This window comes from Rhamphochromis sp. 'chilingali', assembly GCF_963969265.1.
Source record: "Rhamphochromis sp. 'chilingali' genome assembly, chromosome: 8".
Classification (NCBI taxonomy): Eukaryota; Metazoa; Chordata; class Actinopteri; order Cichliformes; family Cichlidae; genus Rhamphochromis; species Rhamphochromis sp. 'chilingali'.
In genome coordinates this window covers 23,126,046-23,238,692 of record NC_137935.1, presented here as the reverse complement: position 1 = coordinate 23,238,692, position 112,647 = coordinate 23,126,046, and the positions used below count along the sequence as shown (strand labels likewise).

Here is a 112,647-nt window from a genome sequence, read left to right as displayed (position 1 = left end):
ATGTTTAATCACTGATAATGCACCCAACATGATTGCCTGTGCACAACTTTTAAGTGCAACATGGGCATTTTTTAGGTTCACCACAAATGTTTTTTGAGAAATTGCCAGGGAACATGAGCATCGCTTTCTCCTAAAAGTAAAGTGACTATTCTGTGTGTTCACATGGATTACTTTGTGTGTGTGTTTTCAGAGTCTGTTATTCCTTATAACCTGTTCACATCTGTCTTGGTTTTGATTTTGCATCTCAGTCTCTCAAACTGCCTCCAACACTGTACTAAGTGTTCATTTCTTTAATGATGAAGAAGAACAAGGATCCTCTGAGTTGTTGTTCTTATCATCCAATTAGCTTAGCAAATGTGGATTTTAAACACTTGTCTAAACTACTGATCTTACATTTGAAAACCATGTTACTAACAATTATTTCCCTCAATCAGATTTGTAAACCAAAAAAACCCCAAAACAGTCATTCCTTGTTTCTTTTTTTTTAAAGACAAATGTTTAATATAATTTACCAACCCCCTACTCTATTATAGCTACTCTATTTGTCCTTATATTTGTCCTTGTTGTCATAGGTTGGGCTAATGTCTCTTCCCTCCTGATTAACCTTCCTGCAGACAGAATTTAGGAATTTTGGATACAATTCTTGATGTAGATGATGTAGCTTTTAGCATTATTGAGCATTAACATTCTGTCCAAACAAAAAGTAAATATACTTTCTTGAGAATGAATGTATAAGAAATGATTAAAACAAATCAAGAAATCAAACTTTCCCATAGCAGATATAGAGGGATTGTGATTGAATTGCTGAGTGGGAAATTAACCCATCTATGATCCAGTGCACTTTAATATGAGCTGATTCAATGCTAAAAGAGTGGGTCATGCAGCTGAACGTCTCGGTGTAAGACTTCAGTGGAGTATAGAGACACAATCAAGGAGCTAAGGCACATCAGAAATGAAAACAGATCATCAAGACATACTGTAATGATTGTAAATAGTGCAATTTTCAGCATATCTGTGAAAAATTAATTGAATGTCCAAACATGTTTGTTTTTATGGAACTTTAACACTGATGTTAGAGTCGCTTTTATGATATAATGTCATACTTGGCGCTCTTCTGGACAGAGATCTCTGGTGTTCTTCTTACTGGAAACCCTTTCTTGGATGTCTGCCACCGTGATGGTTACTGGACCCTGTTCTGGGAAGTTGCTATGGTCTACACTTAGAGCCACTAGCCACTGAGCATTGTGGTTATGGGTTGCGTCCTTCTCCCATATGCTCTTCCAGTACTGCTCCATCTACAGGCTTGCTGGCGCTGTTCTCATATTGTTCCCCTGCTACTGAGAGTACACCTTGGATGGTTCTGTGGAGTATTGTCCTGCCTTCTATTTCTCTGGTATACCTCTTCAATCTGGCCAAAGCTGTGAGTCTTTGCTTGGCAGTTTCCAAAGCTTCAGGTATGGACAGATCGCCATACTTCTTAGGCACCTTCTTCATTACACCTTTCTGTAACTCCATTAGTTGGCTAACTTCCTCTAGTCTCCTTCTCCATGGAGGGTGCTGCTCTTTGTGGCTTCCCTTTTTGTAGCCAAGCATCTCATTAATCCCTGCTGCCGCAGTGTTGATCAGCTGATAAGTCTTGGTGATGGTTGCAGTAGGAATTGTTCAGTGTTGTATTCACATCATTAAGTAGACCTTTAGAGGGCACTTCGTGCCAACATGTTAACTAGCTATGGAGGGTCCAGGTTTCAAGTGTCGCCATGATCCTATCTTTCAGGTTAGTTCCTCTCACACTTAACACCCCTTCTACTATTGTATTTGGGGCTTGGTGCGCAATCTTGGGTTGGGGTGATGATGATATCTCCCCCGACCTTTTCCTGGCTCCCTCTTGCCGTAGTATACGTGTTGTACCTCAGCAATCTCTAACTGTGAGAGCAGTTCCTTATACTAGTTGTTTTCCCATCAGATTCCATAGGTCCCACATCCAATTCATGTAACCCCTTCCACTTCATGTCAACAAGCATGATACTTGCACATTCGTCTCTCTCTACATAAATAGTGTAGTTAAGCACCATGGTGTTTTTTCATATAACAAAAAAGACATATCTCTGTATATGTACTTGTGTGTTGCTTCTCAAATTTTGAGATTTTTTGTGCTTCTATTGTCTCTAAGATTTCTTTTTCTTTGTAAAATGGAGAAGGATAATGTCACAGACGAAGGTTTCCTGTAAACAGAATTTAATTCAGTGCTGTGACATTTAAACAATCTTGTTCCAGTCTTTTAAGAACATTTATACTTATTAATGACACTCACAGCTCCAATCAAAGCCATCCCAGAACCAATATTGATGACTGTGGGGACAATGCTAAACTTTCTAGCTTATGGATGTGAGTAGAAATACAATAAGCATGTGTTTGAATGTGATTTCATGTGAATTTATCTTATCTCTTTTTTAAGAGAGATAAAGAGAGCTGCATTGTAAATCGTCTACTTTCTTTTACATTAACCAACCACTTAATTAGTTAAACCTTGTTAATACCTGCTCCACCCCTAACGAGGATATTAATGGGGCGATTGTGGCTCAAGAGTTGTGAGTTCGCCTTGTAATCAGAAGGTTGCCGGTTCTAGCCCCGGCTTGGACAGTCGTGGTCGTTGTGTCCTTGGGCAAGACACTTCACCCGTTGCCTACTGGTAGTGGTCAGAGAGCCCGGTGTCCAGCAGCCTCGCCTCTGTCAGTGCACCCCAGGGTGCCTGTGGCTACAATGTAGCCAGTGTGTGAATGGGTGGATGACTGGATGTGTAAAGCGCTTTGGGGTCCTTAGGGACTAGTAAAAGCGCTATACAAATACAGGCCATTTACCATATTAGTTTTTTTCTTTGTGAAATAATGCCTTGTGTTTTGTCTAGGCTTCACCTCCTCTGTCCTGGGTGCTGCTGCCTTAATCAAGTTTTTATTAACAGTGTGAATGGCCCAGGAGAAGAATCTGTGAGTCTGGAGGTGCACAGGAGACAATTTAACTAGTGATTCCAAGCCTTAAATGCACTGGACATTTATCATCCATATGCTAGTCTAGGCAATCTATTTAACCCTTGTGTGGTGTTCGTATTTTTGTTACTCAGCCAGTGTTCATGGGTCTGGTGGACCCGCTAGAGTTTTGGCTTTCCAAATTAACACTATCAAACAATTTTATGTTAAATTACTCAACAGATGTTTACTTCATCCCAATTACAAGACATATGAACAGCAAACATGGTTAATTTTTTCCCTTTACCTTTGTTAGATCACATTTATGAATTAATGTGCTTCTCGTTTTTCTTTTATATAAAATGTTATAAATAAATCAGTTATAATCAAGTGGAGTGAGTGGAAAGACACAACACATTTACACGTGAAAAAATAATTAATTGTTTAATTTTTCTTTTGAAAAAAACTGAACACGGGTCTCACAGACCCGAACACCATACAAGGGTTAAATGTTCTTGTGTTACCAGATGAGCCTGTCTAAATGTGTTATTAATTGTTAACAATTACCAGTTCTATTTGCATTTTTGTTGTCATTTTTTAATGAGTAATATGTAAACTACACATCCATGTTTCTGGGAGAATCAAGAGTGCTTACTAACCATCTCCATTTGCACTATTTGCCTATTTGCACTACTATGCCTCCTTACTTGAATATTGTATATTGTATATTGCATAGCTTTTTTTTTTTGTTATACGTAAAATTGTATTGTATTTATTTAAATTTTTACTTTTTAATTATTTTATTTGCATTTTTTAATCACTAGGGTTTGAGAGTAACGGAATTTCTATTCTCTGTATGTCCTGTACATGTGGCAGAATTGACAAATAAAGTTGACTTGACTTGACTTAACAGTGGCTACTGATTTGCAGTAGGCGGATGCAGGCGGATTAGGATTATCAGCAAATTCAAACCCAAGAGAGAGAAGCTCAACAAATGCAGGTAGAGGCACTAAAGGCCTTAATTAAGCACCCTGACAGCAGTTGTCATGCACAACAGGAAGGTTAAAGGAAGCAGAGGAAGTGTTGAAAGTGGCCAAACTTGTTACTTCTCTCCTCAAATCATCAAATCCAACCTAGTTATATTCCACCCACTGGGGCAGAAATGCTAGTTGCTTCTGCTTATGGCATTCCTAGACCTTCATTGTTGTTGCTTTTTTGTTGTTGTTGTTGTTGTTGTTTATTGTGGGTTTTTTTTTTGAAAGCCATTTCATCAGCCTGAAATGCACTGACTTCCACAGACTGCCTTCTGGGCCTCAAAAGACATGAGTTGAGTAACACTGGTCCAACGTACAATAACGATTTTATTTTTGAAAAAACTTAAAAGAGAGGAAGAGAAAGCAAACTAAAGGAAGTCATCTGCTAACGGTCAACATCCTTCAGTTTGCTTTCTCTTTCTTTTCTATTTGATACCCCAATTTTACTTTCCTGGGGAAAGATTGGACTCAGTGTACATTAACAGTCCCCTAATAAATTAGTTGTGGTGTAAAGGTGAGTCTGAGGTGGGTTGAACTAAACAATTTGGTATAATTTGTAAGAGCTGAAAGTGGAATCAGAGAATCTCCACTTTTTCAGGTTTTTTTGGAATCAAAGTTTAGTCACTCAGCCCAATTATTTCAAGCCATACAGACCTCAACTGCTCTGGGAGTTAAAAAACAAAAACAAAAAACAAAAACAAAAAACACTAATATAAGGGTCCCCCTGTCACTGAGCTCCTAGATAGTCAGTAGCGCCTTTCCCATGACTATGACAGAACCTGTGTAACATCTCTACATTTTGTAATAGAGAACACCAAAGGAATACTAACAGAAATATCACTATCACTACATCTTAAGGATGTTCCACGACACTGTGGTGGCATCTGCTATCTCTAATGCTGTGATCTGCTAGAGTGGTGGAATGGCAGAGAGGGACAGGGGGAAACTTAAAAAACTGGTCAAGACGGGCAGCAGGTCAAGACATCAAGCAGGTTTGGGAGGACAGGATGTTGTCTAAGCTAACATCCATCATGCACAACAGCTCGTTCAGCAGGAGACTTTTACACCCACAGTGTAGGAAAGAGCGCTACCACAGGTCATTGCAGCTGTTAGAGTCTATAGCACAGTTTAACATGGTTATCCTACACATCACCTGTTTAATTGACATATCATATGTTTTTTAATTACTGCTACTCATTTGCAGCTTGTTTGTATGTCCACTGTATTTTCGCCATTTTTCCATTTTGTAGTCATAATGAGCTCTCCATCATGCAGCCCTTCAGAGATGTCAGCATTCATAGAGGAACCTTGTTTATGAAAAGCTTGAATTTGAGCTTTTACAGTAAACAGCCAGCAGGAGGCAAAACCACACCACACTGCACACTATATTATATTAAATATTACTATTATTGTACGGTCCTCCTTACAATATAAAGCACCTTGAGGCGACTGTTGTTGTGATTTGGCGCTATATAAATAAAATTGATTTGAATTTAATTGAACTGTATCTCTGAGATGCTGCTCAGCACTGTCTCAGATAAAAGATAAAAGACTAACCAAACACAAAAACTGAAGATGAAGCAGCAAGGAAGCACAATCAGGAAAGAAGCTGTAATCAAATGTCTCATTAAAATCTTTGCTTGTTTTAATATTTTTACATTACTCATTTCTGTTTTTAAACTGATGGACTTTGTCCAATTTTTTCACTCATGTGTTTTTCATACAAAGTACACATTGACTTTTTTGTTGTTTTCATAATTCCCTTTTTAATTGTAATAGTTTTTAAGTAATAGTCACCTCAAGGAACGTTAAATGATGTATGGTAAAGACCCTGCAATCACACAGGTCTCAACATATAGTTATTAAAGTCTTTCAGTATTCAATCCCTGTTTTTATTAATGAAGGTGTTACCTAAATAACAAATCATTTTGCTCCAATATTAAAAAATGTAATATCAATGCAATCACATGGACCACTGAGGTATCAAAGACTAAACGTGACAGTAAGCCAACTTTCCAAGGAAGATACTTTTCATACTACCATAACCATAAGCTTTGCTCTTTTGCACATCGACTATTTATTTCAGTGCAAACATAATAACACAGCTGCCAGGAACAGCAAAACATGCAAAGAACAGTGATATAATCATAGTAAACACTGAGATTGATCGTTGATACCACATGCTGACAGAAAAATAGAACATACTCAAAATTAACTGAAACACAGAGTCTTAAAAACAGCAGTAAACATTTCCTACAAGCATGCGTTGTAGAGATTTTTATGGGGTACTTGTACAATCAACTTAAATAAAGGATGTGACACCTTGACCCGTATAAAGAATTTCCCAACAGTAACCATGCGCTATCACTGAGTACTGCAGAGGTATGGTTTTGAGTGGTGGAAGTATGTGACCTTTAATATATTTGCAAGTTGCAAGGTAACAAAACCACACAAAGTATCACCACATTTGATACAGTGTAAACAAACAAACTATTATACTGTCACGTTATTACACTGTCACATTAAGACTTACATTTTGATGCTCAGTTTACTCTTGAAATATATTTTTTTGATGAAAACTAACATTTAGTCTCAATAAATGGGTGAAATCTGGATAGTATTGAAGTATTGAAGCCTTTTGATTTTTATTAAACAACTTGCTACAACACCCACAATAAACTTCAGCAGTTTGCCTAGCAACACAGCCATTGTGACTGATGTGGGTAAAATGTACTACTTGTCTTTTGATTACAGTAGCTAATGATCACTTTATGTATTCATGCGTGGCTTTCATAAGGGGGCCTCTTGCCCAGGAAATATCAGCAAGCTTCCACAGGAAGTGGTCTAAAGCAGAATGTCGCAGCAGGTGCTTTCTGCTTTCAGTCAGAAATACAATATCACTCTTTGAAGTGTAATTATCTACACATTTCAGTTAAAAATGTAGCATTACTAGCATTCAGTTAAGATCACTGATTTTTGTGCTAAACATATAACTCCCATATAAAGGTAAATATGGCAAACCATTGCTTTAAACAACTGAAACTCGTGGTCTTGTGGTTTCTTTCTGTGATAATGAATAGATTAATATAGCATTGTGCTGCTCACATTGTACGAGATGCTGAGGAAGATGCACGCTGCCAGGTGGCCGCTCCTTTTTACCTTGTGCCTCACGTGTGTGTGTTCAAATGGTAAGTTTTAAAAATATATATATCTATAGATAGATAGAAGTCGGCTAATGAAAAGTTAATGAAAAATTTCATGTATTTAGACAGTGATTTTGTAACATTCCGATTTTACTCATATTGATAGAAAAAGGCATATCACTGAATATATTTTCTAATAAAATAATTTTGTCAATATTAAGGAAACATAAACTGTAAATGATGCGAGAAAGGTTAGTTGAATGCCATATACAGATCACACAAGTTCAGTGAAAAAGTGAAGCACTGTCAGTCTTCATGCACTTTTTTGTGGTCTTCATTTGGTTTTTATCTTCATCTTAATCTGGTCTTCACAGTCAGTATACTTTCAAAAAAGTCTAAACTTGTGTGACATGAATGTACACAATGAGAGTAAGTAAGAATAAGATGTTTCTAATTAAATATAATAATCAAGTGATTTAAATGGTAAATGGACTCATTCTTATGTAGCACTTTGCTACTCTCCTGGAGCACTCAAAGCGTGTTATATGCGCTTTATTTAGGAAGAGTGAAGGTGTGAATTCAGCCTACAGGCGTGCAGTGATTAAAATGTTTGTATGATGAACTCCAGCCAGGCTGCACAAAAGAGCACAGAGGGGAACCATCTATGCCTCGTTTTTGGTGACAGTGATCTAAATGAATCTGTACTAATTGATGGAGGTGTGAGCTCTGAAGTAGGCAGAGGGAAATTGAAAAATAATCAGATAAATAAAAAGACTGATAAACTGCTTAAAAGACGGAATAATTATTCTCTCAGCAGGATCATGATTCATGGTGTGAGAGCTACCTTTTGATAGAATATTTTCTCACCTAATGTCTCACTTTTCAAATCAATACTGTATACTTTCACGTTTTGGTGTCTAATCCAGAGAAATGCATATTCACTCACCGGTCACCTCTTTAGATATATTATTTTTATATTGCGTTGAATCCGGGATTTGCCTTCAGAGCCGCTGTAATGATTTTGTGTCACAGATTCAACTCGTTGCTGTAAGAGTTTCCCAGATATTTCAATCCGTATTGATATGATAGCATCACACAGTTGCTGCAGATTCATCACATCCATGATGTGAATCTCCTGTTCGACCATATCCCAAAAATGCTCTAGAATAAGATCCGGTGACTACTTGACTACAGTGATTCTGTTGGAAGTAGCCATCAAATGATGGTACATAGTGGTCATAAAGGCACACTGTGGACATGGTCAGCAACAATACTCAGGTAGGCATTTATGCCATATTCTGACCCTAGCACCCAAATGTTGTGGCTGATATCAAGATTTATGAAACGTTTTTCCAAATTGCTTTCGGCCAATTTTGGTGACCCTGTGTGACTTTTGGCCTCAGTTTCCCATTCTTAGCTGACAAAGTGTCCCACAGTGGGGTGTGGCCCACAGGAAATGGTTGTGTGGAAAAATCACAATATATCAGCATTTTGTTCTGAAATACTCAGAACAGCTCCTCTGACACCAACAACAATGTCACATTCAAAGTCACTTACATCACCTTTCTACCCTATTTTGATACTCGGTTTTTTTCATTTCTAGTATCTTTATCCAATATATAACATATGATCCATCAGATAAGAAAAACCTCCCCTTCATGCACTATATTATTTTTATGTGTTTGTTTATTGTTGTACAAGTATAACATATCTTCTATAATATTCTACAATATTTATAATATAATATTATCTTCTTTAATATTTATAAGCTTTTAGATTTTTTTTTGTCATCAGCTCTCTTCAGCTAATCTTATCGTCATCGTAAACATTGTTCGCTTTTAACTGAAATTTTTATTTTGCTGTGGTAAGACCTATTAAAAAATGTCTGTTCTCATTCCCTATATAAGCTTTTTTCAAATATCAGTCTTTCAGAGAAGACAGCAAGCACACAAAATTATGATGATAATTGATTTGATGTTACTTTGTTTCACGCTTTGTGGTTTTTGTAGCAACAGATCCTTTGCCGCTTCAGTTTTTAACTACTTTTGGTGTAACTGTACATTGGCATAAGATATGGTTACTCTGTTGAAACATTTAAAATTGCTTAAATCATTTTAACATTTTTACTATAGATCATAAATTTTTACACTAACGTAGTACCACAGGCCAGTTTTAATCAATGTGTAAGGGTTGTATAATATAGTTGTATTTATTGTGATGACTTTTTGGTCATTTGAATATGAAATAACTAAACTTGATTATATTTCATTTTTTCCTTGAAGATGAAAAATCTTGTGAGGATTCAGTTAACTTCTGTGAGAAGATCAGTAAGACCGTTTCACTTGGCTCGTCTGTGCTCCTACCATGTAACCTTCGACCAAACAGCTCCAATTGGGTGACATGGAGCCACGCTGCCACAAGGCAGGCAGAGATGGTGCAGTTTTCATCTCAAGGGCATGTTAAGTTCATGGACCCCAGAAATGGCCGAGTCAAAGTCTTTTCAAACGAGCAAATCGACGGGAACTACTCTATTAGAATTGATGAGCTTGAAAAATCTGACCTAGGGTGTTACCGCTGTCGACGGCAGTGTGTTCAAGTCATGGAAAGTCGTAAGTGGAGTTTTATTTTAAGCTATGTTAAATATTCAATACTAAACAGCAGCCTGTAGAGTTTCTTCCTTTCCAGGGTCACAAACCTCAAGACCCATTACACGAGAAGGGACAAATGATTAAGCGACTGTTTCCTGTGACACATATTTTGTAAAACCACAACTTTTCATGCAGGTGCAAGTACCGCCGACATGTGGCCAGTCATTTACATCTGTATTGGTGTGGCTGCACTCCTTCTGATGGTTGTTGTCAGCTTCTACATCTACTGGAAATGCATAGGTGAGAACCTGACATGTCAGACACAAAGCTGAAACTGGGTGGTTTAGTAATACAGTTTGCTTCTGTTTCAGTTTGCAGTAAAAACAAAACACAGGACAGTGCCGAGATTCCCACCATTGCAGGTACAGAGTCTATGCCATATATTCATATCTGTGTTACATCCTTTGTTTGTAATTTTTTTCACTTGTTACCATATTTTACGAACACTAAAAAACTAAAAGGGAATTTAAACTGGGATTACAAAGATATGTATATATAATATATATACTAAAATATCATTGCTGTTTCACTGGAAAAAGGTAACAGACGCAGGCCGGTTTGTTGTTTCCTACATGCAGCTCAGTGTTTAACATGCTAACCTGCAGTAACTACCTGCTGGCTTCATATTTAGCAGACAAAATTTGTAAAAATTTGCCAAGACATGGAATAGCTGTCTTCCCAAAAATCTCTGAATAGACCCTTAATTTGCTCTGACAAATGTGCCACTGCAGATCCCAGTGCTCCACCTATGCCAACAATCAATGTACCAGTGGGTGTACATGTGCGTGTACAACAGGCAGCAGGAGCCTACGGTAATAATCTCGTCTACGGTGAGTTTACTCATCTTTTCTTCCCTCCTTACTTGCTAAAATACAATCAAGTAACTGTCTTCCACCTGAGAAATAATGATGAGTACGTTTTAAACAAATCTTTTTTTGAACAACAGAAAATGATAACCTGCGCCCAGCAAGTGCAGAACCCCCCAGAAATCACTATGACTCACGTGGAGCTGTGCAGTATCTGGACAGCATTCAGCCTCAACAGCCCGGTCACAGCAGCGGTGGGATTTATCCAAACGTGGATCAGTTTCACTTTGAAAGGGTGGAAAGTCAGAGAACCAGACAGAGATTTCATTTAGGTGCTTGGAAAAAAGTCACTTTACTTACGGCATTACTGGTGACTTCTAAATAACAGTGTGAAGTAACTGTCTTCTCTTACCCCATTAGAGCTTTTCAGCAGGTTACGGCAAGCAAGTCTCAGCCGGCATTATTACGGTAATCTTTAATTATATTTACATTTAAATTATTTCATTATTATGAGTTCAGTTCTGTCCGATTTTGATTCATCCGTTTTATTTCACAGTTAACCAACGCGATCTCCGCAAGCAACACGCCACATCAAAGCAGGCGGTGAATCAAAAGAGAGGTAGTTTGAGTTGATGATAAATGAGGAGAATGTCTGACAATAAACACAAAACACAGATTCCTTTATTAACTCACATTTCTTTTCCAGTTGGCCGCGAGAGGAAGAAAAACAAAGACAGTGAGTGTTGACTTCATCTGTGGGCATGTTACTAATCAAATAATACTGTACACTGAACTGCTGTTTCTTCCTTTTTAGATTGTGAATACAATAACCCGATTTACAACACAAGCTCAGACCAGCTCAACCGGCTGTAGAGAATGAAGGACAGAGATTTAAACTCCTTCCACAGTGAGGATTACTGATTTGTTTATTTTATTTCTTTGAAGTGATTCGTGTCTTATTGTATTTGTTTGTAGTATCACTGCACTTACTTCACTCCCTGTACTATTCTTGTTTCTGAACTGTTGATGTTTGTATGCTCTTTTACTAAAGTTCATCATTTATGGATCTTCACATATAATATATTTGCAATCTAAATGTACACACATTCAGAGATGTGTGTTACTTAAACTTAATAAAAGAACCTGTATGTACTAAATTTGGTTTGACTTTTATCACTGCATGTTAAAGCAGTTCTACGGTGCTTTCACTGTCAGCGCTTGTACCTTCTGTCATAGTAACAATGAGATTGCATCTGAATCCCAACTTTTCATTATGTCACCAAGGATTGCTGCATCATTGTGAAAACTATTGCTAACTAAATAAAAGAGTGGCAGATCGTAGTGTTCTTTGCAAACACACACACAATCACACAAATGTTACTGCTGAGTGCCAACCAAATGCCTGATCCTCTAAATCTTCCCAAAAACCGATTCTGTTCATCAGGACGTAGCATTACGCAGCAGTAGAAACAGTACTACTCTATGTCTCTCATCCAAGTGACCGGACATGCCCTTTGTTTCAATTTTAACAGCACACTTGTGAAGTTTGATGTAGGTCTCTTATCTGGTTACGGTGCTATTACAATCACAAACTGAAAACTAGGTTTGTGCTAGTTTTTGTCACCAGGACCACATTTTTCCATGATGTCAGCCTGTTAAACTTACAGGCTCAGTGCAAAGACACTTTAGAACGTCATATGTCAAATAGCATGCCATTAACATGACATGCTTTAGTACTGAATAAATCCCACTCTTATTTCCATAGGTAACAGAGCTATAATATACAGCGTAACACAGCTGAACAACAACACCTACAGCCACAACTCATCTAAGTTGAAAAACGAATTAATATAGTTGACACCTGGTTAATATACGAGCTCAATTCAATTTTATTCTTATGGCACCAAATCAAAACAACAGTAACCTAAAACATTTGATTTCAAATGTAAATTATTATTCCCAGATACATACTTCAGTTTGCAGCCATATGCAGCCATATGCAGTATTAAGGCTGCGTACCACACTCATATGCCGGCAGATAGAGAAATGCTTTAAGAGGAGCAGGAGCAAAAACAAGAGAGCAAGAAAAGCATTGTAGAAAACCATGCGTATGAATTCATGAGCAAGTTGGTCTTGGCAAAGCATCATCCACGTGACTTGATGGCAAAAACAAAAGCCAACACATCACAATCTGAGCAACGCAAAACAGTTGATGTGATGAAGCTAGCTGCTGCTTAAAAGAAGAGGGGAATGCCGAAAAAACCGAATGGCAGCTGATCACACCTTCTTTATTTCTGTTAGAGAAACCATAGACAAAACATTTTTACAAAGCCCATGAGAGAATTTCTCTTCCAAACCCAGGAAGCACGTAAGCACTTTCTTAGTTGGGGGGTAATGGATATTCAGTGGCAGCGTCCTTACATGACCCAACACAATGTTATTAAGTAAAGCCAGATCACAAAACCAGCAGGTGATACATTTCACATAGTTTGTACCAACAGCACAGATCGAATGGGTGATCACACTTGCTCTCAGTTTCACAGATCTGCCTTGGTGTGAAAAAGGTTTTTGCAACCCAACACGGCAGAACTTAGTTTGTGAAATGGTCTCAGCACTTTCTGTAACTTATGATTTAATGTTCCAGTTTGGTTTTGCGGACACCTGACACATATGAGAGGTTCTAAAATTAAGTGAGGTCAAAAATACTTCTAAATATAGCTGCAACTCTTACAGAGCCATGATTGATCAACGGACATCCTCAGCACTTTAGTGGGTGCAACCACCTGAACCAATCTTTAATTTTTGTTTCATGCTTCACATATAAGGATTCTGATGACAAAACTGGGATGAAGATTTCTCCTTAATCAGAAGAAAGTAAAGGCCCAGGAGAAACAGAGACGTGACCATCAGCATCTGTGTTGCTCTTACTTAACGTTCTCATCTCAAGTTGAATTTTATTTCCAACCACAACAACAGTAGTTCCTTCTACTGCTCAAAAGTTAACCTAATTTCACTAGATGCAGATGCAATAATAGCAGCCATAACCAGCAAACAAAAGCACTAACCCCAAAATGACAAAAAACAAAACAGGCCCAAAACAGCCAGAGCTCAATAACCCATACAACAACAACTCCCCACAGCACAGCCCTGTTCCTCTGCCTAACCCTAATCTAACTGACCCTCACGCTTAGTTTTCAGGTGCTACTTAAGTTGGGTACTTATGCATTTAAAACCACAAAACTGGTAAAATATAAATGGCAAAAAACTGTTGCATCCTTGAATGTGTCTCCAAGGCAACCCTTCAAACCACTTTTAACATTACACTATCAAGACCTCGCAATGAAGTCAAAAGGGAATTCCCTCTCACACCTAACAGCAATTTTCTACAAACCAAGTACAAGCCTTAGCTCAAAACCAGGAAAAACCCCCGCAGAAGAGAGCTTACTGAGCAAACATGCAGCAGAACAAATCACATTCTGTTCTTCACTACAGCTGCTTCAGTTACCTCAGAACTAGAGCCCAACCGATGATCTGCTAATATATCGGTACCTGCATTTGCAGTGGCTGATAAATGAAATTGTAAGCATTTTATAAAGAAGAGCTGGACAGGCATCCTTCAAACATGAGTGTTAATTTTGTTTTGAGTTTTAGTGTTGGTGTTACAATCAGAAAGAGAGATGAAGGGAGTCTACAGGAAAGGTGGAGCTGTGATATACCAGCTCACTGGGCCAAGGTGTACCTCATGCTCATGCATGATCATCCAGTAAGCTCAGAAAACACCAAAATAGAGTTACAGAGTGCCAAGTAGTCCTAGCTACTCTAAATGTTTCTTATGTAGTGTCAATAGAATACACCGTCTTTTGGATCAAGATATCACTGGAGGAAGATGGAAATGCAAGTATTAACATTTGCATTACCTCCTCATCTTTGTAAGACTTGTCTTTAATTATCCTCTTTAACTGAAATGCTAAATTTAACAATGATTATGCAATGTATTTATATTTATGTTAAAATCATTTTTGTGCACCCCGTCAGTGGTGTTTCCATCTACAGAAGTAAATGTAATGAAAACTCTTATAAGACAAAAAAAAAAGACATAAGTTGCACATGTAAACACTATAAAATCTATTTATTGGATTTAGACTGTCATATAATATGTGATATATTGACATCAACGTTCAACATTCTGCTAGAGGCAGCTTTTAAAAGAAAAAAAAAGGGTCCCATGATGAAGTTTACAGGGACATCAGCGCCATCTTTCTGCAGCTCATTTACAATGAAGTGTTTCTGGTGTCACTCAATCAGCCAGCGACACTGATGGAAATTAAGTACCTGAACTGTTTTGACTATTCAGTGTGCACTGTTTTAGTATTTGCAGCCTATGAAGAGATGTCCATTACTGGACATCTAATACTGGATTTTATGACAAACAACAGTAATAAAATGTCTGTAGGAAATTTTAATATATTAGATCTCAATGACATTTAAAAACAGTAATAGTACTAAAGTAAGTCATCTTAATTCCCAACATTTACTCCAGGATCAAAGAGAGAATGCAGTCACTGGACGCTAATCTCAAAACATAAATAATAACTTTTTATGTAAGAAACCTTACAATCTTTGGTGAATTAAGCAGTTTTATTATTATTATTATTATTATTATTATTATTATTATTATTATTATTATTATTATTATTATTATTATTATTATTACATAAGCATTGGGTGCATATAAGTAATGCAATAAGTCAATGACACTGACATGCCTCAACAATTTAGGCTTCTCTCACCCCCATTCTCTGCGGCCTGCTGGAGCGGGGGGGCTAGGAGGAGTTGGCCGTCCGACTGCGGTCTGGAGTGTGGGGCCTCCCTGCTGCTGCGGAGTCGGGGCGGTCTGCCTCTCCCCACCGCAGGGAAAAGGGTAACACCACCTGGGTCTGGGTGCAGTTCCCCCTTCCAGGGGCAAGGGTACCTAGACCCGGTTTGTAGAGTACGCTTGGGGAGTGTGATTGTGTGTACAGCGTCTCTTTATGTCTGTCTCCACGTTGGTTGAGTGTGGAGTAAGTGCATATGAGAGCATGAGGGTGGGAATGGATGTTTGTATCTGTGTGTGCCTGTATGTCTGTGTCTATATGTCAGGTTGGGTATCAGACGCCACCTCTCTGGGGACACCTCAGGCCCTCCAAGGTTTGGAGGCCTATCTCCACCCACCACCACTTTCCCTGCCAGTGGCGGACTCCCTCAGGTGTCGGTGCGTTGGTGGTTCTTTGTGTCTGGGGGTGGGCGTCCAGGTACACACCGGCTCACTCCTTGGCGGCCGCTTATCGGGGCCTGGAGCCTGGGGCTCGCTCGGGCCACTTCGGAGGTGGGTTGCCCCCGGCCTCTCGGCCTGGGGCTCGGTCACTCAGGCACAGCTGGCTGCCGGCGGAGCTCACGGGCGCGTCACTGCAACTCCCCCTGGCTTCTGCTCCGCGGCTGCTGAGTGAGCCCTCATCTGGGACTCTCCTCAGCTCTTACTGGGACAGTGGCGCGGCTGCCCCTCTGTTGGTCTTCCTTGGTCTCTTGTGTTCTGGGGGCCTCTGGATGTCTGGAGTTTTGATCTCCTCCATACCTGCTTCATACCCTGGAGGACGGGGCTGTGGCCCCCCCACACTCCCTAGCAGATCGTTACATGGAGAAACCTTTGGAATGCAAGCATGCTGATCCACACAGGTATGCACACAGGTGCACACATGGGTATTCACAGACGCGGACTACAGCTTTCTTGGCTGCTGCCTCAAAGCACATTGTGCGCTGTCTATCTTGCGTGATGCACAATATCGTTTATTATTTAGTATCTACTGATATCTACTGCTAGCTAGTTTATTGTGATGGTGCTGGGTTTTTTTTTTATTATGTTGCTCTTTGTTGTTTGCTTTCTCTTCTGTTTTTTTTCTCCATACAGGTGACCCAGGTGTTTTGTTTTTTTGTTTGTTTTTTTCTTTCTTCTCCCCCTTCTCACCGTCTCTTCTCCCCTTTGGTTTTCTCTCTCCCTCTCTTTCTTTCATTCTTTCTCCCTGTCCTATCCCCCAGTCATGTCTGTCCCTTATAAAAACAAAACACAATAAACACCATTTATGTCTCCAGAAAAAAAAAAAAGTTATGTGTGTTGCAGGTATCGGTCTAGTTATGCTGTTCTTCAGTTGGTTGCTGTCGATCTTCAGAGCCAAGTACCATGGATATCCATACAGCTTCCTGATGAGTTAGTGCTGATCAGCTCCTCCAGAGTCAGAGCAAGTATAAGTCAGAGGACAGACGTGCTGCAGGGTGCTGTCCACAGCATCTTTGATGAAAAACTGTTTGCCAAGCCATGATTTGTCCTCTGATCTGTTTAATAAAGTCAGTACATCATATACATACGGTGCCTTTTACAATATCACAAGTGGTTCCTTTACAACAACAGAGCTCTGATCGCTGCTGTGCAACATGAACAGTCGTGTACCAAAAGGTGTCTTCTTGGTCTGAACTTGGGCCAAATTGTTTGATTTGTGATTCATTTCTAACCTGCAGACTATGTTTTTGTCTTAAAGTGCAGACATGAGTCAGGGCTGTTTAGTTCTTGTTGCTGAGACCTCAGCAGACATTACAGTCTGTTGTTGCTGTGACTCTTAGGATCCAGCAGCAGTAATCTGTGTGCTATTTGTACTAAAAAGGTTTTGTTAAAACATCAGTTGAGACATATATGGATCTGCACTTAACGTTTCTTTTTTATGTACAAATGCTTCCCTCCTTTAGTAATACTCTGCTTGGTTTTTACTGAGTTTGTACACTTGTGTTGCAGTTAGGCAAACAGTCAACAGAGAGCATAGTTTTGATTTTAAACCCACATTTAAATTTAAATGTGATATTTGATTTATTTGCCGGAGTAACTGTTAAAGTTAGCTCTGTTTCTGGAACAGAACCGCTTCCTGTGTTTGGGGTTAACAAACTAAACCTGTTGTCGGCATCACGGCCCTCACATGTAAAATATGATCTGTAGAAAGAAAAGTTACTTTCATTACATGGCTCAGTAAAATCCCATAATCAGTAAAAAAACAAAACAATTTAGGCTTCTGTTCTGGCCATTTATGGCACCACCAGTGAAATGAAGAGCCTGAACTCCCAAATCATTGAGAAATTTATTTACAAAAAATCAAAATACAATTGCAGGTAAAAAAAAAAAAAATCCATTTCCTGAAATACCATTTAAAATCGATTAACTGAGAAACATGTACATATAATACAAAGATTAAGAAGCAAAACAAACATGGAAAAAGAATGATGAACTGTTAAAAACAAAGTCCCGATGAACTATTTGTGGGTGAACGGATGTGGGGGGCTTGACCAGTCATCAGACTTTCATCCTTCGCATCATCTGTAAGTTTGAAAGAAAAGAAAAAGACAAAGATTAAACCAAAACTCAGGAAAATGCATTTCAGCAACACTGCTACAAAACAAGATTTAATAACATCTGAATACAATAAAATGTTGTTGCACATGTCAGAAATAAAAACCACACCCTGTGCTGTTGTCCTTTCATAAACCACTGCAGTGTCAGATGTTTACCTTGCGAGCGCTGGCTGTCAATCCAGGAGACTTTGCAGATCTGCTGGCAGCTTGGGGAGATTTCCTCGATCCTTTCGTTACCACTTGAGGTGATTTAAAGTTTCCAGTTCTCCCAGCTTGTCTCACACCACCACGTGAACTCCCCGATGGCATTTTTTCCTGGTGCTTGCGTGCGCTCGTCTGAGCAGGCGACTTCTTCAAGCTGTCGCCTGGGGATTTACGTGCAGAGCTGCGCAGCTTGTTCAGATGTTTCTTCAGGTAGTTATTGCTTTTAGGGGTGTTTTCGATGGTAAACATCATTGACTGCCTCCGCTCAGCCTGAGAGTAATGCAAGTGAAACTTAGCAAAGCGCTCAAAAACAAAGTTTTGTCACAATTTTGTGTGAGCTAAAATTACACTCACTGGGCTGAGGGCAGCACGAAGAGTAGAGCTCGAAGGACCACTGCTCACGCTCCTGTTTTTCGGGGTGAGTGGACGAGGGAAGCAGCTGGCTTTCATCTTTTTCTTCAGGTTGAGATAAAAAGCAAACATAAAGTTACATTTTAAACATTTTTCTACTTATTTTGGATGACTATTCAATAACTATACAATATACTATCCACCAGTAATAGTATACCACAGTTTCCTGTTCATGGTTCAACCAACCTCAGGTGAAGTTTGGTGTAGGGACAATGTGGATGAAGGCTGCTTTGTGCCTTTTGGGCTCCTCAGCTGATAGGAGCTGGCGGTCCTTGAGGGTAGCTGGCCTGGCATCAAGGACAGACGGTCGGAGCGAGTGCCGGCAGCAGCACCCACCTGCCCCAACATGAGTGACTGTCGATGTGAGATGAGGGAATCCCGCAGCTGGCTTGGAACCATGGATGCTCGGCGGATTGTGTCTGACGGGTCACCTGTACGCAGCTCTTCGTCTGTAAAAACCAATGGACCGCTCCTTCCAGTCTAGAAGAAGAAAGATTTTAGTGCATTCAGTATACAGACGTTTAATTAGGAACAAATGGTAAATGGCCTGCATTTGTATAGTGCTTTACTCAGTCCCTAAGGACCCCAAAGCGCTTTACACTACATTCAGTCATTCACCCACACACACATTCACACACTGGCGATGGCAAGCTACGTTGTAGCCACAGCTGCCCTGGGACGCACTGACAGAGGCGAGGCTGCCAGACACTGGCGCCACCGGGCCCTCTGACCACCACCAGTAGGCAAACATGGAGTTAGTATCTTGCCCAAGGATATTTGGATGCAGCCATGCAGCCAGGAGGCAGCCTGGGATCGAACCACCGACCCTCTGATTAGTAGCTGACCTGCTCTGCCACCTGAGCTACAGCCACCCAACACACTATTTGAGAAATTTGGCATCCAAGTTCTTTTCTTATCACCTCAGACTCAACAGGGTAGCTGCTTTTTAGGTGAGGCAGACAGGCCTTGTTCCTGGACTGGAGCTCCGCAATCCTCAGCCAGTCTTCAGGTCCACCATCAGGCTCGTTTTCTGCTCCAACGCAGAAGGTACTGGTGGCTGAAAAGAAACAGATGACGCAAAACAGTTACACATACACACAAATCTCAGGTTTTACAGTTGTTACTATGAACGTGCAGCTCCAATTTCAGCTTCCATCAAAAACAGTGATTCCCAAAGTGTGGGCCAGCGTCCCCTTATGGGCCACAAAGGTACTGCAGGTGGGCCACATCAGTAACAGAAATTTAGCTTGAAATCACTCACAAATACAAGTTACATACTTATATAAATTTAGTTATATAAAAAGTGAATTATAACTAGTAAAGGGAGGTGGTTAGTTGAAATAATTTTAATTAAATAATCTTTACAATTGTAATAACTGCAATTATATTTCTTCCATAATCAAGCAGCCTGAGTTGCTCCAACTATACAGTAATTTAATAATGTTATAACTGCATTATAAATAATGCTGTTTCTCTCTGAAGGCTTATTAGAATTACGATTTAAAACTTAAATGAAGTTCCATCACGATTCTGCAACTCTTTCCTTTCAGGAGGGAAAACTGATCCTTTTACTCACGCTGTACATGGATGGTGCTCCGTCTGTACCCTGGAAGCCCAATGAGTTGGTCGCTGGCAGAGCTGGTCCTTCTGGCAGGAGTGTCAAACAGCTCCATAGACACGGGCCGGGCAGAGTTTGCATTAGCGAGGTTTGGCTGGGAGCGAGCTGAAGCCAGGCTGTAGAAGGTCTCATCAGCTTCACCGCAGCCCGGGGTCTTCTACAGATCAGAAATCAACAGTCACAACTACAGTAATACTCGGATGGAAGTTTTGGGATATTTAGAAGGGGAAACGTTGGACCACTTAAATGTATTGTTAAGGTGCTGCGGTGAATTATTATGTGCTGCCAACAAGCAAGTGATGTACACAAAGATCTATTAGTCAACTAATCTTTTAGTATGATAGTTAAAACTTGAGACAGTGATTCCTTGTTAGAGAAAGGCATCATCAGAGAAATTTTAGAAACTGGTTAAATGAAACAATAACAATAATACTAGTAAACCTTCATCAGCATAGTGACTAAATTACATAAATAGTGAAGATGAAACACCTGTAATTTAAAAAAAATACAGAGAATATTAAAAATGAACCAATTTTATCAGTGTGTATTATTGTGAACATGCAGTAAGCGTGTGTGAGTTTCCTCCACCTTGGTCATAGTGATGTTTATAACCTGTGTGGTTCTGCGGCGTTTGACTGATGAAGTTGGATTTTTTTGGGTTGAATCCATAATTTCCTCTGCACCGGTCCTGAGAAAGAAAAGGAATTTGAAAATGAAAGATTTTGAAAGCAATTAAATCAGTATTGTTTCTAATACATGAAATACAATTTAGACACAATTATCTGTACAATTGTGTCCTATTCAGTTTTATACATTAAAATTACATTTAAGAACAAATGTTAAAGGGTCTGAATAATAAATTATTTTACTACAGTAACCAGGAAATAAAGTACTCACTCCTTAAAGGAGTAAAGAGTTGCAAAGTGTTTCGTAATCGCACAATATTAGGGGACAAGATATAATCACTGCTAATTCTTAAATTTTGTCTTGATAATAAAACACGTCTTGGTAAGATCACAACCAATCTAGAGCTAAAAATGCGTAAGGAGTATGACCACAAAAGCACCTCTTGACTTGTCTGGTGTTTATAGGAGTAAAGTACAAAGTTTCCAGTGACTCGGCCTTTAGACCCCGGCGTTTGGCTGCCAAGCGTTCTGAACTGCGAACAAGTGGTGTGCTGGATTCATCGGGCGCTGAGAGTTTTCTGAAAAAGTTTGTTTTAAAAAAAAGAAAGAAAACAGTGTGCATTAATCACTACCCCCACTAAATCTTTCCAAATCCAATATAACACTTTCACCTTCCACACAGTGAGTGTCTGCATGTATACAGTTGTTTTTGGGAGAACTACCACAAAGGTGATATTCAGAATTCTGGCAGGTGTTTGTGTGTCTAGTGGGACATATTGTGTTTTGTCAGTACTACAGTAGTCATGAAACATCACAGGTGTGTCGTTGGGATTGAAATGAAGTTTGAGGATGTGTGTAGGAACACAGAGTGGAGGCATGTCAGAATTTATGGGCCACAGCCCCTGAAACATGAATATCAATTTGTCATCCCATTTGGATTGTTTTCCATTTGTAATGCATTACTGCATCATCGTGTGAGTCATGTAATGCATTTTAGTCCAAGAACACACTGACTTCAGCTGGAGCCATCCTGTACAAGGTGGGCTTCAGTTATCTGTTACTCAAGTCACAGCTTTTAAAAGATTTTGCATCTCCTCTTCTTTAGAACACCAATCTTTTAACTTTGTTCTGTGCGTTTAATTTATTTTCCCGTCTGTTTGGTGAACAAGTCCTATAAAAAGATTCTGAGAAACCTTAACCCAACACTTACCTTGTGGAGTTTAGAGAGTCTTCCATACTGCTCTGGTCCAGGCTATCTGAGCTCATAGCTCTCTTCACCTGTGCTCTAGTGCAAACCCCCGAGTTTGAGTAAGGCACCTCAAAGAAACACGAGCTTGTTGCACTGCCTCCATTGGCATGAATCTTATTCTGTACTCTTAAATTCTGGTCAGCACAGGCAAGCTGAAAGTAAAGAAATTGTGACAGAACAGGTTAAAATGCTAAAAAAATAAAATAAAATTCAGGTGTGGTTTTAATTTCTTCTATGTTTCTGCTTATTGTGTTCAATCGTCATGCTTTAAACTGCAATACTAACCTGTGCCTCCAAGCTGGCCACCCTGTGTGAAAGTGTCTTCTCATTGGCTTGAGCCTTGTCCAAATCAAGCTGAAGTACTTTCTTTTCCATTATCATAGTGTGCATTTCATGCTCTTTAGCTTCAAGAGAAAGCTTGAGAGCATCCACTTCTTCTTGGCTTTTCTGGAGAAGCTGCTTCTTGCTGTTGTAATGATTTGCAGCCTTCTCCATCTGTGGTATTCAAAACACGTATCTTAATTTTCTAGTCCAGATCATTTATCTCACACACAAAAAAATTCTCATGAACAAAAGAGATAAGCAGAAATAAAAATGATTACATTCTCAAACAAATCCAAACAGATGTTCAGTCACAAGCAGTAAAATATATTTTGTAACAGTTTCTGGTCACACCAACCTGAGCCTTGTAGTGTTCAGCAGCCTCTGATTTAGTGGCAAGCTGTTCCTGCAGATCTCTCTTGATTAGCTCAATTTCTTCTGCTTTCTCTTGCTCTTTCAGCAATTTCTCATTCTCCATTTTCAGTATTTCCAGCTCTTGCTGCAGTACAGACTCAAGCTTCCGTGAGGCTACATTCTCCCTCTTTAGGGCCAGGTTGGCTTGGAGAAGTCTTTCCTTCTCAAAAACTATGGCTTCGTGATCTTTTTCTGCCTGGAGTATTCTAACCAAAAGCACCTGTTTTTCTTGGACAAGAGTATCCTTCTCTTTGAGTGTGGTAACCTGCATCTCCTGCACAGTCTCTTTCAACCTGATGTTAGTAACTTGTGTTGCTTCATGTTGTGTCAACTCTGCAGCTGCGGATGCAAGCTGTTGCTGAAGGAGGTTTATTTGCTGAGCAGACTCTTGCTGAGTTTCAACTAATTTCTGCTCTTTGGCCAGAAGCCTTTCCACCTCCTCCTTCAAATCCTGGATCTCATTTTGGAGAACATAGGTCTGTTTGGAGCTCTCCTGTTGTATCTCAGCCACAAGTTTCTCACTAGCTTCAGCTTCAGCTTTTGTTTTTTGTATCACGTTAGCTTGAGCAGTGACCTCCTCTCTGAGTGTGTTTATACTTTGGTCTTTATCAGCTCCAAGTGTCTTGACAACTGACAACTCTGCCTGAAGGACTTTAACCTTCTCCTCTGCCTTTGTGAGAGACTCTCTCATGTCACATACTTGGTTTTTCAGAGTTTCGATCTCTTGTTCTAGCATGTCAGAGTGGATTGAGCCCTCTTTTCTAAGTGTGACCAGTTGTTCTTCTTTGGCCTCGACCTGCTCTCTCAGCCGCTTTACCTCATCTTCTGAGGTCATCATCATGTTTTGTAGAGAGTCCTTTTCCTGAGAAAACTCAAATTCCTTCTGTTTCAGCAGGTTTTCTTTAACCTGAGCCTGCTCTGTTGCAGTCTTCAGTGATTCATTCAAACACTGCACTTGACCCTGAAGACTTTGGATCTCATTCTGTAGAGCCTCTGACTCCATGTAGTTGTTGGTCTTCATCTCATCTACCTCAGCCTCTTTAGTCTGGATTTCCTGCTTCAGTCGATTCACTTCTGCTTCAAGAACTGAAATTTGCTTCCTAAGCTCTTCAATCTGCAAAGTGCTTTCCTCTTGCTGTTTGGCCATTACAGCTTCTCTGGCTTGAGCGTGCTCCTTGGCCATCTCAAGAGAATGGGTCATGCTCTTTATTTGGTTGTTCAGATCATCAAGCTCTTGCTGCAACAATTCAGAGCGTGTAGAGGCCTCAGTCTCTAGCAGAGCCATCTGTTCCTCTTTTGCCTGGACCTCATTTTTCATTCGCTTCATCTCTTCCTCAGAGGCAAACAGTTGTCGCTGCAACAGCTCTTTCTGGACGACGCTCTCCTGCTCCTGTTTTTCAAGTGCAACTAGCTGCTTTTGAAACTCGTCCTCTGCCTTTGTGAGAGACTCTCTCATAGTATTCACGTTGGATTTTAGAGTTTCGATCTCTTGTTCTAGCATGTCAGAGTGGATTGAGCCCTCTTTTCTAAGTGTGACCAGTTGTTCTTCTTTGGCCTCGACCTGCTCTCTCAGCCGCTTTACCTCTTCTTCTGAGGTCATCACCATATTTTGTAGAGAGTCCTTTTCCTGAGAAAACTCAAATTCCTTCTGTTTCAGCAGGTTTTCTTTAACCTGAGCCTGCTCTGTTGCAGTCTTCAGTGATTCATTCAAACACTGCACTTGACCCTGAAGACTTTGGATCTCATTCTGTAGAGCCTCTGACTCCATGTAGTTGTTGGTCTTCATCTCATCTACCTCAGCCTCTTTAGTCTGGATTTCCTGCTTCATTCTATTTACTTCTGCCTCAAGAACTGAAATGTGTTTCCCAAGCTCTTCACTCTGCAAAGTGCTTTCCTCTTGCTGTTTGGCCATTACAGCTTCTCTGGCTTGAGCGTGCTCCTTGGCCATCTCAAGAGAATGGGTCATGCTCTTTATTTGGTTGTTCAGATCATCAAGCTCTTGCTGCAACAATTCAGAGCGTGTAGAGGCCTCAGTCTCTAGCAGAGCCATCTGTTCCTCTTTTGCCTGGACCTCATTTTTCATTCGCTTCATCTCTTCCTCAGAGGCAAACAGTTGTCGCTGCAACAGCTCTTTCTGGACGACGCTCTCCTGCTCCTGTTTTTCAAGCACAACTAGCTGCTCTTGAAACTTCTCCTCTGCCTTTGTGAGAGACTCTCTCGTGTCACATACTTGGTTTTTCAGAGTTTCGATCTCTTGTTCTAGCATGTCAGAGTGGATTGAGCCCTCTTTTCTAAGTGTGACCAGTTGTTCTTCTTTGGCCTCGACCTGCTCTCTCAGCCGCTTTACCTCTTCTTCTGAGGTCATCATCATGTTTTGTAGAGAGTCCTTTTCCTGAGAAAACTCAAATTCCTTCTGTTTCAGCAGGTTTTCTTTAACCTGAGCCTGCTCTGTTGCAGTCTTCAGTGATTCATTCAAACACTGCACTTGACCCTGAAGACTTTGGATCTCATTCTGTAGAGCCTCTGACTCCATGTAGTTGTTGGTCTTCATCTCATCTACCTCAGCCTCTTTAGTCTGGATTTCCTGCTTCAGTCGATTCACTTCTGCTTCAAGAACTGAAATTTGCTTCCTAAGCTCTTCAATCTGCAAAGTGCTTTCCTCTTGCTGTTTGGCCATTACAGCTTCTCTGGCTTGAGCGTGCTCCTTGGCCATCTCAAGAGAATGGGTCATGCTCTTTATTTGGTTGTTCAGATCATCAAGCTCTTGCTGCAACAATTCAGAGCATGTAGAGGCCTCAGTCTCTAGCCGAGCCATCTGTTCTTCCTTAGCATGAATATCTGCATTTAGCCTCTTGATTTCTTCTCGAGATGCTGTCTTCTGCTTCTCGAGTGCTTCCATATGTTCAGCACTTTGTTGTTGAAGTAGCTCTATTTGTTGGACATTCTCTTGTGTGGTTTTATCTAGTAAGTCTTGCTTCATGTGAATTTCCTGCTCCGCCTGTTTGAGAGATGAACTAAGGTCTTCCACTTGAGCTGTTAAGATCTGGATTTTGTCACTGAGAGTTTCTTGCACATTAGACTTCTCAAGAAGTAACTTGGCAAGCTCTTCTTCTTTGGCTTGAATTTCATCTTTGTTTTTGTTAGTTTCATGTGTAAGAATGTCAACTTCATCTTTGAGACTGTTAATTTGTTGCTCTTTAACAGCCAACAGAGAAGTAGCAGCAGCTAACTTTGTCTCAAGATCGTTCACCTTTTCTTCAGTCTGATGAAGAAGATCTTCCTTTGCTTGCTTAATTTCCTGTAGTTTTTTAATTTCTTGTTCACAAGCAGCAATATGCTGTTGTAGCCTGTCTGTCTGCTCATTTTTTTGCTCCTCAACCTGCTCAAGCTGAAGCTTAAGGACTCTGATCTCTTCTTGAAGAACTCCCCTCTGCTCATGTATCTCCTTAATTTCTTGGTGGCATTCCTCCAGTTGCTGAGTTTTAGCATGAATCTCCAGCTCAGCCTTTTTCAGGGAGAAATGTGTAGTCTCTAGCTCATTCTTCAAACCCCTGATTTCAGTCTCCAACATTTCTCTCTGGCAATTTAAGAAGAACCAACAATTATAATCAATGAAGTAGAAAATAAAATTTCCAAACTTAAACTGAAAATAGGGCTGCTCAATTAATCGAATTTTAATCACGATTACGATCTGGGCTTTCAACGATCATTAAAAATGACTGAGCACACCTTTTTTGCGCCACGGACCGGTTTATGCCCGACAATATTTTCATGGACCGGCCTTTAAGGTGTCGCGTATAAATACAACAAAATAAAACTAGTACCAGTACCGAAAAAAAGAAAATTTATTCATACCACACGTGAAAAGACCAAGGAAAACCGAGTAAATGATAAAAATGATAACAAAATAATGCTGAAAAACGATAAAAACCCTGAAAACTATACATTTCACACCTGAGCCTCAACTCTCGCGGCCCGGTACCAAACGACTCGGACCGGTACCGGTTCGGGGACCGCTGATTAAGAGGACCCGAGGGATGCTCGGAAAGCTCAGCAGAAGTTATTTGGAGAGGAGAGTGACTGCCGTTGGTTGAAAAGAGAGGTAAAAAACTTCAGTGGTGTGGAAACATTATGGATTGGCGGAGTCAGACGTGGATCAAGTAGACACAGTGTGTAAACTTTGCTACAGTGTCGTAGCTGCACCACAGAGCAACACTGCAAAGTTCACTAAACATAGATGTTTACATTTTTCATTTATTTTTTATATTGCAAACATTTGCACTGTTATCAGTATTTTCACACTATTTTATATTATTTTTTGACAATCTTTAAAGTCATTATTCAACACATTGTTATTGTTAAATAAACATCGTCAAATAATCGAGATCTCAATTTCAGTGAAAATAATCGTGATTATCATTTTTGCCATAATCGAGCAGCCCTAACTGAAAATAAACAATTCAAGAGGTTTATCGCTTACCATAATATTTTATAAATTTTTTATATTTTCAATTAAGTTTGCTTTTAAAATTGTTAGCTTTTACATATAATTACCTCTACTATGGGTCCCATATTTTCCCCAACTTCATCCTTACTGGCCTTGCTTATTTCATCCTCCAAACAGGAAATCTTTCCTTGAAGGATTTGAATTTGTTCTGTAAGGAGTTCCTGAGAAATGAGAAAGGGAGCAGCTTACAGTAAATTAATTTGTATAAAACCCAACATTTAATGAGAGCAATGGAGAAATAAGATTACTTACAGTCAACACAAAACTAATATAACTACTCTTCTTTATTTATAATAAAATAGGCAGACATGAGCATTTAAATGTGCTTTTCTTCTGAGTCTTCAACAGACATGATGTTTCCTATTCATTGTCCTTTTTGCATTCAGATTTCTCTGAATGACACAGGAATGCATGTTAAACAATATCTCTTGTGAATCTATACCTTTTGAGCAGTTGCTTGGTTGAGCTCAGACTGTAGATTGTTTCTTTTGTTTCTCCACTCCTCCTGAGCGGACGCTTGACTTTCCGTCAGTCTACCAACTTCTGTCTCAAAGGCGGCAAGCTGTGAGCACACAGCTCTCACCTGAGAAAATTTTTAAAAATTAAAAAGGTTTTTCAAATCCATGTTTTGATCTCAAAACTGACACAAAAAACTCCTCAATACTTTAAAAGGTTTCTACTAGTGAAACACTCTCCAGAAACATGAAATGCACATGACCTTTACTGAATCCTGTCATAAGTGAGAATTCACTATCACAGATTTGCCTCAAAAGGTTTGGAAGCCGTAACAGCAGACACGTTCATTAGATCTTTAGTGTAATTAAGAGACCCTCAAGAAAAAAAACAAAACAAAACAAACAACAACTTAAAAACAAACAAACAAAAAAAAAAAAAACAGAATATTTTGCATGTTATTACCTGAGAAGAAAGCACACCGTTTTCATCTGCAAGCTCATCCACTTTGCGCTCCATGAGTGAAGTGTTTGTCTTGAGGTCTTTATTTTGCTTCAGCATCTCATTAAGACGCTTTTGTAAGCTGGAAAATAAATAAATAAATAAAAAATTTACTTTAAAACACTTCTGTACAAAGGTCTTGAAGTACAGACTATTAGTCTGTTGTACAGAATTTAGTCTGTTGTTAGGGGGTTGCTAGGCAACATGATGACAAAATATTGTGTAACTTTTGTGGATAGAAATTAGATGTTATGGTTGTGATATTAAAATGATGATTTTATAGGTAGGGATGGGAATCGAAACCCGGTTCTTGTTGAGAACCAGTTCCCACTGTTTCAATTAACTGGAAGCCTAGGCTGTGAATCTCTTAAGATCTCACTGTTGGGTTTGTAAGGCCATGTTACTCCTAAATTTCTATCTTGTTCAAAGAGAAGATATAAAACAAAGTTATAAGCTAATCGACCTGTGTGTTCTTCTTTTTTAAAAACAAGAATCGATAAAGAATCAAGTTGTTAAACAGAATCGAAAAAGGAATCGGAATCGTGAAAATCTCATCAATTCCCATCCCTAGTTATAGGTTCATAAATCACTGTTCTTGGGTACTTACTCATCGTTCTTGATCTCAAGCTCATTAATTTGTTCTTTGGTAACATGCTCCTGATCACCTTGTTCTTCCTTTAGTTTATCCAGGCGGTACTGCAACTGGTTAATGCGAGACTCTGGGAAAGAGAGAGAAAGAAAACCAAAGCACGAAGCAAAGTCTACTGAAAACATGACAAGTATAAAAAGCTTAAATGAAAATGCAGACAATCTTAGACAAATATGAGTGGTGCTTTAACAAGAATTTTGCCATTTCTCAAGTCTAACAAAATGCAAACCATACATTCAACAGATAGTACCTCTTTGTTCAATGAGCGCAATCTTGCTGGCCAGCTCCCTCTCCAAACTATCTCGGTAGTCTCGCTCCTTGATCATCTGTCGCTGCATTTTCCTCAGCTGAAATTTCGGTGTGTTCATTACATCCTCCAGAGGAGAACTGCTGTGTGAATTAAGCAGATCAGAAAGGTAAAGATTTTCAACGAAATGATGACAACCTGTGGATTTTCATCATGTATATTATAAGATAATGTAATACAAGGAAGATTGGATTAACATAATCCATAAAACTGAATAAAAATGAATATTGCAACATAACCTGAAAATATTTAAGTCATATCTGGTACCTGACTGAAGAAGAAGCCACAGTTTCTATGTCCACAAATTTAATTCTACTGGTTCGGTGGAAGAAAGGAGACTCATCACCCAAGAAGGAAGAGATGCTTGACATGTTGGTACCAGAGGTGGCTGCTGATTGCTCAAATATTTCTTGAGAGAAAGTCAAATCTGAGACAAATATTGCACAATAGAGTCAAGCCAATTAGTTAGTTTGTTTTGATAAAAACTTCTTATTACAGTCTACCTCGGAGGGGAAAAACAAAAGTGACATATTTGCGACTTACGTTTTCCTCTCAGATGAGCGTCAAGTTCCTCGCTCAAATAAACACAACCCTCACTCTCCATCACAAAGGAACTAGTTAGGTGTGCTAGTTCCCGCTAGCAGAGTGGGAATAAATAAATACACACAGAATTAAAATAATAGCACCAAGCAACTCATGAGAAATGAGATGAGATGTATAAGTGTGACCACAATACACCAGCAGCTCCCAGCTTACCTCCACATCGCAGTCCAACATGTTCAGAGTGCAGTGGTCATTCATCATATCATGGTATACAAGCAACAAAAGCACCTAGTGATGTTGCAATAAAAAAGTATGATAAGTGTTTTCTTTGGGCCTTTGAAAAGAAAAATGAAAAACAAAGAGGAAGTTTTTTACCTTTGAAATTTCAGCTGTTAGGCTGATGCCATCTCTAATGTGGTCCCAACGCAGAGAAGAGCTCTTGCTTGCATTAAATCTGCAGTCCCCTAAACAACAAAACACACACATGCTCAGGTCAGTAATATATTTATCTCCCATTATAATAAAAATGGTACCAGTGAGGAAGTTTTACAGTGAGGCTCAGGAAGAAAAGCCAATGATCTTTAAACATGAAGGTCAGTTGCTCACATACTGAAGCGTCCTTGTGCAAGACACTAAACCCCAAACTAACACTTATCCACTAGAGTTAATGTGTGTTATATGAATGAGTGAATTTGGCTTGTAGGCTAAAACACGCCCTGTAACAGTAGAAAAGTGTTAAATAAGTAGCAGTCCATCTACCAGGACACAATCTGGATCCCACCCAGGAATGCAGGGTGTGTCCAAAGGTGCAAAATATCTGTTATTTAAGGGAGAGAAAACAATGTGTTTAAAGTAAGGATGAGCTCCAAGTTCCTACATTAACACTTTCTGAAATACAAAGCCGTTTAAGCCCAATCAGACCATGAAATCCCCTTTGATCATATGTACTTCAGTCATTGGTTTGGAACAACATAAGCCTCAATAAGCTAAAGTGCTGTGATTCACCAGCTGGAGCCTTTATTACATATATCTTGTATTAATATCACACTCGTACAAAAAGACACTCTTTTAAGAAGTCTCTCCAGAAAGAAACTCACTTTCTAGAAACTCTGCAATGACTCTGAACCGATCCTCATTTGCATCATTTAGACAGGGGATGGGCTGCTTTTTCCTAAAATGACAAAGAAAAAGAAGAAAAATATAATAAAATAAATGTCTGTGAAGGTTCTCAGTCATCCAGGTCATCGTAGTCAAAGGAGCTTGCAAAGAAAAGCGTCTGGACTTCTTAAGTTACTTGAAGACGTTTCACCTCTCATCCGAGAAGCTTCCGAGAAGCTTCTCGGATGAGAGGTGCAAGGAAGTAGGAGCTCTATATTTTCCAAAAAGCAAACAACCAACACGTTTAACACCCTGTCAGTCGCTGACACTCCCTGTTTACACAGGCTAAACATTACACCGCATTGCCAGCATACTTACAGCATATAAACAAGTCTAAGTAAGATCACTCCGTCCTGCAAGTCATCGATGGTCAGCTCTGAGTCACAGAGTTTTAAACTGTTCACCTATAAAATTATAGTTTGGAGAGAAAAAAACAAAACAAAAAAGGGTGATTAAAACTTTAAACATTAGTGCAATCATTTCACCGTAATGTCCACTAACATAACTCAACTTACCCAGGAAAGTAAAGACTTTACAGCCAAGTTCATCTCCATCTTGGCTGACCCTTTATTCAAAAAAAGGGATTTGCACTCAGGAAACTATAAAACAAAAAGCTATGTTAAATACTTGCAAGCTATCCAATTAGCACCGATTAACATTGTTGCACGACATTTTTTTAACTACTACTACTACTTAACAAGTACCTGACAATAATATCTACACTATGTTTCAGCAAAGTTATTTTGACCATAATGTTTTAAAACACCAGCTGCCGACCTACTGTTGCGCCGAAATAGAGCTGCCAAAGGGTTCAGTAACGTCTATTAAGTCGAACGGTAGTAAAAATCGTGACTCACCTTAAAGGTTAGCAATTCTTGCCACTTGTACAGCAGTAGTTTATAGTGTAACTTATTAGTGTCTGAAGATACGCCTGCCTGTCTACAGAACATAGAGTTACTGGTAGAAAATAAACAGTCCCATGTGAACTACCACCAAATTCAAAAAGAGACGAAGAAAATTGAACCAGCCAATCCGTTTACACGTATACTCGCGTCTGAAAAATAGGCAAAGTTGATTGGTTTACAAAGCGGAAGTTGTGCTCGATCATGTCCGGGCAACACAGGCACTGCGGAAAAGTTAAATAAATAAATTACATCCTATCTCATTTTTAAACACTTTATTTGACCTCCATGTCAAGTGATATGAGTTACGGAAAACGGCGAAGGAGAATTTGTAAGGGCGTAAGAGAACTGCGGCGTTCGTTCGGCGTCTCATGTTGATGACGTTTGCCAAGGTGAAACTACAATCTTCCGAGGAAGGACTACAAGCGCAGCTGTCAAAACGAATTGATGACTTTTGTTTTGGGTCACTATTGTTTAAACGTGGAAAACCCAGTGAAACATAGATCCTTACAATGGATGGAATAGAAAATAAATATATACACTCAGTGGACACTTTATTGGGTACACTTTGCTAGTTCTGGGTGGAACTACAGAAATACTTAAATGCTACCTGGCAGAAATTTAATTAGATACTGGAGTACTGGCCCAACTTTTATGTCTTGAATTAATTACATTCTCCATTTTGTAGACAAATTATGACTTGTAGAATAGCTGAGAGCCTGCAGGTGGCAGGCTAAACTATGAATACAATGTACACATGACATTTTCTTTAAATGAGAGATTCGGCACAAGCTTTTACAGTAAACAGCCAGTGGGAGGTGAAAAAACACATTTCTCAGCACTATAGCTATATACTATACTATTTAGTTACTTATGGTTTTAAACTACACCGTTTGACATTTTATTTTATTTTTTAATCTATTAGCTATTATATATTTTTATATCTTTTGGTATTATGTCCAGAGGTACCAAAGAAGTTCAAATGTTTGATAAAAGGGCCTGAAATCCAACTTTTCCTGTGATGAAAGTGACTGTTTTTATGTTAAGGTCGGACTCCTGTGGGACTTATTTCAGTCAAAAACTAAGGACAGCTGCCAGTGACAGCTAAAGGAAACACACATGGCTTCAGCTGGTTAACCTATGACCTGATAGATGAAGTCCCTTTATTTTGGAATTGTGAATCTGTTGTTTGCCAGCTCTTTAAATTCATATAGACTGATATTTCATACCACACAGTGACAGAAAAACACCTTAGACATATTTAAATATAATCCTAACCCATGAATTCTCAAAACAGAATCAGCAAAATTAGAATTGAGGTGGCACTGAACCTTGACTGACTTGGAAACTTTCCCAACCTTGTGAAACCTTAAACCATGACAAAACACTGCAGAGGCGTGGATTTGAGTGACAGAGGCAGTGACCTTTATTTACTTACAGTTTACCAAACCACACCAAGTATTAATGTACATTTAAACAATTCTACAAAAGCAACCAACAAAATGTGAACTTACACAATGTTATACCATGATAGTTATATTAAAGTATACTCTATAATAGATTAATATTAGAACTTTTATATGAAAATTTAAATCTGATGTACAGCATGGCCCATCTCAGAGTCTTTGTCTATTGCTGAGTAACTGAAATTTTGATTAACCAATTCACTTAAAACACAACACTCGGATCTTATGTTGATTAAAAGAAAACCTGCATGTGACATTGCACATGACAATGATCACTTCATATATTTATCTTTCTTTGTGTCTCGTACTCCGGAAACATCAACATCATTTCCACAGGAAGTGGTCTGAAGCAGACTTTTGCATCAGGTCCTTTCTGCTGTCTGTCAAAAGTACATTATCACTGTTTGAAAGATATTTTTTTTAGTCAGTTGGTTTCATTTGGGGTTTTTTTCATGACTGCTGCTCAGTTAAAATAATGATTGCGTTAATCTGGCTGCAGTTAATATAAAGAATTTCTTCAAAGAAGTGAAACTGGTGGTCTTGTGGTTTTGTTCCGTGATGCTTGAACAGGTTAATATATCATCGTCAGGGTGCTGCTCACACTGTACAAGATGGTGATGAAGATGCACGTTGCCAGGTGGACTCTCCTTTTTGCCCTGTGCTTCACTTGTGTTTCTTCAAATGGTAAGTTTTTTGTTTTTTTAAGAAATCTTAAAATATAATGTTAAAAATGTAAAAAAATAATAACCAGTTTTAATGTAATGTTTAGAAAATATATGTCTACATAAGTCTGTCAGGTTTTCTTCCAATTCTCTCTTTTTTTTTCTTTTTCTTTTCTTTTTGTAAATATTTGACTCTACTGAGTGAAGAGCTCAGAATCTGGCCAATGAAAAGTACACTTAATGTATTTAGACCGTTAAACTATCACTTAACTATCATGTTAGGGTAAAATCTTCTATAAACTATCTTAGAGCAAGCTGGTTAAAACCAGTTGCAAAACTGGGACATGACATTGGATTTTTTTTTAAAAAAGAGACATCTACAGAGTTAAATTAAATAATAAACTTGGTCTGAATGACCAGTGAGGGATTCCAACCAGACCTCAGTGCGGAGGTGGGACAATGTGTTTTTTTCTGACAGTGACACATGGCAACTTGTGTTTATTGCAGAAAAGGTGAACTCTATGTCATGCAAAGGTATTTGCAGAGCAAATTCACAAAATAATAATATTATTAAATATTATTAAAACTATTCTGAAAACGAAACAAGGTAAACTTTCAGCGATCTAAAGTCTACCAGCAACCTCTTTTCTAAAGATGAAGTGATCTTAAGATCACTCATAACACCTGAAGAAAACACAAAGGAAATGTTCAACTTTGGCTTAAACTTAACTAAACTGTTGTTTATCTGCATTTTAAAGAGTATATCTGCTTGATTTTTAACTTTATTTTAACATTTGCATAAAAGATCTTTTTCTCCTTGATATAGTAACACAGGGTCATTTTTTACCTGTTTGTGGGTGGGCCATATAAGATTGTTAATGGTTTTAAAAAGCATGATTAAGGTTATCACTTATACATTATTAGTCTTTGTCACAATCCACATCCTTTAAGGGAGTGACCTAAACTTTCTATTTTGTTTCATTTTTCCCTTTATGATGAAGACTCCTGTGAACATTTAGGAGAAATCGGTGAAGAGCACAGACTGAAGGTTCCACTTGGTTCATCTGTGCTTCTACCATGCAACATTCAAACAAGCAAGTTCAAATGGGTGACGTGGAACTACAGTGGCTCAGGGCAATTGCTCAATCTCTCATCAAAAGGGCACGTTACATTCCTGGACCCCAGAAATGGCCGAGTGAAAGTCTTTCCAAACCAGGGCTCAGAGGGGAACTACTCTATCAGAATTGATGATCTTGAAAAGGCTGACATAGGATTTTACCACTGTATACAGGAGGAGGGAAAATGTGTTCTAGTGGTGCTGGATGAAATAGGTAAGTGGATTTTTACTTGTAGATTTTAAGTTTATTCAATATTAAGCAGCGGCCTGTACTGTTTCTTCTGTCCTTGGATGACAAATGTCAAGACCCAGCACACACGAAAAGGACAAATAAATAAGTTTCTGTTTCCTGTGATATAGATCTTGTTAAACCGCAACTCTTCATGCAGGTACAAAAATCCCATGGCTGGTGATATACATCTGTGCTGGTGTGACTGCTCTATTTCTGCTGGGTACTGGTGGCTACTACACTTACAAAAAATGCAAAGGTGAGAATTGTTCTGTCTGAAATTTAAAGTCAAAGCTGAGTGTTTTAGTGATTGTTTAGGAGGCTCATTGTATATTGAACTCACTTTTTGATTCTGATGTAGATATCCGTAACAACAAAAGCAACAGCAAAGTAGAGAAGAGTACGGTCATTCCCAGTAGTGCAGCTGCTCCGGGTAAGCAACAATTTCAACTCTGTGTCACTCCAGTAATGTTCATTTGTTCGATGTAAACTAGAAGACATTTGAAATTTGTATTCACAGAGAATAACGTTTGCTTTAAAATCATTTAACTACTTTCTTACTGTTTAAAATTGTATGACAGATGCATAAAATACATATACAAGTATCACTTTCATGGCTATCCATTATGTTTAATGTTCATGTGAATTTGCATTATAATATCAACAATATACATAACACACTATACAGAGGTAAAACTACAAAACATGTCTTTATCTATCAAATCATAGACTGTGTACTACCTTTCAGCTGTTCATTTATAGTTTTACAAAATAATTTGATGTTTTTAATCAATATCATTAAGTAACTGTTAGGTCAATTGTTAACCAACGTACTTTAAAGGTGCTATTTCAACCATTTATTCACTCTTTGACAGTTAATTGCATATTTAATTCATCCCTTTTTTGTTTGTGAAGCTGTCTTCATGTTTAGCAGAACCAAACAGAAGAGCTCTTTCAGTTACTCTGCTAATGTTTCACTGCAGGTCCCAGTGCCCCACCCGTGACAACAATCAACATACCAGTAGGTGTGCATGTACATGTACCACAGGCAGTAAGACCCTACACTCATGATCTTGTTTATGGTGAGTTTACTCATCTTTTTCTTCTCTTCCTCACTATTAAACAAACATTTTGAAGTCATTGTATATCAACTGAAAAATGAAAAAAAAAAGTTCAGTATATAATGTTCTCAAACAATAGAAAATGATGACCAGTTCCCAACCAGTGCTGACCCCACCAGAAGTAATCCACACGGAGCTGTGCAGTATCTGGACAGGACCCAGCCTCAACAGTCTGGTCAAAGCAGCGGTGGAATTTATCCAAATTTGGATCAGTTTCGCTTTGAAAGGGTGGAAAGTCAGAGAACCAAACATAGATTTCATTTAGGTGCTTAGAAAAAGTCAATATGCTTACTGCAGTTTGCATTGTTGGTGACTTCTAAATTGTAACAGTGTGAAGTAACCATCTTCTCTTACCCCATTAGAGCTTTTCAGCAGATTACGGCCACCAAGTTTCAGTCAGCATTATTACGGTAGAATGAGCAATTCTAGTCATCTTTTATTTTTATAATGATGCTATCATCATTTCAGTTCTGTCTGATTTTGACTCATCCATTTTATTTCACAGTAAACCAACATGATCTCCGCAAGCAACACGTCAAGTCGAAGCAGGTGGAGAATCAAAAGAGAGGTAGTTAGTGTTCGCTGAGTTTTCTCCAAATGATCAGAATTATTTGTCACTGTTGGAGAATAAGCACAAAACACTGACTTCTGTTCTTTCCTCACCTGTTTCTTTACCAGCAGGCCGCGAGAAGAAGAAAAACAAAGACAGTGAGTGCTGACTTCATCTGTGGGCATGTTAGAGATGGAATAATACTGTGCACTGAACTGCTCTCCCGATTTTCCACTCTTTCCCTCTCAGACTGTGAATACAAAAACCCGATTTACAACATGAGCACCGAACAGCTCAGCCAGCTGTAGAGAATGAAGGGCACGAATGAAGGAGTTTAAATCTCATTTGAGAATGAGGGCTACGAATTCTTTTCTATTTTACTCCTTTAAGGTGATCCATGTCTTTTGTATTTGTTTGTACTGTAAGTGCGCTGCATTCCACTATTCTCTTGAATGCTGTTAGAATAAAGTTCATCAGTGTCTTCACATATAAACTGATTGCATGATGAATATACTAAAAATGTCTTCTATTGATATGTTTACCACTATGTACAGAGTTGTGTGACTGTAGAGATGTGTGCTGTTTAAACTTACAGATTGTTGTATTGAGCCTGTGTGTATGACATTGAAATAAGACTTTCTAAAAAATAAAAACTGTTTTATTGCCTTTCTATTATTTTAAAGAGAAAAATTCAAGATGTTTTTTCTTAGAAACAAAATCCCCCGCCCCCCCACACACACGCACGCAGTGACTGTAACTTTAACAAGTTGGGGGGAAACCCATCTTGAAAAACTGATAACACCAGAGGGTGACCACACGATGCTCATGTTGTGTGGGCAGACACCTCACTGTCTACTGGCTGCATCAGTTTGCAGATCACTTTCTGATCTGCTGGGTTGCTTTTACCCTCCTGGTGGGAGAGGTGGCAATTAAAGCTAACAACAACCAGCGGCGCCCTCGCACTCAGACTCAGCAACCACGAGTGAAGACCAAGTTTATTCTGGTGACATTTACTTTCTTTTCACTGCCTATTCTGAAATGTGAAACCCTGGCTGTTTCAAACTATTTCGAAACACTGCGAAAATCAAAAAGGCCACTTTGATTTGCTGTGAGGAGTTCATGTCTCTCTATATATCAAAGATTAAATTCACAGATCTTTTTAATGGCCATTTACGTTTACGGTAAGTCATGCGCTGTCAATATATGTACAGGTATGTAGCTTTCAAAGTGCGTGGAGCTTTGAAATGTTTGTTGTGTCTGTGCTTCTATTTCTATTGATTCACACTCAGATGACCACAGCGGATATTACCAAGTCACTGCTATAGCAAAGCAGCGCCACTACTTCCTGCAAGAAAGTAACAGCTTGGTTATCTTAACAGTTGCATCCTGGGGATGTTTTGTGAGAAAGAAAAGTAAGATAAACCCATTGTGTATTCTTCTAAAAGGACTTTTATTTTCAAAACTTTTCTTTAACTCAACACAAATATAACACAAATATAACCATTTTCATTGAAGCACGTGCCAGCAGTGGCAGAGTTGAGTCAGAAAAGTGTTGAGTCTTTGCCTCTAATCTGTGAAAGGAAGATGAAAGGTAATGCACAGAAATATCACAATATATTTTAGTTTCTGTTTATCAAATAATTCAAGCATGTTTTCCACAGAAGTGTCATCAAAGCAGTTTCTCTGCAGCAAAGATGGCTTCAACATTACCATACACAAGCATGCAAGAATGCTCCCTCTGAATCTGGATACAGTCTGGATTCATTCTGGCCAAAATCCCAACTGTAAACCCAAGAAAAGATGAGCTGATGCCATCACTTTCATCTTTCTGTTCAGTGACTGTGGCACTCGGTCTATGGTAACCATCAGCCTTTAGAATATAAATAATGTTATATATTTACAGTGTGAGTTATTGCATGTAAATTAAGTACTGCACAGTGGACGATGACACACTTCACACTTTTTTTTAAAGATAGTTGTCACTCATTCTAGTTTCCTTTTCCTTTTGTCTCACTGTGCAGTGCAGCTTTGCACTAACTCAAATGACTCAACTAGGCATCAGGGTTCAGCAAAAAAAAAGTCAGAGCGCCCACTTAAACTGAGGAGCAAAGGAACAAGAACTGAACTGAGAATTGCCAAAAGTCAAAGTTTCATTCCTATTTTTGTTTTAAAAAATATTTTTTGTATTTGTTAATATGATTAAAATGTGGTGGGTCTTACTCAGACATGTTTATCTGCAGATTTCTCATATAGGTCTTTCTATTCCCATTTTTACCATCCAATAGTAGCTGAGCGTGGCCAGCCCGTGTATGTGGAGCTGTTTGTAGTCAAACGTGAGGACAGGGACTTTGTTCTGCTGCCGGAGGACAGCTGGGCTACACCGACTGAGGACTCAGATGGCCAACAAAGATGGAAACTGCTGCTAGTGACAGCCACAAAACAGTTATGCTGCAAGTTTCCAATACAGAACTAGGATAATCCTCCATTCACAAGTGGTTTGTGGTTAGACTTTTCTCTTTTGTGAAATCCCCAACAGCTGAAAACCTGGTATGTTAAAGAGAATTTGTAGAGAATTTGTATCATTTTATCGCTGAGCTTTGCTACAGTACCTTTTCTCCTACAGGTGCATTTCTACTGAAATGTAGAGATCTCTAAGGGGCCAGGGAGCCTGCAGCCTTGCAGTAGTGGGAAATCGACTTTTAAACTGTTCATCTTTTGTCTTATAAATCTAAAAATAACACTGATCCCACACATTAACATGTAACACTGTGAACAAAAGATTGTTTTTCTTTGTTTTGGGGGAGTGCATAAATCAGGAAGACCTCCTGGATCACTATATGACAATCAAATCAACCAAGAACTGTACAATTTGTAATGGATATTAAATTGTACCTTGGCTCCCAAAAGACGTTTTCCTTATAATATTTGATCACATATTTAATTCTATAATCCTCCAGTCACTGCACAGCTTTATTGTCACTTTGGGTTGTTTGTGTCAGCAGCAGGGCTGGACTGCGACAAAAAATCAGCCTGGGCATTTTGACTAAAAACCAGCGTACTAGGTAATATAGGAAAAGCCATAAAGCCTTTAAATGAACAAAAACGCTTTTGTGACAGTGGTGTACACTGTCCTGTTGGTATATATGTATGATTTCTATATATTTTGCATCAGATGACCACTTTGATTGTAAGATTCTGATAATTATTTATTAAAAGCTAGACATTCTAAATGAGAATAAGAAAGAACTATTTCTTTGTGCCCCCCTTTCCCTGTTAATGCCCTACCTGACCCAAGGCAAACCTTTAGACCCGTCCCAGTACAGTTACCAGCTGTCAGCAACTGTCAGAAACGGTTCGTAACTTCCCTTCAACTCATTCGTCACCTAAAAGGTAAACCTGTTTCTCCATCACCTGTTCAGCTCTCATTCAGTAAGGACATCTCCCGTTTTCATCTTCATATTTCCCTCTCACCAGATATCCAAACCGATATATGCCCTGTATGCCCGATGGTCAGTCCAGCTGTGGTCAACAGGTTGTCTGTTCAGATGCACGCAAGGAGCAGATGCAGATGATGTGTGAACAGCAGTGTTGTTGTTACGAGTAGTTATGATAAAAGACCAGTAGATGTCGCCCTATGTCAGCTAGCACATTAACATTTTTCAGTGTCGGATATAGATCTGATATAAATATAGATCTACTGCAAACAAATGGCTGTTTATGCAACTACAAAACAGTGTCAGCTTTTGTTCTGTAAATCTGTTTGACTCATTCAAATTGTACTAGAATCGATCTCTAATGAACTACATTCGCTAACAGCTGACGTCATGTGGAAGCAAATGAAAAAGTACAATTTGAAAATATCCATTCAAATTCAATTAAAATTGCAAATCTTCACATTTGTGCATGGGTTTAAACAAACAAGCATGTTTTTTTTTTATAATGGATCAAGTGCTGCTCATGGAGAGAGAGAGAGTGAGTGAGGGAGGTGGGCAGGAAGTAAAAGTCACAGCAAGATACCAGAGATAACATCTTTCAAAGTACAACAGGAATCGACCTCAAAAATCATAAACATGGATCCCACTCAAGAGCTTCAAATTTAGAATTTAAGGGTTTAAGATGAGACACTTAATCGTATTCACAAGCATTCAAAATCCCTAAACAACAAATGGTAACCAGAACACAAATAAAGCAAGAGTCCAAACTACATACCTCGCATAGCACAAAAAAAAAAAAAAAAATGAAGCGCAAAACCAACATAAAAAAAAAAAAAACGGGGAAAAAAAACAACTTCGAAAAAACTTTAAAAAGTTATGTTGGTTTGACACCAGTGATACAGACTCATTAATCAGCCATATCATGCAGAATGATGATGTGTTATTTTAAACAATAGTTTTAATTGTATTGTGCATGGTCAGCGCCAGAGCAGATGGACTGGATGGGTAACTTGCTTGAACAGGGGAAATTAGATTCAGCACACCTAAAAAATGCATAAATAAAAACACATTTTATTACCAAATCTACTCAATTTTACTTATAACTGTCAAAGTAGGTCAGTAGAATTCAGCTGATGGGGAAAAGTGACCTTTTTGGACAGCCTGGACCCCTGGAGCCCGTCCATAATGCAGACACTGGTGTAGATTATTATGATAACACTAATTGTTAAGAGCTCCCTCACCTTAAATTTAACACCACACATCGCACACTGAACAAAATGACAAACTGATGGTCTTTTCTGTCCTGCTAGCAAAAAGTAATTTACTGATTAATGTGTTTCTTCTGCTTTTTGTTTTGCAAAAGCAAGCTTGGATATGATGCATAATGAGATCATAACAGGATACACAAGACAAAGTTAAGTTAAAAAAAGAAGTTAAAATCGTCCACTAAAGGCTACACTGCACAACAAGTACGTCTCTGTTTGGCTGTTTTCTCTGTACACACTGCACCAATGAAAAAATACCTTTATTTTGAAAGTTGTGTTTGAATTAGGCCCACCCACCCGTTTTTTTTTTGTCAGTGCCAAATATACTTCCGGATGGACCCTTTAAATAGAACCTGTGGTCTTGCGTGTACCCTGATGCTCAAACAGGTTAATACACCATCACCAGGGTGCTGCTCACATTGTACTACATGCTGAGGAAGATGCACGCAGCTGGGTGGACTTTTGTTTTGTGTCTGTGCTTCAACTGTGCGTCTTCAATTGGTAAGTGACTCGGTGGAAGTCTAAAAAGTATGAAACTACTCTAATCAATTAAAAAAAATAAAAACAAAATGCGGATTGAAATATTTTGGCTGAATATTTGGACTTCTGACCCAGTGGATGGTTTCAGAAAAATATTTTTAATCAGATTTAAGATATATTAATTAAACTAATCAACTAAAATTCATGAGGTTGATTTTTTTTGCATTTATTATTTATAATTGCATTTATTAAAGGAAATGTGAATTTCATATGCAAAAGTATTTAGAAAGCAAGTCTAACTCACAGTTTACCATCCAACTGATAAAAGGCAATCAAACCTAAATCCAACAGTCACTAAATCTAAAGGAAATACAAAGGAAACTTCTGTGATATGTTTTACTGAAACGTAACCAGAGATCTTTCTTGTAAAATACAATGTTTGTATCTTTAAAATACCTTTAAAATACCTACTACTTCCTTTGACACTTTCTTGTTTAATGCACTGAAACAGACATATGTTTAATTGCACTTTAGGTCTTTAATTACCTAGATATGATTGTTATACTGTTTAAATATGTTTAAAACTTTATTTTTATCACTGTGTAGCTGGGTTGTAAAGATTGTTAGTGTCAAGGTCTGTGCAGGCAGACCATGATGAGTGGAAAGTAATGGACCCAAATGCAGATTAACAAAACGTGGAAATGAAATTGGATTATAACAAAAGTTGCGCTTTTTATTGAGGCCGGGAAACAGAACATGAACCAAACACTTCTGCTTCTTCTTCCCTGTCATAATTATTCACTTTTATTGAAGAAATGAACACGTCATGAGCTCTGAATACCTGCAGTATGGAGGGGTAAGAGGTTGTTCTGTTGGCTCTTTGATCATCTGACCACGAGATGAGTAAACTAAACTTTCTATTTTGTTTCATTTTTCCCTTTATGATGAAGAATCCTGTGAACATTTAGGAGAAATCGGTGAAGAGCACAGACTGAAGGCTCCATTTGGTTCATCTGTGCTTCTACCATGCAACATTCAAACAAGCAAGTTCAAATGGGTGACGTGGAACTACAGTGGCTCAGGGCAATTGCTCAATCTCTCATCTGAAGGGCACGTTACATTTTTTGACCCCAGAAATGGCCGAGTGAAAGCCTTTCCAAACCAGGGCTCAGAGGGGAACTACTCTATCAGAATTGATGATCTTGAAAAGGCTGACATAGGATTTTACCACTGTATACAGGAGGGAAAATGTGTTCGAGTGGTGCTGGATGAAATAGGTAAGTGGATTTTTATTTGTAGATTTTAAATTAATTTAATTTTGAGCTGTAGAGTTTCTTCATTTTGAATAACAAATCTCAAAGCCTGACAGGCAAAAGGACAAATCAATAATCTATTACAATGATGTACTCTGATACATATCTAGTAAAACAGCTGCTCTTCATGCAGGTACACAAAGAATCCCGTGGCTGGTGATTTACATCTCCGCTGGTGTGACTGCTCTATTTGTGGTGGGTGTTGGTGGCCACTATGGCTACCAAAAATGCAAAGGTGAGAACTTGCTGTGTCTGACTGGATTGTCAAGTGATTGTTTTGGAGGGTGGATTGGTCACAGAACCATTGTACCAGACAAAAAATAATTAAACTGCCAAACTGCAAGATATCCCATGTTTATAGTCCTGTAGAATTTGTATCACAGAGAAAAAATTTATTTTTTTTAAATTAACCTATTTTTAGTTAAAAAAAAAAAAAGTTGTTTCAAACCGTAATAAATTAGCTAAGGATTCCAAAATAAATAATCTGTTGTCGGACAGCATAATGCTAAGAGCACTTTTAACACAAACAAATAAAACAATAAATGTCAGACTACTGGAATAACAAATGTGAAATCTAAAATAAAATGTATTGTTTGTTTTCGTACAGGAGAAAACAGGTGAGAGGCCACAGAATCTTCCTTCTATAATTAATCCTCAGAAGAGGGAAAAGAGAAAAAGAAGAGCAAAAATGAAAATACTGAAAAGTTACTAAATTACAAAATTCTATAAATAAAATTATTCATGAACTAACTGCAATTAACGACATCTAAGGTTGCAAAGCCATTTCTAAAGCTTCAGGATTTCAGAGAACCACAGTGAAAGCCATTATCCACAGACGGAGAAAACTTGGAAAAGTGGTGAGCCTTCCCAGGAGTGACCACCTAACAAGAAGACTCCAAGATCACATTGAACTCATCTAGGAAGTGAAAAAGAAAACAGAACATCATCTCATGAACTGCAGGCCTCACTTGTCTCAGTTAATGTCAGAGGTCATGATTCAATAATAAGAGATTTTGCTCCTTATCACAACTGTTTGAAAGTTTTGCTGCTGCCGCACAACCAGTTATTAGGTTTAGGAAGCAATTACTTTTTTCACACAGGGCCAGTTAGGTTTGGATCATTTTTTTCCTTTAATAAATGAAATCATCATTTAACGACTACATTTTATACTTACTCAGGCTACCTTTGTGCAGAGGTGTGGACTCGAGTCACATGACTTGGACTCGAGTCAGACTCGAGTCATTAATTTTATGACTTTAGACTTGACTTGAAAAAATGTTCTAAGACTTGTGACTTGACTTGGACTTTTACACCAATGACTTGGGACTTGAATTGGACTTGGACCGGTTTACTTGAAAAGACTTGATATTTTACCCCAAATATAAAATTTAACATGCATATTATATAGAGATTGAAAATGTGACGTCATTCACGGGTAGAACCGCAAAGGATTCTGGGAACTCGTGGCAAGCGGTACTAGCGCACGCAGGCTTTCAATTAAAATCAGTTATACAGCGATAAAAAGAAACACAAAAATGTCAAGAAGCCGTTGTATTATTAACTGCAATAGCCGGTCGCATGACAGCCACGGGAAGCCGACGGGTAAAGAGATCGGTTGTTATCGGATTATGTCGTTGAAGAGAAATTGTTCAAGCCATGTTTCCGAAGTAACAAAGACGCGACGGATGGCCTGGATTGCAGCCATTCAAAGACCAAATATAACGTCCCAGAACACTCCAGCTCACAGGTTAGTCTGCTCCAAGCATTTACACGAAGGTCAGTGTTTTTTAGTAGTTAATACCTCATTTTCATAACATAATTAGTGATATAGGTTACAAGCAAGTCTGGCGCTGAACAGAAATGGTCGCGCTATGCTCCTTTATTTATTGTGCATAAATAGTGAATTGTCCTGACACAATATTGCGTTTCGCTTCTGTTACTATGGTACATTGACAAGAACATATACTTTTATTCACAGGATAAAACAGGTTTTTTGTATCACTAATTGCCCAGTACGATTACAGCATACAATATTATTGTCACTGCTACATTTCTGTGATGCTACCAGAAATTATTTCCACTACTAATTAATTACCGTTGAGCTCAAAGGTCCTATTAATAAACTGTTAAGGAATGTGTATTTATGAAGACGATTTGTGAGATTGGTAAACTTATGATACGTACGATGGTCTTTACTTTCTACACGGTGCATTTCAAGGTCCTGTACCCATCCGTCGGTAAACTGTACCTGGGCTTGTTGCAGTGACCTGAAGTTACTAAACTTCATGAGTGTATGCGCTCACTCCAAGAACCGTATGATTATAAATATGCATATAAATATGCTAAGATGAGATAGCTGACTTCATCTAACTAGCAAATGTTGTCCAGGCTATGTTGGTGATACAGTTTTTTTAATGTGTATGATATTTTTGTCATGCGATTTTAAAGCCGGTCCTACAACCGCATCCAAGAATAACATGCAGCTTATCTCAGAACTGTCGGTGAAAATTATTCTTGGAGCTAAGTTTAATTGAGCTGCATTTTAAAGAGGTGCAATTTCACAATTTGTGTATATTTTCTAAGTTCACTATTTTGTCATGTGTTGAGAAAAACACAGATTTTAAAATTACATGGTCTAATATTTACATTTAGCATAACTGCAACATTATTTTTTCGTTGTTTTTTTTTAAAGACTCGAAAGGACTTGAAATTCAAAGTTTCAGACTTGTGACTTGACTCGGACTTTTACACCAGTGACTTGAGACTCGACTCTGACTTGCCTGACATTACTTGAGACTTGACTTGAGACTTGAGGATAAAGACTTGAGACTTACTTGAGACTTGCAAAACAATGACTTGGTCCCACCTCTGCCTTTGTGTGATATTGAAGTGTTTGATCTGAAACAGTTTGACAAACATTCAAAAAGAAAAAGAAATCAAGAAGAGGGAAAAACACTTCTTCACAGCACTGGATGTATATATGCTGATTTATTTTTTATTTTATTTTTTTTTGACACAACCCACTGTGGCTTATGGTTCTAATTTTAACTCTTACAGAAACCTGACATTTATGCAGTGTGTGCATCCACGTGTAAATTGCATTGGCTTCTAAAAGAGAAGGTTTGCTTATCTGTTGTTTACTAAAATATAGAAAGTGACAGCAACCACCAAATAAAGCAAGCAAAGAAAAGAAATATGCAAGTTATATATATTTCAAACATATTAACTTTATTTGACACATGATTATACACTCAATATGCATGTTTTTTTTTTGTTTGTTTTTTTACAACAGATTATCCAGAACAAAGTTTACTGGGTTCTGTCAAGATCCTTCAAAAAAGGAAAAATAAGTTTTGTACACACATATTTGCAAACCATCTATCAGTTTTGTAGGGGAAGCTGACATATACCAGAAGAGTTTAATCTGAGACATTCCTTAGCTGCTGCTTTTAACCGTGTTGAATTACCATATTTCTCGCTCCTTTTTCTCATTGCTCTCCTATTACTATGAAATATTTAGAAAAAAGTGAGAACTGTATAAGTCAGCTGGGTACGTTAAAGTTACAGGTGATGTTTCTGTGTGTGAGTTTCAGCAGCTTCGTGCAAACCACCAGTTTTTATTTATACACTGTTTTTTACCATAATGAGGACAGTGGTTTCCATTCTCTTGGCCCTGAGGCATTAGTGCTAGCAACAACCACCGTCTGCGACCGAGAGGGCTTCTTACTAGCTGTTGCTGTAAAAAAACTCTCTGTTAAAGGTGGAGCTGCTAACATGTGACTTAATTTGACACATTTTGCCTTGATTACTATTTATTATTTCTTTTTCTCTGTCAGCTTTTTAGGTCTCTCTTGTTTTGCTTTTGTTGGTCCATTTTTATCAACCACTACCTTCCCAGTGTGCACAGACATGCAGGGAAGGGGAAGTGCTGATTGTTTTAAGAGATTAGATTGGGCAATCCATTGTCAGTAATGAAAATGAACCAATAGTGCTTGTAGGGCCAGTGGGCAGTGGCCCAGAAGCTGACTTGTAGCCCGTATAAGTATATTGACTTATACTAGATGGTATGTGTCATGGCTACTGAACGGACCCACGCGCAGACAGTTCTTTCAAGGAAACAAAAAGGGGATTTATTTACAATAGGGATCACCTTAGTGCAAAATATATGTACAGTGAGTTGGGAGGGGGTCCAGGGCTCCAGGGAGAGAAGGGGGGGGGGGGAATCCACACACACGCTTCCTCTTCCACTCAGTCACCGCCACCGCTCCTCCGCACACACGCACTCCTCTTCAGCCACACTCGCCCCAACACTCCACACACTGCCCCACTTGGACAGGTCCGGTGATTCGGTCCAGAATCTACAGACAGAAGGTCAAAGGTTAGTTCCACAACATAAAACACGTGTAAGCGATTCTTCTTTGAATATGCCGCGAGCACGAACTCAGGTGGTTCGACGTTCCAGCAGTGAGCTGCTCTGTGCCACTGCCTTAAATAGCAGCTGGGGAAATCAGCCAGATCAGCCGCAGGTGGACACCATCCACAGGGGTGCGTGGGCCAAGAGTGAGAGCCCGTAATGAGCTCCACCCAGGCAGAGAGGAGGAGGAGAGACAAAAAACTAAAACTAACAACAACAAAACCTGTAGCCAGCGTGGGCCAACCAGAGAGACACGGGGACCGTGACAGTATGCCAGATTACCACTCCAGCCATGGGTGTAAAGTTTTAAGTAAATAGTAAATAAAATTTTATTTATGTAGCACCTTTCTAGACAGAATCAAGTGCAGCACATAAGATAACAATTCATAAAAGGTAAAACAGACAATATAATACAGGCAAAAATTAACCAAAAGCAATTTTAAAAAGGAGAGTTTTGAGTTGTTTTTTTGTTCTTAGTTTTCTTGATTTTGATTTTCATAAATCAAGATCTTCAGTGGACATTTCAGGTTTTTTCTCTGCCGATTTCTCATTGAAGTCATGATTGTGTTGCTTCACCAGCAGTTCCCCTCTGTGATCAATGGAGATTCAGTTAACTAACGGTGGGGTCACTGCTCCCCCCATTCATAGCCTTCTATTAGTGGTCCATGAACAACTCAGCCCAAAAAGGTTTTAATACCATAAGGACCCTCACCCTTGTTACGTGCCACCTCTTTGGTTCCATTACCTTTGAATCATTTGCTCTAATTATCAGCTCCACATTAGCGTCAGAATTTCCACAGAGTTTAAGTGTGGCCAAGAATGTAATTCTTCCTGTCGTGGGATGTTATCATGAGTCACTGGCATCCTACAGTTCAGACAATTCCTTATAAGTGTTGCTGTTAAGTGGGGGGTGGCCTCCAATTTATAATTGTCTTCACACAGTATAGAAGATACTTTAATTCGCTTCTCAGGCAGATTTCACTTTGTTTTTATTTGAGTTGCAGCTCTAGAATTAACAATAGCCACAGAAGTAGCAAAGGAGTTTCATGCCTTCTGATGCAAACACCTGATGGAAATCAGACACCTACATTGATTGTCAGGGGTAGACATTTGTTCTATCACAAGTAAGAGAAATAAGACACTGCAGACCAACTCAGAGAGTTTTAAGAACGTGCGCACGGGTGAATGTCCCTGAGAAGACACACACACCGATTGCAGGCTTGCTTGCTTTATTTATAGGGCAAAGCAGGTTACATAGTACTTCCTCTTCTGTGAGGAGTCGGGAAGAGGTTAGACGTTAGCTCAGCGCTTATCTGACCTCACACCCACACACACACACTCTGAAATAACGAATACAGAAGTATATCATGCTTATCTGACATCTCACACACTGAAGTAAGGAATACATCATGTTCTCTTTAACAATAAGCTTGGTTATGTTGAAATATATGAACACTTGAATATAAGGCACACTTGATTATATTGTATTATGTAAAAAATCTTCTTACATTGATGATCTCGTTGGGCAGCTTTATAAGGAAGCAGCAGTGAATACGTGGGATCATTACCCTAACAGCAGTCACTAAGGGTCATCGCTTCCATAGAAGTTGTGAAGTAGAAGGTTTATGAGTAAAACCAGTTTCTCCCTGTGTGCCGGATTGGGAATTTAAAAGACATCCAGTGGTGAGCTGATGTGGTTGTGATTTCTGGGAGAAGGTTGTCATTGGAGAAGGGAGCCGGAGATCGACAGACGGATTGGTGCTGCACCGCTCCGTCGTGGTGAAGAGGGAGTTGAGTGTAAAAGCGTAGCTCTCAATTTACCGGTTGATCTACGTCCCTACCCTCACCTGGGCTTCTCTGCTTAGGCTGCTGCCCACGCGACCCGGCCCCGGATAAAGCGGAAGAAGATGGATTGATGGTTGCCATTGTCTGAATTAAGTTTTGAGGAGACTGGCCCTTCCTGCTGTTCAGACCATTTTGAAACTGTGTTTCAGTCTTATTCATTTTCATGATGTTCATTCATTTCATTCATTAAAATTGCTTTGATCAACATTTGGCTGTATAGGCAAAGGCATGCTTATGAAAACCCAAGACTGTAACGACAAGCTGACAAACATGTTTTAACAACAACTATGGAAATGCTGTCATTTGGTCCAACATCATCATTACCCGCATTTATAGTTGGCAACCTTATTATCATAACATCCATTGTTATCACTATCATGATTATCATAGGCTTTGTACTGGTTTTTGACATCAAATAGCCACTTTCCTATTTTGCGCAATATCTCTTTATTACTGTGCATTTGAGTTTCAAATGCACATTTGTCAGGGACACTTTTTAACTTGATAGATAAAGTTTATACAAAAGTCACTCTGGCAAAAACTGATTGCAGCTTCCATCTTGTCACAGGAATGTTGTTTGTGGCTCATGATGACTCGTTATCATTCATGCATTTGACATATGTTTCGCATATTATGGGCCAACAAATCATTTACAGCAGTTTAAATACTGGAATTCACTTTCTGGCACAACACCTGTTGTATAGAGATTTTGAAACAGTGTAAAACACATCTTCACAGTGACACCTGCTGGCCAATTTGGCAATCGGCACATCTTTAAAAAAAAATTCCTACACAGATTTACATAAAGTCTGTGTAAAGGTACAGGATGAAAACAAAAACTAGCAAGTCTCTGGGACGATTTTACCAAAGGGACAAAGGGTATCTATATCGCTCTTATAATTTTGAAAAGAGCTTTTCAAAAGGTGTTGATTGTTATACTCTTTGTAATGAAGGTTAAGGTGTCAAAAAATAAAAAATTAGGGAGAGCGAGCAGCATGATGGGTTGGGGAGAACACACATCACGTGGGGAACACGGGAACAGAAATGGGAGACACGATATGGACATGATGCGACATGACAGACTCAAATAGGAAACAGGGAGTGACATATATGCAAAAAAACATGGAAACAGAAATATAATTAAACATAGAAGCAAAACCAGGACTAAACTCAATACTAAATGACAGAAAACTAAAACATTAACACAAAGAAATCACAAAACAGCATAAACTCAAAATGCCGGGTCAGCTGACCCAGAACAATGACATAAGAAGAGAAACTTTTTGACAGATCCACCTCATGTTGTGTAGCCTTCTGAATTTTATACTTATTGGGCTACATGCTTGTTTATTACATATATAGTACACAGAATCAACATTCACATTTTTTAACTGAAGTGTTTAATTATTTGAGCTAAAGTCAATAAGAAAGTTACAAACTTTCCATATATGAAACGTGTATAGCCTACTTGCTGCATTTATTGTATTTTAACCATACATATCACATAACACTTAACACCTGGATTTGTAAAGAAATGCCTCTGATTTTGCCACCCCATCTGTTTCCCATGCCACTCTAAGCCTCGGGTACGCACAGAATGTTTTTGTTCGTTGTGTGGTTGAACTTAGCGCGGTTCAAAGCTTCGTTTCTATTGGTCACTTGGGTCGCTATTGCGCGGCGCAAGCATTAAAAAAGAATGGGTTTCGGAGCGCAGCGCTGCGCATGCCGCGTCCCACGTGAAAGGGCCTTAAGAAGAAATCTGAAGTAAGGAGGCGGTCGACACCCAAACTTCGTAGCTTTGTTGTCTAAAGACGTACCATCACCAGCGGGATGATTTTATATAACGAGACGCAGATGAAGATGCACGCTGGAAGGTGGATCTTTCTTTTCGCCCTGTGGGTCGTCTGTGTGTCTTCAAATGGTAAGTGCTTCTGTGAAAAGTGTAAAAAAGAAAAAAAAAGAAAAAGAAAGGTCTAATCAGTAAACGTTTTTGATCAAAACACGCTTTTTAAAGTTCTTTTGATTGACTAAATTCAGAAATCTGTTGATGAAAGTTACTCTTAATGTATTTACATCGTTAAACTATCAACTAACATTCATGAGACATTTCATAACGCATTAAATTCTCTACCATTTGATTAAAAAAAACTCAGAGCAGAACTCTCAGACCATAGCTTTCACTGAAATAAAGCACATAACATAAACTCAGTGAGAATTTTCCACCCGCTTCAGATGTTGTCACTGATAACATTCGAAGCGGATGAATTTCCAGGATTTTTGCAACCTGTTTATCTTGCGTCTTCCGCAGTTTTGCTTTCAAACATGTCTAAACGTGAATAGAATGTGAACAGACAAAATAAATAGAAACTTTTTTGTCCAATGTTGTGTGATCTTGTTTATTGTAGGAGGAAGTTTGCACTCTGAAGTATGAAGAAGCATTTAGAAAGCGAACTCAAAATCGTGACTATAGTCATGATATCCTGGAGAATCAAACCGAAATCTTACAGATTAGTCACGAAGCTTGAAGAAAATACAGGAGAAACTTTTATCACTGCTCATACCAAACTAATAATAATACAAATATTTTCTCTGCATTTTTAACTATATATCCGTACTATCTTTCAAGATTATTTTTTAATATTGAGCAATACAGAGAAATAAGATTTATATTTAATAGATTCACATCCTTTAATGCTTACTTGAAGAAATAAAGTCTGGAGATCTACTGTAAGGAGGAGAAATAGGTTCTTCTGCTTGCTCTTTATTCATTTGAATATGAAACGGGTAACCTGAACTTATTCTCATATTTAATTTTCCCTTTCAGATGAAGAATCATGTGAAGATTTAGGAGAATTTTGCAGCATGAGCAGACTGAGCATTTCACTTGGCTCATCTGTGTTCCTACCGTGCACTGCTCGGCCAGCCAGTTCCAACTGGGTGACATGGAGCCACATTCCCAAAGGGGAGGTGGTCAACCTGTCACCTTTAGGACATGTTAAGTACCAGGACCCCAGAAATGGCAGAGTTAAAACCTTTCCATTTCAGGGCTTGGAGGGAAACTACTCCATCAGAATTGATGATCTTGAGTTAACAGACCTTGGATGTTACTCCTGTATACAGGATAACATCCATCACCACTGTTTTCAAGTGGTGATGGTTGAAGTAGGTAAGTGGATTTTTATTTGTTTAAGTTAAGTTCAGCAGCACCCTGCAGTTTCTTCCTTTTTATGGTCACAAACCTCAGGCTCAACATACACAAAAAGACAAATGAATAAGCTACTGTTTCCTATTATTAATATGTTGTGGAATCACGTGCAGGTACAAGGAGGGACATGCAGATGATTTACATCTGTGTTAGTGTGGTTGCTCTCCTTCTGCTGTGTGTTGGCGGCTACACCTGCAAGAAATGCATAGGTGAGAACCTGACATGTCTGACATTCTCATTCAGTAGAGATGGTAAAAGAATCTGGGTGGTTGAATTGCTAAGTGGGTCAAAGTTACCTTACAACATTGATTATAAAGCAATATTGTAAGCTTCCTGGATATAATGATGTGACTGTCAATATTTTTATGTGTATTTTAAATAATCTGTGTGTCAGGCAGAAACATAATGATAATGATTTTTCTTGGGAAGTGTAAAATAAAATCTGTTCTTTGTTTGTGTACACTACAGGAACTAAAAGGTAATGGACCACAGAATTTTCCTCTTCGTCATGTTCATCTTCAGCAGAGGGGAAACAAACAAACAAAAACTTAAAAAAATGTAAAAGAGGAGCAAAAAAGCCTAAAAAGAACTAGCAAAGAAATAATAATGAATAAATTCTACAAATAAATAAATTATTCACATCTAAAAATAAAAAAAATCATTGTTAATTCTGCTCTGTTACTTTTTAGTTTTGTAAATAATCCAACTTAATTTAATTTTTTGTGGTTGTTTTGTCCTTGAAAGTTTCTTGGTGAACTGTGTTTATGAAGAAAAATCAAAAAGAAATAATTGAATCAGTCTGTGTACCATCATTGTGCCTTACGTTCTGGTTGTATCATTATTATGTTCACTGAACTGTTTTGTACTATCAAATAAATCAAAGAAGAAATTTGCAGGATGATGATCAATGAAGTTGCAACATCTATTAAACTTTAATCATATTTGTATATAGCCTACAGTGTAGCTTTGACACCCTCGAGCTCAGGAGGAAAGTGAATGAGGACACGCTGTTGAACAAAACATGCATCAGAATTATTTCCATATATCACCTGTACTCGCTGGTTAACGGGATACACAACAACAACAACACACCTCTTTTGTTACACAGCATTTTGAGATCCCACTCTACTTTCTAGTCTGTCACTTTGGACTGGCTTCAGGTTTTTCTTTATTCAAGGATTAAAATGGGGTTTTGGCAGGCAAACACAGTCCAAACATCAATGATAGAACCAATCAAAAGCTATTTTATTTTTTATTTTCTCTCTGTACGTGTTGTAAAAACTTTTTTTTTTAAAGTACTGCCTGAACTTACTTAGACATTTGGCAGCTGTTGTGTGAAGCTTAATAGAGCAAAGCATTCTGTTAAATGCATGAAACTGTTGGTTTTGTGGTTTTCTTCTGTGAAGCTTAAAGGGTTTACTAAAGCATTGCAGGTAGCAGCTTACATTGTTAGAGAAGCTGATGAAGATGCACGCTGCCGAGTGGAGTTTCGTTTTTGCCCTGTGTTTCATCTGTGTGTCTCCAAATAGTAAGTGCTTTTTTCAAGCCTTTAAAAAGTGTGAATACATGCTAATAAAAATTCATGTCACAAAAATCAGTTTTGCTAAAAAATGAAAAGGAAAAAAAATACTACAACACCAGCAACAACAAAAACATCAGCTTTTTAAAAAATATATATTGTACATTATTCTTTTGATTGCATATTTTTGGTTATATGTTTCACGAGCTTCATAGCATTGTCTAACATGTCTAACATATATTTAGAATTTGAATATATGTTGTCAAAATTCCTGAAGACAAACAAAATCCGTTCAAATTGTAGTTCAAAGCAATAGCAAAAAAGAGAACCGCATCTGCTTTGTCTGGTTTTTAATCTGATCTTCACCTTCATCTTGTATTCCCAGTTGATATAATTTCAAAATTGTCTAAACTTTATAGGAAGAATAAATATGTAGCGAGACCAGCATTTACAATTAGTCTGAAATTAAACTTAAAGTCATTTGTGTAAATAAGTGATTAAAAATTCTTTATTCGGTGCAACGGCTGTCTTTATTCGTGTGAGCTCTGAGGTGTGCAGAAATTATTAGAAAATATTTTAAACTGTATACATATTTCAACATTTTTCCTCAATAAAAAAAATTAACGAACAAAAAATGCATTTTTTTTAATATAGTATCACAGGGCTTTTTTTTGTTGTTATGTAGGCAGGTCATATAAATGACCTAAATCAGCTTTATCATTGAAACATTTTATTTTAGCTCACCTGTTGAATTCTTTTCAGTCATAATAATTAAATTACATTTTAAAAATGTACTCTTTTAAAATTTATTTGAAAACATAAGAGTTGTGAATACCTGCTGTGGGGATGAAAAAGAGGATCTAGTCATGGCTTTTTGGTCATTTTAATATGAAATGACCAAAACTTGACTGTATTTCATTTTTCTCTTTAAGATGAAAAATGTTGTGGGGATACAGAAGACTTCTGTGAGAAGCTCAGTTTGAGCGTTTCACTTGGCTCGTCTGTGCTCCTACTGTGTCATCTTCAACCAACTGGCTCCAATTGGGTGACATGGAGCCACGCAACCACAGGGCAGGCAGAGATGGTCCAGTTTTCATCTGAAGGGCATGTTAAGTTCCTGGATCCCAGAAATGGCCGAGTCAAAGTCTTTCCAAACCAGCATTCAGACGGGAACTACTCCATCAGAATTGATGAGCTTGAAATATCAGACCTAGGATGTTACCGCTGTGGGCGGCACTTTCTACACGTGCAATTGCCAGAAACAGGCCTAAGTAAGTTGGTGTCTGTTTGTTTTTTGTTTTTGTTTTTAACTTTATTCAACATGAAGCAACAGCCGGGGCCTGTTGAAGACATTTTATTAAACCACAATTCATCATGCAGGTTCAAGCAAAGGCTTCCAGCCACTGATTTCTATTGTTACTTGTGTGGTTGCTCTCCTTCTGCTGTGTGTTGGCGGCTACACCTGCAAGAAATGCATAGGTGAGAACCTGACATGTCTGACATTCTCATTCATGGTAAAAGAATCTGGGTGGTTGAATTGCAAAGTGGGTCAAAGTTACCTACAACGTTGATTATAAAGCAACATTGTAAGCTTCCTGTATATAATGATGTGACTGTCAATATTTTTATGTGTATTTTAAATAATCTGTGTGACTCAGGCAGAAACATAATGATAATGATTTTGTTTGGGAAGTGTAAAATAAACTCTGTTCTTTGACTGTGTACAGGAACAAAACAGTAAAGTGCCACGGAATTTCACTCATGTTCTTCAGCAGAGGGGGGGAAACAAACAAAAACTTAAAAAAATGTAAAAGAGGAGCAAAAAAGCCTAAAAAGAACTAGCAAAGAAATAATAATGAATAAATTCTACAAATAAATAAATTATTCACATCTAAAAATAAAAAAATCATTGTTAATTCTGCTCTGTTACTTTTTAGTTTTGTAAATAATCCAACTTAATTTAATTTTTTGTGGTTGTTTTGTCCTTGAAAGTTTCTTGGTGAACTGTGTTTATGAAGAAAAATCAAAAAGAAATAATTGAATCAGTCTGTGTACCATCATTGTGCCTTACGTTCTGGTTGTATCATTATTATGTTCACTGAACTGTTTTGTACTATCAAATAAATCAAAGAAGAAATTTGCAGGATGATGATCAATGAAGTTGCAACATCTATTAAACTTTAATCATATTTGTATATAGCCTACAGTGTAGCTTTGACACCCTCGAGCTCAGGAGGAAAGTGAATGAGGACACGCTGTTGAACAAAACATGCATCAGAATTATTTCCATATATCACCTGTACTCGCTGGTTAACGGGATACACAACAACAACAACACACCTCTTTTGTTACACAGCATTTTGAGATCCCACTCTACTTTCTAGTCTGTCACTTTGGACTGGCTTCAGGTTTTTCTTTATTCAAGGATTAAAATGGGGGTTTGGCAGGCAAACACAGTCCAAACATCAATGATAGAACCAATCAAAAGCTATTTTATTTTTTATTTTCTCTCTGTACGTGTTGTAAAAACTTTTTTTTTTAAAGTACTGCCTGAACTTACTTAGACATTTGGCAGCTGTTGTGTGAAGCTTAATAGAGCAAAGCATTCTGTTAAATGCATGAAACTGTTGGTTTTGTGGTTTTCTTCTGTGAAGCTTAAAGGGTTTACTAAAGCATTGCAGGTAGCAGCTTACATTGTTAGAGAAGCTGATGAAGATGCACGCTGCCGAGTGGAGTTTCGTTTTTGCCCTGTGTTTCATCTGTGTGTCTCCAAATAGTAAGTGCTTTTGTCAAAGAAAAAAGTGTGAATACATGCTAATAAACATTCATGTCACAAAAATCAGTTTTGCTCAAAAATGAAAGGAAAAAACATACTACTACAACAACAACAACATTACCTTTTTAACTATATATTGCACATTATTCTTTTGATTGCATATTTTTGGTTATATTTTTCACGAGCTTCATAGCATTGTCTAACATGTCTAACATATATTTAGAATTTAAGTAAAGAAAGATATATACAAGTTATACATACACATGCATACGTACATACATACACACATATACATCATATATGTGTGTGTGTATATATATATATACACACGCACATATATATACGCATATATTTCCACATACATGCTTACACATAAATGCCATGTGAGGAGCAGGTGCAGTATGATCAGTGAGATTGCACATTGAGTGTGTGTGTGTGTGTGTGGGGTGTGGGGGGGGGGGGGGGGGGGCTACTATAAGTACGGTTATAATAAATACAGTTTAAAGATTATAGTTCATAAATAAAGTGTAATGTCCATGAGTGTTGGCAGTGCAGTTATCCTCCAATCAGGGTGGAGGTGGTGCATGTTTGACAGCCTGCGAGTAGAAGCTTCTGTTGAGTCTGTTCGTTTGTTTGTTCATTTATTTCGATCATTTAAACAATATACAGGTACATAGCTAATAAAACAAGAGAGAAAAAAATACTATACAGAATAATATTAATATATTTCAATATTGCTTCTGATTCAGTTACATGTCGAAAGGAAGTGGGAAGAAGTACACACATATATAATCTGACCTCTTTGCCATAAGTTATCAGTCAATATTTAGTCAGCTTCCTTACTGATATAATCTGTAATAAAAATACCGAACAGATTTTTGTTATAATATATACTATAATATCACATCATGAAATTTTCTAGATAGAGACATTTACTTAATTTCAACATTTTCTCTTTCTTTATAGGTTCAAGAAGATCATATCTTTTTAACTCTCTTTGAACTGTTTCAACATTGCTTCGATTCCATATTCAAATTGTTCCAGTTTCACTCCATGCACAGAAACACAAAAGCTTTTTCTTGTAGTACGTACCTTCCCTATTTTGAAATTACAAAAACCCCTTACATTATAACTTCTTTTAAAAAAAAAAACATACTCTGAATATTACCTGGCAGTTCCTTTTTTTTTTCTTTTTTTTTTTTGCTTTTTTGCTTTGAATAGAATTTGTGCTGTTTGGAATTTCACTAGATCAGCAAATTTCAATACTTCAGACTGCAAAAATAGTGAGTTTGTATGATCCCTATAACCTGCACTGTGGATGATTCAAACTGCTGTTTTTTGAAGAGTAAAAAGTCTCAAAGGTGTCTTTGACCTGATGGACCTGAAGCCTTTGCCTGAGAGAAGGGGGGGGGGGGGGGGGGGAAAGTGAGTGTCCAGGGTGCAAGGGGTCCTTGATGATGATACTGGCTTTCCACTGAAGTCTGCCAAATGTCTCTGAGGGGGGTTAGTGAAGTGCTAATCGCTCGCTCTGCTGCCCTCACCACCTGCTGCAGTTTCATCTTGTCTTCTACAGTGCAGCGGTTGAACCAGAGTGTGCAGCAGTAGGTCAGAAGGCTCTCGATGGTGGAGCGGTAGAGGTTTACTAGCAGTCTCTGGGGTAATTGGGCCTGACAAAACTTCCTCAGAAAGTACAGCCTTTATTGTGCTTTCCCTACCTAGTGGGAAATGTTTGTGGACCAGGTAAGGTTGGCCGAGATGTGGACTCCGAGAAACTTAAAGCTTTCTACCTCCTCACCATTAATGTAGAGGCTAGAGTGCTCAGATCGCCTTGTTCTCCTGAAGTCGATTACCATTTCCTTGGTCTTGACTGTTGTTGTCACACTATTGCTTCAGATGCTGAACCTCCGCTCTGTAGGTTGAATCATCGTTGTTGTCGATCAGTCCTATGATGGTGGTGTCATCAGCAAACGTCGTTATGTTTATAAAAGAAATAGAAAACAAATCAGCGTAAATTTGCACAGGCATACAGGGAGTGCAGAATTATTAGGCAAGTTGTATTTTTGAGGAATAATTTTATTATTGAACAACATCCATGTTCTCAATGAACCCAAAAAACTCATTAATATCAAAGCTGAATGTTTTTGGAAGTAGTTTTTAGTTTGTTTTTAGTTTTAGCTATTTTAGGGGGATATCTGTGTGTGCAGGTGACTATTACTGTGCATAATTATTAGGCAACTTAACAAAAAACAAATATATACCCATTTCAATTATTTATTTTTACCAGTGAAACCAATATAACATCTCCACATTCACAAATATACATTTCTGACATTCAAAAACAAAACAAAAACAAATCAGCGACCAATATAGCCACCTTTCTTTGCAAGGACACTCAAAAGCCTGCCATCCATGGATTCTGTCAGTGTTTTGATCTGTTCACCATCAACATTGCGTGCAGCAGCAACCACAGCCTCCCAGACACTGTTCAGAGAGGTGTACTGTTTTCCCTCCTTGTAAATCTCACATTTGATGATGGACCACAGGTTCTCAATGGGGTTCAGATCAGGTGAACAAGGTGGCCATGTCATTAGTTTTTCTTCTTTTATACCCTTTCTTGCCAGCCATGCTGTGGAGTACTTGGACGCGTGTGATGGAGCATTGTCCTGCATGAAAATCATGTTTTTCTTGAAGGATGCAGACTTCTTCCTGTACCACTGCTTGAAGAAGGTGTCTTCCAGAAACTGGCAGTAGGACTGGGAGTTGAGCTTGACTCCATCCTCAACCCGAAAAGGCCCCACAAGCTCATCTTTGATGATACCAGCCCAAACCAGTACTCCACCTCCACCTTGCTGGCGTCTGAGTCGGACTGGAGCTCTCTGCCCTTTACCAATCCAGCCACGGGCCCATCCATCTGGCCCATCAAGACTCACTCTCATTTCATCAGTCCATAAAACCTTAGAAAAACCAGTCTTGAGATATTTCTTGGCCCAGTCTTGACGTTTCAGCTTGTGTGTCTTGTTCAGTGGTGGTCGTCTTTCAGCCTTTCTTACTTTGGCCGTGTCTCTGAGTATTGCACACCTTGTGCTTTTGGGCACTCCAGTGATGTTGCAGCTCTGAAATATGGCCAAACTGGTGGCAAGTGGCATCTTGGCAGCTGCACGCTTGACTTTTCTCAGTTCATGGGCAGTTATTTGGCGCCTTGGTTTTTCCACACGCTTCTTGCGACCCTGTTGACTATTTTGAATGAAACGCTTGATTGTTCGATGATCACGCTTCAGAAGCTTTGCAATTTTGAGACTGCTGCATCCCTCTGCAAGATATCTCACTATTTTTGACTTTTCTGAGCCTGTCAAGTCCTTCTTTTGACCCATTTTGCCAAAGGAAAGGACGTTGCCTAATAATTATGCACACCTGATATAGGGTGTTGATGTCATTAGACCACACCCCTTCTCATTACAGAGATGCACATCACCTAATATGCTTAATTGGTAGTAGGCTTTCGAGCCTATACAGCTTGGAGTAAGACAACATGCATGAAGAGGATGATGTGGACAAAATACTCATTTGCCTAATAATTCTGCACTCCCTGTATGTCTTCCTGTTTCCCTGTATAATTATAAAGTAAAGGTGAACAGCATTTAATGTCATTTTTTTCTATACATGTGTAACAAGTATCATCTAGTACTCTTCACCTCTGGAATGAGATATAGTTGCTTTCACACCTAACTGTGGTTTATGCATAGCTCTAACTCTTTAATATTATATTGAGACCCAACTTTCTTGCACAGTGTGTGTGTGTGTGTGTGTGTGTGTGTGTGTGTGTGTGTGTGTGTGTGTGTGTGTGTGTGTGTGTGTGTGTGTGTGTGTGTTAAGAAATATATTCTAAAACACTTCTTCAGTAAAGACTCAGAGAAGAGAAACACACAGAACTTCTTGCTAGCAAGGGCAGCCTCCAGACTGAGAGACTCGCACTGAGAAACTGCCCCGGTCTTTATTTATACTTCAGTGAGCGTTTGTTCCTTAAATTGGAATGTGGAGGTGTGTGTGTGTGTGTGTGTGTGTGTGTGTGTGTGTGTGTGTGTGTGTGTGTGTGTGTGTGTGTGTGTGTGTGTGTGTGTGGCCCCATAAACGACTTCCCTTAACCTGCTGGTCTGGAAAATCCAACAGTTCATCTATATGTAAAGAAGCACTTAAACTAAAACTGACATAGCTACGTTAATCCTACCGTAAAACAATAAGACAAGGTATGACCTCTGCCATGCTCCTAGGATGTGGGGGTGAACACGCTAGAATGTTACAGACCTCCTAGGATGAGACATTCTTTCAATATGCCACCAACTATATACTTCTACACACAAATAATTACATGCAGCATTCTACCATATGCAAACTTATATCATTAAAAGATTATACTGACTACTAAGTACAATTTTCCTATTAACAGTGTGTGTGTGTGTGTGTGTGTGTGTGTGTGTGTGTGTGTGTGTGTGTGTGTGTGTGTGTGTGTGTGTGTGTGTGTGTGTGTGTGTGTGTAAAAATACAGCAATCATAGTTGACACTGTATATGTTACATTCAATTAAAACATACACAGACCTTATTAACTTCACTATTCATTCCCAAAAAGACCTATTCAAATTTGTAGTCTAGTGTCATCTTTTCACTTTTAGTTTTAAAGACCTCAGCTGCAGCTTGGAAATTGGAGGAGCATATATGTAATTATATACTCAGTAAAATGTTAGCAGATAATACAAAAGCCAGTTTACAGGCTTCATTTTAAAGCAAAAGGTTCAGCTGCTTATGAACGCAGACGGACATAAAATCCTGCTGCTGCAGTATGCTGTTAGTCATCATTTGTCACATGATGAACATCACACACTGATTTTATACCATTAATGACTTCCTGATACTGTTTTAGGCTATTATCATATTAAATAAAAAATCTAGCGGCGATAATCAGTGGAGGTACGCTTTTCCTTAAGACTAACTCATATCTGTGTTTAGCCAATAATACATCTGAAATACCTTCAGGTTCAGGAGATGAATAGGGAGAGAAAGCAAGCTGCATCAGGTCCTTGCAGTCATGCTTTTGTCAAAGGAAGCTGCTGTGCCTGATTCTGATACCCCATTTTGGAACATTCATGTCAAAGTCACAGTCATGGTATCCCCACCTTAAAGATAATCAGCACGGTAGCAGACTAATGCCAAGGTTTTATCCTAAATATTCAGAATTATTTATCACTATGTGACAAACAACACAAAACAACAATTCCGTTTTCCACTCCAACAGGTCACGAGAAGAGTAAAAGCCCAAGAGAAGTCCCGACTTGATCTGTAGATATATTAGAGACGGAATAATTCTGGATTTTTGTTTGTTTGTTTTTGACTTCTTTAAAGTGATACATAGTGCATACTAACTGTATAAATTTTACTCCCCAAAGGAAGTAAAATGCACTGCACATATGGGATTGGTTTTATTGAAGTTCATCAAATCATCATTGTCTTAGATAGAAATGAGTTACGTCGTGATCATATCCAGAAATGGATCCTTAGAGCACTGCGGTAAAAATGTATATTGCTTACATTTAATAAGAGGTTGTTATAATAATGTGGTATGTAAGAGATCCCGTTACTGCTTTTATAAAGAGCAATGTAAAGAGAAAATATTTTAATACATGGTGGGGTTAAGGTTTTATATAGATTTATGGTTGGATTGGCAACTTTCCCTCTCAGCAAGTTTTGATTTCAATAAAAGTAAAAATAGAAAAAAAAAATCCATATACTTTTATTGTGAAGGTGCCTAGGTCATGTGTCCAAAAAAGGACCAATAAAAATGGAGAATGAGTTTAGTTTGCGGAAGCCGAGGAAGTAGCGTGTCGCCTTCGAAACGAGAGGACCAAATTTTTAAATAAGCCGATCCTCTGTAAAGTTTTATAAAGACTCTGGCCGCAAAGATTAATTTAAGTGTGCTCGGCACTGTTAAGGTCAGTGTTTCACGTGTTTAAATCCTCGCACGGCTCAACACATTCAGTTTTGTCGGTTATGTCAAAATCAGCGAAATGGAGCCCAAAAGAAGACGGGTCAAAACGTCTGCCCATCTATCAGCACAAAAGCAAACTAATTCAAGCTGTCAGAGACTGCAGCTTCCTGGTGGTCACCGGTGAGACTGGCAGCGGGAAAACCACACAACTCCCACAGTACCTGCGTGAAGCAGGTAAGCTGACTTTTATTGTCAAACACACAGACATACTCTAATTCTGCACGTAAAGTCACCATATACATGCAGTGTACCTGAACTGAACCGTCTGAATAGTGCGAAGTTAGTGTGGCGACCATTAAATGAAAACGATGGCCAACTTTTGTCTGTTTGTTTTTTTTCAGGTTTTTGTAAAGATGGCAAAATTGGCATCACTCAGCCGCGCAGGGTCGCTGCCATCACTGTGGCCCAGAGGGTAGCCCAGGAGATGCAGTGCACTCTGGGAAAGGAAGTTGGCTATCAGGTCCGCTTTGATGACTGCACGTCACAGGTAAAAAAAAATCTAATAATTATAATACTACTACTACCTATAATAATAATAATAATTATAATTTATCCCCTGCAGAAAATACGTGTTTTCAGTATTTTTTTTTTTTTGACACACACTTGTTTGTGCCTGAGCCAGGACACGGTGGTGAAGTACATGACAGACGGCTGTTTGCTGAGGGAGGTGCTGGCAGACCCTGCACTCTCTCAGTACAGTGTTATAATCTTGGATGAAGTCCATGAACGCAGCCTTAACACAGTGAGTCACCCTCCTCACCCAGAGTAATTAACATCATGTTGTTAGGACACTGACACATAACAAAGCTTATCAACTACCTTAAACCAAAACCTCCAGCCCTCAAACACAAACAAACAAATGAACAAAAAACTGAATTACAGCCTTTAAAAAAAACAAATTCTGTGACGTCATATCTGTGGTGGGCCAAGGTTTACATGCACCCATCATGGGTAGCTCCTGCTACAATCGTACTCAAATGTTTTGGTAGTTAGAGGAGCATGCACTGTGTAGTCTTTAAAACAACATAGAAACATTAGATTAGTTAGAACTCATCTTTCAAGATAGCAAATATACAAAATGATTTAAAAACAACATAGGAGATTGAAACACTGAATGGGGTAAACAACTGCACTAAAGTTATCCATTCAAACACTGCCACCTTTTGGTGAAAGTTTTTTTTTCTCCCCCTTTTAAGTTTGTTTCTCTGTGTGTTTTATTACAAGGACATTCTCTTGGGTTTAATAAAGAAAGTCTTCACTGACCCAGCCAAGGCCACCAAGGGCCGATCCTTCCCTCTGAAGGTGGTGGTGATGTCGGCCACTTTGGAAACGGACAAACTATCAGCTTTTCTTAGTAACTGCCCCGTCTTCGCTATTCCTGGGAGGACGTTTCCTGTAACCTGCACGTTTGGGTCGGCTGTTGGACCTAAAGATCTGGAAAGCACTGGTTATGTAAAAGAGGTACTCAGGGTCATCTGGAAATCAGGCACTGCTTTAGCCAATAATAATTATTAGTGATTAGGTAAGCTTAGATATGTTGTAGATTGATGTGTTTGGCTTGCGTTTATCAGATTTTACACCTTCTGCTCCACAGGTTGTGAAAGTGGCTCTGGACATTCACACTAGTGAAATGGCTGGGGATATTCTGGTGTTTTTGACAGGCAAATAATGATTAGTCTTCATCAAATATCAAGACTGCAACATACTCATTAAAAATAATATTGATAGTCAGCCACATTATTTCCTTTTTTTTTTTTTTGACAGGTCAGTCTGAGATTGAACACGCCTGTGACATGCTGTTCGAGAAAGCCGAGTGCATAGACTATCGCTATGATGTAACAGACCAATCAGTGGATGGCCTTCTCATTTTGCCCCTTTATGGATCCATGCCTACTGGTAAACACACACAGTTGTGTCAGATTGAAGCCAGTGTCAGCTTTGTGTGGTGTTACTGTGATGTCATCTTCTTTTCTTTCTTTTTTTTTTCTGTCTTAGATCAACAACGGCAGATCTTTCAGCCACCACCTCCAAGAATAAGAAAGTGTGTCGTGGCCACAAACATTGCTGCAACCTCTCTCACCATCAATGGCATAAAGTGAGTAAAGACTGTCGGTCCAGTGGTTTAACAGTCTCTCTCACACCTTTTGGCAAACACATCGTCATGCTATTCTTGTCCACATTTAGGTACATTGTGGACAGTGGCTTCGTGAAGCAGCTCAACCACAATTCGAGGGTGGGCATGGATATCTTGGAGGTTGTGCCTATTTCAAAGTGAGTTTCTGAAAAAATTAAGTCATTTTAGACCTGCGTACAGCTTTAACAGAGACTTGATGTATCTTTTTTGTAATCAGGAGTGAGGCGCAGCAGAGAGCGGGTCGAGCTGGAAGAACTTCAGCTGGGAAATGTTTCAGAATCTATACCAAGGAATTCTGGGAGAAGTGTATGCCTGAATACACAATTCCAGAGATCCAGAGGACGAGTCTGACCGCTGTGATACTCACGCTGAAGTGCCTGGGAATTCATGATGTCATCAGGTATATTTTTACCTCATTCTGTCTCAGTTTCTTATTCAGTGTAGTTTAACTAACTTTGCCTTCCTGTTGTCACCGATTTATTCATTAACAAGGTTGATTTGTTTTTAAGGTTTCCTTATCTGGACTGTCCAGAGGAAAGATTCATACTAGAAGCACTAAAGCAGCTCTACCAGTTTGATGCCATCGACAGGTGAGTACAGTGGATTTAAAAGTCTACACACCTCTATAAAAGTTAAATTTTTTGCAATGTAAAATAATGACAGCAAGATAAATCACTTCCAAACTTTAATGTTAACTATAAGATGTGCCACCCAATTAAAAAACAAACATGAATGCGTAAGTGTGTACACTCTTTTATAATAAGTGATATGACTATGGTCAAAACACACCAATCACCAATCTGCCATCAGTTAAAGTTCAGCTGTTCTTGTAGGATTTTTCTTACATTTACTTTAGTTGCATCTTACAAGCTGGTCCACAAAGAGCCTACAAAGCATCATCGTTGGAAGGACAAAACTTTAGGTCATTAAATACACCACAAGACACAGCAAAGATTATCATCAACAAGTGGAGAAAATATTGTGCAAATGTTACTTCTGTAAATATCCACTCAATGAGCACTCAAAGTGCTTTCTACCACAGGTTTTATTCATCCAGTCACACGCACTCATACAGTGATTTTATGTATTACTTAAGTGCTTTATAACACTCACATACACTTTACGGATGCACTGAGGGCAACTGAGGGTTAGGCATCTTGCCCAAGGATACTTCGACATCAGGACTGGAGGAGTCGGAGCAATCCACCAACCATCTGATTGGTAGATAACCCACTCTACTGCCTGAGCCATAGTGACATTACTGTGAAAAGGACTACAGGAGCATTAAAGGAGCTGCCTGAACTTCTGGCAAGAACTGGTTGTGCACTACATGTGACAGCAGTCCCTGTGGTTAAGGATGGCAAGATGGAAGCCTTTTCTTATAGAGAAAAACATCTGATCCCAGCTAAATTTTGCATACATTGAACAAACATGAAGTCTTCCAAAAGTGTGTTGGAAAATATGTTATAGTGTGATGTGGCCAAGGCTGAACGTTTTGGTCATAATTCCAAAAGGTTTGTTTGGCAGAAAAAACAGTATTGCACATCACCAAACGAGCACCATACCCATGGTGAACCATGGTGGTGGCAAGAACATGCTTTAGAGGCTGTTTTTCTTAAGCTGAGACTGGAATTTTAGTCAAGTGGGAGGAAATTACAAACAGTTCCAAATATCAGTCATTTTTGTCATAAAGTCTTCAGGTGTCTGCTAGAAAGATGAAGAGGAATTTCCCCTTTCACCACAACAATCCAAAGTATACACCCAAATCATCAAAGTAATGGCTTCACCAGTAGAAGATTGAAGTTTTAGAATGGCCCAGCACGAGCCCAGACCTAAATTCAATGGAAAATCTTTGAAGTGACCCGAAGAGGGCTGTGCACAGGATACGCTCTTGCAATCGGACAGCTTTGGAGCGCTTTTGCAAGGAAGAGTGGGCAAGTTACCAAGTTAACAATTGCTGTGCTGTCTCCTACCCAAAAAGGACTCAATTTTGTATTAAAATCAAAAATGTCAACAAAGTGTTAGTGTTCATATTTATGCAACTAGATTATTGTACTTTAAAATTGATTTTATCTAAGTTTATATTGTTTACCAGTTGAATTATATGTGTTCTAGATCAGCGGTCCCCAACCTTTTTTGCGCCACGGACCGGTTTATGCCCGACAATATTTTTCACGGACCGGCCTTTAAGGTGTCGCGGATAAATACAACAAAATAAAACTAGTACCGGTACCAAAAAAAAGATTTATTCATAACACACGTGAAAAGACCCAGGAAAACAGAGTTAACGATAAAAATGATAACAAAATAACGCTGAAAACCGATAAAACCCCTGAAAACCATACATTTCACACCTGAGCCTCAACTCTCGCGGCCCGGTACCAAACGACTCACGGACCAGTACCAGTCCGACGTCCGGGGTTTGGAGACCACTATTCTAGATCACAATAACCGTGGAAACGATTCTGAAATCATTTATCTTGGTCTTGTGATTTTTTTACATCACAAAACCATGGCATTTTATCAAGGATGTGTAGACTTTTTAAATCCAGTGTATTGTTGTTTTTTCAGGGGCATGAAATTTACACAATGTCTTGTGTAAATTTCATGACCTCTTATCCTCTTATCTCTTTGATGTTTGGGCTGTAGAAGAGGAAATGTGACAAAGCTTGGGGAGCTGATGGTGGAGTTCCCCCTACACCCAGGCCTCACCAGGGCCCTGCTCAAGGCTGCCTCCCTCGGCTGCCAAGACCTGTTGCTTGCTGTGGCGGCCATGCTGTCGGTGGAGAACATCTTCATCAGGCCAGGTCCGCAGTAAATTTTAATGTTGATAATTTAAAGGAAATGTCTTCTAACAGGGACAATAAGCTATACATACAATACAGTCCATTTATTTACTGATATGCTGGTTTATTTGTGTATGTATTTCACATTCTACCAAATGGGGAAGGCAGGTGACATGGAATGAAATAAAGCTTTCGGCTCACAAAGTGTTGGCTGATCTCTTGTTCCCCTCAGGCCACCCTGATAAGCAGAAAGAGGCAGATAAGAAGCACCGAGCGCTGGCTGCAAAGACTGGCAGTATGAACGACTTTGCCACACTTCTCAGTGTCTTTCAGTCCTGCAAATCCAGGTGAAGAAAATAATCGATTAGTACTACAAGATGCATTTCTATTTTCCACTTCTTCCTCTAGAACTTCACATTGCATGACTTCATCTGTGAGCCGCTGTGTGAGCCTCTTATTTGCTCTATAGTGATCGACCTTCAGCGTGGTGTAAAGAGAACTGGATCCACTGGAGGGCGCTGAAGTCAGCCTTTAGTGTGGAGACTCAGCTACGAGACATCCTCCACCGACTCCAGCAGGTAAAGCTTTTTGACATCACTGCGACGCTCTGCTAATTTGTTCATATTGCTTCTCATTGTTTGTGGATCTGCCTGCTTGCTTTCTAGAAAAAAGATTTCCCTGTAGAAACATTTGATGGCAACAAGAGTGAACTCTTTAGGCGATGCCTCTGCACAGGATACTTCACTAACGTTGCAAGAAGGTATCTGAAATGATGCTATACGGCCTCATTTGGGGATTCATTATATATAAAAGATTATAAATTCACGGTGGTTGTTGATGTATTGCTTTATCCCATCCCACATAGGTCTATTGGAAAGGTGTTTTGTACAATGGATGGCCATGGATCAATGGTTCACATTCATCCATCCTCATCTGTAAATGATTTTTAAAAATGTTTTTGCTTTAAATAATTCTCTGTATTCAAACTGCAACATAAACTTACTGAGTTTTTCTTGTGGCTTCAAGCTATTTGACCAGGAGGGAGAGCTGAACTGGGTCATCTTCCATGATGTGCTGGCGACATCACGGGTGTACATCCGGACTGTTTGTCCTATTCGATATGAGTGGGTGAAAGATTTATTACCCAAACTCCATGAAGTGGACGCCTATGAACTGAGCAGTGTGGCGAGAGAAGAAGTTACAGCCGAGGAAATGACAAAATGGGAGTCCAGGGAAGCCGCCAAAAGACAATCAGGTTGTTAAAAGTAGAATCTGAGGCAGAGCCTTCAGCTTTCAGGCCCCTCTTCTGTGAAACCAACTCCCAGTTTGGATTTGACTTCTCTCACCTCTTTTCACCATGTGTTATACACCACTCTAAATGTAATCATTCTGGTTCTGCAAGAGATTTATTCCTCTTAAAAGGGAGTTTTTTCTTTCCACTATGACCAAGTGCTTGCTTATAAGGGGTCGTGGGATTTTCTCTGTATTTGTGTAGGGTCCTTACCTTACACTATAAAGCACTTTGAGGCAACTGTTGGTGTGATTTGGTACTATATTAAATGGAAGAGGATAAAACTGACTTGTCAGAATATGTATTTATGATGTATGTATTTATTTATTGTTATATAATATTGTGGTTCTTGGTCTGTACTCACATTACTGAGAGATACCATCAAAAATAGCTCAAAGAGGGTGAATTTAAAAGGGTTAACCTGTGCGGTGCTTTTCTGTTTGTTTTTTTTAATCTTCCAGAGGTTTCTGATGAGGATGCAATGAAGAAGCTGGAGAAGCGAAACGACGAAACCACAGTGAGCGAAGCTCGTGCTCGCTACCTGCAGCGAAAGCAGCAAAGGCAGCAGAGTAAACCTCTCTGATGTTTTTAAGGAAGTGATTCATACGCTATAATACAAAGGAGCAGTTTTAGAAGACATTTAAATAATAAAATATGTAGTGGTAATAAAATCGCCTCTGTCTTCTTTAATCCCTCCACTTTACATGCTACACTGCAGCTGTGACTCTGTTTGCTTTTAAAACTCCTAGCTGACTGACTTGAGATCCATTAACATTAATTTGGCTTGTTTCACACGACTGCCTCCCTGTCACTCAGTCCAGCTCTTTCAGGCTAAGGTTACAGCAAAGCACTTGATGTACTTTCACACTGACCGTTCAGGTGCAGTGGACCCCTCTCTGGTCTCGTACGTCACTTCCTTTTAGTGTGAGTCTGCGGGGCCGCTGTACTGTCTGGCTGGGACGGAGGGCTTCAGTGCTAACCTTATTAAACTCCAAAGAGGCGTTTTCTTTTCTCCTGGATTGTTCTTTTTAATTACTTGTCATCGCATTTACCTGCCCGGCACTTCGCACCTTAGTGGAATCTGTTCCCTGGTCTGTTCACACACGTTTCAACAGAGAACTGCAGCAGCGACTTGAGCAAGCACGCCGCCGCTACCGCTGTTGTTGTCAGAGAAGAAAACAAGCTCGGCGAGCAGTCCGCTAAGCTGTGTGATCATTGACAGAGTTCAATACACACACGCTTCCAGTGATATCTGAGGGTAGCTCTGCGATAGCGTAGCTCCGAGCCTTTTCAAAGAAGCGACGGCTGGGACTTCTTCGTTGTCACTGAAGCCGAGGTAAGAACAACCAGAGTAACGAGAAATACCGCAAACGGCTAACTAACATGCTAACTAGCTGCTAGCTTGAAGGATATTTTGGCTAGCTGCCTTGTTTGGTCGTAATGCGGTCACGGTCAGTGTCCTCGCTGCTACCTGACGCGCCACTTGGCCTAGCTGCACATCGGCTATAATGTTAGCTGGGAGTGTTGTAACTACTCTACTCATAAGCTAGAGAAGCTTTGAGCCCGCTTTGGACTTGGAGGAGTAGCATTTGTTGACTTTGTTTCAGTTAGCTAGCTACACCACTGGAGGATGTGGACGTGTTAACTTTACGGTAATGTTTACGTTTGGCAGATTGTGGTCGCGCTGAGTACGGTGCTTAGTTTTAAATTTGAATTAAATTATATTTTCCGACAGAGTAGCAGCATATATGTCGGCTTGCCTCCGTTTCTTTAAGAGTTGCTGCATTTTAGGGCAAAAAACAACCTTAACGCTTGGCTGGTAGTGTTGGGAGGAGAGGTCACGTCTGTAAAAACAAAGGGGTGTAAGTTTACAAGGAAATGTCCTCCTTGTTTATTATCTCAGAGAGCAATTACCTATTATTCTGGCCAAGCTGTGATAACTAAGGATAGTCATAAAAAAAAAGAAAGTCTGAAGTCGAGGGGAGCCTTATCTGTTTCATCTTTGTAAACAAGGCAGTTCAAACAGTCTTTGTGACTGTACGCACTGTAATATTCAACCCCTTCATTTTCACCGAAACGCTGCGAAATTCCGGTAAACCTATTATCTAACATAAGCTGTTGATTCAGGACTGACCCTGGATCACCAAGGCCTCTCCACAAACATTTAACAAGAGCCGTTGTTGCTTTTTGACATTACACAGCGTTTCAGCCATTTCACTGTTAGATGAGCGGCATTGATTTCCTGATCACTTTCACTTGGCTATTGCTCGAATACGAGGATCTACTACGTTTGGCTATAACGTGACAGTAAAAAAAACAAACAAACAAACAAAAAAAAAAAAACACCGGGGGGGTGGTAAAGATTTGTCAGAGAGATTTGCATGAGATAATGATGACGGCACCTGGAGTGGTCATGATAATGATGTGCAAATTGCAGCAGTTTTCTTTTGTTGTGGAGTTGCTTTTCAAAGTGGCAGAAGGTGGAGAGTTTACTCAGGCACATTGCTGCAATGACAGCAGTCAGATAGGCATCAAGAGCAACACTTTTTTTTCTTTGTGCATGTGTGTCAGTTTCAGTTTGTCTTCACCGTTTTGCTTCCTTTAGGCATCGTGTCTTCTCGTATTCATTTTCGTTCCCCTGCACCTTAGTGAACATTAAAAACAATTACTTGAGGCTATGTGTTCCTATTCAAAGTGAGGAACCGAATTGTCCATTCAGGGAACGTTTTTAGTAGTTATCGACAACTAACATTACACTTTTCCGATAATCCTGTGCAGCTCTGCGTGTTTCTTATTTAAATGAATGTAGATAACCTATTTAACTTGGCTTTTTAACTGGCTTTGTTGTATTTTACCTTTCATACTCTTCTTGGTTATTCTCAATTTAACTGGCGTGCTTGGTTCTTTCCTCCAGGTATTTCTTTCTTTTTTTGTTGTTGTTATCTGAGCCACAGTGAGGCACTTGACCAATAAGAACAGCTTGCACAATTTCCACCAACCTGTCTGCAGCCCCCTCCCTACCCAGACAGTCTTCTGCCCCAGCATGAATGAAGTCAGTGTTGTGAGAGAGGGATGGCTCCACAAGAGAGGTAAGGGGACCTTTGTGTTCAATATCCATCACCTGAGTCTGCATTAAATGACATAATTTTATATTTTAAGTATTAGCTACTTCTCGTGAGCTTGTCAGGGGTTCCTTTATTGACAGAGAACAGCTGTGACAGCCTTATTGGATTCCCAGTGTAATGATGTTCGAGTACATGTATAGGAAAGTCAGACATCACTGGCCTCTCTTTAAAAAAAATTAATAAATAAATAATCTGTTTTTCAGGTGAATATATTAAAACATGGCGTCCTCGTTACTTCATCTTAAAGAGCAATGGCTCCTTCATTGGCTACAAAGAGAAGCCTGAGGTGTCCAGTGACCACAACCTCCCACCACTCAACAACTTCTCTGTCGCAGGTCAACTTTCCCTTCTGGCTGACAAACTTGAGTCAGTGCAATATCTAAACTCTGTTTTATTGTTGGTTCCTTCAGCTGAAGTGTCTGTGCTTTTGCAGAGTGCCAGCTGATGAAGACGGAGCGCCCCAAGCCCAACACGTTTGTCATTCGGTGTCTGCAGTGGACCTCCGTTATTGAGCGGACTTTCCATGTAGACAGCAATGAGGAGAGGTAAGACTTCCCACTCTCTGTGGGAAAAGTGTCGATCACAGTGGCTTTAGGCTGGTGCATCTTAAAATTCTGTTTACTTGTGAAAATGGCTTTTGTCTGTAATTTGTCTCTCCATACTACATAAATATCCTAAAAATGAACTTAAATATTGTTCAGAGATGACATAAACTCTGCTTGAGCTCAATAAACCTTGTTTTCTTTATCATCATTTGCAGAGCGCTGTTTCACTAGAACCAGACTCCAGTTATTTATTATTTATATCCAGTTATTATTTAATTGCTCTGAAGTGGATTTTGCCCTTTCTTTTGTTTCAGATACATAACAAGTTTAAATAAGTGAACTGATCATACATGTGCGGTCTTGGAGATTACAGATTTAAAACAACAGCAGAGTTTTATATAGCGTTGCCATGGTATCCAAATGTTGGCAATATGTTTTTTAATTTATATGATACAAAATCCTTTGTGTAACCAAGTTGATTTTAGTATGTAGTTTTGATCACATCTTAAAACAGCTTTAAAAGAATAAAAACGGAAAGACACAGAATGGACCAGAATTAATCCAGAGTCGATAAATGGGTCATTGTTAACCACACTCACTGAAAGCCATTTAGTTTCCAAGTATGAGCAGCCATCATAATCTAAAGAGAATTCAGGGCCAGATTAGGCCTGATTATTCACCTCTAACCCAAGCATTCGTCATTGGGCTTTGTTTACATCGTCTCTGCCAAGTAGCAAATCCCAGCAGCCCCTAGATGACTAGTACACGGATTATCCTCTACCTTCTAAACTTAGCATGCTAGACTACAGATTTTCCCACTGAGATTTATTTAAATTTTGACTACTTTGATGCATGTGTGTTGCTCCAATCAGGGAGGAATGGATGCGATCGATTCAGGCGGTAGCAAACAGCCTGAAGAGTCAGCAGCAGGATGAGGAGCCCATGGAGATCAAATTTGGCTCCCCGAGTGACAGCAGTGGCATGGAGGACATGGAGATTGCTGTGTCCAAATCCCACACAAAAGTGGTCAGTATTTGCACAAGCAGTGCCTGGCAGCTGAGTGTATGCTGTGTTTGTCCAGCTAAGCTCATCTTTATTGAGCAAGTTGTTCAAACTTTAAGCCTCTTTCTCAAAGCTTTTTTTTTTCCCCTTGGTTTTGATGAAGCAATCTTTAAAGGAGTTCAGGGTAACATTTCATTATATATTTTATCAATTGCTAAGTCACTTCAATTGATTTTGAAGATTGTTGAAAATAACAACCAGTGAGGTTGTTATTGAGTATTAAAAACATATAACATGTATAGCTGTTAATGTGTACTGATCAAATACAAGTTTGTTGTTCTGTAAAGAAGTCTTAATTTATGGGGTAAAAGTGTTCCTATCACATCTTATCCCAGTTGAAGTGTTCTGCTTTACTTTGTGTTTGTGCGATATAATTCAAATTGTGATCTGCCTCCTTGTCACCTCCCTTACATTCTGTACACCAGAGGCCTGCACAAGTCTTTGAAGTAATTCTTTGAAATGAATATCAGTCCATCTTGTTGCTTTTGTTTCTCATGCAATATGAAAAATTAGCAATATTTTGAACTACATCGTGGCATAACATGTTGCCTGTCATTAACACGAGAAATCAACATGCTAGGATACATCAGCAGTGTCCAGTAGCTGTTACTTTACATTTTAGATAGAGGTAGTTCCGATGTATTTATACATAACAACACATCCTTCAGACCAATCAGAGTTCGAAGATGAAACATTGGTGGCATCTTTGAGAGTTGAGTTTCGTTCAAGAGCACTCGTAGACCCATTAATTTGTCTCGGCTGATCTTTGACCTCTGTTTTCTCAGACTATGAGTGACTTTGACTACCTGAAGCTTCTGGGCAAAGGGACATTTGGTAAAGTGATCCTGGTGAAGGAGAAGGCCACAGGGATGTACTATGCCATGAAAATCCTGCGCAAAGAAGTTATCATTGCTAAAGTGAGTCCTGTCACATCAATATGTGTAGTAGCAGAATTCTGAGCAGTTAGTTAGGTGTTGTTTACACTCCAAGTACTGAATGTGTGTTTATATTTAGGATGAGGTGGCACACACAGTTACAGAAAGCCGAGTTCTCCAAAACACACGGCATCCTTTTCTAACGGTGGGTAACGGTGCATCTATTGTTGTTTCAGTTTCTGCTTTCCTACAATGACTGGACTTTCATCAGTATAAAACAGTCAGTAATTCATCTTCCCTCTTTTACAGACACTAAAATATGCATTTCAAACACACGACCGGCTATGCTTTGTGATGGAGTATGCAAATGGAGGAGAAGTAAGTCTTCCTCTTCCTCTTTCTCTTACTGTTGTGTCATTTCTTTGCGTGACCTTTTGGAAAATGGCTAGTTGCAGAAGGGCAAAAACATAGAGGACACTGCAGTATTGGGTCACATTAATGAATAAAAAAGAATAGGTTTGATTTGAGAAATGTATTCCAATGTGCTTTTTTCTTTTCAGGAAATCCAATGTCTTGAGAGGATTTACGAATATTTTTTTGAGCTCTTTCCTGTTTTTAATTCTCTTGCAGCTCTTCTTTCACTTATCCCGGGACAGAGTATTCACAGAAGACAGGGCTCGATTCTACGGTGCAGAAATAGTGTCAGCACTGGAGTATCTTCATTCACGCAATGTAGTTTACAGGGACCTGAAGGTAGGAGGATTTCTGGCTTTGACTGTATAACAGTAATGTATACATATATTAAGGAGGGATGGGAGGGATATATAGGGATTAGCTAGTAAGGGAGTAATGACTTGATAGCATCATTACTCCATGCAGCATCTCTGATGCAACACATCAAAGCATCCAAGTTTTGCAGTCACACTGCAACAGGACAACAAATAAGCACTTTTAATATGTACAATAAGTATGCGATTTTAAATTATTTTCCCAGCATGGCTGTGGGCTGATTTGACTCTAATTTGAATTTCTCCCCGCACAGCTGGAGAACCTCATGTTAGACAAGGACGGCCACATAAAGATAACAGACTTCGGCTTGTGTAAAGAAGGGATCACAGACGGCGCCACCATGAAAACCTTCTGTGGAACCCCGGAGTACTTGGCACCAGAGGTAATTCAGTGGTTGCTTTTATTGTCATGAGGGTGATTTGTGGACAGTATGATGTAAAAAGGCACCAGTGACACAGAGCTGGATGAGACAAGTGGGATAGATGATAAACAATATTACCTTGATAAAAGGACCAGTCACAGTATTCAAAGTGGCCATTTTATCAGAGGATGTCTGTTGCCACCTTGTTCCCAATTTTCTTTTGTGATGGAAAAAATGTTTACTGATATTCCTGCACCGCTATTTTCATTGTTTGGTTTCTTTCTCAACACTTTTCATTTCTACCCTGTCAGGTGCTGGAGGACAACGATTATGGTCGAGCAGTGGACTGGTGGGGATTGGGTGTAGTGATGTATGAGATGATGTGTGGCCGATTGCCTTTTTACAACCAGGACCATGAGCGCCTCTTTGAGCTTATCCTAATGGAGGAGATCCGCTTCCCCAAGAACCTGGCTCCTGAGGCCAAGGCCCTGCTGGCAGGCCTGCTTAAAAAAGATCCCAAACAGAGGCAAGTTGTCCCATCACAATAAGCACTACTTTATGAATATTATGAAGAATAATTAGAGAGAGAATTAAATGGCTAAGTTGAACCTTAAAGATTTTTACAGCCACTTAACCAAAAATAAACCGCCTAAAATATGTTTTTGATTAAAGCTTAAAATCCTTGAATACATGAATATTTATTCATTGTTTTGAACTTTATCTGCAGCATAATGGATACATGGCAGCAGTTCAGCTGCACTTGTTGCACTCTGTTAGTTTTCTGAATCTTCCACTGTGCTCAGGGGCACCATGTATTCAGCTATAAAAGGAGTAACCATGTTATTTAAGCCCATGTTCTTTCTTGATTTGTTTTGGCTCAGGATAATGGCCATAAACAGGAATGTAATTAGTTGTTGTTTTGACCAAGCACTGCGTTTCTGGTAATAGTTGGAGAACTACTAATATTAGCACATTAAGGACTGCCTGCAGGCTTACTAACACATTGCATATGGTAAGGAAATGAAAAATAAATTTGTCTACAAATTGGTAAATATAAGTCAGTGGAGACCAACACAACAAGTGCTTGTTGTGCCCATCTAATGACTGTGTTTTGTACATTTATTTGTAGCTGGTGAGTGTGTGGGTGGTGGTGACGATGATGGTGTTTTTGTTGTGTTTACAGGCTCGGAGGTGGTCCAGACGATGCCAAAGAAGTGATGAGCCACAAGTTCTTCACCTCCATTAACTGGCAGGATGTCATTGACAAAAAGGTGAGATGAAAACAAACGATGGGGGAAACTGGATGACTGGCATGCGAACTGACTGATTTCCTTCCTCTCCTCAGCTTATTCCACCCTTCAAGCCACACGTAACATCCGAGACGGACACGCGCTACTTTGACGACGAGTTCACAGCACAATCTATTACAATAACTCCTCCAGACAAGTGTAAGTGCACTTAAGTGGCTGCTTTTCTTTGTGCTTGGATTTATTTTTCTAAGCAGCTCTAAGTTGTTGTTGTTGTTTTTTTAACGTCTAGTTTCATCTTTGTATCATCTTCTTCTCTCCCCTCCAGATGACAGTTTAGACGTAGAGGATTCAGATCAGCGTACTCACTTCCCTCAGTTCTCCTACTCTGCCAGCATACGGGAATGATCCCTCAGACTTTTGAATGAGCAGGCAGGCTGACACACGATCACAATCCCACATACACACTTGCACTGCTGAGGAAATTTGAACGACACCAACAATTTAAAACAAAAAAAAAACAACAAAAAAAATAAAGGAAAAAGAAAGTGGCACAAGACACATTTTCATTCTGTTTTTAACGCACACATACTGGCAAATCAGACAAGACACAGATCATAGTAGTAGGGAATGAACACACACAGACCCTGAATGACTGACCTCAGCAGGTTGGTGTGGATAGACTGGCAGCTTTGTCTCTGTAAGTCCTCTCAGGGCTTGCGTTAGGCTTCCCTGCGGGACCTCTGCTGCAACACATCAGAGCCTTGACACTTTGAAAACCAGGTTATGCCAGCAAGTAACACCTCTTTACCAGCTGTTCCATGCTTCACACACACAAATAAACACACACCAAAATCTACCAACTCATGCACAGACTGCATAAATGTACTTGATAGAGTTTTACAAAACCAGTATAATCAAGATTGGGAAAATCACAGCAATTTGATGATGGGGGAGACAAAGTTTGATTTCATCACTTGTTACGGTTTTAAATGTAAAGCCATATTTCTGCATTTTTTTTTTTACATTTTTTTTTAACAAGTGCTCTTTCTGGAACTTGCTGTTACAAATCAAGAGTGGGATTTTTCCCTACAGTTGGGTTAAAGGGGGGCAATAAGGAAGAGGAGAAGGGTAAGGAGGGGTTGCCATTACTGTTTGCACTGCTTGTGTGTGTGTGTGTGTGTGTGTGTGTGTGTGTGCGTGTGTGTATGCAAATGGTCGAGCAGATGTGTATGTGCATATAGGGTGCAAGAGAATGTATGAACAACCATTTTGAGTCTCAGCCATCCATTCGTGTCTGTTTTTATGCACGATGTTTTGGGTTTTTTTTTTAACTCTGAACTTTTGCTGGAATATGGACAAGAGAGGACGCCACCGAGCACACTAAACACGCTGGGTGTTTTGTTTTTGTTTGTTTTTTCTTAAGGGAACAGGCATGTCATTTATGATTGGCTGGCTTATTGCTAAGTTGAATCAGTCTGGATTATAAACTGGGATCGTGTGTATGGCTCACATTTGCTTTAAAATACTGCATTAAATTTATCTTGATGCAGCAGACAAGCTCCTAGCATCCAAAGTGTGCGACTAACTTGTAGCCAGTTGAAAGTCTAAGCAAGTTTTCCTTCAGGCTAGCCGAACTTCCATGTTGAAGCAGTAGGAATAGAAAGAAATCCCCCCCCCCCCCCCCCCCCCCCCCCCAACCTGTCTACAGAGACCAATCTAGAGGAGAACAGACATCTACTGCTCTCACTGGAGAATTTGGCACCAGTCGTTTATTTTCAATCTGTATTACCAATTTTTTTTTTTTTTTTTGTGTGTGTGCTGTTTTGTTTTTTTTAATTTAGCCCGTGGGTGTCTCCCCTGTATTTAGAGAATGAGCGTTCAATCATTGGTAAGAGGCCAAAATTTGACTGAGTTGTTAAACACTTCACATGATTCCACCTTTGATGTTTAGTCTTTGTGTTTTTAGGGTTTGTTTTTTTTTTTTGGTTTTTTTTCTTAAATTCTGTGTTGAAGCACTTAAATCTGTGTAGCTGTACATCTGGAGCAACAGTCTGCAGGTTTACAATCAGACTAAAAGCTGCGTGAGCTGTTTGACCGACCTTCAGCCTGCGAAAGAGGAGGAACTGATGGAAACGCGAGCGCTGATGTTGAAATAATAAAAGCCCTGAACATGATATTGAAAGAGTACTCAAATTGATGAACGTGTATTCCATAATGCTGGAAGAGGATGCTGGTTGCTCTTTGAACTTAACTAAAGGAACATCAAAACTTTTTTTTTTTTTTTGTATGTCATCATTTTTTGTTTGGTTTTTTTTCCATCCCCCCCCCCCCATCTATTTCTCAAACCTTTGAAGACACATTGTCTTGTTTGAGTATACGTTATATAAGATATATATTAAACTTTTTTTTAAACCACTTTCTTTTAAGTTCTTCATTTCAAGGGGATTCCACGTGAGGATTGCTTATGTAGCAATTTGACTTGCATTGTCACATCAGACACATCAAAAATGAATTTAATGGTTTTATTAATAATAATAATAATAATAATAATAATAATAATAATAAGCTGATATTGGAATAGGAGGGAAAAATGGAAGTTTGTCACTTTTTACTTAAAGAGACATTTGCCCCAAAATGGGTTAATTGTGAGCAAGCCAAGAGCAGCACTTGACTGAACTTACTGTGTATATAAATATTTTCTGCAACAAATCAGCATTCTCTGGGACATCCCTCGTGTCATGTCACATCTTTATTTCTTCAATTTTAAGTTTGTGTGAATGTTGTGGTGTGACAGAGTGTGCCTGTGAGTGAAAGTGGTGAAATAGACACGAGAATCTAAAGGCCCCTGCTCCTCAAATGATGATGATTATGTGGTGATCAAATGGCTTTGATTTACAGTTCACAACTCCAGCACCTCTTCTCACTGGCTCAGGCACAGCCATCATACTCTAGCCTAGCGTCCTGCGTTTTGGAAACAGCAGGATCAGATATCAGAACCATTGCACTGATGGACTCCACTGTGGACTTGCCTTCATTGCTATCACGGCCATAAGGGGGTGCTGCTGGACTTCTTTTGATATTGGTTGTGAAGCCATACACTGAACCTCGCTGCTGGCCACGCTTTAAGCAATGCTTCAATGCTAAACATGCAAGTTAATACCCCTGACCTCTCCTGTAGGCGTACACGGGCACAACAAGTGCCTCTTTATTATTTTGTAAATACCAAAAAAAAAAAAAAAAAAGAAGCAGCTAGATGGGGAATGCAGCATTAGTAGAAGGGGAGGCCTGCAGCTTCGTAGTGTTTGATTTGCAGCTTTACTATGGTTATCTTGCTTCTTTGTATATTTGAATGTGATCAGCAGTCAGGAATGTCACACCTGATGCCGGTATAAAAGATTTTTTTCCTCCCCTTTTTTTTTTAATATAGATTTTTTTTTTGCTTGTTGCTGTTAGTTAAGGCTCAGAGGGCAATGAAAAAAAGCAATCTCTAAGGGGAGGACTTTGTCCTGGAAGGCATTTCCAGCCCCCTTTTGCAAGACTTTACAATGTAACGGGTGATACCTGCTACAGTATGGTAGCTTATAACATTTGCAACTATAATGTGCCAGTAAACATTTTTACTGAAGAAATCTGTGTGTGTTTTTCTTTCATGAACTTGGTCAGTGTAAGCTACATATACATGCACTCCTTTTCCTGGATAAGGTTGTCAACTAAAGGGACTGTACGTTTAGATTAATGTTACACAATGAGTGTTAGAATTTAAATATAGATGCATATTAGGCCAGAAATAAATTCAACCCAGACCTAGTTGAAGCCATGAGATGCTTTGAAATACCATTTGTGCAATTATTTGAGAAAGGACATTTCCTACAAGCCAATTCTAGCAACTCAATTATTACATCATTTTGTAATTCGACGATTGCACTATGATAGCTTTGTTTGTATTATAAAACTAGTGAAGGAACATGGCCTCGCGTTGACCTTCGTGGGGTTGCATAAAATGCCCCAATTATGAGAGTATAATATAACCGTTAGCATTGTTCGATCTCACTAAAACGTAAGTCGCGGTGGACAAAACATTTCATTTAAGACTTAAAGTTCAGCTTTTTCCTTGAACTACGCAGATGAATTTTATGAGCTTTTAAGGACCCATGAATGTCTCACGGTTTGACGTTTTCGCTACAATATGCATTTTTGCGCAATCTCCATTTGTTTATTTAGCCATCTATCTGGCTATCCACCGGAAGTTCTAACCTGTCCATCACACCATTGACCCCGCCCCAATCAGTGGGCTCACCTGTCTTTATTAATGGCTGTTCTGGCTGCACGACTCTGCTCCAGGCCTCCGTCGACACCCGTGGATAAGTAGCTGCAGCGGCCGTGCATGAGACCTCTGTCTTCGGCTGTGACCATGGCCAGGACTGGGTTCTGCGACACCAAGCCTCTGCTGGACTTACACAAGAAGGTTTGCTCGGTGTGCTCCAGAGACCCAGTCTTAAACATATGTGATATACTTCTAAAATCAACTGTTAGAATGAAGCATGGAAATTTCTTCAGTTTCCATGCTTCATTTCTTTTCTGCCTTAAACCTTGGTGTGCTTGCTCAAATGCGGTGAGAATTTGGGCAAGCTGGTGGAGAAGTGAATGAGGAAAAGTAACCTTTACCTCATTAATCACATCCCTTTGTTATTGCACCCCGTTATCATCTCACAGCAACATAATTAGATGAGTCTGAAACTTTTTTTTACTGCACTGCAGTCACCTTTCTCAAAGTCTACAAGTTTCTGTTATTAGACTGATTGTGTTCACCTGCCATGAGTCCATGTGGCTGTAACAGGACCTTGATGTGAGGCACGCTTTTTGAACAAATCATTGCAGAGATATACTGTCAGCAGATTGTCTCACAAACTGTACTGGGGGGAGAAATGCATAGCCATTCAATTTTAATGTCAGAATCAGAAAGTGTCAGTCAGTTACCATCTGTGATCCCTCCAGGCGGATGAAAGGCGAGCCCCACTAAGAACCTGGGCTAATGCCTCTGGGCCTATAGATCGCTGGCTGCCTGTAGAAGCAGACGAGTCCAGGATGAACTTGCTTAAAATGGAACCAGAACGCAGATGGGTATGCTTTTTGTCTCCCAACACTAACATGACTTCATGTACTTAAAGTGACTTAATGTATTCTTTTGCCAGCTAAGTGTAGAATAGTTGCAGGAATTCTGTGTGGATGTAAAGTTCCTCTCCTTTGGAGAAAAAAGTCTGGGTTAGAATTGGTGCTTTTATTTTTTCCTTGCCATGATCATAAGAGTTGCAAATTGAGCATCATTTTGCAATGATCAAATGTGTTCTCTGCAGGAAAGGAGGCTGTCCTTGCAAACCAGTGATGGCATCATCATGGGGTTTCATGAGGACAGTAGGGCATGGTCACCTGGTAAATTAATTGGTATGTTTTGTTTTGAAAGATCAGAGCCATAAAACCACGTGGTGCCAACATATAGGATGAATGGTTAATAAAATTGAATTGTCAGTGCTCATAAGAGGGAATATCGTTTTAAATCTGCTCAACGTTTATAAACTTGTGCTTCTCTTGCTGTCCTGTATAGCAGAAGGGTGTGTAGAAGATCCTGTGCTGCTTTATCCTTGTGGCCTGCAGGGTCTTCCTAGCCTACAAGTGCTGGTTCCTAGTTTGTTGCGCCATGAAATAGAGAAGGCATTAGAGAAATTAGATGTCATATGGGACCGGACATATGCCTGGGAGATGTTTCTAGACATGATGGTGAGACACAATTAAACCCCTTCATGTCTTATCTGAGTTAACCTTGTCTTTCAAGTGGGCTGTGTGCACAGGTCACTTGTAATGTGACTTCACACACTTATTATTGCACTCTCATCCTTTATTTTTTTTAATGTGCCTTCTGTCTTCTATTTTCATCCTTTAGCGAACCCAAACACAGAACTCTCTTCCCAGTGCTGACCTCCCCAGGTATTTTACTAATGCCACTCGAGGTATTCTGGTGGATTGGCTCATTCAGGTTCATGTAAGTCCCATTTAAAGTAGATTAATTTTTAGCTAATCAAAGACTGTATCCCTTTGTTGGGTTGTTTGTAAAAAGTAAAACGGGTACTGGGCACACAGGACACGCATGAAAACACACCATCAAAGTAAGTGGATAATGTTGGGTTAATCTATCTAAAAAAAACTATGAGCATACATATTGTAAGTTTGTAAATATGTAAATGGTGTTATTTATATACAGTTCAGGTTATTGCACATAGAATTTGGTATTGCACAGTGGTGGTTTATAGAGGGAAATGGGGGAAAGTTGGGGGGCGGGGGTGGGACTGTGTTATCGGTGCGTGTAGAAGTTGAAGAAAACTGTTTGGGTTTTTTTTTTTGGGGGGGGGGGTTTGAGTCTGTGGGCCTTTGTGCTGATGCATCTTTAGCATTTTCCCCAAGGGAAGCAGGCTTCATACAGCTTGCTCGTATTAGCTGATAAGCCTGCACTTCATGTTCAACTCCAAAAAAGCCAAGATGGAAATATGTGAAAAGCTAAACAGCAATGCTTTTAAAATGGTAGTGTACAAATTAATGGATGGCATCACTGTGGTTATGTATGTACATCTTCCATATAGAGCATAGGTGTCAAACTCTGGCCCGCGGGCCAAATTTGGCCCGCAGCCTAATTACATTTGGCCCGCGAAGCCATACCAAATTATTATTATTAGAGCTGGCCTACTGGTATTATACAGCTAATATATATATTGTTTAGTATTAAGCTTTGCTTGTTCCATATTCAGTTTTTCAGCAAAACGTGTTTGAGTCCATAAGAAAAGATTCATTCTTATATCTGGAGGAATAAATATATTTCAATAAATATTAACGTTAGCCTGCGACTTTGTTCCAGTTTTGAATTTTGGCCCACTGTGTATTTGAGTTTGACACCCCTGATATAGAGTATGAAGGTCCTGTTTTGTTTTTTCCCAGGAAATTATGCACTTTCAAGATGAGACCCTTTATCTGGCTATACACCTCCTCAACCGCTCACTGCGACTAATCAAGGTGACCACAGCCAATCTGCAGCTCCTTGGCATGGTTTGTCTCTTCATTGCTGCCAAGAAAGAAGAGTGTCTTCTCCCTGAGGTATGCTGCCTCAGCACTCCATGTCTGAACAGATACAGCATCCTTGGATCTCTAAATAAGCCGTGAGCATGTTCAATACAGTGTAATTTGGCATGCCTTCATAAATATATTTTATGTCCTCTTGTTTCTTTGTGATTAATTGGTCAGCCTATTCATCTGGCCTGAAGCTCACATGGATTTTTTTTTTTTTTTTGTTAAGAGAAAGGTGAAAACAAACTACCTAAAGATGATACCCTACCCAAAAACATAGATGGCCTGAAAGCAGCTATCAAAGCAGCTTGGCTTCAGTAACATTTCAGGAGTGTCACAAGCTGATCACCCACATGCCATCCAGCACTGATGCATTAGTTTGTGCTAAATAATCCTTATCGAAGTGCTGAGTGTATAAACATACTCTTCAGAAGCTCAACTTTTTAATTCTTTTTTTGGTATTCATCTTAAGAAATATTATTTTGAGATACTGGAATTCTGAATTTCTGGAATTTCACGAGCTATATGCTATAACAATAAAAATGAAGTGTATGAAATATTTCACATTTTGTAATGAATATATGAAAGTTTTACCTTTTCAGTTAATACAAAAAAAAAAACATTCACCTTATGATCTTTTGAGATTCACTACTATTTTTAATCTTGCAAGTTAAGATGACAAACTTCTTTTCTAAAGCTGTTCTATCTTGTGGTGATTGCTCCAGGTGTCTGGACTCTGCTCCCTGATGGATCACACCTATACTAAGCATCAGTTTCTGCGAATGGAACGCAAAGTCCTCTCCGGCCTCAAGTTTGAGCTATCCTATTCTCAACCTCTTCATTTCCTGCTTATTTTTGCCTCCGTTGCTCACTGCAGTGCCATGGTAGATGGACAACATTTTTGTCAAGATGTTTTGTACATATTGATCAGAAAGATCCAGTGTCACCCCATCCTGTTATTTGTGGCACTAGGTGGTGTGGATGGCTCGTTATCTGCTGGAGCTGTCGCTCCTGGAGGGCCAGTGTGTGGTGTTTCTGCCCGCTCAGCTCGCTGGAGCTGCACTCTGTTTGGCCCGCCAAGTTGTGCAGGAGCCTACAACACCAGAGGGAGAGGCTGCCTGGTGTTTAGTCTCCAGCATTCATGTTGGCAGGTCAGCAACACATTTATTCATCACAAATTAATTAGTTACCACATTTACATCTATACAAAGCTTTGTTACTTTCGTAGTGGTTAGTTTAATGTCTGTGCTGCTTTTTTTTTTTCTTTTCTTTCTTTCTTTTCAGTGAAGCTACTCTTATGAAGATCATGCATATTCTAGCCAGTGCTGCTGCCAAGGCTCAGACCTGTGCTACTTTTCTTAAATTTTCATCTCCAGAAACCATGCATGTCAGTAGACATCCAGGACTGAAAAATGCCTCCAGTCTACTGGGTGTATGCAGTTGACATACCTGATTTGAAACAACTTGATTACATTGTTGAGCTTCAAAGGTGCTAAACTTGTACAAACTAGTTTAAACTAGTTATACTACACTAGTATAACTCAAGAATGTCATTCCTTTGACAAAAAACTTCCAACCAAAGCAGTATCATCTTGACTATGGATCATGAAGTGTTGACATGTAATTGGGTAAAGAAACAAGTAAGATTTGTTGCCAGACATATGTACTGACCAACTTTGCAGCACACCTGTTTTATGAACTTATCTTGTAGCTGATTTAAGAAATATATATTTGAACTGTATTGATGTGTCCTTGTCTTGCCATTTTGTGGAGAGGATGTCTGAATGCCAAGTTATTTGAGAAAGTTTTAATGTAAAAAAATAAAGTGTCTGTTGCTGAGTATTGACATCCGGCTTATTCATTTTTGTATAAATGTGGAATACATTTAAGTCCAGTGGCACCTGGAAAGTGTTTCTTTTCAATGGCACAGGAATGTTTAATAAAAAAAAAGTATAAAAGTCTGAAGCCACCTCTAATTTCTTTATATTTTGCTAGAAAAAGTGGAAATGGGTGCAGAGACGTATTGTGCCAATGTACAGGAAACTGGAACTTGTCTGTCAATATTTGCTTTGACCACATTTATTCTTAAACACAACTTGAACACTCTTAATTTCTTTGAGTCTTCAGGAATGGTTTATTGACGGATATGCAGCGATCTTTGGTTATTGCTTGTCTTTTTGTTCTGTTCTGTCAAGATGATCCCCAAACTCTAGGAAGACTAAAAAAAACCAACGCACACAATGGAACACTATCAATGCTTTCACTGCATTAGCAGAGTGTTTGGGCTCATCTGACCTAGGTACTCTAGGTTCATTATTCCATGAATTAAACACTTACTGTTGAATCATCCTGACTACATCTGTGTGTGTATATATAAGAGAACTCTTTATTGTCATTGCACAGTCATATATATATATATATATATATATATATATATATATATATATATATATATATATATATATATATATATATATATATATATATATATTAGTAGTACAATGAAATTGGAAAACTGTCCTTTCGCAAATGTGTCTTTTGACCCTCTTGGTTTCCTGCACAAGCGCTGCCTTCCTGCGCACGTGTTTCCTATGATTGGCTCTTGGAGTTCTGTCACGGACCAATGGGAGCTTAGCTGGCGGAGAGAGCTCGTTTCGTGTGTGTGTGGTAGGTGGTACAACAGGCAGCTGTGGGTTCAGTTAAGGTAAAACAGGACGAACACACGTTTAATTGTGTCGCCGCTGGGCTGTCCTCCCACAGTGTTGTTCATACTTACAGGATCGAGTGACAGCGTGCGGACACTGGTTATGTTTTGTTTTCACTTTTTCGGATCGTTTCTGGGATCGGCGACGTCAAGCTAGGAAAAATTTAGCCACTGTAATTTCAAAACAAAATCGTCGCAGTTTGTCCGGTTGGATAAAAGTACAGGTAAGTAGTGACGGAAGAACCTAAACTCAACAAACAACTATATATTGCACTGAGTAGTGTATAAAATATATGATACTATTCACAGAACCGCGTCTTTTTACTTTTTTTTTTTTAAGCTGTGAGTTTTATTTTGAAATTTATCGCATATGGCGTTCAACTTAAACAGTTTGATGGACGTTGCCTAATTTCAAACAGTTTTAACCCTAGCTTTTTTAAAACAGCAAATTTGACAAAGCACATATAAAATATACATACTGGATATACAACAGCTATAACATTTGAGCGTTTATGGACAGCATTTTTTTTTTTTAAAAAGCAGAGAATCTAGAAAACAAGCCTTAGAATGGTATAATTGGCTGTTTTACGTAGAGGTTTTACGTTTAGCTTATGTCAACAGATAATCTACACACAGCGTTTATATTGCCACCACCGTGGATACTAAATGTATTTTTTATGTTTTTGTTTGTGTGAGAGGAAGTGTATGTAAGAAGAGGGCCGGACTTAAAGTTGGGTATTACATAACACGGGGGGTGGGGGAAGAGTGGTGTTGTTCAGCTGACAGCGGGCTGTGGTGCCTTCATGGAACCAGCCCGATAATATCATAAATGCTGTGATGATGTCATCAGTCAAGCCCACCCGATTGGTAGGATAATATCTTTAAATTCTTAAAGAGCAGCCATTAAAGTTAAAAGTCCTTCAACTGCACAGCCATGCATGCTGCTGTAGTTAAATCGTTATCATCTCAACTCATCTTTGAGACAGAGAAATCACAGTAGAGAGCACAGAGGGATAATATCAGATTGTAGCTACAGTTTGTGGGCAACATGAGGAGTTCTGTGTATTACAGCCTAATTGTAAGTCATTTTAGTATCTTCATTAAAGCCGAGCTTTATCATGTCAGTTTATTTATATCGGTGCCTGCGTTGTACAGTATGAATTGATATGATTACTTGTTTCGTCCTTTACGTTTTGTTTTACAGAACATAATGCAGGGTGACATGCTTGGGGCAATTTAGAAATGGTGCTGGCAGATAGTTTTTCCCAGCTGAGTGACTGTCTTCAGCACATGAAGCAGAGTGCACATCACAGCTGAGCAGACAGTGGTGTGGGGTCAAGCAGGTAAGCTGCAAACGTGTGTGAAATGTGTTGTTGGAAAGTTAGAAAACCAGAAACCCATTTTTCTTTAACTTCCTAATATAATTATATGTATTTGTATGCTGATACATGGTACAGTTGAGTCCTAATTGAATAACAAGATCAGATGATGCTGGTATGTAATTCTGTTGTCTTTCCTATAATCTTGAACTATTGTTTACACATATACTGCCCTGTCAGTAAGTGTCTTGCAAACAAACTTATTTTTATTTATTTAGCAAAGATCCATCAACTAACATTTATGTCTGTTTGATGGTATTTCTCACAGGCCTTTGGCAGAAATCTTGGTTGTTTGCACCATGGAGTACTGTGGTGCAAACAACAGTACTTTTTTTGTAGACTAACTCCAAAGGCATTGGGCTTTATACAATTAGGTCAGCAATTTACTGGGTAAAGAATTTTTTGTAATTTTCCCTCTGTAGAAGTTTGTTATAAATCAAACTGTCAATATGTGGTTGGAGTAAGCTGAAGGCATGCAAAAATTAAATGCAATTTGCATTTACTATTTAGGAATTACAACTATTACAAGAGACTTACAAATAATTTAACAAACAATTTTAAATATAAGAATTGTTATTTGTGTTATTTATTTACCAAAGTCCTTCACACTAAATGACTACCTGAAGTCTAGAACCCGTGGACATCACCAAATGCTGTTTTTCCTTCATTGAGATGCTCTTCCAGGCCTTTACTGCGGCCATTTTCAGCCACTGCTTGTTTGGGGGCCTTTCTGTATTTAGTTTTGCATTAAATGATCGAACATTGCGTTAAATGATCGAACATTGCTTTGTTGAGCTGAGCTCAAGCGACAGACTTGGCTATTGAAGAAAATATTTCTTTGCCATTAGAAACTGTTGAGTTGCTTTTGCAGTAGGCTTTGGGTACGTATCCATTTGCATTGTGAGGTGCAGAATCTGGACAGACGTTTCCTCTTGCCTCTTCTATCAGCAAACATCTCATCAAGAAATCCTAGTGACCTAGTTCCACTGGAATAATACTCCCTCCACCATATTTGACAGATGATGTAGTATGCTTTGGTTCATGGACTGTTTTTGTCTTTGAGAATACTTTTCTCAACATTGTGGTGCAGACTAACTTTGGTATATTCTTGTAAAGTCTTATCTGGTTTTCCTGTTCTTGAGTGTAATCAGCTCTGTATTTCCATTCTTAAATGTGTCTTTTGATTGTTAGCTTGACAATGATTGCCTCACCTATTTCCTCTGTTCTTCACCTGGTTAGCTGTTGTCAAGTTCCTATCAACCAAGGAAATAATGTCATCATGGTCTTTAGTCATCTTCTTTTAGCCTTAGTCGTCTTCAATTCAATTCAATTCAATTTTATTTATATAGCGCCAAATCACAACAAAAGTCGCCTCAAGGCGCTTCATAGATACAGAGAAAAACCCAACAATCATATGACCCCCTATGAGCAAGCACTTTGGTGACAGTGGGAAGGAAAAACTCCCTTTTAACAGGAAGAAACCTCCGGCAGAACCAGGCTCAGGGAGGGGCGGCCATCTGCTGCGACCGGTTGGGGTGAGAGAAGGAAGACAGGATAAAAGACATGCTGTGGAAGAGAGACAGAGGTTAATAACAGATATGATTCAATGCAGAGAGGTCTGTTAACACATAGTGAGTGAGAAAGGTGACTGGAAAGGAAAAACTCAATGCATCATGGGAATCCCCGGCAGCATAACTAAGGGAGGATTCAGGGTCACCTGGTCCAGCCCTAACTATATGCTTTAGCAAAAAGGAAAGTTTTAAGCCTACTCTTGAAAGTAGAGATAGTGTCTGTCTCCCGAATCCAAACTGGAAGCTGGTTCCACAGAAGAGGGGCCTGAAAACTGAAGGCTCTCCCTCCCATTCTACTTTTAAATACTCTAGGAACAACAAGTAGGCCTGCAGAGCGAGAGCGAAGTGCTCTAATAGGGTGATATGGTACTACAAGGTCATTAAGATAAGATGGGGCCTGATTATTTAAGACCTTGTATGTGAGGAGCAGGATTTTGAATTCAATTCTGGATTTAACAGGAAGCCAATGAAGGGAAGCCAAAACAGGAGAAATATGCTCTCTCTTTCTAGTCCCTGTCAGTACTCTTGCTGCAGCATTTTGGATTAGCTGAAGGCTTTTCAGGGAGTTTTTAGGACATCCTGATAATAATGAATTACAGTAGTCCAGCCTGGAAGTAATAAATGCATGAACTAGTTTTTCAGCATCACTCTGAGACAGGATATTTCTAACTTTAGAAACTTAGTTACAGCGCTTTCAGAAAGACATCTGCTTTGATAAAGTCTACTCTCCACTGCTGTGTAATCAATTATTGTAAATGTAAATGTTATCAGGAAATGATCAGACAGGAGAGGGTTTTCAGGAAACACTGACCCGTGCAAGAATCTACCAAATTGTTGGTAAACATTGTATGCTATCCTTCTAATAGTTTTTTGTTTTTTTTTAAATTTGATTTCATTTTTTCCAGCCTCACTTGCAACACTCTCTCTTTGGACCTTCATTCCAGTGAAAGGACACCCTGTGAAAAACAGCTCTTGCAATTAACCATGGATCTGTTTATCTGTTTAATTTCTCAAGGAAATAAAACACAGGGCTGGGACGCACCTGGCATCAGGGATTTGTCCAATTGCTTCTGAGCCTCTGAATCTGAATTTGTGCAACATTTTTGTTAAAGTTGAGAGTATGTGCTTCAATCACACTTTGATTGTTTAAAATCCAGTTTTGTGATTTTTTTTTTAAATTGATTAATTAATTAATTAAAAAAACATATGGGCATGTACATGGCTTAATAGAGTCCTAAATGTATGTCAAGATCTGGTTTATGGTTAGGACTTAAAAAGTATCTGTCTAACTGTGTCTTAGTGAGTGATGTTAGGACCATCTGTTCAACACTGTGGTTAATGTTGCTGTCTAAGGAATTTTAACCACACATCAACTGAAACAGAGTATTCCATTTTACAAATTAAACTGAAACAGTTACCCTCCTATAGTATGAAGTATGAGGATATTGCTGTTTATTTGTGGATTATATATATGGTAAACCTGTTTAGGGTTACTATTTCCTACATCTTAGCACAGAGGAGCTATTTAAATTTCTCTGATTTTCTTGATAGGGTCCAGTATGCCAAAGGAACAGCCTCCATTGGATCAGCACAGCCTTTGTGCTGCACCCAGCAAGAAAGTTAAAGATAAGAGCAACAATACAGCTCTACTGGCTATACGTGACATTAAAGACAAAGATGACTCAAGCAGGAGGGGCTCCCACTGCAGCTCCGAGAAGGACTCTGGCTTCTCTGGTGAGTCCAAGTCGATATAACGAACGTTTCATATTTAATTTCATAGCTATTCACCATGCTTTTTAGATTTATATACAAGCCAGTGCAAGCATTGATACCTTCACTTCAACTTTGCTGGAATAATATCTAAAGCATCTCCTTGAATTCAAAGTGAAAAGGTTATTACAAATATATAGTTTTAGCTTTTGGGGTTAGATTTTCATCTATGCGACATTCCTAAGGGACACGGTGAAAGTTGATTAGAAGAAAATCATAATGCAATGAGTATTGTTGGACGTTCTTGTGTGGCTTGAGTCATTTAAGAGCATCTAATGCACTTTTTTAAAATTTTAAATACAAATAAGAAAATAAATAAAACAGAAATACAAACACTGTGCTACTGATACCACAAAAGAAGTGTTGACTGTAGGAAAGCATGCATGTTGCTCCTGTCTTCCCTTTTGTGAGAATAAAGCAAATGTTTGCCTAGTTTGATTTGGTACTGCCTGATAAGGTAGTGAGGGGAAGAAAAAACATCTTTCTGCTGCATTGTGTCACAAAAAGTTCAACTATCCTCTTGAATGTGGCGTTCAGCTGTTAGCATTTCTTCCTGTAATAACTTTTCTGCAGATGGTTCAGACTGGCAACTGGAGGACCAGAAGAGAAACAAAAGCCAGTTCAGAGCCAGTGAACATGCAGAAACGTCACAAAACCAAGAACGTATGCAAAGGAATCTTGGAAAGCATTCTGTGATGCCTGATGGTCATGACCAGCCACCTGTTTACATGATCAAGAACACGATGCTTAACCAGGTAAAGAAGGATACAACCAACACAGGATAGTCTTTCAGAAAGAAAAATAATGTTCACATCAGATGTACGGTGGAGCTCCTCACCAGTGTGTCATATTGACTTTTCTCTTCCTGTTTTGTTCCAGCAGTCAGATGTGACCCAGAAAAGAGGCCAGCTTCTCTGGAGAAACAGCGTCACTGACATCAACCATTCGGGTTCTCGTCAAATAATCCTTCTCCAGCAGCCAGGATTGTTGCCTGCTACCTTCCAGCTATCAAAGCCCTTGTCCCGAAAGTTTAATGTCTCAGAAAGGAAAATACCTGGTTCCTACTTACCCATACTGAACTCCTACCCACGCATAGCGCCACATCCCAGCAAGAAACCACCGGATAAATATTCAATCCACGAATGCCAGAGTCTCAGCAAGAGGGTGTGCTCAGAACAAAAGGGTGATGGCCCGTCTGTGACCCGAAATCTGCCAGAGCAGCACCTTCATAAACAACCTAAGTTGGCACTCTCAGCGACTGGCATGCCGTGTTCTTCTCCACCCCAAGATCAACTGTCTGCCTCAAGTCCCACCCCTACTTCCATGAGCCAGAGATCCCCATCTGTATCCAGTCAGGACACCAGCTACTCGTTATTCACAACCAGTTCGGCTGGACTTAAAAGAGATGCCACCACCAGTATTCGCCACCGACGTTTTCTCAACACAGTAAAAATCCTCCGACAGTCTGGTCTGCTGGACATTACATTGCGCACAAAGGAGTTGATGCGTCAGAGCAACGCCACAGAGAGGGACCTCTCCCAGCTGCGGCAGCACACAGAGCTGCTGTGCCAGGCTGCCAGAAACCCCAGCCTCAATCTAAATGGTATCACTGTTTGGGAGCACCTCCATCAAGCTATGGCTGAGTCAGGAAATTATCCCAACCTTAAAATCCTGCAGAATATCCAAATCTCAACTGTGCCAGGTTCTGCCGGTCCATCAGAAAGGATTTCCAAAGGAGACACCAACAGGCCACAAGCTGCTGAGACCACACAAGCCCTGCCAATGTGCCTTCTCAGCACCATGCCAGAGCAACACTGTGGTGTACAACAACAGTCAAAACAAGACAGGAAGCTCAAGGCCAATGAGACATCCTTAGACAAAGCCAGCTTTACACCTCCTGACAGTTCTACTGGTTAGCCCAGTTGGCAGTGCCTTTTTGAAGGGTGAGTTTTAGTTGTGGACATTTAGTTTTATGAATATTTTAAACCCAGCGTTACAGGAGTCATGCAGAAAATCTCTGTAGGTCCATGGAAATCAAACACAGACGTAGCTTTAGTCCTTACTGTGCGTGTCACAGTTTTCGGACTTAACTAATGGCTTAATGCACTTGAGTGCAATCAAAGACCAGATTCACCATCTGATGACAGATGATGGTACAATGTGTGCTTGAGATGCACTTAAAGAAGAGGAAAAAAACGTGTTTCCCTGGGAGAAGGGAAGGGGAGTGGCACTTCATGCAGTGGTGACATCTGCAGTATATATTATCAAGTTTGGTTGTTTTGCTGTTGTTTCAAACCAACCACATTCAGGGAAAGATGAATAGAAACAGTTCTTTTATACCTGTATCACCAACATCGGTGTGATTATTCTGTGCCTTTGATAGCACAGCTGAAGCTAAAGACTCAAAATATAAACTGTTCAACACTACACTGGACATGTGGATTTCTGTCCAGTCTCTTTTCCACAAAGCCTTAAAGCTTTTTTTCTTTTTTTTAAACAGGGGCACATTTACATCACAGGCTATCATGCTGTTGTTGTTGGTTATAACAACTTTCTTTCTTTTACAAACACAGCACACATCTCATGATAATGGAAGCAATTCTGCAACAAGCTCTATGTATCCAGTCATACCACATCCTCTCATGTAGCCGCTTTATTTTTTTCTTTTTTTTTGATCAAGCCACTAATTGTTGCTTTTGTATGGTCATTTGTTTTTGCTCGTAGAAAACCACACTTTGGTTTATAAATGTAAAAATTTGAGTATAAACGCTGTTGTTTTTGTTTTGTTTTTTTAATGCATAGGGTATGTGCAAGATTATTCTCTCTTTCTGCATATGAACACATTTGTGAAACTTAAGGTGGTTTTTAATGCTAAGTTTTCATAATTAAGCTATTTAAATAAAACAATATGGGAAAATGGTCTTTATTTCAATGTGGAGCTTTTCAAGGTGAGTCTCATATTATTGTTGTGTTTTTGTGCCACATGTTTACTTAACCTTGAGTTATTCTAGCTGCTGCTATGGAAACTGACAGGGTGCTTCATGTGGTAGAAGTGCAGCACTGTCTCTGGTTCCTGAAAGCCATGGAAATAGTTTCCTTTCCATTTGCTGGATTGTGTGGATTGTAACTCTTGTCTACACTGTGTTCTTTTCCTAATGAAATAACATGCTGACATATGTCTGTGAAGGTTCTCAGTCATCCAGGTCATCGTAGTCAAAGGAGCTTGGAAAGAAAAGCGTCTGGACTTCTTTAAGTTACTTGAAGACGTTTCACCTCTCATCCGAGAAGCTTCTTCAGTTCTAAGGTCAAATGGTGGGGAGTCCCAGATATAAACCTAGTGGGAGTAACCCCCCCAAAGAGGGACAAGAGGACCCCCTGATGATCCTATAATCGCCTGAGCCAAGGTGTGAAACTGGGTGTGGGTCCCAATCAGCCAGAGTTTCTGACATATGAAAAGTACACTACAGTGGGGCAAAAAAGTATTTAGTCAGCCACCGATTGTGCAAGTTCCCCCACTTAAAATGATGACAGAGTTCAGTTATTTGCACCAGAGGTACACTTCAACTGTGAGAGACAGAATGTGAAAAAAAAAAAAAATCCATGAATCCACATGGTAGGATTTGTAAAGAATTTATTCGTAAATCAGGGTGGAAAATAAGTATTTGGTCAATAACAAAAATACAACTCAATACTTTGTAACATAACCTTTGTTGGCAATAACAGAGGTCAAACGTTTACTATAGGTCTTTACCAGGTTTGCACACACAGTAGCTGGTATTTTGGCCCATTCCTCCATGCAGATCTTCTCGAGAGCAGTGATGTTTTGGGGCTGTCGCCGAGCAACACGGACTTTCAACTCCCGCCACAGATTTTCTATGGGATTGAGGTCTGGAGACTGGCTAGGCCACTCCAGGACTTTCAAATGCTTCTTACGGAGCCACTCCTTTGTTGCCCGGGCGGTGTGTTTTGGATCATTGTCATGTTGGAAGACCCAGCCTCGTTTCATCTTCAAAGTTCTCACTGATGGAAGGAGGTTTTGGCTCAAAATCTCACGATACATGGCCCCATTCATTCTGTCCTTAACACGGATCAGTCGTCCTGTCCCCTTGGCAGAAAAACAGCCCCATAGCATGATGTTTCCACCCCCATGCTTCGCAGTAGGTATGGTGTTCTTGGGATGCAACTCAGTATTCTTCTTCCTCCAAACACTACGAGTTGAGTTTATACCAAAAAGTTCTACTTTGGTTTCATCTGACCACATGACATTCTCCCAATCCTCTGCTGTATCATCCATGTGCTCTCTGGCAAACTTCAGACGGTCCTGGACATGCAGTGGCTTCAGCAGCGGAACACGTCTGGCACTGCGGGATTTGATTCCCTGCCGTTGTAGTGTGTTACTGATGGTGACCTTTGTTACTTTGGTCCCAGCTCTCTGCAGGTCATTCACCAGGTCCCCCCGTGTGGTTCTGGGATCTTTGCTCACCGTTCTCATGATCATTTTGACCCCACGGGATGAGATCTTGTGTGGAGCCCCAGATCGAGGGAGATTATCAGTGGTCTTGTATGTCTTCCATTTTCTGATGATTGCTCCCACAGTTGATTTTTTCACACCAAGCTGCTTGCCTATTGTAGATTCACTCTTCCCAGTCTGGTGCAGGTCTACAATACTTTTCCTGGTGTCCTTTGAAAGCTCTTTGGTCTTGGCCATGGCGGAGTTTGGAGTCTGACTGTTTGAGGCTGTGGACAGGTGTCTTTTATACAGATGATGAGTTCAAACATGTGCCATTCATACAGGTAACGAGTGGGGGACAGAAAAGCTTCTTACAGAAGACGTTACAGGTCTGTGAGAGCCAGAGATTTTCCTTGTTTGAGGTGACCAAATACTTATTTTCCACCCTAATTTACGAATAAATTCTTTACAAATCCTACCATGTGGATTCATGGATTTTTTTTTTTCCACATTCTGTCTCTCACAGTTGAAGTGTACCTCTGGTGCAAATTACTGACCTCTGTCATCATTTTAAGTGGGGGAACTTGCACAATCGGTGGCTGACTAAATACTTTTTTGCCCCACTGTATGTACAGAGGCCGTTGGAAAGAGTGAGCAAAGAGTGAGCAATTTATACCATTGGTCCTTGATATTTAATCAAAGTATAGACCAGATGTGGCACCCCCTCTAGGGTCTAAGCACTGTACCAGAATGGGATTTTAGGCATATGCATGGCGCTTTCATAAAGCTTAAAATCAGAATCAGAATCGTGTTTATTGGCCAAGTATATGTGCAGACACATAGAGGGAATTTGGTTCCGGTAGATGGTGGCTCTCAAGCACAGCAATGTAAATCTCACACACACACACACACACACACACAAGTGTCTATATATACACATTACACATACATACACAAAGCTATGTAAACCAACTATAAATAACGAATCTAAACGTATATACATAAAATACAGAAATGAATGAGGTGGAATGAATACTACAAAATGTACATAAGGTGCAGTTGCAGTCTGGCAGTGTGACAGGTCAACTGTTAAGAAGGGAGATGGCGAGGGGAAAGAAACTGTTCCTGTGTCGGGTGGTCCTGGTCTGCAGGCTTCTGTACCATCTGCCAGAGGGCAGCAGATCAAAAAGTCTGTGTGCAGGGTGTGAGGGGTCTGCGATGATTTTCCCTGCCCGTTTCCTGGTTCTTGAGAGGTACAGATCCTGGATGGAGGGCAGGGGGGTGCCGATGATCCTTTCTGCTGCCCATACAGTCCGCTGCAGTCTGCTTCTGTCCTGTTTAGTGGCTGCTCCATACCAGACTGTGATGGAGGAGCACAGGACAGACTCAATGACCGCAGTGTAGAACTGGATCAGCAGCTCCTGTGGAAGACTGTACTTCCCCAGTTGTCTCAGGAAGTACATCCTCTGCTGGGTCTTTTTGAGGATGGAGTTGATGTTGGTCTCCCACTTCAGGTCCTGGGAGATGGTTGTACCCAGGAACTTGAAGGTCTTCACAGTTGACACAGGGCTGTCTGATATGGTGAGGGGGAGCAGAGTTGAGGGATGTCTCCTGAAGTCCACTGTCATCTCTACAGTCTTAAGAGTGTTCAGCTCCAGATTGTGCTGACTGCACCAGAGTACCAGCCGCTCAACTTCCTGCCAGTATGCAGACTCATCACCATCTTGAATGAGGCCAATGACAGTGGTCTCTATGTGGCCTGAATGTTTTAGTTACTTAATCATTTACAAATTATATGAAAACGATATTTACCATCTTATCATAACACATGAAGTCTGTCTGTGTGTGATGATTTTTTTTTTTTTTTTTTTTTGGACTGCCAGCTCCTACACAGTCTGGAGTTCAGCGATCATACTTGGCACACAGGAATGGCTTAGACTTCTTAAGGTTCTTATCTATATTAAATGGGTGGTTGCTAGGCATCATACTAAATATGGTTTTTATGGTAGTTTTATTGTAATGGGGAGAAAATATAGGCTGGATCCTATCGAAACCACCATTTGACGAGAGGCAGGCTACATCCTGAACAAGTCACCAGTCTGTTGCTGGGCTAACACAGAGAGACATGTAGGAGCTATTTAGAATCACCAGTTAACTTAACCCTACTAAAAGATAAAGTATAAGTAACCTAAATTGATTTGCATGTCCTCCATTTTGTGCGTGTGAGATGTGTGAGACATCTTCACGAGTTTGGGTCCTCTACCAGAGGCTTGGGAATTTGTTGTCCACAGAGACCTTTGATTTCGTGCCTGGAATGTGTTGGAGTCAGTCTTCCAGTTCTGGGGTTACAACTCCTAATGCTCTTCTTACCATTGCAACCACTTTGGAATTAAAAATAGCAGCTCGATAGTGTAGTGGCAACACCACAGTCTTTCGAACAGTTGGTCAGGGGTTTTGGCCAGAGCATGGATCCAGTAAGGGTCCCCAGGTTGTGCCCCCCGTGCTGCCCAAACCTATGAGTGAGGATCATGAGTGTGATATTTACAGACATCACCTGGCTTAACAAGGTCCATGTCACTATCTCTCATTGAAGATAAATTGGATACTATACTGGAACAAGGCATACATGAAAAAGGACTGATATATAAAAATGAAAACTTAAATTTCTTTATACGGTCCACATCTGGGCCTTTATGTTTTGTTGATTTCTTGCTCTAAGTGCTTCAGACAAAACTAAAGTTGTAACTCAATCAGCTCTTTGTATTTTTTACACTTTTCTTGGTGGATACCATTAAATCAATCTCATTTGCAATTTAAATTTTAACATTTTATCTTTTATACAATCAGTTGTATAAAGGTAAACAGGGAAAGCCACATCACATTCAGCTCCAAATTGTAGCAAAAACCAAAGGACCTGATGACCTTTTTCTCTCTGTTGAGTTTGAACTACAGCAGAAGTTCTTCTCTGATGCTCTGCTCCCCAGTTTCTATCCTTTGGTTCGCTGAGTTTTCAAGATTTGGCTGGCAAAGATGATGGAAACGCTACAAAATGTAGGAAGTATACATAAACAGGTTTGTGACAAAGTTTAATAACAATTCTGAAAGGCTACAACATAACAAGCTGCGATGTGAGTCATTAAAATCTTGTCATAGGCAGCTACATTTAGTTAGCTGGATGGCTGCATATTGTGATTAAAAATTACAGTGTAGGCACGTAAGCTATACATTTTTGTTTAACAATATACAGTGGGGTGCATAATTATTTGAATTTTAAAAATTTGCTCACAAAGAAATAAACAGTAAGGTAGGTTACAGGATGACTTCATAGTATTGAGGGGACAATGGCTGGAGCCATGTATCATAAAATCATGGACGGCAACCTCCTTCGTTCAGTCAGAACACTGAAGATGGGTCCTTTCAACATGACAGTCACTCAAAACATACTTCCAAGGTAAGAAAGCAGCACCTAAATAAGCACATTTTAAATCTAAACGAATTAGGAAGTTTCTGTAAAGAAGAGTGGATCAAAATCCTTCCTAGCAAGTGTGCAAATCTGGTGACTACCAACAAGAAATGTTCAATCACCTTGCTTGCCACGAACAATATACTCCCATTTTTGCTTTGGGATCAAAGACTTACAGTGGGGGAAAAAAGTATTTAGTCAGCCACCGATTGTGCAAGTTCCCCCACTTAAAATGATGACAGAGGTCAGTAATTTGCACCAGAGGTACACTTCAACTGTGAGAGACAGAATGTGAAAAACAAATCCATGAATTCACATGGTAGGATTTGTAAAGAATTTATTCGTAAATTAGGGTGGAAAATAAGTATTTGGTCACCTCAAACAAGGAAAATCTCTGGCTCTCACAGACCTGTAACGTCTTCTGTAAGAAGCTTTTCTGTCCCCCACTCGTTACCTGTATGAATGGCACCTGTTTGAACTCATCATCTGTATAAAAGACACCTGTCCACAGCCTCAAACAGTCAGACTCCAAACTCCGCCATGGCCAAGACCAAAGAGCTTTCGAAGGACACCAGGAAAAGTATTGTAGACCTGCACCAGACTGGGAAGAATGAATCTACAATAGGCAAGCAGCTTGGTGTGAAAAAATCAACTGTGGGAGCAATCATCAGAAAATGGAAGACATACAAGACCACTGATAATCTCCCTCGATCTGGGGCTCCACGCAAGATCTCATCCCGTGGGGTCAAAATGATCATGAGAACGGTGAGCAAAGATCCCAGAACCACACGGGGGGACCTGGTGAATGACCTGCAGAGAGCTGGGACCAAAGTAACAAAGGTCACCATCAGTAACACACTACAACGGCAGGGAATCAAATCCCGCAGTGCCAGACGTGTTCCGTTGCTGAAGCCAGTGCATGTCCAGGCCCGTCTGAAGTTTGCCAGAGAGCACATGGATGATACAGCAGAGGATTGGGAGAATGTCATGTGGTCAGATGAAACCAAAGTAGAACTTTTTGGTATAAACTCAACTCGTTGTGTTTGGAGGAAGAAGAATACTGAGTTGCATCCCAAGAACACCATACCTACTGTGAAGCATGGGGGTGGAAACATCATGCTATGGGGCTGTTTTTCTGCCAAGGGGACAGGACGACTGATCCGTGTTAAGGACAGAATGAATGGGGCCATGTATCGTGAGATTTTGAGCCAAAACCTCCTTCCATCAGTCAGAACTTTGAAGATGAAACGAGGCTGGGTCTTCCAACATGACAATGATCTAAAACACACTGCCCGGGCAACAAAGGAGTGGCTCCGTAAGAAGCATTTGAAAGTCCTGGAGTGGCCTAGCCAGTCTCCAGACCTCAACCCCATAGAAAATCTGTGGCGGGAGTTGAAAGTCCGTGTTGCTCGGCGACAGCCCCAAAACATCACTGCTCTCGAGAAGATCTGCATGGAGGAATGGGCCAAAATACCAGCTACTGTGTGTGCAAACCTGGTAAAGACCTATAGTAAACGTTTGACCTCTGTTATTGCCAACAAAGGTTATGTTACAAAGTATTGAGTTGTATTTTTGTTATTGACCAAATACTTATTTTCCACCCTGATTTACGAATAAATTCTTTACAAATCCTACCATGTGGATTCATGGATTTTTTTTTATTTTTTATTTTATTTTTTCACATTCTGTCTCTCACAGTTGAAGTGTACCTCTGGTGCAAATTACTGACCTCTGTCATCATTTTAGGTGGGGGAACTTGCACAATCGGTGGCTGACTAAATACTTTTTTGCCCCACTGTATTTAAAACAGTGACATACAAATCATTTATAACTTTCACGTAATGTGTTATTTTATTAATTTTGGGGTTGATATTGTGTCTTTATTAAAATGAAACAACCATAAAAAATAAAGGCTGTTCATTTCTTTCTAAGTGAACAAACTTTCAAATTCAGAAGGGGATAAAATAATTATTTCCCACACTGTATTTAATCTTATACCACAATCATCCCACCTGACTTAGAGTCCCAGTCTCAGTGCCCAGCTTATACAGGGCCCATCCTGGAACAAGCAGGATGGAGGAGAGGGCCAGTATCCACCCCAGCACATATGCCCAGGATGGATAGATGTACCACCGATTAAAGGTCAGAGGCTTGTACTCAGTGAAAGAATAGCCTGAGAAATCAAAAGGAGATGGTTTAGCTGGTGGCGAATTGAGTGCTGACATCCTAACACTTACAGCTCAACTCACTAGTGAGACCAGTGGTGTGAGGTAGAGCCAGCAGAGTTTAAAGAAGTAGTTGGCTTGTGTTTTCCTGTCATGTCCTTTATTATGTCATACAGCCGATCTACTCCTTAATAGGAAAACAAACAAGATAAACAACATATATTGATCACACTTGGTGTTAAACGGCACTATAATGTCTATAGTGTCCAAAAGATAAATCTGAGAAAATTTCCCTGATCATGTCATCACCACGACATCACTAGGGAACGATATGGAAGAGCACACCTACCAAATATCCAACCCAGTGCCAGAGTTCAAAACACACATAGGAAGAGGATGCAGGCTCCATTACAAGCATAGTAGTCCAACAACTGGAACACAAACATTCCTCCCTAGACACAATGACACAGATATTTCATATGTGTTTAGTTTTAAAATCTAAAATCAGAAACTTAGGATATATAATTTTTAAATATTTTCTTTCAGACCCCTACACACATTTCTAAAACATTTTTTGGCAGTGATACATTACATACAGACCTCAGTAACCATGACAAGCTGAGAGAAGAAACATATCAGGCAGTAGAGAAGGAGAAAAATCTCCCTTCGGCCAGCTCTGCGCAACACTTTGGGAAACATATCGACAAAGGACGTCATCACTACTTCCATGGCAACAAACTGTGCAGAAAATGGACAAAACACTTAGTAAATAGCAACGCATAAATGCAAAGTTTCAGAGTTGTGTGTGTCTTACTTGTGAATCAAGACGCAAGAGAATGAGCATAACAAAGAAACAGATGGACCACAGTTGAGGCAGGGGCATCATGGCTACAGCCTGAGGGTATCCTGGTATGAACGCCAGGCCTGGACCTGAAACACAACAGCATGATGCCAGAAAACTGAGCTCCTTCTATATAAAACATGCCAGCCAGTGTTGAATGTTTGTGTTTTAGTTTGGACAGTTTGTGGTGTGTAATGGCATAAATATGACAGCAGGAATGCAGTAAATTGAACAGCCACCTGTGCCTGCTTATATTAACAAATATTACTTTGCTACTCATGTTTGACTGTCCACAAGATGGTGCAAGAGGCTGAGATTTGATTTGTATGGAATTTTGTTTTCACCATTGAGGGGGAAGAAAACAAGAACACCATTAACCAGTTCCTAAAATCATCTTTAAAAAAAGAAAAAAGTAAACATGTCATGTTCATTGTTTCTGCTCTTACTGTCCTTCTTCAATGACAGTGAAACAAAATATATTTATTTAAACATGAAAGGGACACAGATTTATATGTGATGTGTGTTTTGGCTAAACAAGAGTTACGTTTTTCCAAGTGTTGATGAGCTCTGATGAGAGCCTATTGTTTTATTCCACTCCTCTTGTTTAAGCTCTAGGCAGTTCTTCTCCCTCAGTGCCTGCTCCCATATTTTCAGTCTCTTGCTTTCTACATCCGAGCACAGCAGACGGCCTAAAACTTTTTTTATTGGTAAGCTGGAGAAAATAACCTCTAACGAGTGAAATACCATTTAAATTGATATTGTTCACCAAGTATGGTTTGCATTGGTTGTTGTAGAGTACACAGCAAAATCTCCAGTGTTAATTCAACTCCTATAGTGTTAAAGTTAACACTTTTCCAGTGTTTATATAATTCTCACTGGTTTAGAGTTAAAGTAACACTTTGCAAAGTGTTATTATTTTAACTCCATTGTAGTGTTAAAAATATAACACCCATAGTGTTAAAATTTCACTCTGTATGGTGTGAAGTGTCTTCACTCAGAGTGTAACTACCTAACATTTATAGTGTTGTTTTAGGACACTGATAAGTGTTCACTTTTACACTGGCTTGGGTTAACTCTTTTCACTGAGGGTGTTACTACACAACAACTATGGTGTTATTTATGACACTTTTAAGTGTTTATTTTCACACTGGATTGTGTTGACTGTTTTCACTTAGAGTGTTATTCTGTAACTTTTACAGTGTTATTTTGGCACTTTAAAGTGACATATATGAGCTTTTAAATACTAGTCTGTATTAATTGTCTGAATACAAAAATGCATTAAAGTGCAATTACTGTATGACTACTGTGTTACATTCAGTGAAAGTCCTTGTTAAGTCCCTTTACAGGATAAAAGGAGAAAACATAAAATTGGTCACATAAGCATTTTAATAAATATTAAATTCCAAGCACCATACAGCATACGTTCACAACAAAAATAATGGCACAATGTACAGACCATCATCATCACCATAAGCACTTTGCAAATCAAAGGGCTTGTATATTTCAATACAGTCTGCTTTAACAACATCTTTTTCATCCGTTTCAAACACTTTATAAGCATGGCAATGTTCACTGAAATTTTCAACCACAAGCTTCTGAACTATGAAGTAGGTGTGACTATTGACCAAAACTATTGTTTTTATTCTGCAAAACACCGGCATCTCATGTTCAGAACCACAACAAATGACCAATCCTGTTCTGTACTCAGTCCCATTAATGTTAACCCAATTAGCAGCGAAAGCCTCTTCTGCAACAGCAGGCAAGCCTAGGGAGATCATTTCACTATTTTCCTCACTATCAACATCAAATGATTTCAAGGGCCCATACTCAACATGGCTTAAAGGACATGTCTCCCACTTGTATGCTATGGATGTTTGATGTTTTTTGGCAAGTGACACTGTGATGTTCTTAAAGTTCTTAAGGGTGTCTTTGAACACCCTATGTTTAGCCTCACCTCTCATGCTCCATACATGCAATAATGGCCCAATTTTTCTGATGCAAGTTGGGTAGTGCAACATAAAGTGGTGTTTGGGAATCATGTTCCTACCTGGATACAACAATTTGAACAAGTCATGATGTTCCATTGTTAAATGTTTTAGAAGCACAGTCATGCCATGTGTAACAGATGGAGAGAATATGATGTTAATTATTTGCAACAATAGCAATAGCATAGTCCAGTTCTGATTTCCTTCTGGCACAATATCACCAAAAATTAAAGGAATGTTTCTTATCAGACAAAGAGTCTGAATGGAGTTAAGACCTATACTATTACCACTACTGTCTAAGTTCACCCTTGTTGGACGATTTTTGCTCTCCAAGTAGCCATAGTCAAAAGCATAGATCCGTGACAAAAGAGCAGGTTTCGGCAGAAAATTGTCTGACAGATATTCCAACAGTAACTTTATCTCATATTGTGCTACCCCTTCGAGAATATCATGCATAATGTCCAAGGAAAAGTTCTGGCAAACATGAAAGAATTGAAGAGTGTTCAGTGTAGAATTCTTTCTTAAGCCAAACACATGTAGCTTTTGAGGATCAGATTGCAACTCACTGCAGTGCATTTCAAAAAGTTCTTTCCCTCGTAAGATGATCTTTGGATCATCCTCAGTATACACACTCTGTGCATCCTGTTTTGCAATTAAACACAAACGACAAAAGTAACGTCCACTGAAAGACTCAACAAAACCCAAAATTGAGTGCATCCCCAAGTTGTCCCCAGTTATCTGACATATAGTGCCATGGACCTTTTCAGATGAGAAGGGTAAATCAATGCCATGGCTCTCCAAAAACTTTATGTCATCAATCAGAGGCTGTAAAATAGGATCAAAGCCGTATTTTTTCACATCTTCTGCATGAAACAATGCAACCAAATGAATGTTCATCAATGCAGAATTTAACTTTGGAGGCAGATTTCTGAGGACAAAATAGATTGCACCAACTTTGTGAACACCACGTTTGGAACCAAGTGGATTAGCAGTCTCAAAGTCATCATAATAAAGCTGAATTTGCAAAGAAGTCTGTGGTTTTGAAAACAATGGATGAGACTTATAGTAACTCCCATCACAAAAGTCTTCATATCTGTCTTCTTTTGATACACATGGTTTAGCAAGCAGCTCGCAAATATAAGAATTGCGACATATAAATTTGATTGTTTCCAAAATTGGAATGTACACAAAAGTGTCTTTTACTGGTACCTGGTCATAAGTGCCTGATTTTTTATTTAACCTTGTATCATAGCGTATTCCTAAAGTCTTTTCCACTGGATCCACAATTCCCCATTTTTCACGGAAATATGACTTTCTTTTAGCTTCAGTGTCGAACTTCTCAACTGGATTGTCAAAAGTCTCAAGACATTTTTCCACTGGAGATCTAACAGGATTTTCTGTTGGCACAACGTTCAGTACTTTATGTTTAAACTCACAGTGCAGTCCATCAGCAAAATCTTCCAAATCACAAACAAGTGATGACACAAAACTATTTGCCAAACCACTACCATTGAGTTTACCAATAATTTTAGTGCAAATTGCTTCAGAATTTTTTTTAATTCTTTGACCTGACCCATTGTTTTCAGAACACCCAACCTCTAGGCTCTGAGTAACACTTGTTCCTGCAACTGCTATGTCTGTATCTTGTAATCTGTCAAAATCAGCTTGAAATGACTCTGAGGGTTCTGCATCACCACTTTGACAACAATCTTCATCATGAACACTATTTAAATGTTTTTTTAAACCAGAATATGTAGTGAACTGACGGCTGCAACCATCTTGTGAACAAGCCAACTTAAATTTGGTGCTTGGATAAAAACTGTGACCTAGTCGCAAATGACTTATCAAAGCCTGACTGGTGCTATGCAGAGTTTGACAGATAAAACATTTAAACATGGTTCTCATTCAACATTTTGGCACGCAACTCACGAACACGTGGTGACTCATCTGTTGAGGTGGCATCAATGTTGAATATGGTGGTCTGCACAAAACTGTAGAGATGAACCAGTGACTCGTCGTAAGATAAGTTGAACACGTAGTGGGATTTGAAAAGTTCATCAAAAGCACTGAGTGAGCTGGTGGCTTGGCAGGGGATGAGCTGTTTGTCCACTGCGATGTAGAAGGTGTCAATGCTGTTCTGGGTTCGACCAACAGCGAGGATGTATGGTTGTTTACCATCTCTTGCTTGCAAGTGTTCATCAATGCTGCAGCATGACTAAAAACAAATGAGATATTGACATATAGGCCTAGCTTATACTTGCTGAGTATGAACCATTCATTCAGTTTGACATTATGTGCCTTGCTAACTTATTACAAAATACTAAGACACATACTTCATGGAGAGGAAAACTAAAAAGTGCAAAAACTGAAAAAGTGTTTTGTAGGATTTTAAAAAGTGAGACAACATATTTACCTTGTGAAAGTGCACCATTTTGTGTGCTGCATCAGTTGGACTTATTTTGGTTCTCCTCTTTCGTCCAGCTGTGGGTGGCAAAAGTTGAAGGAGTAGCAGCAGAGAGGCCATGTCACTGTCCCAGTCTGTGTATGGTTGAATTTATAAAACAATTTCAAAATGACAGGTAAAAATAAATATTATTAAAATCAAACAAGCATGGTGCGACGCCTACCATTTACATCACTCTCTGTTGGTTTCTCAGCAGCTTTTATCAAACGACACAGGTCAGTTGACTGAGTCAGCTGTTTGGCTTCTTTAATAACCTTTGGCTTGAATGACATGTCCCACTTCTCAAGCAACTTGGTGGCTGTTTCAGCACCAAACAGCAGCAGGAAGTCTTGATTGACCTGTTCATCATACACACAGGACATAAAGACAGTGCTCAACATTGTTTACATTGCAATGTGATTTTGACCAATATGGGATATAGCCTGACTGGGATGACCAATGATCACATCTTTTACTGTTGCCATCCACATCAGCAAAACAAAAAAAAAAGGATTAACAGTTGAAAATATCAAGTGATTTGACTTACTAGTCCTTTGACATCCAAAAAGCGTGGAAATGTTTTGAAGACATCTGCAGTTCTTTGTGGATCATGCACCAGATCCTGGCGATGTTGGAACGTCATTTTCATCTTCTGAAATACACTTGCTTCATCAGGAGAGTGAACAAGAAATGAGATGGCCTCCTTGCAGGCATCTCCATCAAGTTGCTGAGGCAATGTGGTTGCTAATCTTCTGCGCTTAGGCCCTTGTTCTTGATGCACTGGGACTTCCTTCACTGGCCGTTTGGTTGTAGACCTGGACATGGTTTTGAGGCGCCACGCTACATATCCAGTGCCTTTCACTCCGTCGTAGAAATGCTCCTGTCACATTTAAACATAGATGAAAAATAAACATCAAATGCGATCTTACAGACTTTGCAGATTCAGCAAAAAGAAACCCAAGGACTATTATCATGTAACAGGTGCAATACATGTTAAACAACATCCACAATTTCAATACAGTTTTATGACAATAGTTATTACGAAAGAGGAATTAAGATTTTTCTTTTAAATCATTTAGCTGATGTAATTATTCCATGATGAAAACTAAATAATGTGCTGTTTTACAATCACTGCATGACTTACATAGCCGTTTGGAGAAAATGGATCCTTCAATGAGGGAAAGAGTGTAATTATTCCAAGGGCATATTTCTCCTTTTGCTTACGGGAGGGAATTCTGCTATAGAGGAAATACAATTGACAATGTTAAATCAGAAGTATGTGTCTTTACTGCAGTATACATTACAAGAATATTCCATATGGCCCATCTTTACTTTTTTTATTAGGTACTATTACTCTTACCCATGTCTCTCAGTCATATCACTTGCCAATATGTTAACAAGCTGCCGCCGGGTGCGGTGGCTCAGTGAATTTTCGGCATTGTATTCTTCAAGAATTTCCTCTCCACCAGGTTTCCTAGTCAAGGCATTTTTAACCATCTGCTCATATAAAAGGGAAAATAATAACAATAAAAACTTGTTTGTCAGTAAAGGTGAAAGTTTAGAGGAATGTCAACAAACCTGTGAAAGACATATCTAGCAAGAAGCACTAACTTCTACTAACATTTTTTCATACAGGGCAAGTTGGGAACCACCATGTTTTGAATTTCAATTTGTATAACAATCTACAGTATAAATGGTGTCAACTCAAAAATACAAAAGACATTTTCTGTTCTCAATTACCTCTTTTGCAGCCTCTGACACAGAAACATTTGGTGCAGAACTGTCTTTGCTGGATCTACTGCGGCCTGCAGGAATGCCCTTTTCCCTGAGGTCACTGTCACTTGATGAAAGTGATATAGTGTCCGTGAGGGAAGATAATGTATCCGAGGAGGATGGTGTGGAATGAGCTAAAGGACAAAAATCTTTGGGAGAGATGATTTGGTTAACTTTCTTTAGGCTACTCCACAATGCCATTAATAACACAATTTCAATGTTCATGTTCAGACAACATTCTATACAAATATGACCCAGCCCTGTCCACTGTCATGTATATTGCATGAAGACAGGTCAATGTCATCTGCATCAAGAGCAAAAGAACTTGGCTCTACATTGAGTGGGCTATACTCTGAAAATTTAAGTTATGATAACATTTACCTTCATCTGAAATCTTTTCACGTATTGTCAGGCATAGGTCTGGTTGGGCCTCCAGTAACTCCAGAAAAATGTCTTCTTCGACAGCTGTGTCAGTTTCATCGAAAATATCAAGGTCAGCAGCATCCGGAAGTCCAAACTTGGTTTTGGCTTTACAAAAAGATAAGCATAATGTCACCTAAAACGCCTGAAAAACTTTTTTAAAAACTAATTTTGACTTTTTTATTTAGCTAATATTTATTAACAGCTGTTTTACCTGTCTTTAAAATGGTTAAATTAGACAAGTCTGCAGCAACAATATAGGCCTAGGCCTACTGCTCTGTACTGTTTTTAATGTCACACATTAAAATAAAATGTGTTAACATTTAATTCGTTTTTTAAATAGATGAGATGCAAACATGATGAACTGATACATGTGCAACAAATTTTGTTCTGCCAGGTTATCTTACCTTCACTGATGAATTCTAGATAAGTGAATCCTGCGTGCAATTTAATGTACTTCTTTACATTGAGGTATTTCACTTTCAGCAACATGTCTTACAACAGCACCTGGTGGAGAGAAGGGGGCACAGAATATTTTTTACCATATATTTAAACCATAGCTTAAGTGGCAACAAATCCGGACAACTTTAAGAAAATATTAGGCTATACATTGTGTGATGATCTGTGAAGGGGTGACAGACCACTTCAACCTCAGGAACATAATTTGGCTTCCCCCTGCGCACTAAAATAGCTGAACTTGGGTACACAGAAATAGCATCCAATGAATTATCCACCCATCCACATGTTTATAAGACGACAACGGCGATCTTCTCGTCTGCACGCAGGCTAGATACTTAGTTCTGCTATGTTGCGAGTAAATCGCTGTAGCCTACTTGGGGAAAAGCATCTCTGTTTAAACCATGTCAGGATGATAATCCACATAAAATTTCCTGTTGAACGCACACCTGCCTTCATCACGCTTTCACTTATGACAACAAATATCCCTTATACTGTAAATTAATGAGTGCAAGTCTTACATTTATATCGGGAGTTTCTGACACATGCACAGCCGTCTGGCTAGTTGCTACTTTGTGGTGGTTGTTTTGTGACACGACATGCTAGGATTATCAGTGGAGGCGACGTCAACGACCCTCAGTCGTTATACCGCTTTGTCTTAAACACTGGATGGTAGCCTATTTCACTAAAACTGTAGAAAAGGGGAAAATGTTCCCTTAGATTAGGCCTACTACAACATAGGGCTGCTCGATTATGGCAAAAATGATAATCACGATTATTTTCACTGAAATTGAGATCTCGATTATTTGACGATATTTATTTAACAATAACAATGTATTGAATAATGACTTTAAAGATTGTCAAAAAATAATATAAAATAGTGTGCAAATACTGATAACAGTGCAAATGTTTGCAATATAAAAAATAAATGAAAAATGTAAACATCTATGTTTAGTGAACGTTGCAGTGTTGCTCTGTGGTGCAGCTACAACACTGTAGCAAAGTTTACACACTATGTCTACTTGATCCACGTCTGACTCCGTGAACCCATAATGTTTCCACACCCCTGAAGTTTTTTTTACCTCTCTTTTCAACCAACGGCAGTCACTCTCCTCTCCAAATAACTTCTGCTTAGCTTTCCGAGCTTCCCTCGGGTCCTCTTAATTGTTGTGACACGTGTTCGAAATGCAGAGAGGTGCGCTCGATTTGCCACACGGAGCAGCGCGAGAGTAAAGCACGAGGGAGGGGCTAATAATCGGCTCAGTCATTTTTAATGATCGTTGAAAGCCCAGATCGTAATCGTGATTAAAATTCGATTAATTGAGCAGCCCTACTACAACATGTATGATATATCCTAACCGTTAGCAAGCAATCCATGCACAAACACAGCGCGCCTTGCTTGGTCACTAACATCTAACAGAATTCCATAACCCCCTGCCACTTCAAAGATTTGTAGGCTAGGCTACTGCTAAACTCGCTGGTAGCACGTGTAATTAGCCTATCTTGACGCTTTCCAAAACTTGACTTGAACGTCTCCATGTGATTGTTTAGTTCACTTTTAAATAGGATATTTCTGAGGCGAATGTTCGCTTCCCTTAAAAGCAGTGGGCTAAACGCATTTGTCTTAGCTGCCAGCTAGGCTACCACAAATTCAAATTTTAACATTACATTTAACATATCCAGAGGATAGCTAACTCCTCCCTCGTTTCATTTAATAAGCATTGAACACTGGAAAGCATTTCTCTTATGACATTAGAACTAACTAGAATTGAGAATTATATTAAGCACGCATTTATTTTCGCTGCAATATTAACTTGTTATAGAGGATAGTTTAGCTACCTAAGCTAACGAATCCCATCTCTTACCGCAGATGAATACACTCCACATTAGGAAAATATTGCATGCTTCTGATAAATAATGTTATAGGCTAGTTAGTTACAATATTTAATAATGATAAAATAACATAGGTCTTGTTGTATAGTTCTTACCTGAACAACCTCCTCGATCTTGACAGCAAACTTCTGGCGGACTCCTCATGCCCATGAGCGCGAAAAACCCGGATGTGGAAATCAACTCCAAATGAGTGTTATAGTATTGACTCTTTGAAATAACTCCGGCTACAGAGCTTTTTCAGCACCGTTAGTGTTACTGTAACTCTCAAACCAACACTTTTCAACTCGAAATTTTTAACACCAGTAATTTTAACTCACATCAACACTTCGGATTTTGCTGTGTACGGAGTGAAAATGGGGAGTTTACTGAGCCATGGCGTCACGTAAACACTGAGCATCCCTCTCAACAGCGGTAAGCTAAATGTGGCTAATTAGACACATGAGTGGTTAAATTGAATTGATATACCTTTATTAGTCCCACAAGGGGAAATTTCATAAGGCTGTCGACCTATTGCATGCAATGGCGGCGCCATCTTACCCTCCGACCATACATACATTTCACAAACCATCACATGGGGAAGACAGGTCAGAGAGGTATAACAATGGAAAATGCATCACATGAGGAAAGATAAGGAGAAAGAAAAATAACTCCCCCCAGACTGAGCTCCAACAGGGAGATCAGTTTGAG

The 112,647-nt window shown here is 39.3% G+C and overlaps 6 protein-coding genes across 11 annotated transcripts; 4 read left to right on the top strand and 2 right to left on the bottom strand.

Moving 5' to 3' along the window:
• Positions 1-16,941: 16,941 nt before the first annotated feature.
• Positions 16,942-31,998, bottom strand: LOC308401130 (uncharacterized protein). 3 transcript variants are annotated; one of them, XM_080889225.1, is made up of 24 exons: positions 31,841-31,998; positions 31,499-31,582; positions 31,302-31,387; positions 30,923-30,996; positions 30,201-30,289; positions 30,039-30,113; positions 29,826-29,919; positions 29,550-29,709; positions 29,226-29,365; positions 28,934-29,045; positions 28,291-28,408; positions 27,815-27,955; positions 27,420-27,533; positions 22,810-26,442; positions 22,416-22,625; positions 22,092-22,282; positions 21,322-21,459; positions 20,844-20,943; positions 20,214-20,412; positions 19,558-19,694; positions 18,824-19,117; positions 18,581-18,682; positions 18,179-18,496; positions 16,942-17,987 (listed from the first exon to the last, which is right to left on the bottom strand). In XM_080889225.1, exons 1-24 carry the CDS (start codon positions 31,931-31,933, stop codon positions 17,964-17,966), a joined length of 6,726 nt encoding a protein of 2,241 aa, XP_080745351.1. In that variant the 5' UTR covers positions 31,934-31,998; the 3' UTR covers positions 16,942-17,963. The 3 variants fall into 3 exon arrangements, with proteins under 3 accessions (XP_080745351.1, XP_080745352.1, XP_080745353.1); XM_080889226.1 differs by having other exon boundaries at positions 29,226-29,362; XM_080889227.1 differs by having other exon boundaries at positions 31,499-31,548; positions 31,841-31,975.
• Positions 31,999-63,129: 31,131 nt separating this feature from the next.
• dhx40 (DEAH (Asp-Glu-Ala-His) box polypeptide 40) lies at positions 63,130-70,201 on the top strand. 2 transcript variants are annotated; one of them, XM_080890284.1, is made up of 17 exons: positions 63,130-63,493; positions 63,661-63,806; positions 63,942-64,061; positions 64,544-64,780; positions 64,914-64,980; positions 65,084-65,215; positions 65,315-65,414; positions 65,504-65,590; positions 65,671-65,853; positions 65,963-66,043; positions 68,103-68,260; positions 68,472-68,586; positions 68,709-68,817; positions 68,905-68,999; positions 69,105-69,174; positions 69,266-69,494; positions 69,992-70,201. In XM_080890284.1, exons 1-17 carry the CDS (start codon positions 63,322-63,324, stop codon positions 70,111-70,113), a joined length of 2,223 nt encoding a protein of 740 aa, XP_080746410.1. In that variant the 5' UTR covers positions 63,130-63,321; the 3' UTR covers positions 70,114-70,201. The 2 variants fall into 2 exon arrangements, with proteins under 2 accessions (XP_080746410.1, XP_080746409.1); XM_080890283.1 differs by having other exon boundaries at positions 63,882-64,061.
• A 247-nt stretch (positions 70,202-70,448) lies between these two features.
• akt2 (v-akt murine thymoma viral oncogene homolog 2) lies at positions 70,449-79,218 on the top strand. Its single transcript, XM_080890285.1, has 14 exons — positions 70,449-70,866; positions 72,445-72,619; positions 72,859-72,990; positions 73,089-73,200; positions 74,073-74,226; positions 75,048-75,179; positions 75,277-75,342; positions 75,447-75,515; positions 75,768-75,890; positions 76,180-76,308; positions 76,599-76,813; positions 77,471-77,558; positions 77,633-77,735; positions 77,863-79,218. Exons 2-14 carry the CDS (start codon positions 72,574-72,576, stop codon positions 77,940-77,942), a joined length of 1,449 nt encoding a protein of 482 aa, XP_080746411.1. The 5' UTR covers positions 70,449-70,866; positions 72,445-72,573; the 3' UTR covers positions 77,943-79,218.
• A 2,607-nt stretch (positions 79,219-81,825) lies between these two features.
• Positions 81,826-86,462, top strand: ccnp (cyclin P). The gene is made up of 9 exons (XM_080888926.1): positions 81,826-82,002; positions 82,533-82,658; positions 82,892-82,979; positions 83,140-83,312; positions 83,476-83,574; positions 84,522-84,677; positions 85,373-85,531; positions 85,620-85,798; positions 85,932-86,462. The coding sequence occupies exons 1-9, from the start codon at positions 81,922-81,924 to the stop codon at positions 86,089-86,091; spliced, it is 1,221 nt and encodes a 406-aa protein (XP_080745052.1). The 5' UTR covers positions 81,826-81,921; the 3' UTR covers positions 86,092-86,462.
• Positions 86,463-87,277: 815 nt separating this feature from the next.
• On the top strand, positions 87,278-94,980 carry LOC308400803 (CLOCK-interacting pacemaker). The gene is made up of 5 exons (XM_080888782.1): positions 87,278-87,575; positions 88,556-88,694; positions 91,853-92,035; positions 92,645-92,826; positions 92,951-94,980. The coding sequence occupies exons 3-5, from the start codon at positions 91,861-91,863 to the stop codon at positions 93,986-93,988; spliced, it is 1,395 nt and encodes a 464-aa protein (XP_080744908.1). The 5' UTR covers positions 87,278-87,575; positions 88,556-88,694; positions 91,853-91,860; the 3' UTR covers positions 93,989-94,980.
• Positions 94,981-104,338: 9,358 nt separating this feature from the next.
• On the bottom strand, positions 104,339-112,298 carry LOC308400575 (uncharacterized protein). 3 transcript variants are annotated; one of them, XM_080888360.1, is made up of 10 exons: positions 111,150-111,427; positions 110,019-110,118; positions 109,573-109,719; positions 109,159-109,340; positions 108,779-108,915; positions 108,563-108,653; positions 107,966-108,298; positions 107,603-107,777; positions 107,389-107,513; positions 104,339-107,190 (listed from the first exon to the last, which is right to left on the bottom strand). In XM_080888360.1, exons 2-10 carry the CDS (start codon positions 110,101-110,103, stop codon positions 106,864-106,866), a joined length of 1,602 nt encoding a protein of 533 aa, XP_080744486.1. In that variant the 5' UTR covers positions 110,104-110,118; positions 111,150-111,427; the 3' UTR covers positions 104,339-106,863. The 3 variants fall into 3 exon arrangements, with proteins under 3 accessions (XP_080744486.1, XP_080744485.1, XP_080744484.1); XM_080888359.1 differs by lacking the exon at positions 111,150-111,427 and adding an exon at positions 112,056-112,298 and having other exon boundaries at positions 104,340-107,190; positions 108,563-108,656; XM_080888358.1 differs by having other exon boundaries at positions 104,340-107,190; positions 108,563-108,656; positions 111,150-111,425.
• Positions 112,299-112,647: the final 349 nt, after the last annotated feature.

Excerpts from the sequence above, each read along its gene's own strand:
- dhx40 (XM_080890283.1), top strand. The coding sequence starts at position 63,322 with ATGTCAAAATCAGCGAAATGGAGCCCAAAAGAAGACGGGTCAAAACGT. Across the intron at positions 65,415-65,503 it reads CTCACCATCAATGGCATAAA|GTACATTGTGGACAGTGGCT; the intron begins GTGAGTAAAGAC and ends GTCCACATTTAG. Across the intron at positions 66,044-68,102 it reads CAGTTTGATGCCATCGACAG|AAGAGGAAATGTGACAAAGC; the intron begins GTGAGTACAGTG and ends TTTGGGCTGTAG.
- ccnp (XM_080888926.1), top strand. The coding sequence starts at position 81,922 with ATGAGACCTCTGTCTTCGGCTGTGACCATGGCCAGGACTGGGTTCTGC. Across the intron at positions 82,003-82,532 it reads TGCTGGACTTACACAAGAAG|GCGGATGAAAGGCGAGCCCC; the intron begins GTTTGCTCGGTG and ends TGATCCCTCCAG. Across the intron at positions 83,575-84,521 it reads ATTGGCTCATTCAGGTTCAT|GAAATTATGCACTTTCAAGA; the intron begins GTAAGTCCCATT and ends GTTTTTTCCCAG.
- LOC308400575 (XM_080888359.1), bottom strand. The coding sequence starts at position 110,103 with ATGTTGCTGAAAGTGAAATACCTCAATGTAAAGAAGTACATTAAATTG. Across the intron at positions 109,341-109,572 it reads TGAAAAGATTTCAGATGAAG|ATTTTTGTCCTTTAGCTCAT; the intron begins GTAAATGTTATC and ends TCTCTCCCAAAG. Across the intron at positions 107,778-107,965 it reads TTTTGGATGTCAAAGGACTA|GTCAATCAAGACTTCCTGCT; the intron begins GTAAGTCAAATC and ends TATGATGAACAG.
- LOC308400803 (XM_080888782.1), top strand. The coding sequence starts at position 91,861 with ATGCCAAAGGAACAGCCTCCATTGGATCAGCACAGCCTTTGTGCTGCA. Across the intron at positions 92,036-92,644 it reads GAAGGACTCTGGCTTCTCTG|ATGGTTCAGACTGGCAACTG; the intron begins GTGAGTCCAAGT and ends ACTTTTCTGCAG. Across the intron at positions 92,827-92,950 it reads AGAACACGATGCTTAACCAG|CAGTCAGATGTGACCCAGAA; the intron begins GTAAAGAAGGAT and ends GTTTTGTTCCAG.
- LOC308401130 (XM_080889225.1), bottom strand. The coding sequence starts at position 31,933 with ATGTTCTGTAGACAGGCAGGCGTATCTTCAGACACTAATAAGTTACAC. Across the intron at positions 29,046-29,225 it reads TGCGCTCATTGAACAAAGAG|AGTCTCGCATTAACCAGTTG; the intron begins GTACTATCTGTT and ends TCTCTTTCCCAG. Across the intron at positions 27,956-28,290 it reads ACGGTGTGCTTTCTTCTCAG|GTGAGAGCTGTGTGCTCACA; the intron begins GTAATAACATGC and ends AAATTTTCTCAG.
- akt2 (XM_080890285.1), top strand. The coding sequence starts at position 72,574 with ATGAATGAAGTCAGTGTTGTGAGAGAGGGATGGCTCCACAAGAGAG. Across the intron at positions 75,180-75,276 it reads AAGAAGTTATCATTGCTAAA|GATGAGGTGGCACACACAGT; the intron begins GTGAGTCCTGTC and ends GTTTATATTTAG. Across the intron at positions 76,309-76,598 it reads CGGAGTACTTGGCACCAGAG|GTGCTGGAGGACAACGATTA; the intron begins GTAATTCAGTGG and ends CTACCCTGTCAG.